The 144,179-nt window shown below is 35.8% G+C and overlaps 5 protein-coding genes and 1 long non-coding RNA gene across 7 annotated transcripts in view; 2 read left to right on the top strand and 4 right to left on the bottom strand.

Moving 5' to 3' along the window:
• Positions 1–6,378, bottom strand: part of LOC128209457 (protein MEMO1-like) — a 10,122-nt gene extending 3,744 nt beyond the window's left edge. Inside the window, exons 1-7 of the mRNA XM_052913484.1 lie at positions 6,227–6,378; positions 5,433–5,514; positions 5,048–5,116; positions 4,240–4,352; positions 3,919–4,030; positions 2,249–2,391; positions 1,306–1,382 (exon numbers count right to left, since the gene is read on the bottom strand). Coding sequence (XP_052769444.1) covers positions 1,306–1,382; positions 2,249–2,391; positions 3,919–4,030; positions 4,240–4,352; positions 5,048–5,116; positions 5,433–5,514; positions 6,227–6,305 — 675 coding nt within the window. The 5' untranslated portion in view covers positions 6,306–6,378. The remainder of the gene's footprint in view (positions 1–1,305; positions 1,383–2,248; positions 2,392–3,918; positions 4,031–4,239; positions 4,353–5,047; positions 5,117–5,432; positions 5,515–6,226) is intronic.
• A 6,988-nt stretch (positions 6,379–13,366) lies between these two features.
• On the top strand, positions 13,367–61,616 carry LOC128209692 (two pore channel protein 2-like). The gene is made up of 19 exons (XM_052913854.1): positions 13,367–13,902; positions 14,381–14,463; positions 37,128–37,248; positions 41,835–41,963; positions 51,350–51,469; positions 51,865–51,987; positions 55,205–55,305; positions 55,954–56,080; positions 56,592–56,793; positions 57,110–57,254; positions 57,716–57,880; positions 58,136–58,200; positions 58,406–58,487; positions 58,804–58,873; positions 59,296–59,521; positions 59,664–59,754; positions 60,002–60,124; positions 60,410–60,579; positions 61,070–61,616. The coding sequence occupies exons 1-19, from the start codon at positions 13,435–13,437 to the stop codon at positions 61,195–61,197; spliced, it is 2,739 nt and encodes a 912-aa protein (XP_052769814.1). The 5' UTR covers positions 13,367–13,434; the 3' UTR covers positions 61,198–61,616.
• A 620-nt stretch (positions 61,617–62,236) lies between these two features.
• On the bottom strand, positions 62,237–102,879 carry LOC128209165 (leucine-rich repeat-containing protein 74B-like). 2 transcript variants are annotated; one of them, XM_052913070.1, is made up of 12 exons: positions 102,683–102,879; positions 100,608–100,679; positions 94,208–94,443; positions 68,658–68,839; positions 68,093–68,200; positions 66,371–66,464; positions 65,707–65,756; positions 65,467–65,548; positions 65,013–65,098; positions 64,440–64,634; positions 64,131–64,226; positions 62,237–63,964 (listed from the first exon to the last, which is right to left on the bottom strand). In XM_052913070.1, the coding sequence occupies exons 2-12, from the start codon at positions 100,673–100,675 to the stop codon at positions 63,803–63,805; spliced, it is 1,359 nt and encodes a 452-aa protein (XP_052769030.1). In that variant the 5' UTR covers positions 100,676–100,679; positions 102,683–102,879; the 3' UTR covers positions 62,237–63,802. The 2 variants fall into 2 exon arrangements, with proteins under 2 accessions (XP_052769030.1, XP_052769031.1); XM_052913071.1 differs by lacking the exons at positions 100,608–100,679; positions 102,683–102,879 and adding an exon at positions 94,947–95,080.
• On the bottom strand, positions 83,869–92,890 carry LOC128209166 (uncharacterized). Its single transcript, XM_052913072.1, has 13 exons — positions 92,492–92,890; positions 91,046–91,139; positions 90,026–90,122; positions 89,652–89,731; positions 88,395–88,488; positions 87,861–87,885; positions 87,324–87,378; positions 86,460–86,557; positions 86,184–86,302; positions 85,763–85,828; positions 85,517–85,563; positions 85,153–85,304; positions 83,869–84,303 (listed from the first exon to the last, which is right to left on the bottom strand). The coding sequence occupies exons 1-13, from the start codon at positions 92,505–92,507 to the stop codon at positions 84,089–84,091; spliced, it is 1,158 nt and encodes a 385-aa protein (XP_052769032.1). The 5' UTR covers positions 92,508–92,890; the 3' UTR covers positions 83,869–84,088.
• A 19,776-nt stretch (positions 102,880–122,655) lies between the features above and the next one.
• Positions 122,656–128,664, top strand: LOC128209789 (solute carrier family 49 member 4 homolog). Its single transcript, XM_052913997.1, has 11 exons — positions 122,656–123,039; positions 123,566–123,656; positions 124,381–124,544; positions 125,324–125,351; positions 125,774–125,850; positions 126,095–126,224; positions 126,373–126,481; positions 126,702–126,769; positions 127,081–127,199; positions 127,964–128,146; positions 128,429–128,664. Exons 1-11 carry the CDS (start codon positions 122,718–122,720, stop codon positions 128,542–128,544), a joined length of 1,407 nt encoding a protein of 468 aa, XP_052769957.1. The 5' UTR covers positions 122,656–122,717; the 3' UTR covers positions 128,545–128,664.
• A 4,331-nt stretch (positions 128,665–132,995) lies between these two features.
• LOC128209363 (uncharacterized) lies at positions 132,996–134,493 on the bottom strand. Its single transcript, XR_008256981.1, has 3 exons — positions 134,206–134,493; positions 133,496–133,897; positions 132,996–133,252 (listed from the first exon to the last, which is right to left on the bottom strand). It is a non-coding gene; the product is annotated as an uncharacterized LOC128209363 (long non-coding RNA).
• Between the last annotated feature and the right edge of the window lie 9,686 nt (positions 134,494–144,179).

Raw genomic sequence — 144,179 nt, forward strand, 5'->3', positions numbered from 1 at the left:
AAGTAATTGATCTGACAAGGTCGATTTTAGGTAAATAAAATAATTAATGGGTGCTTCCTCTTTGAGTGACCACAAGCGATATGGCTGGTTAACGAACTTGTCCAAGATATCATTCCCATACACATCCTGACCAAATTTGGTGATGACAGGACAAAGACTGCTAAAGTTGTTAAGAACACAAGCCCAATTTTAGGTAATTTCTATTTTTAAAGGCATTTTCTCTTGACTTACAACAGCAATATTGTTGGTTAGCAAGCTTGTCCTGAGATATAATGCCCATACACTTTGTGAACAAATTTGGTGATGATAGGACAAAGGCTTCAAAATTTATTGATCGGACAATACTTTTTTTTAGGTAATTGCTATAATTTAAGGGCAATAACTCTTGAACTCTCGAGTGACTACAGTGATATGGCTTGTTATTTAACTTGTACGAAATATTATGCCATTACACATTCCGACAAATTTGGTGGTGATTGGGCAGACAAGACCAATTTGAGGTAATTTCTATAATTTAGGGGCAAAAACTCTTGAACTCTCGAGTGGCTGACTACAGCGATATGACTGGTTATGTAACTTGTCTGAGATATTATGTCATTACACATTCTGACAAATTTGGTTGTGATTAAAAAAGGCTTATTGAGCGGACAAGACCAATTTCGGGAGATTTCTACAATTAAAGGGCAATTACTCTTGAGTGACTTGAGTGATATGGCTGGTTATCAAACTTGTCCCGATATTATGCAAATACACTAGGTGTGTTTTTTCAGACACACACAAGGGTAACATAACCATATCACCCGGAGAAAAGCGCTATGTAAGCATTACATGTTATGTAGGTAACAGTATGGCTAATGTTGTGTGTATGTGAATTTTACATGGACAAGTTGTGAAAGGTATAATAAACAGAAATAAATCATAAGATATAAATGTGCTCAATTAGATGAAATAATCTAATATTTTCACTTGCTTTTTAAAAATATCAGACAACAATGGTAATATTTTAATGAAATTAGATGTCTTAATTTAGGCAAAAAAACTGTTTATTTCCTGTTTCACTGAAAATAAATATAGGTAGGTAGGTCAAGAAATTCTTTTAATTTTTATTTTAATTGAGTTCAGATACAGGATACAGGAAAGCGTATTTCCCTTGCAATAAACTACAAAAGTATAATTATAAAAGGGAGAAAAAAAGTAACCATAAGATTATTTTTTGTCCACTGGCAATACATTTTTTTGAGGTTTGGGTACAACAACTAAAGTAGGACGGGAAACCAGAAACAAACATCTTTTGTTACACATTACCATTTTATCCAGAGATTCTATAGACCTCCATATTTCTCCCACAGACTTGTCGTAGTAAGTGTAGTTAAATCTTGAACCTGGAAAATTAAACATGGTTCTAAATCAACCGAAAACCAGCCATTTCAACATGTTCATGTTAAAACACATATAATTTGTATATACAAGTTTTTTAATGTTATTTAAATTTTTGTTCTAACTAGTTTGTATTCTGTCCCAGATAATTGATTTTGCATACTCCAGGAATAGACTTAGTATGAATAGTTGACTTTTGAATGCAATTCTATTCATTGTTAATTCAGCCATGAATGTCTGATTGGACAATAACCCCGGGCAACATCTCATTGTATTAACCTTAATCAAGCAAAATAAAATGTTTCCTCCAACTCATTTAATCATTGGCTATGGTATACAGTGAACCTGACATACATACACTTTACAAATAGACAGGCATGACTAGAAAACTACTCCAGTCTGACAGGAAGTTGTTTAAATATTATAACTATATAAAACCAACATTTTTTTTCATTAAATTATCTTTAAATTGCTAAAACAACAATCAACTTGTCCAGTACATGTACCTCAAACCAGCCAGTATCTCAATTTTACCCACCCCTTTTGGAACCCTTTTTTTGAAATACCAATTTTCAAAGTGGCTGGTGTTGATGTTCTCTTGAAAAGAAGAGTGCTTCATTTACCTGACTAGTTCTTGCATGTGTAATTCATTATTAAAAAAACAAAATTTGCCTGAGTGAGCTACCAAAGATTCTTCATGCCAATTGTTCATGAGGTCGCTTGTAAATTAAGAAAGAAAACTGCAGAAAAACTAAAAAAAGTGGCCAAGATTTTTACCAGAAGTGACAACCAGCTATGCCATGACTGTTAGACTTAGCATTTATGAGTGATTCATTGATGAATGACAACAACATAAAGTTTATAAGCGTACCCCAGTGGCAGAAATCTGATGAGATGACAAAGAAGTTGTCTGGGTCAGCGAGGTACTTGGCGAATATCTTCCCGTACATCGACTCCTTATCCTGGTTTAGGGAACCAACCAATACTGGCACCACTGTGAAGTTTCCCTTCTTACTGCAGAAATACAGATAATAACATATTCAAACATTTAAAGCTAGTTTTGGTGGTTCTTTTGTACAAGTAGGAGTATACACTGTTTCCATTTCTCAATAATGATTATTTAATTAGAGTATGTTTACTCTTTTTCATCCTTATACAAGTAAAAAAATGCACAAGCCAACTGTTTAAGAATGGAAAAAAATGACAACTACATGTATACTTTGGTTTTTCGAGGTAAGTTGTGACCAGTTTCATGCAATTGGTTGCCAGATATTCCTATTCCAGCTGTAAGAAGCCCAAAGACATACATTGCATTTGACAACAAAACTATTGTGGCAAGACACGGCCCAGAAGATCAACATTTTGTTATGCTATGTACTGTTGCTCAATATAATGTAATAATGAAAACAGCCAGACATACATGTTCATGTATTAATCATAAATCTAATATGATTGCAAACATGTTATAAAATCAAGGGTTTTCATTGATTCATTTATTTAATATAAGCACAAGTATGCAAACCAAAATCAAGTTTGGTACTTGATAAATAATCTGAAAATTGTCATATATCAGGCTGACAGTTTTATATTAAATACTTTCTTTTATCAAGCAATCCAGGACAATAAAATTAAAAGAATTGAAAAATAAGAATACATTTAAAAAAGAAGTGAAATCACATCTCATTGTTGGTATGAAATGTGCAGAAATGGAAGATTTCCTATTTTATTAATTGTTATTCATTTAATATTGCATATCAGTGCTAAGATTTTTGTCATATTATGCTAAAGTGTCATATGGTTTTAACAGTCGGTTGCATTATAACTGTAAAAGTTTGATCTCAAACATTTAATCATTCTTTAACTGGTCAAGAGTACATGCATGTTATTTTTGTATAAGAAAACCTAATTTAAACAGCTTACAACTGAGATCTGGGCAAATAATTACATTTGTCATAAGGACCCCATTGGAAATAAGTTGAATAACTTTAATGGGTTATCCTGTGTTATATATTTGTCACATTGAATTAAATCTTTATTAACACACGTATGTATCCAAAGCATTCTCATGATGTTGTGCTTTAGTATAGATATCATCATACTAATACTAATCAGTCTGTGTTATAACTTTATGAGATATTTGGTTTGTTACTATGACATATATATATATGCACGAATAAATCTATCTATCTATCTATATATATACATATCAATTCTAACTTTCTGGTCATTATTTATAATAAAATCGATATTTAAATGTATGAAGAATTTTGGCTTGATTAAGAAAATATTAACTGACTGATTTAAGATGTACACATTTCTCTACCTCTCCATGGCCTTAGCAATATAGGGCAGCTGCATCTCTATACTTTGTTCATCTATGTCTGTACTGATACTCACCTCTCCATGGCCTTAGCAATATAGGGCAGCTGCATCTCTATACTGTGTTCATCTATGTCTGTACTGATACCTCTCCATGGCCTTAGCAATATAGGGCAGCTGCATCTCTATACTGTGTTCATCTATGTTTGTACTGATACTCACCTCTCCATGGCCTTAGCAATATAGGGCAGCTGCATCTCTATACTGTGTTCGTCCTCATCTGTAGTGATACTCATCGTTTCAAACTTCCCTGTGCCATACAACTCCTCGTTTACTGAAATAACATTATTAGCCTAGCTTCTTCAAGGTTGTCTCTCGATCCTTGGAGAATTTCCCAATCAAAAAGGAATTTAAAATAAGTATAAATAATTTTAATATTTAAATTAAAATCATATTAAGTGAAAGTAAAACAAATTTATATAGATCATAAGAGAACGCCAAATTAATTTAAGTATAATTGACAATTAAGTGAACATAATTTACTTTTTGTATCAATGATGAGGTCATAGAGGGGTGTTTTGTATTTCTCTGTGGAGGTTAGGGCACATCCGCCCAGTCTCACATGGTGTGAGGGGCCCAGGATAAATACCCGCTTGCTGAAAAAGAAGTAGCAATCATCGAAACATACCATGTGTCAAGAAAATAAGGCCCTCTGGTCAATGCATGTTTTGTAATGTATGACAGATAGCTTTTTTTGAGTAGTCATATTTACTTCTTCCAAACTTTGCCCATTATTGGTCAATTTTTGCATTGTGTATTTGATACTGCGAGAAAAATAATCAATTATCTTGGAGACACTCAGTAAATATTAAACTGAAATTCTTGATCATTCAAGATATTGTCATACAATCATTGATAAGATGGGCACATTTTAAGCAAAATGTTTGAACAAAAACTAACTGTATCAATGAAATAATAACAAATCTGCATAAAATGCAAAACATTCGATTCATCTCATCATGTATGTTCTGTGATCATTCTTTTGTGATCATAAAAGTAGTTTTCCTCTAATATACCATTCATCGTATCTCAACTTAGTTCGCTGGTGTAGCAAACAATGGCAAACATCAATCAGGTTTTCAAATATATTGAGTGAAATGTTCAACTGCTACATAAAGTTGTTAAGTGTAGGTCAAAATTTAGTAGTCTTGGACTCCAAGACTCCTTTTAGTGCCCAACTCTGATGTACTTGTACATAATAAAAAATATAATATAATTGTTCAAAGCTACACTTGGGTTTTGAACTTCAAAAGATTACATGTACACAATAATACAATATAGTATCACATACATTTTTGAGGGGTCCATCTGTCTGTACGCATGGGCTCCACATGCCCCACAGTATGAATAGCCTGCATGACTGAAAACAAGAGTATAATTGAACTTATTTACCGGTAACAGAACATTTTTTAAATGTTGATACCTGTTTTTTTTTATTGGAGTAGGAGCTTGGTAATAAGTTCTATTTAATGGTCCTTTGCAATTATACTAAGACTATAACTTACAAAACAAAACTCCACTGAATATTCTGTAGAGTAATTAGAGTAAAACTTGCTGTTGTATTTGTATTTAATATGTGCAGGAACCATTTTTTATCATAAGTAAAATACCTAATAAACTAATTTGATCCTATAGTTAATACAAGTTACACAAGATTTAAGTTAAAAATGACATACGGTGCAATGAGAGCTCTGGTGGGAGCTGGAAGTTTGCTGCAGGCATCTAACCATCCACTCAACTGCCGGTTTAAATCTGCACCTGTAATTACAAGAACAGTGTTTATAGTAACTTTGTGTATTTCTTTAGACCCTGCGGTCAAGGATAACCTGTGAAAGTGCAAGCACTTATTTCCAACGGGGTCCTTTGATTTTGCTTAAGAGACAGTACGCTGAAGATACAGTGGTGGGATACGAGGAAGTCCGGGTGCTATACTCTAGCACTTTTTTGAAGAGACACCTTGGCTCTTTTACATGCTTGGTGTAAAGCACCAATACACGGGATACAACTTTCCTGGGTTAAACCAGTACTGAGTACACCACCTTTCCAAGCACTAAACTTTAAAATGCGGAGCGCCAGGCAAGAAAGCTACTTGTACAAACTTTAAACGTCTTTTGGTATGACACAGCCAGGGATTGAAACCACCACCTCCTGCTTCGTAGGTGGATGCTTAACCACTAAGCCACAGAGACGGTACTTAAATATTCATTATGGTTTTAAGTGATTTATCTAAGTTTCAGTCCAACATTTGCTGGCAACTGGTCTGCTTTGCACCAGATACTGCTCCACAAACAATACAGTGTTTCTTCCAGGATTGACAAGGAGCATAGTGCGTCATACCATTTGCGACAATACAGCAATAAAATATCACGAAATATTTATCTTGTGTATTTTGATTTAACCCCTTCGGAACTTTTTGAGACGACCCCCTACAAAATGTAAACAAAGCGCATAGCCATGACAAATTGCGTACCATCATCAGTATACCAGCTGCCAGAATGAGAGGCTTTCCTTACAGACGCAGAACCCATTCTGTTCTTAAACATGCTCATGGCCAATACTAAAAAAAACTAAACAAAATTGCGATCCTTTTCTTCGGAATTATAAGGATAATGAGTTATACGCATGCGCGAAACAGAAAATGGTTATTTTACACTATAGTAGATTAGCAATGGGTAGTCGCCAGTTACCTGCCCATGATACTGTTCGTTTGTCTGTACAGAATGTGAGGTGTGTGTTTTTGTTGTTGTTTTATTTCATTTTATTGATTCATTTTATCAAATTACTACTTACTTACTTACTTACTTGCTCGCTCGCTCACTCACTCACTCACTCACTCACTCACTCACTCACTCACTCACTCACTCACTCACTCACTCACTCACTCACTCACTCACTCACTCACTCACTCACTCACTCACTCACTCACTCACTCACTCACTCACTCACTCACTCACTCACTCACTCACTCACTCACTCACTCACTAACTCACTCACTCACTCACTCACTCACTCACTCACTCACTCACTCACTCACTCACTCACTCACTCACTCACTCACTCACTCACTCTCTCACTCACTCACTTACATCAATGGAGTCATGCGTGGATTAGCGCAAGTTTTGGACGTGCCTCTCATACAAATATTCCATGTGGATTTTGAAAATTAAGATATCACATGGATACCCATACATTTATTTACAGAACGAATTTCAGACAATAGTTGTGCTTCTTTTAATCATTTGCGATGCATAGTCTAAATAATGCGAATCGTGCTATGGTGTTAGCAATGCTAGAGTAAGGACATACACAAGCAGCTGTCGCATGCTGTTATAATGATGCTCGTTCGACAATATAACGCTTAGTACAGCGGGTAAATGTAACAGGGAGTTTATCAGACAGGCCATGATTAGGTGCGCGACGCGTGACATCAGCACATCAGAGCATTGGCATACGTACATGTCACATTCACAATCGATTTGTTACAGCGCGGTCAACGTCGAACCCAATCTCATTAAAATCAGATCCCCAATACACGCTTCACGACGTTACGCTGTATGTAATGAAATGAAGTGAACGTCACGATATGATTTTAATGAGATTTCGTCGAATCTCATTGTAGGGCCATCAACTGCATCCCAGGGATAAATCGGCTTCTATAGCGGGGCACACACATCAAAGAACGTCACCGTCAAGTTTGACTACAGTGGCCGGTCGACAAATGTGTTCGTCGATGGCGTTACGTGATATCTAGGGATAAATCATGATTTAATCTCTCCAACACTGACGGAGGACTGTGTGTACAGGCGGCACAAAGCACGTTAACGCGTATTGCACTTTAACCGTTACGATGACGGTGGGGTGATGCTATGGACGGTAATCAAACACTCATTCAAATCTGACCTCAGTTTCATCCAAGGGACAATGGCTGCGCGAAGATACATTGGGCAGATCGATGAACTGGAAAACGTGCCTATGGTACGTCAACGCACTGTGTCTATAATTGAGCATGACATCGCACATCCTCATACAACACGGCTTACCAGGAACTTTCTACACGTAAACGGCTAGATACTAACCCGTGGCCATATGTCTCACTTGACTGCAACCGAATAGAAAACAATCATTTGGGATGTCCAAGATGCGTACGCAGTAGCCACGCAACGTTCAGGAACTTCGGCAAGAGTGGGACCGCATTTCCGTGAACCTTGTGCACGGGTCGTTTGGGTCCCTGAGGCGTAGACTGGATGCATTTGTTGCCCATGTTATCTTTAATTAAGACATTAAACATACTGCAGCATGTAACATCCGTAACTCAATACACGTTACCTTAAAATGTGTGTTCAAAGGAAATTTGATTATTTATTTTTAAAAATGAACAAAAAAAATCTTAGCTCTTTATGCGTCTTCCCGCTAACTCTAATGTATAATTTACCAAGGAAAACAAAGCATCTGATACACGTACAACAATGTACGTTACCTAAATTGTGTGCTTCTCATTGAACATGGAATGTCCGTACAAAATGTTTTATCTGTGTGTGTTTTATGCATGTTTACAGTAGTTGCTAATATCAAGATATGCCTGTGTAGATTGTGTTCCAACACGATCATTACTATTGTTTCAATGGTGAAGCTGTTAATAAAGCAATGTACTGACATACATTTTTGAGTATGCTTGAATTAATTTCTAAAATGTATCGCTTCAGATCATTGGTTCAATGTTTCTTTTCGTTTTATTAACATCCTTTGGTATAAACAAAATATGTACAGTTCCAATCAAATTTTGATTGGATGTGCTAAAATTTAACCAAAATATGCTTTGCTGAGCCCATCTAGTGTGTGAGTAGAGTTTTTTTTAAGTCGATCCCATCTGAAGTCACATTTACACCTTATTGACCTTCTTGTAAGCAAGCTTAGGTTTCAGTTTGGTTCTTGAAAGCTCTGAATTGAGATATGTAGACGTGTTAGCTGGACATTTGTTTGAGTCTGAATATAGCAACACTTGAAACTGTGGACCATTTTATGGCCAGATATATGGGCATACATATATATTAATATGCACACTGGATGTTCATGAGCCAAGACATTTTAGAATTTACTGAAGACATGTACCTTTTATTTGAGTAAACATACTCCACGAACAGTCTACTGAGATACTTAAAACAATAAATACGTGTATTTTAAAGATGGCTCTTTCTGTTGAGTCCGGTAAGTTCCCTGTGAATTGTCATGGTAATTTGCGTAGTTGCTCCATTTTCAAGACCACCAACACCATATATAAGAGACCAAACTGCCAGACTGCTGTTGCATTTCACTATTTCTGGCCAGTTATCACTATCAAATGTCTTTATTTTGTCCAGTTGATCAAATCATATAAGGCCCTGGTTTTCACAACGGCCGTACAGCCACCAGCACTACTTAATGCACTCACCATGTTATAATGTGACTGCAAGAACTTGAAATTTGTACAGAGATGTGTAAATCTGCATTAAATTGATGCTTAAAATGCCGTTTGGGTTTGGATAAAGGCTAGTGAAACTGGAAAACCTGACCAAGACTATCAGTTTGAGCTCATTTTGGATGGATTTATATTAGTAGTACAATCTGAAAGTGTTTTTCAGAACAAAATGATGTGTCACTAGTTTCAGTCATAGCTTAAAACGCCATGTGCCAGGAAGCGGACCATGATGCACTTACTATGTTTAATATGGAGAGAGCTATTTCTGTTTGATATTTTGTTTAGGTCTAAGTAATGCAAATAATGTATAGTTATACTTCAGAGTTTTCAGCCCAAAAGAATAAAAAAGAGAAAACACATTTCATGAATATCTCAGAGGTTTAATATTTTTTGCTGGACTAGAACTCTGCTATCATGCGGCCAGATTCATCCTAATGTTTAGTTGTCATGTAACAGGAAACCCTAGGAATTTCGATCTGAAGTTTGCCTATTTACATTGAAATTTATTATAAGAAAATTAATTATTAGTGTGTTACATGTCGGAAATCAGCTTGTGTAATATTTTAAAGCATTAAGACAGGTTACAAAAAGTAAGTTTCTTATAAAAACAATGGTTGAACGTAACCTCTATATAATCGATAAACTGCCTCATATCATAAACATAAATGTATACGTATATAAGTATACCCACTGTGGACCCGGAAATATCCAATACCAACAATTATAGACAAGTAATGATTTTAATCGTAAAATATTTAGCAGCTTGATATGGGATATGACAGTATATAACATACTTAAACTTGCAGTCTGGTAAACAAGCCATTGCTGCCAAAGATATGTCTTCCTGTTCGAGGGGTGTTGACTGGTACCCAGGAGAACAAGGCTCAAATCCTAGTCCAGTCGTCTTTATGGTCGCTGTCGCTATAGATAAAGGGGATTTCAACATGTCCAGGATCAAATAGACGTCTTGCCCCGTCCATACGGATAGTGAAGGTGAAAACACATGCCACATTTTCTCGTGCCAGTGAATGATGCAAGACATCCCGAACAAACGGATCCTCCAAAATGTGGCAAAAACATCGTTAAACTTGCCCACAATAACGCGTCCTTGCAGCATATGCTCGATAAACTATTGAACATCCATACTAAAACATGAACAACTCTGTCATGTTTAATTGTTCAAACAATGCCTTATCTCCTTTACATTTTTATTAAAGTATATAAGTTGAAATAGAGATACTTTAGAACTAGAAACTATGGTAATGAAAAAAATGGTAAAACTGATCACTCATACTTTAATGTGATATTGAAGCCGACGTTTCACTGTCCCGCACGAAAAAGGAGCCAACAACTATTTAGAATCAAGCAACATGATAATTACTATAGTCAAAAGTGGTTTCATTCACTGAATCAAAGTAAAAAAAACCCATCATCATCATTATTTAAGCAAATACAAAATCGTAACTAGATTGTTTTAAAAGTCACCGTATTATATTTCAAAAAATTAACTGTTATTAAAATCAAGTGTAAAGTAGATCTTTGAATACAATAGTAGTAGACGAATATTACTTGTTTGCATGTGAATGGTCTTAAAACTAATCAAATGATCATTACAACTTGATAGTACCTTATTGCGTGTGTTATGGATAAAACATATAAAATAATAATAGTTGAATTATTATTACTAGTATATAAAATCCATACTAAAAAAAACAACAAATAATGTTTTTATCATAACAGTGTATTATCACCCTTACATTGGCTTGTTGTGAACGTTTATTCATTATAAACCATGTGGTCATGATCGGATATATTGATATAGACTCCGTAATTAATTTGAGTGACCTATCTGATCAATTATTTAGTATTCACGTACATTAAAGATGACATCTGATTACGTTTTATTTTACAGTTATTAAATGAACAAAATTTTTTACATTTATTGTTGAATTATTTTTTAAACTTTATTTATTTGTTAAAGAATATATGCTCAATCAAATATCATTTTCTATTTTGTTTACGAGCAGAACAGACTCACGGTAAGCTCAACACATTATTATGATCTATTAACTTTTGCATGAGTAAATAATAGAATTATGCACAAATGTTGTTTTTGTCTAGCAAAACATAAATATCTATTGTATACAATACAATACATTTAATAAACAAAACAGTAAGTTTCCGAAATTATCAACTTTTTCTAACAATTCTATCTCAAGAACCAAACTCTGCTGATCAATAAAACGGCTCATTTATGTTTTATCGTTTTAGCCAACATCATCATTACAAGAATTTGAGGTGCAAAAATGCTATTTATAACAGTTAGTAATATATGTATCTGTTAGTACCTGTAATATCTAAATAATTAAAATTGCAATATACACGAGCACGACCGTGGTAAACACTCAGATGCTATTCAAACACACACTATTTCTGGGAATACGTATTGAAACAGGGTCAAGAAAACTTCACATGTTTACATATCCATACTTCTGGTTCTTGCATTCTTAAACAATGTTTCAATCGTACTCGTTTGTCTGAGAACATTTCAAATTATGACATTTCAAATTAAAATATTTCAAATCAAATAAAGCTTAATTGTAAACCTGAACTTATATTTCAAGTTATTATACGTTGTACGTATAATTTTTTTTTTTTGCTTAGACCACACTGCGTGCAGTGCTGCCATGTAACAAGCCTACAGATGTCATATTCATTTTTTGTCAATTCTTCATCATCATTCAGGAGCGGTAAATGACAAATCCTCCTTCTGATACTGCCATCAAAAACTATGACACTATCACCGGCGGACTTCGAACAACCTAATTGCTTATATAGTATTTGTTGGAAAAATTAGTCAGGAGTATGAATAGTTGTTGTTACAATGCCAATTTGTTTCAATATTTTTGCCAATTAGTTTAGCATTTTTATCTCTGAATTTTATTAGAAAATATTTATACTTTGCAACAATTTAATGTCCATTGCATATTAATTTTACAATGTTCTTTTGTTCGCAACATATCTACAACGTTACAAGTACATGTTTAAGATGTATATCTTTAATGCTTATCGCCCTACGCGCGTTTTGTTGTCAATACGCCTTATTTCTAAATGCGGGGGTGCGGCATGGGTATATGTTTCATATAGGTTTCATCATGTCATCATTGTTGTTGAGCTATACTGACATATTGCATTCATATTATACTAGTAGGCTAAACACGTCATTGAATATTACATACAATCGAACTGTTGACTGCGATGTGGAACTTCTTTTAATTAACAGACGCAGGCGCGTAATTGTCTATACGCGAGGACTCGGCTGAATACACATGATTTTGAAAAAAGATATAATAATTCAGCCAAAGTTACAGTATTCGTACTTGAATTTACATGGTGTTACAGACATATGGACATTGAACATGTAACTATATAACTCAATGGCAAAAAGGACCGAAAATTAGACTTCTTTTAGACAATCTGAGTGTTATTAACATAACCGGGGCTTAGTTGTTTTACTATTTTATAGAAAGTGAGGGGTTTATTTGCTGATTTATTATCCTAACACCGTCCATTTTACGGTACTTTTTGAAAAGTACATCAGAACGCCCTTTGCACCATTGTTTTCATAAATTAACGGGGGGGGGGGGGGGAGGGTGGAGAAACATGCCCCCAGACACCCTTAGCACCATTATGAATCCACATGAATAGAGGGCCAACTACGCCCCTAGCTGACAGTAGACCTAGCTTTAGATTCTCGAAATTGCACTCTATTACTAAGTATTCGCGAGAATATGCGATATTGAAACTATAGCACCTTCTCATATATTTAACATTATATATCGACACTAGCCAGATGCGTTAACATAATTATAGGCACAATGGCACCTCACCATTGGTTGTGCTAAATACTGCAATCTTTTACTGAACTATATTGTCTGATATTGACTATTGTCTGTTAACAGTCGGCAGTTCTGTACGACCACAGCAAGATGAAAGATCACATAACCTGGAGTGACATTTTATAGAAGTTGTATTCGTAGTTGAAAAGAAATATTTGGACTAACATGTTCAGGGGAAAATAACTGAATATTATTTATCTAGTTACTTGGAAAGCGTATTGAATATTAATTTGCAATTAGATATATTTATTATAAAGAGACATATGTAAACAATGTGAATAAATTCAAATGGTGCGATAAAGCAAGCAAAACGAATAACGTACAATGGCTGGGGGAGATGACATCAATGAAAATATTGAAATTGAAGAGGACAAGAATTCTGCCGAAATTGAGCGAGAACGTAAAGATGACTTACAGAAGAAAAAAAATTGCGAAGTTCAGGGGTTCTGTGAATATGTTGGCAACAAAAAAGCAGACATAGATACAGTTAACGACAACAATTTGGAGAGCATCAACACAAACACTTGTGACGAATCGAACGTAGTGAACTGTGATGAAAAGACAAACGGTGTAAACAACCATAAGGTCACTTTTCCTGAGGAAGTTGAGATCAATAGAGAATTTGCAGCGTCGCTTTCAGCCAAGCCAAAATGCACTTTAAGCGTGGTACAGGAAATGCCAAACAGTCCGGCTAAGTCAATCAATTCCCTGGACGAAGACTTGCCAACCTACATACCCAACCGATCCAAGCGAGGACTGGAAATAGGTTCAGAGAAACTCATAACAGATGCCGTGAGTGACAATTGAATGACATGTAAAATAATTATCTATATTTCAAATGAATCATTTTATCAGAATTTTTATTTGGTATCATGAGCTTAATTTCGAACAAAAATATGAAAATGAATATTATATACAGACATACATCGTAACACTATGTCACTATATCTAGACAGTCCTAGCATTAAAACACATACCCAAACCCTATGCACGCAACGATAAATAAATATCAACCGACTTTTAATCTAACATAAATGAAACATGTGCACATTGACATGATAATCACACGGAAAAGACACTGTGTCCGTGATAAACTTATTTTCCACTGTCTTACCAATATTTTTAATAACTTGTTGCGCTGGTGCGTATTTTTGCGGAACCGGTTGGGCGTTTATGTGCGTACCAAAAGTCTCGTTTCAATGTACAGTCCATAAACATTCTGTCTGACAACTAGTACAGACACAACAGTTGTTGTATTTGTTACTTGCAGGATCTGCTGTTGGCAGCAACGTTAGTGACGGACGCCATCGAGGGTCACAAGTTCGAGGCCAAAAGAGAACCCAGATACGTCAGGTGGGAACATGCATGCAATAGCATCATCGTACTTCATCCATAGCTTTTCAAGACTCAATAAATTATATAATATGTGTCCGTTGACTTGTGGTGTGTTTCTTGTTGAGTGTCTGTGTGGCTTTGAATCGTATGCGATTCAAATTGTTTGGCTGCTGGAGTTGTCCCTGTAGTAACCATTGTATGACGTATACATTAGCAATATCCGTATCTCCAAAATCACTTCGATTTATGGAAGTATTTTAGCTGTTCTACTGTGCTTCTGTGTTTTTTCTTATTCATCTTTTTCTGTTTGATTTGGTCTGTCTTTGTGTCGTTGTGAATTCGTTCTCGCAATAATTAGAAGCACGATGATCACTGTAGTTCTTAATGTACATGTATTTTTATCAGTGCGTCTTGAATTAACACGCTCTTACGTTGAAAAAACTTACGATCTCATTTTTAACAGTAGTGGGCAGACCAGTTTTGGATGCAGTATGTGCTTATTTATAATAATTGTGACTGCAATTAAATGCAACTGAAAAAGAGGTCTCTAGCCTATCATAATGCTTGTCAAACTAGAACTTTTGCATAGTTTTGTGTTTAAGTTTCTTTCCGTAGTCTCTCATATAACTTTTATTATATCTCAGTCTTCTTGGAAATAAGGCATCTTTCAATCACGGACGATATTTCATTATATTAAGTGTTGTCAATGCGTGAAAGATTGATACACGGCGTGATATTACGGCTTAGTACCGAAGTAAATGGTGTCAAGATGACCACACTATGTATCATTATTAGTGTCTGTATCATACCTCAAGTCTTTCCTCGACTATTTCATTAGCCAAGTACAAATATTTATCCATTCGAATCCGTCAAGGAAAGTGAAATATTTATATTTATATTTACTTATTTTTGATACGGGCTTAATTTGATCAGTACGTCTTACTTTTGTTGAACTTTGTGTCACCTTTATGCAGTTCAATGTCTTTTATCACAACTATATGAAATTATAATCATGCTCTTTATCGTTTCTGGATATGTTAAAAACCATCGAGCAATTAGAATCGAGCTAACATAAACACTTCCATTTTTCTTTTTCATACAGCTGCTTCACATGTGTTAGTTATAGAATAATACATGGTTGACCATGGCTTTTGGTTGATAATTGCCCCAGTGGAAGGAATACTTGCCCGAGGGCTTTAGCCCAATGGCAATTATTTTCACTGGTGCAATTATCAACCAAAAGCCATGGTCAACCAGGTATTATCCTGTATAATACATATGTTTTGTCATTTGTCAATGATTTCAAATGGATTTAAAAACATGATTTTTTGGAATAATGAAGCATATGATTAGCATGTAGTCTGAAAGTCTTAAAACTGAAATATAACAAAATGGTTTCAAATGGCATTAGCTGCAAACATAACGAGTGACTGGAATTAAAAAAAGCAAGTTTTTTGTACGTGTTTTCAGAATAAGCCTGCATTTTTTCAATTCTTCAAATATGTCCTGTTTAACATCGGCTGTTTTTGATGTTCATTTCAATAGGTGAGCACAGCTAGGGTCGATCAAGCCTGGGAGCATTTTCATAAGTACCTCGGCTTGAATGACCCTTGCCATTTCGCTGGAATAATTAACATTTCTCAGCGAATAAAGTAAAACAAACCGTTTCAACAAAACATTTCCTTGTCTCACTGTAACCGGGTATACGATGTATATAGCGGCACTTATACTGTCTCGCTATAGAGCTAGCTTTTATAGCGACGCGGTAGAGTGTCCGCCTACAGAGCGAGAGGTCGTTGGTTCGAACCCCGACAGGAGCACATAGCAATTTGTGCAGTCTGTTACATTTGGCGCCCAACAAGGGACCCGTGGTATACGATATGCCTCAAAGTCATTGCGAATTGACCTTAGTCTCCGAAATTCGAGGACGAATTTCAAAATGGAGGGGGAATGTGTAACCGGGTATACGATGTATATAGCGGCACTTATACTGTCTCGTTATGGAGCTAGCTTTTATAGCGACGCGGTAGAGTGTCCGCCTACAGAGCGAGAGGTCGTGGGTTCGAACCCCGACAGGAGCACATAGCAATTTGTGCAGTCTGTTACATCACTGCTCTATGACCTTTACCGAATGTAAACATCCGGTACGGTTTCGGGTAGTACTCGATACTGAAACACGGAAGGTGTCATTATTGGTAAAACTAATTTCACTTTCATTGCACAGATAGTTCCATTTTAATCCCTATAAAGCTTTTAATGTTTAAATCTTTGCATATCAAGTATACGGCGGCCATTTTTATTTTCGAGAAAATGACGTCAGTGTGCACGTTTTTGTCTTTGTCAAGCAATTATGCCGTAATCTCCCTGACGTGCCGTTATAATCTTACGGGCGTAGACGATAATCATTATTGCGGGCACGAATTTATATAGTAAAATGTTACTATTTATAGTAACATGTGTATTATTTCAAACTAAGACAGCTTAACGCTGGCATGAATCACTTTCGAGTCAGTTTCCTGGGTTTAAACAAGAGCTGATCTCATTTTTAGAGGTCACAAGAAAGTACCCAAGTTTGGATCCAACCCACTACTTCTTGGTTCCGAGGTGGACATCTATATCATTAGAATACTTCCACCCTGGTGGTTATTGATCCCACACCCTCTTGGTTTAAAGGTGTACACCCATACCATTGGTCCATTCTCGCACTGGTAGGGATCCAACACCCTCTTGGTTTAAAGGTGTACACCCATACCATTGGGCCATTCTCGCACTGATAGGGATCCCACACCCTCATGGTTTAAAGGTGTACGCCCATACCATTGGTCCATTCTCGCACTGGTAGGGATCCCACACCCTCATGGTTTAAAGGTGTACACCCATACCATTGGTCCATTCTCGCACTGATAGGGATCCCACACCCTCATGGTTTAAAGGTGTACACCCATACCATTGGTCCATTCTCGCACTGATAGGGATCCCACACCCTCATGGTTTAAAGGTATACACCCATACCATTGGTACATTCTCGCACTGATAGGGATCCCACACCCTCTTGGTTTAAAGGTGTACACCCATACCATTGGTCCATTCTCGCACTGATAGGGATCCCACACCCTCTTGGTTTAAAGGTGTACACCCATACCATTGGTCCATTCTCGCACTGATAGGGATCCCACACCCTCATGGTTTAAAGGTGTACACCCATACCATTGGTCCATTCTCGCACTGATAGGGATCCCACACCCTCATGGTTTAAAGGTGTACACCCATACCATTGGTCCATTCTCGCACTGATAGGGATCCCACACCCTCTTGGTTTAAAGGTGTACACCCATACCATTGGTCCATTCTCGCACTGATAGGGATCCCACACCCTCATGGTTTAAAGGTGTACACCCATACCATTGGTCCATTCTCGCACTGATAGGGATCCCACACCCTCTTGGTTTAAAGGTGTACACACATACCATTGGTCCATTCTCGCACTGATAGGGATCCCACACCCTCATGGTTTAAAGGTGTACACCCATACCATTGGTCAATTCTCGCACTGATAGGGATCCCACACCCTCTTGGTTTAAAGGTGTACGCCCATACCATTGGTCCATTCTCGCACTGGTAGGGATCCCACACCCTCATGGTTTAAAGGTGTACACCCATACCATTGGTCCATTCTCGCACTGATAGGGATCCCACACCCTCATGGTTTAAAGGTGTACACCCATACCATTGGTCCATTCTCGCACTGATAGGGATCCCACACCCTCTTGGTTTAAAGGTGTACACACATACCATTGGTCCATTCTCGCACTGATAGGGATCCCACACCCTCATGGTTTAAAGGTGTACACCCATACCATTGGTCAATTCTCGCACTGATAGGGATCCCACACCCTCTTGGTTTAAAGGTGTACGCCCATACCATTGGTCCATTCTCGCACTGGTAGGGACACCCTCTTGGTTTAAAGGTGTACACCCATACCATTGGTCCGTTCTCGCACTGGTAGGGATTCCACACCCTCATGGTTTAAAGGTGTACACCCATACCATTGGTCCATTCTCGCACTGGTAGGGACACCCTCTTGGTTTAAAGGTGTACACCCATAACATTGGTCCATTCTCGCACTGATAGGGATCTCGCACCCTCTTGGTTTAAAGGTGTACACCCATACCATTGGTCCATTCTCGCACTGATAGGGATCCCACACCCTCTTGGTTTAAAGGTTTACACCCATACCATTGGTCCATTCTCGCTCTGATAGGGATCCCACACCCTCTTGGTTTAAAGGTGTACACCCATACCATTGGTCCATTCTCGCACTGATAGGGATCCCACACCCTCTTGGTTTAAAGGTGTACACCCATACCATTGGTCCATTCTCGCACTGATAGGGATCTTGCACCCTCATGGTTTAAAGGTGTACACCCATACCATTGGTCCATTCTGGCACTGGTAGGGATCCCACACTCTCATGGTTTAAAGGTGTACGCCCATACCATTGGTCCATTCTCGCACTGGTAGGGATCCCACACCCGCATGGTTTAAAGGTGTACACCCATACCATTGGTCCATTCTCGCACTGGTAGGGATCTCGCACCCTCTTGGTTAAAAGGTGTACACCCATACCATTGGTCCATTCTCGCACTGGTAGGGATCTCGCAACCTGTTGGTTAAAAGATGTACACCCATACCATTGGTCCATTCTCGCACTGGTAGGGATCTCGCACCCTCTTGGTTAAAAGATGTACACCCATACCATTGGTCCATTCTCGCACTGGTAGGGATCCCACACCCTCATGGTTTAAAGGTGTACACCCATACCATTGGTCCATTCTCGCACTGGTAGGGATCCCACACCCTCTTGGTTTAAAGGTGTACACACATACCATTGGTCCATTCTCGCACTGGTAAGGATCTCTCACCCTCTTGGTTAAAAGATGTACACCCATACCATTGGTCCATTCTCGCACTGGTAGGGATCTCGCACCCTCTTGGTTAAAAGATGTACACCCATACCATTGGTCCATTCTCGCACTGGTAGGGATCCCACACCCTCATGGTTTAAAGGTGTACACCCATACCATTGGTCCATTCTCGCACTGATAGGGATCCCACACCCTCTTGGTTTAAAGGTCTACACCCATACCATTGGTCCATTCTCGCACTGATAGGGATCTTGCACCCTCTTGGTTTAAAGGAGTACACCCATACCATTGGTCCATTCTCGCACTGATAGGGATCTTGCACCCTCTTGGTTTAAAGGTGTACGCCCATACCATTAGTCCATTCTCGCACTGGTAGGGATCCCACACCCTCTTGGTTTAAAGGTGTACACCCATACCATTGGTCCATTTTCGCACTGGTAGGGATCCCGCAACCTCATGGTTTAAAGGTGTACACCCATACCATTGGTCCATTCTCGCACTGATAGGGCTCGCACTGATAGGGATCTTGCACCCTCTTGGTTTAAAGGTGTACACCCATACCATTGGTCCATTCTCGCACTGATAGGGATCCCACACCCTCTTGGTTTAAAGGTGTACACCCATACCATTGGTCCATCCTCGCACTGATAGGGATCCCACACCCTCTTGGTTTAAAGGTGTACACCCATACCATTGGTCCATTCTCGCACTGATAGGGATCTTGCACCCTCTTGGTTCAAAGGTGTACGCCCATACCATTGGTCCATTCTGGCACTGGTAGGGATCCCACACCCTCATGGCTTAAAGGTGTACGCCCATACCATTGGTCCATTCTCGCACTGATAGGGATCCCACACCCTCATGGTTTAAATGTGTACACCCATACCATTGGTCCATTCTCGCACTGGTAGGGATCCCACACCCTCATGGTTTAAAGGTGTACACCCATACCATTGGTCCATTCTCGCACTGGTAGGGATCTCGCACCCTCTTGGTTTAAAGGTGTACACCCATACCATTGGTCCATTCTCGCACTGGTAGGGATCTCGCACCCTCTTGGTTAAAAGATGTACACCCATACCATTGGTCCATTCTCGCACTGGTAGGGATCCCACACCCTCTTGGTTTAAAGGTGTACACCCATACCATTGGTCCATTCTCTCACTGGTAGGGATTCCACACCCTCATGGTTTAAAGGTGTACACCCATACCATTGGTCCATTCTCGCACAGATAGGGATCTCGCACCCTCTTGGTTTAAAGGTGTACACCCACACCATTGGTCCATTCTCGCACTGGTAGGGATCTCGCAACCTCTTGGTTTAAAGGTGTACACCCATACCATTGGTCCATTCTCGCACTGATAGGGATCCCACACCCTCATGGTTTAATGGTGTACACCCATACCATTGGCCCATTTTCGCACTGGTAGGGATCCCGCACCCTCATGGCTTAAAGGTGTACACCCATACCATTGGGCCATTTTCGCACTGGTAGTGATCTCGCAACCTCTTGGTTTAAAGGTGTACACCCATACCATTGGTCCATTCTCGCACTGATAGGGATTCCACACCCTCTTGGTTTAAAGGTGTACACCCATACCATTGGTCCATTCTCGCACTGATAGGGATCTCACACCCTCATTGTTTAAAGGTGTACATCCATACCATTGGTCCATTCTCGCACTGATAGGGACACCCTCTTGGTTTAAAGGTGTACACCCATTCCATTGGTCCATTCTCGCACTGATAGGGATCCCACACCCTCTTGGTTTAAAGGTCTACACCCATACCATTGGTCCATTCTCGCACTGATTTGGATCTTGCACCCTCTTGGTTTAAAGGTGTACACCCATACCATTGGTCCATTCTCGCACTGATTTGGATCTTGCACCCTCTTGGTTTAAAGGTGTACACCCATACCATTGGTCCATTCTCGCACTGATAGGGATCTTGCACCCTCTTGGTTTAAAGGTGTACGCCCATACCATTCGTCCATTCTCGCACTGGTAGGGATCCCTCACCCTCATGGTTTAAAGGTGTACACACATACCATTGGTCCATTCTCGCACTGGTAAGGATCTCTCACCCTCTTGGTTAAAAGATGTACACCCATACCATTGGTCCATTTTCGCACTGGTAGGGATCCCGCAACCTCATGGTTTAAAGGTGTACACCCATACCATTGGTCCATTCTCGCACTGATAGGGCTCGCACTGATAGGGATCTTGCACCCTCTTGGTTTAAAGGTGTACACCCATACCATTGGTCCATTCTCGCACTGATAGGGATCCCACACCCTCATGGTTTAAAGGTGTACACCCATACCATTGGTCCATTCTCGCACTGATAGGGATCCCACACCCTCTTGGTTTAAAGGTGTACACCCATACCATTGGTCCATTCTCGCACTGATAGGGATCCCACACCCTCATGGTTTAAAGGTGTACACCCATACCATTGGTCCATTCTCGCACTGGTAGGGATCTTGCACCCTCTTGGTTTAAAGGTGTACACCCATATCATTGGTCTATTCTCGCACTGGTAGGGATCTCGCACCCTCTTGGTTAAAAGATGTACACCCATACCATTGGTCCATTCTCGCACTGGTAGGGATCCCACACCCTCTTGGTTTAAAGGTGTACACCCATACCATTGGTCCATTCTCGCACTGATAGGGATCCCACACCCTCATGGTTTAATGGTGTACACCCATACCATTGGCCCATTTTCGCACTGGTAGGGATCCCGCACCCTCATGGTTTAAAGGTGTACACCCATACCATTGGGCCATTTTCGCACTGGTAGTGATCTCGCAACCTTTTGGTTTAAAGGTGTACACCCATACCATTGGTCCATTCTTGCACTGATAGGGATTCCACACCCTCTTGGTTTAAAGGTGTACACCCATACCATTGGTCCATTCTCGCACTGATAGGGATCTCACACCCTCATTGTTTAAAGGTGTACATCCATACCATTGGTCCATTCTCGCACTGATAGGGACACCCTCTTGGTTTAAAGGTGTACACCCATACCATTGGTCCATTCTCGCACTGATGGGGATCCCACACCCTCTTGGTTTAAAGGTCTACACCCATACCATTGGTCCATTCTCGCACTGATTTGGATCTTGCACCCTCTTGGTTTAAAGGTGTACACCCATACCATTGGTCCATTCTCGCACTGATTTGGATCTTGCACCCTCTTGGTTTAAAGGTGTACACCCATACCATTGGTCCATTCTCGCACTGATAGGGATCTTGCACCCTCTTGGTTTAAAGGTGTACGCCCATACCATTGGTCCATTCTCGCACTGGTAGGGATCCCACACCCTCTTGGTTTAAAGGTGTACACACATACCATTGGTCCATTCTCGCACTGGTAAGGATCTCTCACCCTCTTGGTTAAAAGATGTACACCCATACCATTGGTCCATTTTCGCACTGGTAGGGATCCCGCAACCTCATGGTTTAAAGGTGTACACCCATACCATTGGTCCATTCTCGCATTGATAGGGCTCGTACTGATAGGGATCTTGCACCCTCTTGGTTTAAAGGTGTACACCCATACCATTGGTCCATTCTCGCACTGATAGGGATCCCACACCCTCTTGGTTTAAAGGTGTACACCCATACCATTGGTCCATTCTCGCACTGATAGGGATCCCACACCCTCTTGGTTTAAAGGTGTACACCCATACCATTGGTCCATTCTCGCACAGATAGGGATCTCGCACCCTCTTGGTTTAAAGGTGTACACCCACACCGTTGGTCCATTCTCGCACTGGTAGGGATCTCGCAACCTCTTGGTTTAAAGGTGTACACCCATACCATTGGTCCATTCTCGCACTGGTAGGGATCTCGCACCCTCGTGGTTTAATGGTGTACACCCATACCATTGGGCCATTTTCGCACTGGTAGGGATCCCGCACCCTCATGGTTTAAAAGTGTACACCCATACCATTGGGCCATTTTCGCACTGGTAGTGATCTCGCAACCCCTTGGTTTAAAGGTGTACACCCATACCATTGGTCCATTCTCGCACTGATAGGGATCCCACACCCTCTTGGTTTAAAGGTGTACACCCATACCATTGGTCCATTCTCGCACTGATAGGGATCTCACACCCTCATTTTTTAAAGGTGTACATCCATACCATTGGTCCATTCTCGCACAGATAGGGACACCCTTTTGGTTTAAAGGTGTACACCCATACCATTGGTCCATTCTCGCACTGATAGGGATCCCACACCCTCATGGTTTAAAGGTGTACACCCATACCATTGGTCCATTCTCGCACTGATAGGGATCCCACACCCTCTTGGTTTAAAGGTGTACACATATACCATTGGTCCATTCTCGCACTGATAGGGATCCCACACCCTCATGGTTTAAAGGTGTACACCCATACCATTGGTCAATTCTCGCACTGATAGGGATCCCACACCCTCTTGGTTTAAAGGTGTACGCCAATACCATTGGTCCATTCTCGCACTGGTAGGGACACCCTCTTGGTTTAAAGGTGTACACCCATACCATTGGTCCATTCTCGCACTGATAGGGATCTCACACCCTCATTGTTTAAAGGTGTACATCCATACCATTGGTCCATTCTCGCACTGATAGGGACACCCTCTTGGTTTAAAGGTGTACACCCATACCATTGGTCCATTCTCGCACTGATGGGGATCCCACACCCTCTTGGTTTAAAGGTCTACACCCATACCATTGGTCCATTCTCGCACTGATTTGGATCTTGCACCCTCTTGGTTTAAAGGTGTACACCCATACCATTGGTCCATTCTCGCACTGATTTGGATCTTGCACCCTCTTGGTTTAAAGGTGTACACCCATACCATTGGTCCATTCTCGCACTGATAGGGATCTTGCACCCTCTTGGTTTAAAGGTGTACGCCCATACCATTGGTCCATTCTCGCACTGGTAGGGATCCCACACCCTCTTGGTTTAAAGGTGTACACACATACCATTGGTCCATTCTCGCACTGGTAAGGATCTCTCACCCTCTTGGTTAAAAGATGTACACCCATACCATTGGTCCATTTTCGCACTGGTAGGGATCCCGCAACCTCATGGTTTAAAGGTGTACACCCATACCATTGGTCCATTCTCGCATTGATAGGGCTCGCACTGATAGGGATCTTGCACCCTCTTGGTTTAAAGGTGTACACCCATACCATTGGTCCATTCTCGCACTGATAGGGATCCCACACCCTCTTGGTTTAAAGGTGTACACCCATACCATTGGTCCATTCTCGCACTGATAGGGATCCCACACCCTCTTGGTTTAAAGGTGTACACCCATACCATTGGTCCATTCTCGCACTGATAGGGATCCCACACCCTCATGGTTTAAAGGTGTACACCCATACCATTGGTCCATTCTCGCACTGGTAGGGATCTCGCACCCTCTTGGTTTAAAGGTGTACACCCATATCATTGGTCCATTCTCGCACTGGTAGGGATCTCGCACCCTCTTGGTTAAAAGATGTACACCCATACCATTGGTCCATTCTCGCACTGGTAGGGATCCCACACCCTCTTGGTTTAAAGGTGTACACCCATACCATTGGTCCATTCTCTCACTGGTAGGGATTCCACACCCTCATGGTTAAAAGGTGTACACCCATACCATTGGTCCATTCTCGCACAGATAGGGATCTCGCACCCTCTTGGTTTAAAGGTGTACACCCACACCGTTGGTCCATTCTCGCACTGGTAGGGATCTCGCAACCTCTTGGTTTAAAGGTGTACACCCATACCATTGGTCCATTCTCGCACTGATAGGGATCCCACACCCTCGTGGTTTAATGGTGTACACCCATACCATTGGGCCATTTTCGCACTGGTAGGGATCCCGCACCCTCATGGTTTAAAAGTGTACACCCATACCATTGGGCCATTTTCGCACTGGTAGTGATCTCGCAACCCCTTGGTTTAAAGGTGTACACCCATACCATTGGTCCATTCTCGCACTGATAGGGATCCCACACCCTCTTGGTTTAAAGGTGTACACCCATACCATTGGTCCATTCTCGCACTGATAGGGATCTCACACCCTCATTTTTTAAAGGTGTACATCCATACCATTGGTCCATTCTCGCACAGATAGGGACACCCTTTTGGTTTAAAGGTGTACACCCATACCATTGGTCCATTCTCGCACTGATAGGGATCCCACACCCTCATGGTTTAAAGGTGTACACCCATACCATTGGTCCATTCTCGCACTGATAGGGATCCCACACCCTCTTGGTTTAAAGGTGTACACATATACCATTGGTCCATTCTCGCACTGATAGGGATCCCACACCCTCATGGTTTAAAGGTGTACACCCATACCATTGGTCAATTCTCGCACTGATAGGGATCCCACACCCTCTTGGTTTAAAGGTGTACGCCAATACCATTGGTCCATTCTCGCACTGGTAGGGACACCCTCTTGGTTTAAAGGTGTACACCCATACCATTGGTCCGTTCTCGCACTGGTAGGGATTCCACACCCTCATGGTTTAAAGGTGTACACCCATACCATTGGTCCATTCTCGCACTGGTAGGGACACCCTCTTGGTTTAAAGGTGTACACCCATACCATTGGTCCATTCTCGCACTGATAGGGATCTCGCACCCTCTTGGTTTAAAGGTGTACACCCATACCATTGGTCCATTCTCGCTCTGATAGGGATCCCACACCCTCTTGGTTTAAAGGTGTACACCCATACCATTGGTCCATTCTCGCACTGATAGGGATCCCACACCCTCTTGGTTTAAAGGTGTACACCCATACCATTGGTCCATTCTCGCACTGATAGGGATCCCACACCCTCTTGGTTTAAACTTGTACACCCATACCATTGGTTCATTCTCGCACTGGTAGGGATCCCACACCCTCATGGTTTAAAGGTGTACATCCATACCATTGGTCCATTCTCGCACTGATAGGGATCCCACACGCTCTTGGATTAAAGGTGTACACCCATACCATTGGTCCATTCTCGCACTGATAGGGATCTTGCACCCTCTTGGTTTAAAGGTGTACACCCATACCATTGGTCCATTCTGGCACTGGTAGGGATCCCACACTCTCATGGTTTAAAGGTGTACGCCCATACCATTGGTCCATTCTCGCACTGGTAGGGATCCCACACCCTCATGGTTTAAAGGTGTACACCCATACCATTGGTCCATTCTCGCACTGGTAGGGATCTCGCACCCTCTTGGTTTAAAGGTGTACACCCATACCATTGGTCCATTCTCGCACTGATAGGGATCCCACACCCTCTTGGTTTAAAGGTCTACACCCATACCATTGGTCCATTCTCGCACTGATTTGGATCTTGCACCCTCTTGGTTTAAAGGTGTACATCCATACCATTGGTCCATTCTCGCACTGATAGGGATCTTGCACCCTCTTGGTTTAAAGGTGTACGCCCATACCATTAGTCCATTCTCGCACTGGTAGGGATCCCACACCCTCTTGGTTTAAAGGTGTACACCCATACCATTGGTCCATTTTCGCACTGGTAGGGATCCCGCAACCTCATGGTTTAAAGGTGTACACCCATACCATTGGTCCATTCTCGCACTGATAGGGCTCGCACTGATAGGGATCTTGCACCCTCTTGGTTTAAAGGTGTACACCCATACCATTGGTCCATTCTCGCACTGATAGGGATCCCACACCCTTTTGGTTTAAAGGTGTACACCCATACCATTGGTCCATTCTCGCACTGATAGGGATGCCACACCCTCTTGGTTTAAAGGTGTACACCCATACCATTGGTCCATTCTCGCACTGATAGGGATCTTGCACCCTCTTGGTTCAAAGGTGTAAGCCCATACCATTGGTCCATTCTGGCACTGGTAGGGATCCCACACCCTCATGGCTTAAAGGTGTACGCCCATACCATTGGTCCATTCTCGCACTGATAGGGATCCCACACCCTCATGGTTTAAATGTGTACACCCATACCATTGGTCCATTCTCGCACTGATAGGGATCCCACACCCTCATGGTTTAAAGGTGTACACCCATACCATTGGTCCATTATCGCACTGGTAGGGATCTCGCACCCTCTTGGTTTAAAGGTGTACACCCATACCATTGGTCCATTCTCGCACTGGTAGGGATCTCGCACCCTCTTGGTTAAAAGATGTACACCCATACCATTGGTCCATTCTCGCACTGGTAGGGATCTCGCACCCTCTTGGTTTAATGGTGTACACCCATACCATTGGTCCATTCTCGCACTGGTAGGGATCTCGCACCCTCTTGGTTAAAAGATGTACACCCATACCATTGGTTCATTCTCTCACTGGTAGGGATTCCACACCCTCATGGTTTAAAGGTGTACACCCATACCATTGGTCCATTCTTGCACAGATAGGGATCTCGCACCCTCTTGGTTTAAAGGTGTACACCCACACCATTGGTCCATTCTCGCACTGGTAGGGATCTCGCAACCTCTTGGTTTAAAGGTGTACACCCATACCATTGGTCCATTCTCGCACTGATAGGGATCCCACACCCTCATGGTTTAATGGTGTACACCCATACCATTGGCCCATTTTCGCACTAGTAGGGATCCCGCACCCTCATGGTTTAAAGGTGTACACCCATACCATTGGGCCATTTTCGCACTGGTAGTGATCTCGCAACCTCTTGGTTTAAAGGTGTACACCCATACCATTGGTCCATTCTCGCACTGATAGGGATTCCACACCCTCTTGGTTTAAAGGTGTACACCCATACCATTGGTCCATTCTCGCACTGATAGGGATCTCACACCCTCATTGTTTAAAGGTGTACATCCATACCATTGGTCCATTCTCGCACTGATAGGTACACCCTCTTGGTTTAAAGGTGTACACCCATACCATTGGTCCATTCTCGCACTGATAGGGATCCCACACCCTCTTGGTTTAAAGGTCTACACCCATACCATTGGTCCATTCTCGCACTGATTTGGATCTTGCACCCTCTTGGTTTAAAGTCGTACACCCATACCATTGGTCCATTCTCGCACTGATTTGGATCTTGCACCCTCTTGGTTTAAAGGTGTACACCCATACCATTGGTCCATTCTCGCACTGATAGGGATCTTGCACCCTCTTGGTTTAAAGGTGTACGCCCATACCATTGGTCCATTCTCGCACTGGTAGGGATCCCACACCCTCATGGTTTAAAGGTGTACACACATACCATTGGTCCATTCTCGCACTGGTAAGGATCTCTCACCCTCTTGGTTAAAAGATGTACACCCATACCATTGGTCCATTTTCGCACTGGTAGGGATCCCGCAACCTCATGGTTTAAAGGTGTACACCCATACCATTGGTCCATTCTCGCACTGATAGGGCTCGCACTGATAGGGATCTTGCACCCTCTTGGTTTAAAGGTGTACACCCATACCATTGGTCCATTCTCGCACTGATAGGGATCCCACACCCTCTTGGTTTAAAGGTGTACACCCATACCATTGGTCCATTCTCGCACTGATAGGGATCCCACACCCTCTTGGTTTAAAGGTGTACACCCATACCATTGGTCCATTCTCGCACTGATAGGGATCCCACACCCTCATGGTTTAAAGGTGTACACCCATACCATTGGTCCATTCTCGCACTGGTAGGGATCTCGCACCCTCTTGGTTTAAAGGTGTACACCCATATCATTGGTCCATTCTCGCACTGGTAGGGATCTCGCACCCTCTTGGTTAAAAGATGTACACCCATACCATTGGTCCATTCTCGCACTGGTAGGGATCCCACACCCTCTTGGTTTAAAGGTGTACACCCATACCATTGGTCCATTCTCGCACTGATAGGGATCCCACACCCTCATGGTTTAATGGTGTACACCCATACCATTGGCCCATTTTCGCACTGGTAGGGATCCCGCACCCTCATGGTTTAAAGGTGTACACCCATACCATTGGGCCATTTTCGCACTGGTAGTGATCTCGCAACCTCTTGGTTTAAAGGTGTACACCCATACCATTGGTCCATTCTCGCACTGATAGGGATTCCACACCCTCTTGGTTTAAAGGTGTACACCCATACCATTGGTCCATTCTCGCACTGATAGGGATCTCACACCCTCATTGTTTAAAGGTGTACATCCATACCAGTGGTCCATTTTCGCACTGGTAGTGATCTCGCAACCTCTTGGTTTAAAGGTGTACACCCATACCATTGGTCCATTCTCGCACTGATAGGGATCCCACACCCTCTTGGTTTAAAGGTCTACACCCATACCATTGGTCCATTCTCGCACTGATTTGGATCTTGCACCCTCTTGGTTTAAAGTCGTACACCCATACCATTGGTCCATTCTCGCACTGATAGGGACACCCTCTTGGTTTAAAGGTGTACACCCATACCATTGGTCCATTCTCGCACTGATAGGGATCTTGCACCCTCTTGGTTTAAAGGTGTACGCCCATACCATTGGTCCATTCTCGCACTGATTTGGATCTTGCACCCTCTTGGTTTAAAGTCGTACACCCATACCATTGGTCCATTCTCGCACTGATTTGGATCTTGCACCCTCTTGGTTTAAAGGTGTACACCCATACCATTGGTCCATTCTCGCACTGATAGGGATCTTGCACCCTCTTGGTTTAAAGGTGTACGCCCATACCATTGGTCCATTCTCGCACTGGTAGGGATCCCACACCCTCATGGTTTAAAGGTGTACACACATACCATTGGTCCATTCTCGCACTGGTAAGGATCTCTCACCCTCTTGGTTAAAAGATGTACACCCATACCATTGGTCCATTTTCGCACTGGTAGGGATCCCGCAACCTCATGGTTTAAAGGTGTACACCCATACCATTGGTCCATTCTCGCACTGATAGGGCTCGCACTGATAGGGATCTTGCACCCTCTTGGTTTAAAGGTGTACACCCATACCATTGGTCCATTCTCGCACTGATAGGGATCCCACACCCTCTTGGTTTAAAGGTGTACACCCATACCATTGGTCCATTCTCGCACTGGTAGGGATCCCACACCCTCTTGGTTTAAAGGTGTACACCCATACCATTGGTCCATTCTCGCACTGATAGGGATCCCACACCCTCATGGTTTAAAGGTGTACACCCATACCATTGGTCCATTCTCGCACTGATAGGGATCTTGCACCCTCTTGGTTTAAAGGTGTACGCCCATACCATTAGTCCATTCTCGCACTGGTAGGGATCCCACACCCTCTTGGTTTAAAGGTGTACACCCATACCATTGGTCCATTTTCGCACTGGTAGGGATCCCGCAACCTCATGGTTTAAAGGTGTACACCCATACCATTGGTCCATTCTCGCACTGATAGGGCTCGCACTGATAGGGATCTTGCACCCTCTTGGTTTAAAGGTGTACACCCATACCATTGGTCCATTCTCGCACTGATAGGGATCCCACACCCTCTTGGTTTAAAGGTGTACACCCATACCATTGGTCCATTCTCGCACTGATAGGGATCCCACACCCTCTTGGTTTAAAGGTGTACACCCATACCATTGGTCCATTCTCGCACTGATAGGGATGCCACACCCTCATGGTTTAAAGGTGTACACCCATACCATTGGTCCATTCTCGCACTGGTAGGGATCTCGCACCCTCTTGGTTTAAAGGTGTACACCCATATCATTGGTCCATTCTCGCACTGGTAGGGATCTCGCACCCTCTTGGTTAAAAGATGTACACCCATACCATTGGTCCATTCTCGCACTGGTAGGGATCCCACACCCTCTTGGTTTAAAGGTGTACACCCATACCATTGGTCCATTCTCGCACTGATAGGGATCCCACACCCTCATGGTTTAATGGTGTACACCCATACCATTGGCCCATTTTCGCACTGGTAGGGATCCCGCACCCTCATGGTTTAAAGGTGTACACCCATACCATTGGGCCATTTTCGCACTGGTAGTGATCTCGCAACCCCTTGGTTTAAAGGTGTACACCCATACCATTGGTCCATTCTCGCACCAATAGGGATTCCACACCCTCTTGGTTTAAAGGTGTACACCCATACCATTGGTCCATTCTCGCACTGATAGGGATCTCACACCCTCATTGTTTAAAGGTGTACATCCATACCATTGGTCCATTCTCGCACTGATAGGGACACCCTCTTGGTTTAAAGGTGTACACCCATACCATTGGGCCATTTTCGCACTGGTAGGGATCTCGCAACCTCTTGGTTTAAAGGTGTACACCCATACCATTGGTCCATTCTCGCACTGGTAGGGATCCCACACCCTCATGGTTTAAAGGTGTACACCCATACCATTGGTCCATTCTCGCACTGGTAGGGCTCGCACTGATAGGGATCTTGCACCCTCTTGGTTTAAAGGTGTACACCCATACCATTGGTCTATTGTCGCACTAATAGGGATCTTGCACCCTCTTGGTTTAAAGGTGTACACCCATACCATTGGTCCATTCTCGCACTGGTAGGGATCCCGCAACCTCATGGTTTAAAGGTGTACGCCCATACCATTGGTCCATTCTCGCACTGGTAGGGATCCCACACCCTCATGGTTTAAAGGTGTACACCCATACCATTGGTCCATTCTCGCACTGGTAGGGATCTCGCACCCTCTTGGTTTAAAGGTGTACACCCATACCATTGGTCCATTCTCGCACTGGTAGGGATCTCGCACCCTGTTGGTTAAAAGATGTACACCCATACCATTGGTCCATTCTCGCACTGGTAGGGATCCCACACCCTCTTGGTTTAAAGGTGTACACCCATACCATTGGTCCATTCTCGCACTGGTAGGGATTCCACACCCTCTTGGTTAAAAGGTGTACACCCATACCGTTGGTCCATTCTCGCACTGGTAGGGATCTCCACCGTCTTTGTTTTACGGTGTTCACCCATAAAATTGGACCATTCTCGCACTGGTAGGGATTCAGAATGTCAACCATTGTTTCCGACACAGACAAACACTTGCATTGATGTTGGTATGTCTGCTGTGACAGCCTATTAGCTCGAACTGTGCTCCGCAAAGCACTGAGCAGAAATCGCTTAATTTGATTTCCATATGTTCGAAGTGAATTGTCACACTGATTTTACTGATTAAATTCTTCATGTGACTCAATTTGTAGGCACTTTTATGATCAAACAGGCGATGACATTGAAACAGTCAACATGAATCAACCAGAAATGAAAATAAAATTGATTAATCTGCCATACCTATAATGTCAATGATAATCTATATTTTGTTATTAGTAAAAGGTTTACGCTGTTTTAAATATCAGAATTCAACATAAATAAGTTTAAATTCACCATCGAAAGCTCTTTTAAATGGAAAGCATATAAACAATCACAATCAATGAATCCGTTTATAAAGGTAGGCTAGGAATATCCATCTGTTCAAGAATTCCAAGAATAGTACAATGAAGATTCAACGACAGCCTTAGCACGGGTTGCGTTGTTATCTTGCCCATATATACTCAACGCATGAAAACTGTATTTTCTGCAAGTACCTCTTCTGCCAATTGGTCGGTTATAAATATAATTATATATTTGGGCTACTGTTTTTCTTGCCAAGGTCAATGCAAATGTTTCAGGTGTGGACTTAACAGTGTATCGTTTGACTTCATACTTCAACCTATTGTACTATACGAGATAATTTGTCATTTACAGGTTGGTCGAAGTAGCTTACACGTTTAAAACATCATTCGATAATTGTTGCTAATTGTCTGTCTCACAGTTAAATCAATTACCCATATGACTGAAGATGACATTTTCCCGCATAGAGTATTCAAAAAGTGTAACACATGTAGTTAGTGATCGCTTACGTTACTGTTTGCTAAAATCCTTTGCCAAAACAATTATTATGTGTAAAAGTTTTTCTGCATTTTCTCTCGTTTATATTGTTTAATATATGTTACAATTAATTCCATTAATGATGTGCTGTTAATTGTTCTGCAACTTTTAGATGCAATCTACACGTACTGTCAAGTAAATGTCAATGGCAACAACTGCTCATAAAAACATCATCAGCGGTGACACGGTGATGATGCAAAGCGGATTTTTTCCGTCCACATTTTTCATTTGCCGGTTCTATCCGACACCGCAACAAAGTTCAGTACATCTCAGCATTTTCTTTGCATTGTTACTGTTATCGTTTTGGATTTAGGAACATATCTTTTTTTAAAGAATGACCATATTATTTGTGAATGTAAATCTATTTTTATTTAAGGGATGTTGTGTCAAATTAACCAAAAATAATGAAGAAATTTGACATGAAAACCGTAGGCGACGAGCAGAAACGGTGTTTTTTGTTTCTATTTTTGAAATATCACTTACCGTGAATGAGGTCTATTTATTCGAACCGTTTGGCTTTCGCTGTATTTTACATTAAAAAATATCATAATAATGTAGTCTACTGGGATTGTACCGCTCTATTCAAAGTGATTGCTGATCGGTTCAGGAAGGGCATGCATGGAAATAGCGCGCTTCATGACATGATTTTATCTCGAGTGCCCTTCTTCGTTTCAACAACAAGCACACACACACAAAACACACGAGACCATTCCTGCAATATTAACTTTCTCCTAGGCTATCGTATGTAGATATATACATAGAACCAAATCTGAGGAATTCTTAGCTATTAAGTTTAAAAATTGCTCAGATTTAGTTCTCAACCCCCTGAAACACGATATATTTAAAGTCTGAACATACGTAATATGTTATAGAAAAAACACCATGTTATGTAACATCGTTACGATTAATTCAGAAAGGTTGACCGAACGAAGCGATAAAAGTCTTCTAAGTCATTAAAAAGTATCATCATATATTATTTCTAGAATATTACGTTTAGGAGGTGATGAACAAAATATCACGTCATATGTGTTATGTTGTAAAAGGCATCGCATTGAAAATCAATTAAAACTTACATTGACACGAACTGTAGGTAACAATGTAAGAAATTCTTAATGATACAAATGGCTTATTCGCTTCCCATAGTACCCATAAAATCCCTACGCTTGCGCATTCATGGATACTTGTCGTGTCCAATCGAACGTCCGTGAATGGACAACATATATCATATGCAAAGGTCACATGTGAGTTCAACGACTTTCTACGTTCGTTTAATAGTCTATTCACACTGTTTGAAAATAAAAAAAAGTTTCTTAAAGTTATATTAAAAATAAGTTAAGGCCTTACAGGGTGCAAAAGTGGGTGGGAAAGTAAAATTATTTTTAAATGTTGCGATAATGCTTATATTATTTAGTAACGAGGAACAATGTTTTTCAGGAGTGAAATTCTTATCTTTTGCAACATGTTTTCGGATAATAAGGAGCTCGGCAAATTTTAAGAAAGAATATATGATATTTGTTATTATTGATCAGATCATAAAGCATTTTCATTTTTTTTTCTGCAAAGTCGGTCGGCAGTTTATATATTTGTGTCAAAGTGCCCCAGACTACCAAATCAGCAATGTCGTGTGGTTTCTTGATGGCATCTTTTCAAATAAGAACAGCATTCAATTAAAATAATGAAAAAGTGAAAAACAAATATACAAATACCTTTAAATCACCACAAAATCATAAGTCATTGTTGATCTTGTGGTCTCGAATATTGTGACATGAGAACATTTTCATTTTGTATAAAGACACTTTCAAAATTATGCAAATGATTATTTGATAAAATCTTCCATGATATTAGCCCAACTCATTATAACACTTAAAGATGTTTCAACGGATGTATGTATTACGCTTGCCAAATACTAAACCTCAAAACTAAAGGAAAATCAAATTTTGATATACTTTATGATCTGGTCCTTCAAAGCCAACTTTTTGCTGTGGAATGCTATCATTTACGGACTGATAATGAACGGACTGAGAATAACTTTACTCCATGTTAAGTTTACTTTTATAAACATTACATAACATGATCTATACACGCGGGATATCATTAATAACGAAATAGTTATACATGTAACAAGAATAGATCTGACCTGCTGTTAAGCTATTAACATATTAAAATATCGATGCTCCTATCCTGAAGGTATCTATTTTCAACGTAAGTGAACATAAAATAAATCCACAGACGATCATTAAGTGAAACTTTATTAAAATTGATTTGATTTACTGCTTGCTTGTCTATTAAATCACCAGTATTCTATAGCATGCCCTTTTGGTCAATTATGAAGTATCACTTAATTGCAATACTCTGTTCGGTCCATTAATTCAGTTATGCTGGATCTGATGAGACGTCCTGTTGCTCATTTCTCAATTATGTGTAGTGTCTTTTGGCATTGTTGATCTCTCATTAAGAGTTTAAATTTTAAAATTAACATACCTTTTATAACGTTTTGAACCATACTGTGCACCTCCCGTCGAGTGGCTGTTAGGGTTTGGTTAATTGTGCATTAATGATTTATACTGTGTTTTCGCGTGTAGTTACCCAGTGAATGTTAACTGCTAAGGGTATAAGTATTTCCTGAATAGTTTAAGGGTTTATAACACAGTTATTTTCACAATGACATTAGAAAATACCAAGCAAATACACATACGACAGAAGAAGCAGCACATGGTTTTATTTTCAGACATTAAACATTCGTTATTTTGAATGTTTTGATAGAAACAATTGTTTTGGTTTTTATACTATTGTTTGCATTGTTCTTTGTAATTTGTATTCGGTTGTTTTATTTTCTTTCGTTAATTATCAGTTCCAGTTCTTATGACCTAAATACTACAATCCGAAATATATGCATTAAATGAAGTTTCATGGGCAAACCAATTCGTTTATTAGGCATTGGTTTCGTCGCACAAGGGCCCTGTGACCAAAAGAGCGGACATTACACTTTGTTAAAGAATAAAACACAACACATTTACATTTTTCATATGCAATATGTTCTGTAACTGACTTTTCAGCTGATACTCAACACCATATTGTTCTATTTATGTACTGATAAAACATTGTTTTTATTGAATTTTGAATTTTCACAACCTCGCTTTTAACCACCCAAAGATCAACCCGCCAAAATTTAATGTTAACTAGACTTCATATATTAAACTACGCCGATCATGTATTTTAAAGATTTTGACCAGTTGGTTCGAAGGTTTTCCTTGTATCTTACTTTGTTTTCATGTTATAGGCATCTCACTTACAAAGCTAACTTCGATATTTCAAGTAATTGTAGTATATTATATGTGATATGTGTGGGACTGTTCTGTAAATGCTTAAAATGCTGACACAAATCTGTGTTATTTATTGTCCAATATGATGCGTAAAAACCGCTTGATCAAGTTTCTTTATTTCGTCAAGTATTCATTTTGTAAATTTCTTCTCTTGACTAGTATTTGCCTGTTTTAGTCTATATGAAATCACTGTATCCTTGTTAATATGTATTTGTTTTGTTCTGATTGTTTTCCCTTCGAAGTGTGTTCATGTTTATTTACACTATTTATAAAAAAAACCCTATTATTCTTTACAAATAGTAAACAGCTACACATTTAGTCTACACAGCTTTGTTAACTGTGTAATGGAGAAAAAAGACCACGAACAAACTCCCTACTCACTAATTAAGCATAGGCGGTCGCCATCAAAATTAATATTGAAGTGGTAATGTCAAAGATTATGTTTTGTTCAAATTGTATGTACCTTATAACTATTTGTTACATTAAAAAATACAACATCAAATTAGTATAACTGCACAAGGAATTTGTCTGTGAAGGGTGGATTTTGCACTAGCCCTTTATAATGGTTTTGCAGATCGTATAACTATTTCAAGTCGACGTACCTCCGCCTTCCCCTATACGTGGCCATCGTGACCACATTGCTGCTGACACTGTTTGAGAAACCCGCAGTAAAAAGGCTCGAACTTCCCTACCAGGTTAGTCACACTAGAGCTTTTCGCATAAATATTGAACTTAGCCATCACATTTGTTATTGGGTGAGGAATAGGTGATTTGAACGAAGACGATTTTCTCTGTTATAAACACAGCCTGACGTATTTCCGAATCGCTACAATGATGTTTAATATATTAAATGAAACAAAACAATGAAGATGCATCAAACACTTATCATTCGTTTTATATTTTAGAAATTAAGCTTTGTTTGTATAGTAAATGAAGTACAGTACCTATTTTCATTCTGGCCTCACGAATTGTACAGCATGTTACATTGGCGGTTCTATAATATCAATATGTAATTCTAGTGCATCCTTGGCACCGTTTATTGCTTTTGCATTACTGGGAGGAACAATTATCATTTGATAATGGGTTTAGTTGTCAGTAATATGGCACAATTCATTACCAATTCCCCGTAGAATTCTTACTTGCTTTAGGCATAATTGCCCGAACGCATTACAGGTTGTTGTTGTTGGTGTTGTTGTGGAATTTAGCTGATGACTGTGACAAATGAGAATGGATATATCACTTATTGAGAGATTAATCATACATAATTGATCGTGGTTTGAATACCATGGCCATTCATGTTAAGTGTTTGACAAATGTTTTTTTGTGACTGAAAACCACGACTGAACACGTGATTCTAAGTATTTTAAGTGAAGCGTTACGATCCTTCTCGCTAAATGCCGCCATCGTTTTGACCCATTTTGAGGACTATGGAAGAAAGATTAACATCATCATCGCTTTCAGTGTGGCATTGACGCGACGCCTGGCTAATATTCACAACTGTTTAACCAATTGAGATAATGACTATATCTGTATCGGAAATCAACAAGTGCGAGTGTACAATAATAAATATAAAATACTATAAAACATTCACTGCACCTTTATTACTGAAATTATTAAGGGCCTTCCACAGTGAAAAGGTGGGTGGGGAAGGCCAAAATTTAAAAAAGTTCATGTTTTATTTAGGTTTGGAAACGACCTTTTGCGGTAGTAAAACATACACCCTTTGTGACATGTTTTGGGGTAGTAAAGAGTTGACCAAATTTTACGAAAGAAGATTTTATCAGATATTGATTCAAAAAGCATTCTCATTCTTTCGGAAATGGCCTTAGACATTTATTTATAACTTTGCTTTGGGGTCAAAATTCTCCAGACTACCTTATCAACAATATCCTGTGGATTTTTGATGATATATTTTCAAATAAGAAATATATAAAATAAAATAATGAAAGATAGTGGATTAAATTCATTTCCTGATTACAAAAATGTAAAAATCTGCAATCACCACAAAGCCTCTAGATATACAGTGTGTGTATACCACGTGATAAATTGCGTCATAAATAGTCGGTCGGAAGGCAATATTTTGCTTCGAATGAAGACTCTAAACAAAGATAACTTTCCTATTTATTCACCATTTTAAATAATACATAGCGCAGTCTACGCCGCTTACGGAGCCCCACCTTCGGTCTTTTATCAGAGTTTGATTGAGAGTTCAGTTTTTTAAAACACTTCGACAAACCTTTTCACAATACGGCCGTCTGACAGAGCACTTTCAAAACAATATTTTGGAAAATGGTTTGTCGAGCAGTCTGATGAAACTAATCACCTTTCAAACTCCTGTAATAAATCGAATGCGGGGCTCTTTAAGCGCCATAGACTGCCCTTTGTTTCATTTAAAATGGTGTTGTAAAAGAAAAGTTATCTTTGAATTATTTAAGCAAAATGTTGCCTTCTGATGTATCATATATGACGTAATTTATCACGTGGTATACACACACACTAACATATATCTCTCTGATCTTTATGTATTCGTTGTTCCCAAAGTTTTTATTTTCTCCAAATTTATATGATCTCTAAATTCTTCATACCCTGATTTTCTTGCGTAGTTTAAAAAAAAAAATAACAACTGAATGTATTATATACTGCTTGTACAAATTATTTTCAGTATTTCGTATAGATAAAGCTCTTAAAAATCGCATTATTTTTAATTTAAGTTGTGCACAGGTAACGTTTTGGGCATGAAGGGATGTAGTTATTCCGTTATGTCTTCGTGAGAAAAACACACGCCCGAACAGGATTAGAACTAAAAAGAGAAAGGCGGACAACTGAACGTTTGACAATGAGAAAGGGTTCCCTCCCTTAATAATTATTAAGTTTCCTCAAAATTTGATATCTGCTCTCAACTACGGGAAGGTGATGGAGGGAGGGCGTTTTCAAAGATTCAAGATTCAAGGTTCAAGACAATTATTAAAGTGACACTCTTATTCAAAATCAATACCAACACATGTACAACAAATATAAATTTTGACTGATAAACCTTTAACTACTTACTAAATAATAAAAACAGTAATTACTGATAACAATATTGTAACCGTGTATCTAATAGATGAAAGCGCAAAAATGTTAAATGATTGGTGAATGCCAAAAGATTTACTGTGGTATACTATAGTCTCATAAGGTAGAAATACCGTGTTTAATGCTCATTTCTTTCAAATTAAACTCAGTATCCCTCATAAGAACCAGTGTTTTCGACATTTATATATCATTTTTGGAATAATAAATCATAATTATGAATTGTGGTAAATCTCATTTGGGAGTAAGAGTGCATCGTTAAAGCTGCACTCTCACAGATCGAACGCTTTGACAACTTTTTTATTTTTTGTCTTGGAACGAGTCAAGTTTTACGAAAATCCATGGAAACCAGTTATATAAGACTGCTGCCAAAAGATCAGATCGCAGATTTTTATATTTAAGTTCAAAAATTAATGTTTTATGCATTTTTCTTAAACCGTTAGTATACGGAAATATGAAAATCTACGATCTGATTTTTTGTCAGCAATCTTATATCATTGGTTTGCAGATATTTACGCAAAAATTCACTCTTTCTTAGACATAAAATAAAAAGTTGTTAAAATGGTAAATCTGTGAGAGTGCAGCTTTAAGTAATTTGTCACGTACGTGCTCCTCATTGATACAATTTGGTGTACGGTATAAACATAGATACATCGATTTAATTTCAAGTACAAAAGGGAAGAAATATAGAAACAGCACGGGTGGAAGATAGAAGTATCTTCCATGGCCGAGAGTGTAAGATAGGTTCATTCCGACCCGAACGGAGGGTGGTTTACGGAAACGAGGTTTACCGAGTTTCCGCAAAACACCCTGCGCGAGGGTCGGGATGAACCTATCTTACACGAGCGGCTATGGTAGATGCTTTTTCTCCCACCTCAGTTAAACAAAACTAAGTAAATATGTATTTTTTGCTGGAACTTTTTTGTGCTTAGTGAAAATAATTGCGTATGGATATGCGATAATTCGTGGTTGTCATGGATATGCGCGCAGTGATTTCGATTATGTGAATAGTCAAACCGGTCTTCAAATAGTCCTAAGGAGAGTGAAGCATTATTTCTTAAAAGGTGAGTGAAAACTGATTTATGGTGACATTTGAAGCGAGAAATAATTATTTAGCGTTCTAAGTATTGCCACAAGACAAGGTTTCCATGTTGCTACAGACGACAGTCTTTAACAAGGGAATTTTATCTTCGCCCGTGGGCAAGATAAGAATTTCTAGCATGGTTAAATTATTGGATCTACTTATCTGAGGTGGGAGAAAATTGTACACTGTGTCATATATATGCATACATGTATGACTCTTTACATTTATATTTTATAATGTTTTGACAACGTATATGGCTTTTGAAATTCAGTTTTGCTCTTAATATACGGGGGTATTAAAATATGATATTAAGCAAACAACATTGTACCTCTGTATGGTAATTTTATCTTTCTTATGTATTAAATGATTTTGTTGACATCATTAAATCTCATTTCAGACAATTACATTGCTTTGAACAAAAAGCCTGTTCTTCAACATGCTGTCATTGTAATTCTTTAAGAGTCTTATTAAATATTAATTATTTAACTTAATCTTTGTGAAATGGCAGTAATGACTTCATCAGAATGTTGATTTTTTTGTGATGTATTAAAGGGTTCTGCCACAAATAAGCCGACACTAATAAATCGTATTCCAGATAATTGTATTACTTTGAACGTTATGATAGGCATTCACCATTGTGTGTCACTGGCAATAAACCTTCTGGTATTTCCTTAATGCAGGAATATGGAATTAATGTAGGCATTCAATGTTTTTCTCTTTGCTAATCGGATCATTAATCATTTTTGTAAACACGTTGTACAAAGGTGTCAGATAATTTGCTACCCACAACACAAATGACAACGCATTTTTAAAAATAAAACGCCCGTACGACTGCCAAGAATATCGATCGAGTATTTTACGATATCCATGCGATTCCCTCACGAGCCCCGGGCGATATCTTAAAATCGGCTAAAACTATCCTAGGAGGTGCAACTAAGACGCCATACGGCATCCTAGCTACGTTTTTAAAGTACTTTCAATTGATATAACAACACATAAATTTACAAAGTTTCTGTTTCAAAATAAGCAGCAATTATGCCACAAGTTACCTAACGCTGGTACAATCATAATACTATCTGTATATGATTTTGAAACGTTCATAAGTATTTCCTGACTGTGTCGTTGCAGGCCACGATGTCAGTTGAGAGTGTGTGCCTGCTTGTATTCATTTCGCGCATCGTGCACCACGCCCATTGGCGCTCATGGAGAGGCTTCAGGAAGGACTTGAAAATCATCGTCGCCATCGCCAGCATCATTGTAAGATATTTTTATTTCTTTGTACAAATTTCTTTAAGCTCCATTGTGACGAAAGCTGGCAGCTGATACACCCAAGCTCGATGTCGACTCTTCGGAAAAACCGAGTTCTTGTGTTGAATTTGAGCGGTCAAGAGAATGTAGGAATCGAACCCACGAAGCTGGGATAAGAGACAGCCATCTACAACACTAGATGAGCTCTTCCGCAATTCATATCCTCTATGTATTTGTACCTGCGCTCGGGTCAGGTCCATTCGGCGAATACAACTGTTGAATATATAATCATCTATAGGTTTATATACTGATTCTATCATCAACATATAATTATATACCTTCAGTATAAGTATCTAGCAGGTCACTTTGTTTCGGGGTTATGAAATAATATTTTTTCTGACTTTTTATGGCATTCCTTGGAAAGACGCCGGGATTTTTTTTATCTAAATCGTATTAGTTTTCTTTGTAGTATAAATATTCGTGTTAAAAATAGACTACGATTTTCAGGGCAATTCGTGTGCCGACACTCATTTGATGGCGGTACGGCGGGTGCTTGAGTCTGTCACAGCTCTATCTTCTGTCCGCATATGTTAAATATTGATCAAAATCTGATATGTTTCACCTTCTATGGTGGTATAAGGGCAGACTCTATGTTTTAGGTTACTAGCTCTCATGATTGCCATCTCTCGAAAAATGCCATGAAATCTCTTATGATATATATTGTATTTCGTGTTTCAATGCATGTAATGCCATGATTATATATTGGCATTTGCCTGATTTTGACAATAAAAGCAAGTAAGACCAAATATTAATCAAAGCACTGAAAGTGCTGATGGACGGTGACATTGTTCGGTCTGCTGCAAGTATAGAACTAAGTCCTTTCTCTTATAAACACAGAAAATCATCGGAACCTAATCTTGAATATAGAAGCATAATTTGAACACTCTTAGGTGAGGACAATTAGACAATGCTTCAAACCAAATATCTTGTATCAATGTTGTACTCAAAATTAAAAACGTAGGCCTTAGCTGAAGCAACTGTGCACAAGATGATCAATCTGCAAGAAAAACAATTGTCGAAAACTGACATAAACTTGGTATTAATGTGTACAATGCATTGAATCTTACTAACTGAAGTACCACATAGTTTACAATTTATTTTAGCTAAGCAGTGATTTTGTATTTTTCCATTAAAAATATTACTGGGTATGTCTACGAAGGTATATAGCTTAAAAATACCACCCGTTTGGAGTAAGCCTTTGTAGCACAGCGGATACAACACTGGACTGCTATTTTGTTACATTTTGGTCCTTTCTCTATAATTATGATTCAAAGCTTAACACATTCTATTAAATAATTGCCCTGAGTTCCGTTACAGGAAAAAAAAAATTAGTGCCAATCTGGTGTACAGTCCCTTTAAAGTAACCCGAGAACAGCAATGATGAATTGTTTTCCAAACATAGCAACATTTTATTGCAGAGGCCACAAAAATAAAAAAAGTAAGTGAAAATGTCACAATCATGGTTAGCCAAACACAACATTCATAATTATTCTTAAAGCAGTACATTTTATGAAAGAGGGTCAAAAGGTCACAGTAAAGAAGATCTGAGGACAACATTGATAATTGTTTTGCAAAACTTACTGAACTTTCGTTGCAGTACCTTAGAATAGAAAAGATGGTCAAACGGTAATTATCAAGGTTATCCAAGTACAAAATTGATATTTGTTTTAAAAGTTATACACATGGTCTAAAATTTTTTGCTGTTGCTTCAAAAATAGAATGTATGTCAAAAATCATATTCTATGTCATCAAAGCACAACATTGCTTTTTGTTTTGAAAACTGTACTAAAAAACGTTCATTGAAGTAGCTTAAAAATAGGAAAGTATGTCGAAAGGACAACGTTATCAAAGCACAATTTTTGATTTTTGAGTTCGAATCAATGGTCTTAATTTCATGACTGAAGCTTCAAATTTTAATGCGTGTCAAAAGGCCACAATCTAGGTCATCAAAAGACAAAATTAAATATTGTTTTCAAAACTGTCTTAAATGCTATAGATCTAAAAAATAATTAGGTCAAAAAGGTCCCAGTCAGGGTCATCCGAGAACGACATATATAAATATATGTTTGTTTTCAAAACAGTACTGATGTCAAGTTTTCATTGATGAAGCTTTAAAAACATATTCAACAACTTCAGGAAATGTGTAAATAACTTAGCCTTTGTCGATCTTACTAACATATTTCCTTGACGAGTTGTATAATACAGTCTATTATATGATGACGAGTTTTAGTATCTTTTTTATCAAAATATTCTTTAAGTAAAGACAACAAAAACAACTTACCTGTTTTACTTCTCTAGTAAACAAGAGCTGTCACAGAGACTGCGCGCTCGACTATTACGCCGCTGTTCAGTGTAAGGATTAAAAAGTTTTGGCGAAACATGGATCACTGTAAAATTAGATTAGATTTCAATGCAATACATTATGTATTTGTTGAGATATTAACATGAATGTGGTTACATGGAAAATTTTAAGTCCAATACTTGAAACTTAAACAGTATTTCTAAGTTGCATAATAAAGGGGCAAAAATGATAAAATATAAAAGATAGAGTTATCTTTCCTGATTATTTAAGAAGGTTGAATAGTTGGGAGCCTGTGTATAAAGTTTCAATGCAATACATGATGTATTTGAATTTATATGTCAAATAATAAAGCAAAACCTTAACCAGAATTTTTAAGTCGAATAATAAAGGGTCATTATTTGCATTAAATGCAAACTAGAGTTATCTTACTTGGTTAATTAGGAAGGTTGGATGGTTGAGTACTATTGTATAAAATCTTAATGCAATACATCAAGTAGTTGCTGAGATATCAACCTATGTGTGCTTACATGCAAAACCTTAACCAGAATTTCAAAGTCAAATAATAAAGGCCCATTTTTGCATTAAATTCAAATAAGTGTTATCTAACTTCATTAATTTAGTAGGTTAGATAGTTGGGAATACATATCTAAAGTTTCAATGCAATACATGATGTATTTGCTGAGATAATGACTTAAAGGTGCTTACATGCAAAACCTTAACCAAGGTGTGACGCCGACGCTTGGGTGAGTAGTATAGCTCTCCATATTCTTCGAATAGTCGAGCTAAAAACAGGATACATGTACCATTAAAGCGATGCTATTCTCTGGACTACAAGCATGCATTGCAAAAATTTGTATTAGGAAAAATTTCAAACCAAAGAATCATGCGATCATTCTCACACTGTTTGTAAGAAGAATACATATAAAGGTGATATCAAGTACAGCAGAAAGGAATAACAACAAAAAACTAAACTCTTTTTAATTGTGACATCATAATGGTCACCGGTAAGATGAAGTCATAGATTACTATGTGTTCATGACGTCATTTCCTATTTAAACCAATATATAGTACCCCATTCAGTACCCAACGTGATTGAAAGTTTTTATCAGGAGATAACATTTTCCTCTTAAGAATTGGTTGGAAATTTAATTTTACATTTTTTCATCACAATGAATACAAAATGACAAATTGTCATTTGAAAAAAACATTCTTGTCTATGAATTTGTTTAAAAACATGTGGAAGGATACTATAAGTTCCATGGTCAGTAGGTAACCCGCGATATGGGATATTCAATGTAAAGGAAACCATATTGCGGTGGAGTGAAGCTCGAACCTAAATTCTTGGATTCTTGCCCCCCATATTTCCAATACTATGTCACCTACTAACCCCGTATAACGTTGACAACCTGTTCTCCTGTTTAAATGTTTTATTTATTCATTGAAATATTCATCAAATCCGAATAAAGACGCCATTTTGTTGTAATTTTAATTTGGAAAATGGAAAAATGTGGTGTCACCGCGTGACCTGTCCATGACCAACAGCGGTGTTTCATAAATATTGGGAGTCGTGACATTTTTTTGACCAATAGAAATAGACCAATGTTATATTGATATCCCCATGTGTATTTAGGAGAGAAAAAATGTGTGATGGCTGTATTTAACTGGATATAAAGTATACAAGTAAATAAAAAACACGAAAAAAAATAAAATCTTTATGAATAAACATTATTCAGAATGGGTGGAGTGATTGATGATAATGAGCTCTTCTTAATCATTAAGCTAGTTACTTTAGGTCATTTAATTGACTTAGGAAACAACCTCATTGTCTAATTCATTGTAGACGTAAAATCTTATGCATGGATTGTGCATCAGGTGAGTGACAGTAGGCTGAGGTAAAACCCAACTTGAAGAATGAAATTGTTAATGATTAAGGATAGCACTTCATTTATACCTATCTGAAATTTCATTTGCTTAATTGTAGGTTTGTTCTATTTTTGTTGTTAAAGCTGCACTCACACAGATTGAAAGTATTGACAACTTCTTTATTTTTTGTTTCCGAACGAACCATTTTTTTGCGAAAATCCATGGAAACCAGTAATATAAGACTGCTGACAAAAAATCAGATCATAGATTCTTATACTTAAGTTCAAAAATTGATGTTTTATGCATTTTTTCTTTAACCGTTAGTATCAGTTTAAGCCATTAAGCATCAATTTTTGAACATAAATATGAAAATCTAAGATCTGATATTTTATCAGATATCTTATTATTGGTTTGCACATATATATTTACGCAATAATTTGCTCTTTCCAAAACAAAAAATAAAAGAAGCTGTTAAAATAGTCAATCTGTGGGAGTGCAGCTTTAAGGGCTCATTATTTCTTAGTCTAAACAAGTTGATGTTCAAATTAAGAGTCTTCTTATCCATAGATATCTATTAAAACAAGTTTTTAAAAAAGAGGGTGTTTTGAAAATATCAAAATTGAATTAAGGAAAAGAATTTCATATTTATCAGGTTTGAACTGACATTTCCAAATGCTTTACCCTTTGGAACAAGCCATGTGGTAACTAAGAAATATGTCAAGTCCATGATATACGCATTAGCACAAAATTAATCAAGCACAATTTTGATCACAATTCACACACTGTTCAAGCATGTCAAAACATGGCCATGTTAAAATTGCAAAATTTCCTTCTGATTGAAAAAAAAATCACAGACTGTCAGACTAAATTACTGACACTCCTTTTCTATAAAAGTTCATGCTGTCTTCAGAAATAAATTGAAATAACGAATAAGGGTATTGTAACATTCTGCCAAAGGGGGAAGTGCATTCATAGTATGTGGATGTCCTGGATTAAATATGCAAATTAACATACCAGGTCTCTGTTTGGAGGGAGAATATATGTAGATAAAAGGGTTATGCATGATTTTCTCTGAAGGGATCTGTTGGCCTTGAACATTTCAGTAATATGGCTTGTTTTTATTGATTATTTTGAGACATACATGTTTGATGCTTGATAGGCATACCAATGAGAATGATTTGCCCAAAATTGCAACAGAACAATTTCAGGGGCGTAGCCAGCGTTACACACTTACACACATGCGTAACATCAATTTGAAAAAATGAAAAAAAATGGTCAAACATGGCATCAAAGTCGAGGGTTATGTTTTGACATCAGAATAAAACCTTAAAGGGTAGATCAGCTATAGAAAGCATTGTTTCTCTGTGCTAGATATCTAACACAGCCTTAAAAATCACTTAAAAAAATCCGTGGGGAGCAGCCCCCCCCCCCCCCAACCTCCTACGGTTACAGGGATTCCCCATCCCATAGCCTCTCACATTTAGTACAGCCTGGCTACACCCTTGAATTTAATTAATTGCCAAAAAATGTCAAAATCCTGTCTACATTCTAGTATTATGATTTTTTTTCATTGAGTAAGACCCTTTTGAGCTATTTAAACACTGTTAATATCCGTAAAGCTATATGCATGTTACTGATGATGTATACAATATCGATATCCCCAGCATGCACAATTAAGTTATGCATTATCTTTTACCATTGTTAATTTTAACATACAAGAAGATACTGTATTTTACACTTACCTAAAAAATGTGTAGACAATGATAGAGAATAATAAGTGGCAGATTTCAAATCAAGGCTTTAAGGCTCACCAGGGGCTTAGCACCATCCAGATAATACAGACAGGCTAGCTCCATGTCCTAATGCCAGGATCATTTATAGTAACTTTATCTTGTTGAAAAGTTTAATACTTGACTAGTCCAAATAAACAGCAACTTCAGAGTCTTGGACAAGTTTTGTTTTTGCGAGTCTTCATGTCCACATCCAACTTTTTTCTCCTAGCTAAGAATGACATTTCAAGCACTAAGTTTATTTAGTTCAAATAATTGTACATTGAATGATTTTTTACCATTTTTGATATGGCACGTCACATAGTGAACACATCTATAATTTTCGACTTGATGTATATTGAGCTTCAAGATGACGCGCATCAGCTAGATAGGTCCAAAATGGCGATGCTATGTTGACAGAAGCTGATCGGAATTTAAGTGTTTAATGAAACACTTGTGTAATTATACACACTTGTGTGATTAAACAATGATATTGGCTCAAGATAAATTATGTGAAACTTTCGTGTTCCTATTTTGCAATGCAATGTTTAATATTGAAGTGTTGTTACAGTTGAAGAAAATATTTTACTATAGTAGGAATCAGATCAACATGGCATAAAGGGAACCAAATTATGCACTGGTCAGTCAATTGTAACCACGCCCACCCCACCACCCCCAGATCTTGGGAATAGCGGGGACTTGGACTTTCAGTACAGCCAACACCGGCTAGATTCCATGCCATGCGGAGACGAACAGTTGGTAAAATCCCCACCAAAGTCCCTGCACCCCGGGGACTCTAGGCAAGGCCAATTACCCGCTGTATTTAAAACAGACCAAACCACCGCATTCACCCGGCAATGTGTAGTTGGACTAGGCAATGTGGGGCCACCTGACAAGCATAAACACGACCCATTTCACCCGCTATTCCCCGTATATCCCCGGACCTGGGTTGGCCGTGGTTACAATTGACTGGTGCATTAATATCACAATTTTAAAGAAAATCTGAAGTACCTACTGTACTGTAATGTATGTTTTATGCAGAAAGATGACAACTGTGACGCAGATGCAAGTTATTTCGAGTTATTTATATTATCATTATTTTTCACATCAATATTTGCAACAATTATTGGCACGAAGCAAAACGACGTCATTGTTTTTTTGGATTTTCACTAAGTTTGTATTTCCGTGTTTTACTGCAACTTACTTTTAGTCGTGGGTGACCTTTCACCAGATGTATATCAGTCATTAATTGTATTGCGTTAAATTCAGCCAATTTGACCACAAGGTGATGATGTTATTCAATTAATTATTTTTAATTCTCCTTTTTAGCACTAACAATCCATTGTAAAACTCGAGTGTGATGCCTTATATCCGATTTTACATCGGAAATTCCACGGACATGTGTTGATTCATCCGCCATCTTGGATAAACCGGGTCATTTTGGGTCATGCCATTAACACATCATATTTTGATGATTCTACTTAAAGAGTCTACAGTATGATATATATTTTAAAATATTTCGATAGTTCAAAGTATTGAATTAATTATGTTTAGCAACAATGTACTTCAGTATTCAGTTCGAAACATTTACGGATTTATTTTTATCGATACAGTAAAATGGCCGAGGAGTTCCAAATGCATTTTTGTAGTAATGTAGTGGAACTATTTCCATGTAGTAGTCAATATTGGCGAAATGATTTATCAATATAAAAATTTGATTTCAGTACCAATTGTCAATAAATTATACATGACCCACTTCTCTCACTATTCGCCCAGACATTTTAGAAAAAAACTATGTAACAGCCACTTTAAATCAGCTGTGTATTCAAAACAATGATGAGAACTATTTACTGAGCGCACTGGCGTTCTTTGGCTTGTAGTTTGCTCGGCTGATGTGCCTACTTAGGACGGGCCCTGAGGGGCACCGTCCAAAAAATCATATTTGGTTTTAGGAATATATGGATTGATGTAATATCCAAGGTGTTCGACTATGAGTAGTACTAGCATTGTTACTGAGAAAGTTTCCATAACAAAGATGAGTTTAGTTTTTATCTACAAAACTTAAAAATTAAATGTAGAATTGTATTTTACCGACCTTGCAGTCCATGACCTTGTGTCGGCTCGTAGCAAGCAATGGTAATGATTAAAGCACTTACAATAATGTGTTTCGTAAGCTAAATCAAAACCCTTCATCAAAGACATAGTCCAATAAAAAAATTTCTATTACATTTGATACATCATAAGCGAAGATTTAGTCATATTATCAGAAAGGACAGGATGTATACATATCACTGCTGCTGTGATTGTCTAATTCAACTGGTACAATACTTCGTAAGATGTATCTATTTTCTTCAAATGACTCATTTTCGATGACGACGTAATTTTAATATAACATCCAAGCAAGACTATTCACAGAGAAAATAGATGAAAAAGGAAGCACTTTTAGATTAAGCGATGCTTTGACGTAAAGTTTTGTCAATATGAAGCTTCATACATTAATTAATAAAACAAATTGACCTTGTATTTCTTGATTATTTCCATGCCAATAATTTGAATAGTAAAGCTGTACATTTTTTCTATATAAAGAAAAAACAAACAAACAATAATCCCATGTGCTGTTTGAGTTATTTTAGAGTTATCTAGTTTCACCATAAAATACCATCGTTATTAACACTTTGTCTTATTGAAAAATATCAATGTTCTATATAAATACTGAAGCTCCTTTCTGAAAGCTGTATTATAAAACGAGATAACCTTATTCGTTGTATTGCAAATAAGAGAAAAAGATACGATGACAATGTAAAATAACTTCTTGTTTTTGTTTTATAGGTTTTGTTCAATACCGCATTTACATCATGCGCAGGTTATGTGTTGGTTAACACACTGGTTGGAAAGCTGTCCTTCTGAGCAACCAATCAAAGTAACATGACCTCTGACCAATCCTATATTATTTAATCGCACGTTATTACATTAATGTACTGCAAGCTACGGTTGTAGACATGAAAGCCGACATTCTGCCCATGGAGCTGTTTTCGTAACTAGATATTTGACAAGTCTTATATTCTGTTACCACATGTTATCACTTTTACTGTATATAGTTTATACACACCAGGTACATTAGACAACGGTTATTTAGATAGAATCATATTTCATGTTTGGAAAGTTGTCCTCGAAATCAGCTATTTTCTGGACCATGGCTCTTCTCCCATTTCATAGTATTATGTTTACTATGTTATCACTTTAAAATACTTCACACTGTTTCACATTAAGCAACACTTTTTATAAAAAGATCTCTTTTTTTTTCGTGGAGTTGTCCTCATAACCAGAGCAATTCTCTGGACTATCACCTGTTATTATATGTTTCCTATTTTATCATTTAATATATATTTGATGCACTTCAGGCGACTGCTCTGGATATGATAGCTTACATTCTGGTAGTGGAGCTGTCCACGTGGTCTGCAGTTCGTTGGACCCGCGTTCTTCGACCTCTCCTTATCATGAACTTCTCCGATGGCACACACGTATGTTTTTTAATTAATTAAGAAACTCAACATAATAGCCTGTTTTTCAAAAAAAAAAGATAATTGATCCGTAGGCATTTTTATTATCGCAAAGTTATTTTATTATATTGTAGTGTCATAATTATTTTGCAACTCACATTTATTGACCAGTTTTTGCTGTTTTAAAGCTTTAATGAGTGCATAATGAAGGTCATAGGTCAATGAGCGCATTATTTATACTTTCCATCAAACTGTTTACATTCACATGGCACTTGATCGCAATAATCTATTTATTTATATATATATATTTTTCTTAATATACAAAATGCTATGAAGAAACGATTCACAATTTTACAGTTTCAATATAATTTATGCCATAGTAGTTGTTTATTATTTACGTATTATGCTTTGTTCAGTTAAAAAGGGCATGGAGCAACATCCGGATAACATTGAAACAGATCGCGCACGTCATTGGCCTTTTCTACTTCCTGATTATCGTATTTGCCCTGGTGGCCATGAAAATGTTCCAAGCTAGGCAAGTATTTGTTCTGCTTGTCCCTTTAGTGTTCATTATTTTATTGCCATATCGTTCTGTCATTCGAATATCCATGCAACGAAATCTTAAGGGACAGGACCAGAAGCCAATTATTGTACTATTCGTTACCTTAGTGCAAGAACTCAATATCTGCTTATATATCTATATGCAGTTATTGAGTTATTGCACTAAGGTGACGTATTGTTTGTTGCAAGACACAGGGATCAAAGCTGCACAACACCTCAACCATGACACACAGCATCCTTGTGTTCGCCTGTTGTGTCTTTGAAGATACATGTCGACATTTTGACGTAGCCTTTATTACGGCATAGTAGATATAGTTAGCGGTATAGCACATTATATAAATATTGGCTGCCTTGAAGATGACATTAAGTGAACTTGAGATACTGTCGACCAAGGCAAAGCAGATCAGAAGGTCAATATTTATTTCATAACACCGAACAAAAACACGCCTTTGTACAATCCTCCGTTAATTAACTCATTCTTTTGATGTTCCTAATGACAATATATCATATTCACTGATAGCTACAAATAGTAAATAAATAGTATCTGTAAAAACCGTATTCAAGTGTATTGTCAATACAATGTGTAGACGTCAGAATGTACCAGTACGACAGAGAGTGATAGTGCGATGTAATAGGCGAAAATATTGCCTTGGTGTTTTTCTATAAAAAATATGTTCTACAGATATTCTTCATTTCGTCTATTTTGTATGTGACATACGTGAGGAGTATATACTTTGTACTTCCTTTAATTTCCTAACGAATATATATTGTTTATATATAAATTGCAATATAAATATCGGTATAGAAAATCCAAATACTATTTTAATTTGGACCGATGCAAGAAATGAATAATATGCAAAACAACACCTCTTAGTTTATTTTTGAAGACGTTTAAGAGTAAGACAAATAGAAATTGAGAGACTATATGTCTATTTTTCATGAAGATTACCCATGCAACTTACTTATGTTTATGCTGCAACTGTGTATACATTGTAATGGAGTTATTTTAATAAATATTGTTTTAACGAAATTTCGAATATAGAGGTTAAGCCGATGACAAAAGTAAGCCATATTTTCAGGATATCGATATTTACCAGGAAATTATAAATGATGTTAAGAAATAAGGCAGCAGTAAAGCCTGTTCTCTTGATAATATACTTAGTATTTGAAAGCATCAATATATATAATAATTAATCCCCTAGGATTAATTTACAATCGTATTGTAAATGGTCTATATACACAACTATTTCCAGATCATTGGCATAGGGGTCAATAATTCATATCTATGAAATGGAGATAAATGCAATCCTTTTAATTATCGCGGTTGCAAGCTCTCAAGTTGTTTAGCTAAAAAATGTACCGTTTTCCTAATGTCAGACTTAAAAGGTGGTCTGTAGTGCACAATATTTTGACTGATGCTCAATTTGGTTTAAAAAGCAATTACAGTACGATTAATCCTGATATTATACTTATCTCTCTCATACAAAGGCAATTAGGAAAGAAGAACAAAATGTATTTCTGATTTGTTGAATACCGCAAAGCAAATGATGGCATTGATAGGGGCCCTTTTGCTATAAGTATAAACTATACTCGGTGTTAATGGACAGTTTTTGTCAATGTTGAATTCGATGTACAGTGAGGTGAAAATGTGTATAAAACAGTCTGATTTCTATGACAGTAGCATTGGCTAGTTTCAAAGGGAAATAACCTCTCCGAGTTTCTTCTTTCTTTTCCTCAATGCTGTTGAACTTAATTTACAGCAAGGTCAAATGCAGGTCTGCTAGGCTGGTCCCTGTTAATTGATGACATATCAGTAAACTCATTGCTGTTTGTAGAAGACGCAGCTATTTTGCAATTAACTAGGGAGTGAAAGCAAGAATCATAAAGCACTTATTGTAGAAAATAGAGTTTGATGGTCAATAAAGAGTCAGATAATGGTGTTTATTAAGGGTGGACGTAATGATTAAGCTATTGATGTTGTCAATTTCGTTTAACTATTTCGCTGTTGTATCTTCCAGTCGTGGATATTTTATGTAGGGTGTTAGCACACTGGCGGACAAAGCCATGTACTCTATGAATTTATTTAAGGCCTTGCTAAAGTGATTTCTTCGTTTTGTCTATCTTAAAATATAATTCAGAAGTATGGGGTTAGATTCAGGCAGAGGTTATAGAAAGTGCTCATAGCAAATATTACAAGTGGGTACTAAACGTTAAACGCTCTACATATTCCTTGTCGCTTAGTGGATAGCTAATCAGATTTCCAATATACATTGAGTGTTACATTCGTACTATTAAGTATTTACTTAAGTAATACCATGAGAAACGACACAATTGTATTCTCTGGCAATTAATTATTGTATTCTCGAGGAGCAATACAAGGATCTAAATGATAACCTACAAAGTAAAAACTTCCCGAGTCTGTATTTGTGCATGTGTTTCAGCGATGAATGACGAGATATGTATACTACAGGTTGGTGCGCTACAATGGAGACACAGTCATACTTGTATTTGTATAAGGATTGTCAAAAATGTACATTGTTTTACTAGAAACTATCAAATACAACATGTAAAGAAATATTTAAGCTAAACTCAGATCTCCCTCCCATAATTTAGATATTGAACTTGGTAGACATAATAATATCACCAGATAAGATTTTATGTTAAAAATCGAAGTTTGATAAAATTTAGATCATAACATTATTCTAATAATAACCCTCTTTTAATAAGATGAACTAATTTTACTTTATTTATTTTTATATTTGATTTCATTATCATTTTTCCAAAATGCAATATTTGATTTAGTTTTGTGTTTATAACAATGAGCTATACATGCTAAAGTAAAATACATATTCTGTTCTGTTCTGTCCATAAATTACTTCTACCTAAGCTAAATTATAACACTATTACATGATGGCTTGCTCGTGTTTAGAATGTACGGTTAGTTCGTGACTTTGTCCTAGATGTTTGGTGAATTTTGTTCTTTGGTAAACGATATATACTTTAACGGAATATCACCCAAAGTATTAACACGATTTTCTTGATTCTATTTTTTTCATTTATTTGTTTTAAGTTCCAAATAGTGTTTTCTCTGAAATTCTGATATAAAAAACGGCGAAGAAGGTTTGTCATCATTCACAAATGATAATCGGTTGTGTGAAGTAAGTAATAACAATTATTTGTTTATATTTCAGAGAGGATTTGATTTTTCCCGATGGAACGCCTTATTTTAAGAACTACGTGGAGAGCTTCTGGCAACTCTATATCTTGGTAACCACGGCAAATAACCCCGATGTAATGTTAGTATTTTAATACTTCTAATTAATTCTTGTCTGTCAAAAGACCACATTTCCTTGGCTTTCGAGAAACATCATACAGCCCAGCTGCTGTTCATACATCCAACATCCACCAATTAAACAACAGACTTTCGTCATAATATAAATTACCACCCTAATCGCAAAAAGATTTATTATTGATTCACAAATATAAAATAACGTTACGTGACTAAATTATTAAGCAAATACTTTAATTCACCTTTCTGTTCACAAAACAAACATAAACGGTACTGTTTTGTAATATTAGGTCATTATTTATTGACACAAACTTTTCAATACGCCTTTCGCAACTAAAAGCTTACTCGTCTTTCACAAGATTGATAGCTCTGTAAAAGCTGAGCATCCGTAGTGTTTATGGATACATTACATTTTAGTACTGAGCATGCATCCATTTCCAATGAAAATGAAATCTAAATGTATACAATACCAGCATTCGTGCAGTAATATTTTGTTTATTTGAAAAGTCCTGTGATGTATTTTTTGTAACTGTTGCTATTACTTGCAGGGGTAAGTTTACATTATCCGATCTTTAAAGGCGGAAACAAATATCACTCCACCCGAACTCCTATAACTTACAACCAATTTAACATGATTTGTTTGAATCTGTTTCAGGATGCCCGCTTACGACAGCAACAAGTGGTATTGCCTGTTCTTCACCATCTACATCATCTTGTGCTTGTATTTGATGCTGAACATTTTGCTGGCCGTCACCTACAACAGTTACAGGGAGTGCATGAAAGTAGGTTAATAGTTCAAACTGAATAGTTAAATATTAATGAAATGTTAAATGCAAGTTAATAATTTGATTTCGAAGGACACGGTCTGATTTCTACAAGAAGACATGTTTGTGTTTCGTAAACTGTTTCTCACCAAAACCTTTTCTAGGAAACATATACTAGAACCAGGCAAAAACGCTTACATATCCGTTTAAATTACATATGTAAAACACAGTTCATTTAAATAAATACGCACGACACATAATACTTCGAGAACAACTGTCTTATTACAAATTACGTGACTTTAAACGGATAATGTTTTTAATTCAACTCGATTTCACTAGCAATTAATTTAGAAAGTATTGTGTAATTCTATTCCCTTTTGTAGAAATATGATCTTAAACTATATCAAGGTAACACTTTCTTGAAGGCATATACAATTTAAAGAAAAAAAATGAGTAGTTCAATTTAAATTGGATTCTTCGCTGAGCATATTAAATTAATGTACTGTAAAATGAATTGTCATTCATGAAGAACCAGATCAAGAGAGCAGCATATCGGAAGAAGAGTATTCTACACCAGGCGTTTGAAATGATTAAGATAAATGTAGACGGGAAAGAAATGGTAACCTACAAAACATGGGTACGGTTGATTCGTTTAGCGCACCCCGGCAAGACCAAACACCAAATCGACCTGTTGATGATGGTTCTGGACACAGACAAGACAGGCTTTATAAGTAAACATATTAAGTATTCTATAGTATAAGATCTTGACATGTTTGATCCGACAAATTATACTACCTCTGGTGTAGCTCCATGTAGGAAATGTAGTTCACCGACTTGCTGGTATTCAGAAATTATGCATTTTAAGTCTTAGATATGCCGGAAAATGTTTCTATGTACAGATAAGAATTAAAAGAAAATCCGTTGAGAATGACACTTGGTGAAATATAACTTTTTATTTTATAATGAATCAAGTGTCGTATAACCATACATGTTTAATATATTTGTTCATCGCCGTCCATTTAATCCCCGTATACCATGCGGTTTCAGGTCGATGCCAGTTTCTCAACATAGCGAACTTGTTGAATGTACCGATATCGGTTGTGTCGGAAAGAAAGACGTTTATGGAAATCTATGTTCCGCGTTTGTACTCCTGTAAAATCAGCAAACTCATAAGGGCGTTCGTGGACACAATGTAGGGTTATATACTATAAATAATTATTATACACAATACCTAAAGTATTTACAGTTTAAAATTAAACACGTCTATTCGGCAATGTCTGGCATTCAATTTTGCAAATCGCTATTATGCGGTAGTAATTTGACGTGTTCTTTATTTTTCCAATGTTATTTTATCGCCACATTAGTTCCCAACAATGGAATAAGTTTCTTCAACGAAAACAAATGCTTGATTAAAGAACACCTTAAGAAGGACTAGATGTCGTACAATTATCTTATATTGTTTACAATAATAATGTGAACTTACTTTTTCATGACCATACATGTTATGGCCAAGGCATGCTTATACCATGTTTTAGTATCCCTAAACTAAATTAGTCAGAAATTTTAACGGAAAATGCGTTTCGAACTTGAGATTAATGAGTGCGATATAACTTTCTGAAATGTAACTTACTTGTGTCCCTTATTATTTTACAGCTATTTCAGCTTGTCCTACGACCTGGTCGTTGTTGCAAACGTTGCCCTAATTTGCCTTAACATTGACGATCTTGACTGGGCATTTGTGGCGCTTTATCTTATTGAAATTCTTCTCAAATGGTACACATACGGAACAAAGAGATATTTTCATCACATTCAAAACTGGTAAGGGTTGGCATGGTTACTCAAAGATTAATAGGCTTTTCGTAATTCCACAGACAATTTCCACTTATCATTTCTTATGAAGAACTTCTGTCTTCATAAATATAATGTGTTTTCATGCCGGTGATGCTATCAATAACCTGAAAGAAATATAAATCAGATAACGTTTGTTAATAAAAGAAGTCTGTTATATCACAGCTTCATATATCATGATTATTTTTGCTTGAATACAAAAGACACATTTTTTATTTATTTCAGGACCGACGTTTTGATAACTCTGATGTCCTTGACAGTGCTGATTGTCGTTGATTTTAATTTAACTGGTAAGAAATTGTCATGTTTGAGTTACAAGTTTTCCTTATGTGTAGAGATAACAACACCTTAGCTTTGTAAATTGACATACATTGTTGAAACCACTAACGTGCATAGGTACAGGCGCAGTGTTTACATACGCTTCCAGCCATTGAAATATTTTTTTAAGGTATCACCTTGTACGTCTTTGAAAGCCTTTGTTTTGTTTATTTACAGGAGCATTGAATCCAGAAGCACTCAGTGTGTTGAACGTGTTTCGTATTTTCCGTATCCTGCGCTGTTTGGTGGAATTTGAAAGGTCTGTTTTTCTCCGAACGTTATATTCTCAATAATACAATAAAAATACTGGGACAAGCCAAGTAGTCGAAAGTTCAAATATTAACCCTGTTTAGGGACACAAGACAAGAACCAAGTTTAAACTTGATTAAAATACAATACAATAATAATAGCAAATAGTTTATTGATTTCAGTTTAAAAGTAAATACTACCATTATACCATACACTAGACCTTCGTTTGCGAAAGAGGAATGCATCAACAATAACCGGAGTGTCGTTGTTACTCAATTATAGCATATCTTAAAATAAACAGTAAAGGGACTTATTAACCTTTTCAGATTTAGAATAATCTTTGACGCAGTCTTCAACGTATCGTTTTCTATCCTGACTTACTGCGTAATTTTATTCGTGAGTACTCGATTTTTGTGGACTATTTTCTGTATATAAGAACTATTATTTTAGCTTGCAACACGCGCAAAACTTCTTTCAATCGTGCAATGGAAACTACAGGGGAAAGGCAAACAGACAAATGCCTACTGGGATATTTTCAAAGACACAATGATCCAAGTTCAACACACAAACTACCGGAAGCAAACTAATTATAAGTTCCTTCCAGGCCCACACTGTTATTATTAAAAAAATCAACCCAAAATTTTGCTGTTATTTTGTGACCTTATAAATCGTGAAATGAAATCAAAATGGAGTGTCTTTCAAGTGACTTTTACACACTTCCTTTTATGTCAAACCAGTTTTACCATATTAAATATTATCAGTTTTACCTCCTCCTCTAAAGTATGTCAAATACACAGCATTTATATTTTTCATTTCAGATAGTGTTTTATTGTTTTGCTGTTATTGGAATGGAAGTGTTCAGTTTAAAGGTGCACTATCTTGGTTATAACAACTCGGCCCCGACAGAAGAACAACTCAATTGCAACAATCCTGCTCTTAATGGAAGTGTCTATAGTGCTAACCGTTACTGCTCTCTCAATTTTAATGATGTCATCAGTTCACTTGTTTTGTTGGCCGCGCTGCTCATTGGAAACAATTGGCATGGTAATATTTTTATTTTGACGTTTTATATTGACACTGAAATTATGTATTAATTTGCTTTAGTGACCTTTTTTGTCTGTTTATCCCGAATCAGCGGAACTATTTTTCATTTAACCTTGGTTTGTGTTTTCTTTCTGGTGCGCAGTGATATGTGATGGGTTCGTACAAGTGACGAGTATTGCTGCTCGTATCTACTTCATGAGTTTCCATCTGTGTGTGGCTGTCGTCGTAATGAAGTAATATGCCTTTCCAGAAGAATTCTTTTCAATACGAACACCTTTGAATTCTAGTGTTAAGCGTAGAATATTGATCTACGCGCTTAGAATATTTTCTCGAAAGAGTTTAATGCCAACGTAAGGTTCTTTATTGGCATTGTTTGTTTTGTACCAAACATTATTGCTAGAATTGTACATCTAGCTTGTAGAAGGCGTTCGATTGGCTTGCCAAGTATGTTTATTTCAATGTTGTTCTATTATATTTCAGCATTGTTACTGCCTTCATTCTTGACATGTTTATGTACGAATATACATTTTCAAAGAAAGGACACATTGACACGAAAGTGGAACAGACAATTAAAAATCTTCAACTTGGAATCGACGATGAGACGTGAGTCTCATTTCTTTTTAATTTCCTCATTTTGAGTGATTTATTTAGCAATCCTTTACTTATTTTTATTAATTCTATTAAGCATAAGGTTAAAAACAAATTAGAAGTTGCTAAATAGAAGAAATAGTTCTTTGTACGTTTCAGTTTTGTTAAAATAAGATAGGTACTTAGTACAACAAAAGCACCTCATTATTATCAGTACCTGTTGTTTCGATGTCGGAAAGCAAAACGTTTAAGCTGACAATATACATTTCAATATTCAGTACTATAATATTTATATTTAAGTGGAATGGACATAACCAAAGACAATCAGCCAACGAGTGAACGCCGGGACAGCCATAGTATGTTTCATACAAAGAGTATGTTCCGAAAACTAACAATGCGAAATCAACTGCCCACAACGAGACCGAATCTGACACGCTACGATGGAATACGATTTCATATAAAGAAGCGAGGTATGTTAATGTCAACGTTATTATTAGGCTCATTACATTTTTAAGATATTGTTTAAAGTAATTTTGAGGATATTTCGTCCGTAAATCTCTTCTGTAATATATAAAGAATGTTAAAGGTATTTTGTCTCAATTCTAGAGTACTCTATTTGTACTTACTCTGATATTGACATAGAAAATTAAACTTTCAGGAGAAATGCGCTATTTTGTCTCAATTCTAGAGTATTCATTTTGTACTTACCCTGATATTGACATAGAAAATTAATCTTTAAGGGGAAAGGCGCTATTTTGTGTATTTGGCTGTTGTAGTTTTGGCTTTTGACGGCTGCGCAACAGGTCAAAATCAACACAGGAAATAACTCCCCCTTTTAGTGCAATAGTTTCTGGTAAATAATTCTGTACAAACCGGATTTATTTTGGACTCCTGTTCATGTTGGAAACGTCATTAGTAAAATACAAAAAAATGTAGATTGTTATTTGTGTTCTTTTCCAGGGTGGACGAAGACAGAACAGCTGCTTCAACAGTTGTTCGAGCTGGAAGAAGAACATGAACACGAGCATGACCACGATGACGACTACAAGCTTAGGTCTCTTAGCATTTCAGAACCGTTCCTGACGTAATTGTACAGACGAAGTACTTTAATTTGATGACAATGAGCCTGAAAGGTCCCTCTATAACGGGGCTGATACAGAGAATGGGCTAACATGTGTATTTATGTAACATAAATTCGTGTTTTCTGGGGCCAAAGAACAGCTTAAACGTGATTTATATGGGTATTGCGGCTACGTGTTTAACTATGAGATACAAACTTGTGTGGTATTATTGGAAAAACTGTCATGTTGTGTTTTTCATCGGCTTGGATAATGTACATCAATGCCGGTTTAAATAGGTGATGTCCTTTGATATGAATTCTGGTTAGGGACTTTTCGCCCTGAAATTAAGGATTTTCTAAAATTACTACTACTATTTTGTATTAATTAGTTTGGAATGAAAGTTCACATGCATAAAGAAAGGTCCCTGATCTGAAAAACAGTTCGCAAAAAAATTGTTCCTTATCGACAATATTATGCCATTCATTTCTATTTTCAATAAAATTTAAACATAACGCCTTGTTTAAACCAGTATTTTGGGGTGAACATTTTGAGTATCTCTGGAAAATATATGGCGCCACTTGAAGAAATTTCAACATTGCTGATATATTGCTCATTTTCAGGGAAAATATAGTTTTTCATATTTCAAAGCTGTACTTGAGCATGTATTATCATTTGAATGAAAAACAATCATACTGCAATGGCTAGTCGAGAATTTAACAGGTTTGCGAATAATTGGTGCGTACAAAAAAGTAAATCTACTCATCCAGTGTATATTATATCAGATCTAAATAAAAAGCTACTTAAACCCCCAAATAATCTACATTTTACTTATTGTTCCAACGGTACCTATCAATCCTTGATAAACACCCCTTATTTTTATATCGTATATAATTATGTTGGTGATTGTTTTTGCATGTGTGTTATATGTCGTTGGCCTTGTCCCAGTGCCTTTAAACGGGGTTTATGCATAAACGTTCGACTACTTTGCTCCTTACAGTAGTTATTCATATAAATATTTCCTTGCAATGAACATTTTACATCAAAACATATTGTTTGACTTGTTTTCTTAAAGTGACACTCTTATTCAAAATCATACAAACACATGTATAACAAACATACATTTTACATCATAAACCTTTAACTACTTACTAAATAATGCATTTATGGAAAATATTTATTACTGATTACACAATTGCAACCGTGTATTTAATAGCTGAAAACGCAAAAATATTAAATGATTGGTGAGTACTAAAATGTTTACTGTGATCTACTATCGTCTCATAAGGTAGAAATCCGTATTTTCTGCACCTTTCTTTCAAATTACACTAGGTATCCTTCATAAGAACCATTGTTTTCGACATTTGTTCATCCTTTTCGGTATATTGAAACAATTCTTTTAATTGTGGTAAATCTTGTTTGGGAGTAAGAGTGCATCTTTAAAATAGATTCAAACATAATTTTTGTGTGTTAATTTGGAAATTTGCCTTATACGAAATCATTTTTAATACAAACCTTTTCATCAAGTTGATATATGGTTACATGTACGTGCAAATCTTGTTAAAATTAGTTTAATTAAAGTCCTGTCTGACATCAATAATGCAGCGCCCATTACTGTTTATTTGTATATATGCATACACTTTTATAAAATAATTACATATCAACGATTTTTATTTTCGTAAACACATAAACACTGTTGAATAAAACACATCACTCTGTATGTGCTAGCATGACACTCAATGATAAGGCGACACTCGTCTGTAAACACATGAAGCACAATAGGGATCTAAAGTCTTCATGAAAAAGCCAAGTATGAGGATCTGTCATGTTGCATCATTCAGTATTCTTCAACTGGTTAAACCGCTTATGAAGCCGTTTACAAATGTGTCTGGATTTACCGTTTATGCGTGCTTATTTTAATGGACTGATTGGTTTTGCGTGCTTATGTTGCTGGATTGATGGGTTGCGCGTGTTAATATTGCGTGAATGATTAGTTTTGCGTTCTTACGTTGCTGGATTGATTTGGTTTGTGTGCCTTTGTTTCTGGTTTGATTGGTTTTTCGTGTAAATTTTGCGTGATTTACTGGTTTTGCGTGTTTATGTTTATGGTTTTATTTTTTGCATACTAATGTTGCCCAGTCTATTTATTTTGCGTGCATATGTTTCTGGTATGATTAGTTGTATGTGCTTATATTGTTTGAATGATTATTTTTGCATGCTATCTGCTCTGGATTCTTGCTTATGTTGCTGGGTTGATAAGTATTGCGTGCCTATGTTGTTATATTCCTGTTTGTGCGACCGTATCATGCTGGATTAACTGGTTTTGCTTTCTTATATTGCTGGGCTGACTAGTTTTTGCGAGCTTATGTTGCAGAATTAGATGGTTTTGCGTGCTTATGTTGCTGGTTTGATTATTGTGCTTGCTTATGTTCCTGGATTGATTGATTTCAGGTCTCATGTTGCTTGATTGATTGTGCGTGCGTGCTACTGATTCTTGTTTAATTGGTTTATCGTGGTAAAATTGCTCAAATGATTGGTTTTGCGTTCTAATGTTTCTGGATTAATTGGTTTCGCATTCTAATATTAATAGATTGATTGCTATTGGTTGCTGATATTTCTGGTTTGTATACGTGCATCAAGATTTGCTGCTCCTGCACTTTTTTTCTGGCTGATCGACAGTTTTCAACGTCAGTATATCTGGCGATATCACATGACCACCGTGGACAAATCGGAACTCCGGTCGTGTTTCACGTATTTCCTCGAAAATATCATCAGCATCAGATGTGACTTGAATTCCCTGATAAAGAACAAACAATATTCACACTACACTTTTCTAGCAAATACTGTTCTTCAATTCATTGTTGCGAGCAAACAACTAGAAATGAAAACCATATTCAGTAATTATTAATTCAGGTGAACTTAGTTCATTTTTTTGAAAAACACTTAATTAATTGATAATTTACCTCCAATAGTAGCTCCTGTAGTTTTGATTGTTCGTTATCATTCAGTCGTGTTAGCATCTCTATGGCGCCTTGGGTTGTAATAGGATTCTGACTTAGCTGAAACGATGTTAAATTAAACTAACATACATTTAACAATTATTGTGTTATGAGTTTTGTCATTGTAATTGAAAGGGAAACGACAAGAGGAACTGGAAATTCTTTTCGCGATTTGATTCGCCAATTGCGCGTGTTGACTTAAACAATAATGCAAAATGAGATGCCAAGGTCTCTTTTTACAACAATATCTATCCTAGAATATCACTTGATTACCGCGAGTTTTTGTAGCGACGTGTTGGCACCGACAGCCTTTGCCATTGCCCGGCAGCCCTCATATCCTATCCTGTTGTTGGACAGGTCCAGTGTGACCAAAGTGGTGTTGTCCTCAAGACTTTCAGCAATGGCAGCGGCACCTTCATCCCCGAAACCGTTCCAGGAAAGGTTTAGGTTACGTAAATCTACGTTTCTCTAAAGCATAAATGAAACGTATTCACTTCTCAAATTATGATTGTGTAATGAATAAAACAATAAAAGACAAAAACACTATTAAACTGCTGTCACGGGGACAGCTTTGTAAGTGAGATGCCGTTAACATGAAAACAAACTACGATACAAGGAAAACCTTCGAACCAGATAGTCAAAATCTTTAAAATACGATCGGCGTAGTTACAAAAATATGAATTCTAGTTAACGTTAATTTTTGGAGGGTTGATATTTGGGTGATAAAAAACGAGGCTGTGAAAAGCAAAATTCACTAAAAACAATGTTTTATCAGTTAGAAGGACATTTCATTTAAGATGAATGTTAGTAAATGTCTGTAAGGAGACAGGAATAACGTATTCTTACACATATCGTTTCACCCCATGCCATGGCTCCAAGCATTCGTATATGATTCCAGCTCATGTCAAGGTATTCAATTGAGTCATTTGTCTCTACAAAGCATGGCAGGCAATAATGAATAAACATCACATTATCAGTTACATTTTCATTTGTAGAGAAAGGCGACAACAAACTAGTCACGTTTATGTTAGAAATGAGATATTCAAATGTGTCTTACGAGGGGTATTCGTTTTTAATGTATATATAACCATAGCAATGATCTACTTTGCTCGAACATAAAGTTCTTCCTGGTAAATTTCACCAGATATGATAACATCAGACATATATTCTATTGAACATACTTTACTTAAGCGCAACTATTTGTATTTTTATCAGAATGTTAGAAAGATTGATTTTTTTGCCATTCAGTTTGGCCATCAGACTTGAAGAGGTAATCAATATATCACAACCAAAATCTCACCCATTATTCTGGCAAGACATTTTCCTCCATTTTCATCGAACTTGTTATGACTTAGATCGAGTCGTTTTAATTTCCGGTTGTACTGAAATTAAAATATTGTATGCATTTCAGACCAAACATTTACATTTGCAGCAGGTGTCTAATATCCAACAACTGATACTAAATCAACTTGCAAAAAAGACAAAATGGCACAAACATATAGATTGTCTTTGTATCAATTTCTGTACCACTACAATTTACCTTTAAAGCTTCGGCAAAACATTTGGCACATTCGTCATCCATATCATTACCTTGAAATAAAAACAAAACATGGGTTATCTTAGTAACCACTCTAATAAAAACAAAACATGGGTTATCTTAGCAACCACTCTAATAAAAATAAAACATGGGTTATCTTAGCAACCACTCTAATAAAAACAAACCATGGGTTATCTAAGTCACCTCTCTAATAAAAACAAAACATGGGTTATCTTAGTAACCACTCTAATAAAAACAAAACATGGGTTATCTTAGTAACCACTCTTATAAAAACAAAACATGGGTTATCTTAGTAACCACTCTAATAAAAACAAAACATTGGTTATCTTAGTAACCGCTCTAACAAAAAACAAAACATGGGTTATCTTAGTAACCGCTCTAATAAAAACTAAACATGGGTTATCTTAGTAACCACTCTAATAAAAACAAAACATGGGTTATCTTAGTAACCACTCTAATAAAAACAAAACATGGGTTATTTTAGTAACCACTCTTTGTAAGAGATTGAAATAAATATCACAATTTTGGACAACAGAGTATTTCTTGTAAGGAACGTGGTTATAATGTGTAGAAAGTAATATTAAATTACATCGATAGAGCAAAATAAATATTATTTTAAGGTATGTTGATTTAACTATCCACGTACCAGAAGCTTCTAGTGTTGTAATTCTCAGGTTTTCAGACAGTAGCTCCGTTAATAACGTAACCTCATACAAACCAATTTTGGTATTTGACAATTTCTGTAAAACAAAACTTTTTGCAATTAATGATTAATTATCAATTTAACAAGAACAAGAACAAGATTTTATTTCATTTCAAACATTCAAAATACATGGTTTCAATGAAATAAGTCGAAATGACCCTTGATCATTGCAAAAGCTGATACATATTCATATATATATTTATATGTCGATCATAGTCAATAGGTCAAATGTAAACACATTTAGTATTCGAGCATGTATAGCACATAGATAAACTATACACACAGAGAAATGAAAGTAATATATGCGTTCAAGGCTTAAACTCTTTATAAATTATTACGCTACCTAGTTAACTCTTTCCTTATTTCAAAAGCTCTAAATACAAAAACTGCAAGATTTTTAACTACATTAACACTCTTCGACATAAAAAGCGCAATTGTTTTATACATGCTTAGATGACGACAATAGTATCGAGGTAAGTATCTTTGTCTAATATCGGTATACATGTTACATTCAAAAAGAAAGTGGAATTCATCTTCTAAAATGTTACAAGATGGATATATCCTATTATAAATATCTGTACGGTTCCATCGACCGCTTTCAATACCTAATCTATGAGATGATAACTTCAATTTGCTGAGAGCAATCCTATATTTTTCAATATTAACGCATTTTAAATAAAACTGAAAATTAAAGTCAAAAATATTTCTATAAAACAATGCCCTAGAAGATTCAATTAGCCTACTCTGAAGGTTTTAAACACAATTATCAGTTAGTCTTTGTTTAAAAAGTGATAGAAAACTCGTGTAGTCTCCTACACCTTGTGCTAACCAGACATGATAGAAACCCAATGAGCCTAGAACACTTTTAACCCGTGTTGCCCAGTTATGCTTTAAAGGACGAATTTCAATATCATCTAACATGAGTTTATAAATAAGATTAATGTATTTGTGTTCCGGAGAACACTTACCATAGTATATCTAACACGATGCATTGCCAAGAGCACTTAACATTAACAGCGTTGGGTACTCCAACTTAACGTGTAAATGCAGATATGTCGCACTAACCATGTACGTAAACTTTACACATATACTATAACTTCATGTATTCAGACGATGCGCATATGTATAAGTGTTAATAAACGTCTGTTCTGTTCATGACCCTTTCAAATTTGAAGGGATTGTAACAATTTGGCTGATTAATAATTGGAAGCTCGAAATAAAACAGAAAATACCAGATCCATATCCATGTGATCACAGGCCATAATGGTATCAGATAACAACAAAGCAACAGAAGAACATATATGAGGCATTAAGATCAAACGTGGTTCGGCCTTTTAGTATGTCCCTTAGGTATTCGCGATTATCTGTGCGCTGACATTTGACGCATTTTCAAGTAATCGCCCCGCATTTTAGAGCCACCATTTTGGCGCCTTTTCGCCTTCTGGTGGGCATGATATATATGCAGCGGTTTGTTTTGTCATGATTCCATTTTGCTAATGCCTACCGAAAGGCGAAAGGGTGAAATGTGCCAAATGTCGGGTCGACAATGCTCGAAGTCACGTAAATGAAAGGCGAAAACAAAACAATGGCAGAAATAACGCACCATCTAAAAAAGGAAAGAAAACAAAATGAACATTGTCAAGACTTGACTTGCGTCAGCCCTACCAGTTCTGTGATAGTCATATTTTCTTCCAGCATGTCCACAAGAGTTTCCATACCGCTCCGACCAACCTCATTCCCGCTCAGTTCAAGCGTCCGCACACACATATTCGTCTGCAATGAACACAGCAGTTGGATCACGCTTGGCATTTTGTAGTGCTATTTTAAAGATCTATAAACTAATCTTGGTAAACTAAAGATCTAACTATTTCTTTTGAGGTATTTGGAACCATTATGTAAACGACCGAGAAAGGGCAAAATTTAAATGCAGGGGAAATATGCTGCAGTGTGATCCTTCAGAAGCACACACTATACGTCTATTTTGAAAATGCAGTCTCGGTTTGATTGAGATTGTTTGTCTGCATGTATGGTTAATGATACACCACTAATGCAACCTCACGCATTTATTTCCTTGAAGATGCTTTTGTATTGTTTTTGTTCATTAACCTGATTGGAGGATAATGAGGTCCTTTGAATTAATACACGTCTTGGCCCTTTTCATCCTTGCATCTAATAAGGCAACGATTTAATATTTACATATAAAATTCCAATCGTTAATCCACATACTTACCGTCAATGCATATGCGAGGGCTTCGATGTCGTGCGGGGCCAGCATACAGTTTCTGACGTCGAGAACCTCTAAGGTCAGCCCTTTCAGAAGACGCTGACGTGGTGCCATGCCCTGCTTCACGCACGATGTCAGGTATATCTTCTGGCACATGTCAGGTGGCTTAATGCGCGGTCGTTCTTTCTCTGTCAAAGAAAAGCGTATATTACATTACTTAAGTAAATATATATGCAAATAAGCTTGATTCTTAAAACATATCCATTCTTACCGGACGCCATGAAGCTCATTGAAAGATTGATCACTGTGTTAAGGTTCCATTCTACCTCTATGAATTGTGCATGCTGCGTAACACAGTGCGAACTATGATAAGACGTAGTCAGCAAAATATGAGTCTAGCGAAGAAAAGAAAGATAGAATATTTAAAACCAATATTCAGAATCATTTCACCAGTCATTGCTTCACTATAATCATGCACGTTTATGCTACGCATGGCGTTTATACCGGATAAACTTAAGCGGAGTGTCATTATAAATTTGTATAAAGGTGGATCTAGATGCAAAGACAATCCAAATACACTGCGGAATTTGGTTGAATATACGGGAAAGATCGGTCACAAACAACTTGAATATACTGGCGTGTTCGAATCCGTACACCCAACCTGTACGGATCCCGTACAAGAATACGTAAACGGAACACTACGTGTACGCACTTCCGTATTCACATCTCCATACCCGTGGATATACGGAGCAATCAATATATATATATATACAAATGTGCAATTTATTTTTTTAACGTGTTTTTGAAGAAATACATACTTTATCCATAATATCTTTTGCAAATATATAAATATGGAATGGAAATACAAACCCCGTACATATTGCGTGTACGGGATAGAAATACGGAACCCATACACGCAACGTGTACGGCGTAGAATTATTGACCTCGTACAAGAAATGCGTTGCGTTTACGGAGTACTTACTTCCATGGAAATTCGGACCCCGTGTACTGTAAGAAAATAAGAACTCTATATACGCAACGGGATGAAAGAACAGACCCATTACATTCAACGTGCATGGTATGAAGAACTGACTGAGTGGACCGTTTTAGATACCGATGATAAGAACAATCAAAAACATGCGTTTTCTGATTAAAAAAATCTTTATAGACATATACAAAACAACTATTATATCATTTCATAAGATTCAAAAAGAGCATGTTTGAGTAACCAATTCAAGTTCAAGTTCAAGTTTTATTAATTAATTTACGGCCACAGGCCCATAATACAGAACATATTTACATCAATGTCATTCAAAAATACCATTGTCATTTCCATGACTATATAACAATATTATAGAAACCTATCAACAGTTAGTTATTTTTCATAATTGCATGAATGAATTGGCATGTCTTTAATGTTAAGTTTAATTTAAGATCTGGCAGATCATCATCATTTCATTGTTTCATTTGCTCATAGTTCTACAGCCATGACCTTATCGTCTGCTATTTTGAAAATATTAAAACTAGTGCAGCCGAAAAGCTGTAAAAGTGACATGTTGTCAGACCTGAATACCCAGCAAGGTGGATTTCAGGACAATTTAAGTCGGATGATGACTTCTTTCATAGTTTGAGAAAGCGTTTTCTTTGCCCGTGAACATGGGGTTAAAGACAATGGTGCAATTATGCTTCGAGTATTCTTGTAAGGTGCGCTTCGGTTACATCCTATCAAAATGTGTATTTTTCAAGAAAAGCGTCGCGATACACCTAAACGAATTCGGACGCTAGGACCAGAGCGGACAGAGGATGTTGAGGCATACACACATATCGGACTATTGTTTTATAACAACATCATCTGAAGCGCTTATCACGGAGATGGTCACTAAGTTGAAGGGAACATTTTTGAACTATTTGAAAACGGATACGCATTTATTGTAAATTGCAATCAGAAAAAATGTATTAAACAATTCAAAAAACACTGACTTTGCTTTGGTCTGCTTGAATGTTGAAGAAATTGACGACTATAATGAATTACAGTTCTTTGATCAATTGTGCAGGCTACCAGATAGGTTCATTGCCAAGAACGTATTGGTTCACAGTCTTCCGTGCTTTGGTGAAAGCACGCAATTGTTTGACTTTGTTCCGGATATATTTCGGATACTGCAAAATACTACCTAACATATATGTATTGAACGATTAATGGAGCAGTGGTAAAAAGTATTGGAAAAAGATGATTACATTGAATGTTAAAAGACTACACAAACAAACTCGTGCGGCTCGTGTAGGAGTAAATTGGTCTTAAATTACCGAATATAAATATATCTGACACCTCTTGCCCTATATGGAAGATCGCCAGAACCTCGTCCGTAAAATTGACGATCTGTCATAAGGTTTTGAGATTTTTCAGCCTAACTACTTTAAGTTAGATTGTAAGTTAATGTATGAAGTGCGAACAGTATACGGACAGCAAATCTTGTTTTCCGGTATTGTAATAAATCGGAGAAGGCCCGGAGAAAGGTCATTTGCGTGCTAGTGGCGGTCATTGGTTTTGACGCCTTCGTACATTTTCTCATTGTGATGGTCAAAGTACAGAGGAGAAGAAACTGGTATCGCGTGCAATTATTATTTGATGACATCCATATTTGATATGTTTTAAGTAATGTTAGGATCGTATCGTAAAATGCATATTTCTAAGTTGTTTAGTAACATGTTCCTTGTACATTTAATTAAGTGAATTGTAAACTTGCCAGTATTTTCTTTTGATTTTAAAGTCAAGTGGTGCTACCTGAAATTCATTTTATAAAGTATAACGCATTGGGAATACATTGTTTACTATGGAAGGCCGGAGTTCACCTTTCCGGAGATCATAATTTTGCCTATATATTTCAATAGAAAAAATATTATCCCCGGGAATTAATTCTCCGGAGATCATAATTACAATTATCTCCGGGATTTGCACACAAGAATCCCGGAGATCATAATTATGATTATCTCCGGGATTTTCATACAAGAATCCCGGAGATCATAATTATAATAACTCTTTAGTCAGAAACCCGGAGATCATAAGAATAATCATCTCCGGGAATTGCAACCAAGAATTCCGGAGATCGTAATTATTAGATTTTTCCGGGGATAATTATTGACCTAGTCCGGACTTATTTGACCTACTCCGGAGTTATTTATAACCCGCCGCTCAGTTATATTTTTCCGGTGATTTTATTTGACCTTTCTGCAATCCCGGACATAATTGACCTTTGAAGTACCGGAAATGATGTAAGCGGCAGTTTCAAAAGCATTTCCATCCCATTCCTGCCGAACACTTAGAAGCGAAAGGTTGATTTATTAAACAGTTACTGAGTTAAGAGAAAGAGTTTTGATTGTGAAGTTTATTAGAAGGTAATCTTGTTTACTACAATTCTATGCACGACTTAAATGCTTTTCAGGTTTAAAAGAGTTGGAACATAGCATTGCTTTTGCAAACTAGTTTTATTAATTGTCTCTCAGTCTCAGATCCAACACGTGGTTTAGATGGTGATTTTTGTGTGTGCAGCGGTCTGTACTGTAGGTTTTATATTTTAGATAATGGAATATTCTTGAAATAAAATAACTTTCTCTTTCTCTTACATTTGCTGCTAAGTGCCAGATTGTCATTTATAAGGGTCATTCTGTCTATGCACCAGTTAATGGTAACCACAGCCTCCCCCCCCCCCCCCCTGGCCCAGGAAACAGCATGAACTTTGACTTTCAGTACAGCCAAGCCCGGGTAAATCCCCGTCCTGCAGGGACAAAATGCTGGTAAAATCTGCGTAAGATGTGCCCCTAGGTAAGGTGCAATCATTGCCAAATACCCTGCACTGCAGGGCCACCTGGAAGGTAAAAACACAGCCCAATTTCTCAAGCTTTCCCTGGTATACTCACAGACATGGGGGGTGGGGCATGTTAGTCAACCTTAATGGCCCTCAACAACTCTTTTGATGCTTTTGTTTTATTATGGCAGACTAATGACTTCAACCATCCCAGCTAAAAGTAGCGAACGGTCCTTGTGCAGAGAATCCTTGTGGCAACAATTTTGAAATTAAACCTTTGTTATCTTACGTGATCAGCTGTTTCTTTTTTTGTATGGGGGTGGGAGGACTTTATATATTTATACTAAGCCACCTTCCTGTCCAATGGCATATCCATATCTATTTACTAGCTTTTCGTCTTTTTTATTTACGAAAAGGGGAGTTTTTTTTACAATAACTGGGGAAAAATATACACTTTTCTGGGTGGGGAATGGGGCGGAATATCGGGCCCAAATTTGCCATATAAAAGGGCAGGATACACATGCTTTATTGCATAATTATTGCTTCAATTAATGATACTTAAGTGCATGACATGATAACCATGACTTCAAGCATGCTAAAAACATATTGTGAAAAAATAAGACTAAATTTATGAAATTCGAACTTGAAAATCGTTCATTTTCATCACATTCAGAGATCAGTATGAACTATTATCTGTCATGATTTATTGCAATACATATTTACACCCCAAGGATTGATCTTTTTTGGTTCTTTCAAAGGGAAAATAAACTAATATTAAATCATTTCTTTATTCGCTGGAGACTAGACAGCTTTTTCTTTTAACTGTAAAATTTCCCAATTTTGGCATTTTCACGACGTGAAATTTCCCAAAATGTCTAGGGTCTTTTTCCCAAAATGGGCAGAAAAAGCCCTGAGCTGGTATAAGCTGCAATGTCCTACTTTTTGGGTTTTGTCATTATATTTACAGAATTTCTGGCCAGTCTGTTGTCTTCGGTTTTAGTCCAAATAATTGTACGTCGACGGATTTTTTTTTAGATTTTTGATATGGCAAATCCTTCACAGGGATTGGAAGAATCCCTTATAACACGTCTATTATTTTAGACTATCTTTGGTTTATGATAGAAAGTATAAAAATTCCAAGTAAAGTATAACAATTTCAAGTAAAGGGATACAAATTAAGCTGGATGAGTCACCCGATGTGACTTAAAATTAAATTGGGCATGAACAATTAGCAAGAAAGTTGATCAGTACATGACCAAAAATTAAGCTGCGCAGATAATAATTTACACTTTGCTGTCATTTTTCTTTAGGGTAAAACAAATGTCAACACAGGACCTCCTTTTCACAAGTCGAACTTCGAAAGTGGAAAGTAGCAAACCTGATTTTGCGCTTTATAATAGGTTTCCCTCAGCCAGATATGGTATACCATGATATGTGGGTGATTTACTGTGTCTGCGTAACTGGCACGACCTGCATGAGGTTCTCCAATAAAGGAGATGATCCATGAGTCACATTTAAGTATCTGTTGCTGTAACCCATAAAAAAATTAATGGTTAGTCTTTGGCAAATAATTGTGCACCATTAGGCCAGGTGATCATTTAACAATTGAAGGTAATACATAAGGAAACCTAAGCATTATTCTAATATATACATATTTTAATCATGTGCACAGGTATGCAAAAGGTTTATTGTTTATTGTACCTATATATTTTTGTGTGACATGCATGTACTCGAGTCATTGCTATTATTTTTTGGTTGCTTGTCTAGAATTATATATTTTTTTTCTCAAATTAACGATGTAATCCTCTTTTAAATCAAATACCCAATGAAGATATGTAAACCAAAAATAGTCAAACATATTTGGGTTATGCCAAAAATTAAAACAATGATTTTAACCAATCAAAACTTGTTACTCTAGACAAAGATAGTATTTCAAAATTAAAAGATAAAGGATAACTAAACAAATTGGCGAAGAAAAAACGTTCATCCAAATTATTAAGTTTATATTTTAGAGCTGAAATAAACTACATTCCATTACTAAAATTGTAGAACATTGTTTATTACTTTTCAGAAAGATGTATTGCCACATATGTGGAAAGGAAAGACGTGGAGATGCCCAGTTTTGTGCAAGCTGTGGGACCAAGCTTGATGGTATGCAATTGTAAACCTTCTCTGATAGTTCAAACTAACTGTATTGTCTATTATACACATTTAAAGGGTTTGAATCTTTCTTCCCCCTAATCTCTGGAATTCTGACATGAAAATATTAAATTCCTGCTAATACTCAAGACTTAAAGAGCAAATTTTGCATAAATATGATAATAATCTGCAAACTAATGACAAAAGATTGCCGACAACAGATCAGAATGAAGAAAAAAGAAAAGCCATAAAAAGATCAATATTTGAACTTAATATAAAAAAAATATGCGATCTAATTTTTTGTCAGCAAACTTGTATGACTGGTTTCTGTAGGTTTTCGCAGAAATTTGCTCATTCAAAGACAAAAAAGTAATAAAAAAAAAAGTTGTCAAAACGTTCAATCTGTGAAAGTGCAGCTTAAAGTTGTCATCTCAGTTGAAAACATCATTTATTATCTCTGCATTAAAACTTTGGATATGTATTCCCATCTATCTAAACTACTAAATCAATGAAGTTAGATAACTCTTATTTGAATATATAATGCAAATAATGGGCCTTTATTAATTAGAATTCTGTTTGAGGTCCTGCATTTGAGCTTACATAGGATAATATCTCAGCAACTACTTGATGTATTGCATTTAGTCTTAATACAATGGTGCTCAACCATCCAACTTACTTAATTAGCCAAGTTAGGTAACTCAAGGTTGCATTTAATTAAAAAAAAAATGCTTTTTTATTCAACTAAGAAATTCTCGTTCAGGTTTTGCATGGAAGTACATTTATAACTCCAGAACCCTTTTTCAATTCATTTAATACTTCACAAATTTGTTCGAGATCATCTCATAATAGGTTAGGTAACTCCATATTATCTTTTGTACAAATTATGGCCCCTGATTCACTATGAAACTTTGGTAAAGTTTTAGGGCAGGTTTGTTGGGATATTTATAAATAACTTCAATACCTTTCTTTCAACTGACTTAATACTCAACAAAAATGTTCATGACCATCACACAATAAGGTTTAATAACTCCATATTATCTTTCATACAAGTTATTGCCCTTGATTGACTTTGGAACTTTTGGTTTAATATAAGGGCAGATTAAAGTTACAAGACAAGTTGGGATTTTAACTCTAAATGCAAAGTATATTTCTTGATTGACTTTTTTAAATTTTATTCTTATTTTTTTGACAGGTATACTTTAATATACTAAATCAGGTTTTCACAAAGGGATATGGTCATGGTCACGGTTACTGTTGCTAAAAATAGAAGAATGGTTAGTACTAAATATCTTCAAGTAAGGATTGAATTAGTGTGACCAAACTTGGTATATAGTAGGACAAGGTTATGGAGAGCTTTCATTGGACTGCCTTTTAGCCCCCTAGGGTCATTGTTACTAAAAATAGATTAATTTTTGGTTCTGATTTGTAGGAAGATGGTATGGAGGTCTTCCATGGGATTGTGTTTGTGGCCCTTATGATTATGGTCACTATTACAAAAAAAAAAAGCAGTTGAAACAGAATCTCTTCAGCCAATCATTAAAAACCAGTTGTTTTTTATCATCAGGAGTTCTTGTTTATTTTCTAATTTGTTTTTTATTGCTTTTGACAAGCACATTTCTCCTAAATAATGATACTTGAAAAACTACTTTTAGGATTTTTAATGATCTTGAAACCAAGATAAAGGGGCACCATGCAGAAATCATGTGTGCAAGAACCATAAACATATCTTCAGTTATTAGAAAATGTCTTCTTGTGTTTTTTTAAAACGATGTATTGATGTTTTTCAGGATTATACAATGAATGAAACAGTCACCAACTACGACGAAGTTTTGTGGACCGTGAATTAACTTTGCCAGTAGCCACTCGGAGAAACAAAGTATTTTAAGTTGACACATTTAACACACAACCAAACATAATGTGTTCATGCATTTACAAACGTGAATGAGGAAAAACTGAGAGTACTTCAGTTAGTTTACTTATTCATTCTACAGCCATTGTGAAACAAGTTATTACAAAATTATTCATCACTCTTGATGGCACAGATGAATCTGAGTGTCGTCTTGTGTTGTGGAGGAAACCGAAGTCAGATTGCCACTAAAGCAGAAATCTATTCCCTTAGTCCAGAAGAAGCTACATTGTTCATGGATCTTGAAACAACAGAAAATAGATTTTTCAATATTGATAAAACAAAATAATAGCATTTAGTGTATAAAGTGTTATTATATACAAACTGAATTAAGGTAAAAATTGTGTTAATTTTGAAAACTGAATGGTGTGATATTCCTTGGAAAAACTGATGTGCATAGTTTTCAAAAATTGAAAAGATAAACAGTTTAAAAAGCTGATTGAATATCCAAGTAGATATTTGTGTTGAACTGTATTCAGACACTACATGAGAACATCAAGGATGTGAAAACAAGAACATTAAAACTTAGTTTTTAACTTAAGTATATGTCTTGCTCTATTGTTGCTTTGCGACCTGTTAAACAGTTAGTTTGAAGTTCAATTTTATTTTATATTTTATATACTTATTCAATATGAGTGACATTGCAACTACTTTGCAAGTAGCTTTAAATGACAAGGTCCAGTGCAATGTTGTACTCCAATTGCAGTCTGGAGAAGAATTTTTTTGTCATGATATTATCTTAAGTTTAAATTCATTTTATTTTTCAGCAAAACTTAGCAAAAATTGGTCTGGTAACTCAGCAGAACCTAGGATCATGTGCATAGAATTTAAAGATGAGATTGTCATAGGTGTAGTAAAATTCATGTATGGAATTAATTGTACTTTGTCACTTACAAATATTGAAAGTTTTATAATGTGCTCAGTTTTTTATGGGGTTGATTCGTTAACAACATTGTGCAAAGAATTTCTAATGGAAAATCTCAATTCTCAAACTGTTTTCAGATTTCTTAGTTTATCTTGTACTAATTCACTTGATAATGTCAAAATACTTTGTTTAACATTTTTGGACTCGAATTTTGAAGAGTCTATGGCAGCTTCTGATGATTTTTTTTCGCTATCACCTGAAGTTATCACTCAAATAATTCAGCGTTCTTCACTTGGTGTTCAAGAGGAGTTTTTGTTTGATTGCTTAATTCATTATTCTGACAGTGTTGAACATTTTGATTGGACTTTGATTGTAAGGTTTATTAGATTTTTCTGTATGACTTTAGAATATTTTATATGTAATTGTGTAAGGATCGGTATTTTGTCTTCTGATGTTCAAAATAAGGTTTTGATATATTTATCTTCGCCTGATATACACATTTCTACTTTGTCTGACATAGGTTTATGTACTTCCCCACGTACCATTAATACAAATTCTGACCTATTTGCTAGAAGGTCTGTTCGGAGGTCTGAAGGCAGCACCTGGCATACAGATGCTCTGAATGGGGATAGAGTTTTGTTTATGTCGGATAGAAAACTAAAATTAAAAGCTGTCCGTGTTTATGGTGTGCCTGAGGCTGAACTTTTTATTTCACTTTCCATTTATGAGACTGCATCAAAATGTTTACTTGCACAAACTGAAGGTCGTGTAATTTTCCAAGAAAACCAATATTCAATGCACGTTCCTTTAAAAAAGAGTTTGCCTATCATTCAGAATACGCAGTATACAATTGTGCTAAAAAATAATCATATGAACACTTTTTATGGTAGATATTGTGTTCGTTCTGTATCAATAGTAATGGACATTGGTGTTGCAAACATTTTATTTCAACAACCAGACAGTGGATCCTCATCTGTCGAAGAAGGGCAGATTGAAGGTCTACTGTTTTATAATAATTAAAAGTAAGTCTCAGGCATGTATTAGTCTATTAGACTATAATTACCTATTTGATGTATTTAACCAAGATATTTTATTGAAATTAAGTGTATATGATCAGCGTTGTGTTGTTATTTCTGTGACATATCTCTTGTGTATCATTAGGTGCATGATATGATATATTGACTTTTGAACTGATGACAATTATTTCCAGGCCATGAAAATTTTAAGTTCTGTAATAAATGCACTTATTTTTAGTGGTGTTTTTTTTGAACATTTCTAAAGTCATGAGAATATTAACATTTTGTTCAAGCTGATATCATGCTTATTAAATCAGTAGATTTTCACACAGAATTACATTTCGATGGTAAATTATTTGACAATATTCCAACATACTAATTCAGTCAAAATGATATAAATGATTATTATTCCAATTCACAAGAGTATGTTATGAGATCAGTGTGTGTACCACGTGATAAATTGCGTCATAAATGCTACGTCGGAAGGCAAGATTTTGCTTCTAATACCTTCACTATTTCTTCATTTATATGAAACATAGCGCAGTCTACGCCGCTTACAGAGCCCCTTCATCGGTGTTTTACCAGAGTTTGATTGAGAGTTTAGGTTCTTCAAACACCTCGAAAAACCTTTATTCACAATACATCAGTCTGACGGAGCACTGACAAAACATAATTATGGAAACAGATTTGTTCGAGTGTTTGAAGAAAGTAATCTTCTTATCAAACTTCGGTAATAAAACGAAGGCCAGGCTCTTTAAGTGGCATAGACTCTCCTTTGTCTTATTTAAAATTATCTTTGATTGAAGTCTTTATTTTATGCAAAATGTTGCCTTCTGACGTAATAATATTTGATGTAATTTTACACGTGGTATACACACACTGGAGATTGAGTGACTAAAATATAGAAATGGTGTAAAAATAGTCTTGGCATTTTTGTGCCTTATTATTTAACACAACTCTTTGAGCATCTGTCAGAACGCTATACATAAGTTTTATGCAATTGATCGATTTCATTCCAATTATCAAGATATTTTAATCTTGCTAGTGTAAAATAAGTATTGAATGCAGCAGTTTTTGTAGCATTAAACATTGAAGTTTTACTCTGAAATTCAGGCAATTTAAAATTAGCTTTATTTTGATAAAAGAATAACATTTAATAATAATAACATTTTTTTTTATCTTGAAACCTTTTCTGACATTATTATTTACTGATAGTTATTGTGCAGTTTATTTTGCATTTGTCTTGCTTAAGAATGCTTTATTAACACTCATTAAGGATTTAATTGACATAGGACTATATCTTATTGTTTGCTTCAGATAGAGGAAGCAACTTAATCTGATATGTTTTTAACCAATATGTGCTGGTGTCACTTAAAATTCTCTTATTGCTCATGTTGAAAAACACACTTATAACTTTTTGTATAAGTTCCATTTTTATTAATAAATCCTTTGTGTATAGAGTGAGTTATTTGTCAACTGTCTGATGCCATATTTTCGTAACAAATGGTGCATTATTTTAATGTTTGTTTAAATGGTAAAAAATATGAACAACTCAGAAAGCAAGTACTTAGTTCTAGAAACATTTCATTGAAGTTATTAGTCTAAACTTTATTTCTTCATGTTTCAACATCAAACTTTGAACATAAAGTCATAAGGACAACAGTCACATGACCCAACCAATATTAAGATCAAGATAATCACATCTTACAACCATACAAGGCATATTTCTGCTGGAATATTTGACAGAATTTATGTGTTTTTTATGCATTTCAACAAAACAATATACCTGGAAGAAGACCGAAGTTCACAAATTATGTCTTAAATTAACCTAACAAAAGCAACCTTAATAGCTATAATTTTACTTTTGAGACAAATATTCTTTGTTTGCATCCGGAATCTTGTTAAACTTTTTGTTAAAAAATACAACAGATTTTCTAAGAACAAAAATGTGTCTTCATGTTGTTTTTTGCTTTATGTTGAGTTAAACGTTTGTGTCTTTATTACTTATGATATCTGACTTGCAGAAATTATATCTTTAAAAAAGTTTCCTTGTTTGTTATTCTAGAACCTCCTTGATAAACAAATGATCATGAAATGTCTCATTATTGGTGTAATGCAACCCTTGAGCCTTACCTTTAAAGGGAAGGTCATGGTCAAATAAAGAAATATATAAGCAGGTTTCACATTGCTTTTGACCTGCAGTGGCATGAGCGAGCTATTCTGAAAAGTTCTCTGACATCTTATATTCTTTTCAAGAATCATTTCAATGTTTACCATATACACAAATTCAGTGGCAAGTCTACCGGGGGTCACGGAGGGCCCGTGCCCCCCCCCCCCCGCCCCCCCAGCTAGCTGGCAAGTTATGGTTTTTGTCGGCACATCTTTATTGATTTAACTGTACAGATAAGTTTTTTCACAATTTAAAGTTTATAGCGCTTTGAGCAAGAAAACAATTGAATCTGATGTTCGTGTTCCAGTGTTTATGGTATGCCAATTTCAAAATATATTTAATACTGTTTAGTTTACGACACGAATCTCTTGAAAATGACATCAGGGCCCGAACATTCGATAATGATAAATAGGTGCCACATTTCACACAGACAGCTGATTAAAAGTAAACAACTATGGCTGCAGTTATATGTGTAAGTTTACTGTTTTACTACAGTTCCAATCCCGGCGACCCCGGTTCGATTCTTCTCACTGGCATGATATATTTTCTTTTATGAAAAGTTTAACTTATATCACTTCAAGCTATCTTTTTAATAAAATTGTTCTGCCAAACTCCATTGACAGCAAAAACAAATGTTCGTTCCATATTAAAATTATGTATTCCAAAAAAGTTCTATAATTATGTTTATTATAATTTGTGCCCCCCCCCCCCCATAATAATAAGTTGTGCCCCCCCATTTAGAAAGTCCTTGACCTGCCTCTGAAATTGAGCTAAGCACTGTATTTATGTCAAAGCAGATCATTTTAGGGAAGCCTAATATTGTTAAATATTCCAATCAGTCATTGTATGTCTCGTGTATTTGTGTCAAATGTGTTCAAAACAATTCTTTGAAATTGGAAAATGAATTAAAACTTTGAAACAAAATATGAAGTGATGCACTTTAACCAAAATAACACAAAATGGCTGACATCTTGTTTCACTAAATTAAAAAGACTACCTCACCATTTTTTCTTAAATTTCCATGTAAATTTTCTTTGATGACTATTAAGGTACATTGACCAATTGCTAAGAGCCCAAAGTCTGATGTTTGACTTGTCAATAATCAGGTCTTATATGTTGCTGTTTCAAATCATATGATTAAATTCTTGCTTAAAACGTATATGTATCTCTTCAGCATCTATGGGAACTTTGTGTAAACATCACAGGAAGCTGCATTAAAAGACAATTTCCAAAACAAGGGTGATTTTTTTTTACCTAAGTAGACTTACATTATTCTCTACCTGTATGTTCAAAGGTACTGGAAGTAATGGGTTTATTACGGGATGTTGCATAGAGCTTTTCTATTCAACCATATAACCCCCGGCTGGAAGACACTTAAATTATGCCACAACCTTTTGGAAGCAAATTTACCCTTTTGGGGATATAATATCCCCATATTCTGGGATGTCTTCTTACCACACTATTGAACTTTAAATCACTGGCTTGACTGAGAAAAAATGACCCAACATATGTAAATTACATTTTCTGGAACCTTGCTGTCAGGGTCAGATTCAATATTCTTGTTTATCATATTAAAGCTGCACTCTCACAGATATACCATTTTTACAACTATTTCTTTCAATTGGAGATAGTAACGTTTTGTGTAAATATCTGCAAATCAATGATAAATATTGCTGACAAAAAATAGGATCACAGATTTTCATATTTCCATTCAAAATTTTCAATGTCGTATTGATTAAACTTACTTATGGTTCAAGAAAACAGCATAAAACATCAATTTCTGAACTTAAAGCTGCACTCTCACAGATTTACCATTTTTACAACTTTTTAAAAAAAAAAATCATGGAAAGAGCACGTTTTTGCATGAATATCTGCAAACCAATTATAAGAGATTGCTTACAAAAGATCATATCACAGATTTTCATATTTCCATTCAAAAAATTATGTTTTATGGCTTATACCGTTACAAAGGGTTTAAGAAAAATGGATTAAAAAACATTTCTTGAACTTCAATATAAAAAAACAACCCATTTTTTGTCAGCAGTCTTATATAATTAGTTTCAATGGATTTTCGTAAAACTTGGCTTTTTTTAAGACAAAAAAATAAAAAAAAAGTGTCAAAACATTAAATCTGTGAGAGTGCAGCTTTGAATATTAAATCTGTGATTCATTTCTTGGTCAGCAGTCTTGTATTACTGGTTTCCATGGATTTTTGCAAAAATTGGCTATAAGTTGTCAAAACGTTCATTCCGTAAGAGTGCAGGTTTAAATACTGAAGAATAACATACACCCTCCACAACTCTTGCTCATACTTTACACGTGTCTGTCATTCCATTAGTTGCAAAATTTATTCAGTCATTTATTCAATTCATACTGCACAGATTAAATGAGCACCATGGAAAGGTGTTTTACCCATGTAATATATGTTTCTTAACTATGAAGTCAAAATCAATTGGAAGTCAAGGTTTATAATCCCACAGAATTGAAAGGTTTTGGGATGGGAATATTGTTTTGGCGTTTACTGTCATTCTGTCCATCTGGAATCATATTTTGGTAGGTATTGATAAGAAAATGATCAAAATTGGTCAGAATGTTCCTCATGATCAAACCTTGTCACTTGTAAAAGTGGGTCACATGGGGTCAGAAAGATCACTAAGTTAAATCTTAGAAAAATCTTTGGAACACACTTAAGGCATTATACATGGCCAATTATTCATGAAACTTAATCAAAATGTTTTCCTCGATGAACTCTTTGACATATTTAAATCTGGGCCAGGTGATAGAAAACTGGGTCACACCTCAGCAATAGCCATTGTTGGAGGAAAACAATCTATATTCTCAGCATATCAAAGTGCAGATAGGCAAGTTCTAGGCTGATTTTCAACCTACGCATCTGTTCAAAGGTCCTGGAACTCACCTGATAAACAATCTCTGCATCAGATTTTGTATGTTCAATGTGTCAGCCAATGTGGATGTATTCTAAGTCAGTAAGATGCCTCTAGGAAATAATTTAAGTTTATGATTAAGATAGAGCTATTTTGCTACTCTCACTTCACCAATTTTAATTAAGATCTTTCTTCGTGTCATCTAAGTTTTACTTTAAATTTGGCCACATGTAACATAACAATTTTTTTCCAACATATATTTAATCATCCTTCAGCATTTGCTCAAAAGTGGGCGGCCACCTTAACGCCTCTCTGGTAACACGGGAATGGATCAATTTAAGCAATGAAAATTGATTTTACCAAAATAATGTATATTTAAACAAATACATTTGCATAAATTTTCACCATAAGGATGATGACCCAGCTTCCTTTGTGTAGGTGATTAAAAATGAAAACTGAATTTGAAACCTAAAAGTACACAAGCTTTTTATCAATTGTCATTAGCAAGTCAACAGTTTCTTGGTAGGTATATATATATATTTAAATATATTTCGAAGATACATGTATATGATTTCATACAAAATACTTCAACAATTACCAAGACACAGATATAAAATAATGAACAAGGTACAGTTTTTTCTAAAGAAAAAACATTACAAGTTATTTATGTAAGAAGACAGCTGTACATAGAGATCTTTGGCCTCCTGAAAGTGGGAAATTTGTACTGGATCTGGTAGATTGTTTATTTCTCTGACCTGCTCCACTATCTCTAAAAATTCTCCATCTAAATTTAAAAAATCATTTTCATATTCCTGGTGCAGATATTGCATTTCTTGCATCGAGCAGGCGTTTTTGTAATCTTCCACACCTGCAAAATAAAATTATCACTTGCAAAGTCAAACTGCGTTGCCAATTATGCAAAACAATGGTAAATTTAAACAAGAGCTGTCACAGAGACAGCGCGCTCGACTATTCCACCGCTTTTCGGTGTATGGATTGACAGGTTTTGGTGATACATGCATGGATCACTGTTAGATTAGATTTCAGTGCAATACATGATGTGCTGAGATATTTACATAAATTGAATTGGAAAAGTTTTCAGGTAATTTCTAAGTGATAAAAGGGGCATAATTTTGTTAAAATGCTTGATACGAGTTACCCCCTTCTGTGACAGGTTAGGGGCATGATGGTGAAAAAGCGTGCAAAGTTTCAAAGCCATATGGACTTTGAAAATATTTGAGGTGGTACGCAAACTTTAACATAAGAGGTTACGCCGACGCTCAGGTGACTAGGATAGCTCTCCTTATTCTTAGAATAGTTGATCTAAAAACAACAAGCATTCTTTATCATTACCCCAGTATACACACAAACGCTCAAAAAGGCTATCTTGATTTTAAAATAGTTCATAATAATAAGGCTATTTTTTTTCTCATTAAAATATCTTAACTCAGATACAAAAGCGACTTCTATTATGTACTCTGGCCTTAAATATTTGTTTCTGAATTTCCTTACCAATCCTATATCTTGGCCCCAAACAAGGCTTAAGCAGATTAGAGCAAAACCTGACGAGGATTAAGTCGAGATCTTTCTTGTACTTACCAAGGGAAAACTATTTGCGCAATAAAATTAAATTTCAATTTACCTATCAAAGCATCCAAGTGTTTTATGGTAAAATCTTTAACTTTTTTTTAAACATACAAACATATAAAAAGTTTACCATATAATTCTACTTGTGTATGCAGAATGTCCGGAATGCCAGGAAGTGTATCCCCCACTCTTTGATTGCGAATAGAATGGGTGTTCCAGAGATGCTTAATTTCATCCAGCTGCCTTCCAATAAATGGCAGGAGTGCATATTGCAGGCATAATCTGAAAAGTATGAACTGAATCAATATCTTAAGATTTGACTTTAACTATGATTATTAAGAGGTGCTGTGACTGAAAAACAAGGACATTTTTTTATGTTTTTTTTTCATCACATCTTGTACAGCGCTCGAGTGAAAACAGCATTATCAAATCTTTCAGTGATTATCATGTTTAACCATAGATAATTCACTGGTATGTTGATATGTTTTACCTACCTTTGTATAGGATCTGCCCTTTCCAATCTATTGTCCCTCTCCAACAGCTGAAATAGTAAATAGAAATATTATTTTATTTCAGGATAACTGGTAGATTTTGATTTTGGAATTTAGGTTTTAGTATTACTTTTTAAAGTTTCAGTATTCACATATCTTTAAAAAAATATTTTTTTTAACTTGAGTGTTTTCCTACATGTGCATTATAGGCAAGGAATATTAATCCTTGTAAATTATTATGATACCAACCTTGATTTCATTCATCCAGTAGTCTGCCCGTGCATTTCTCAAGTAACCCCACCATCTCTCAATGCGCTGTAACATATAATTCAAAAGTTAAAATAAGATCAAACTATGCTTAAACAAGATTCTACCAAGTATCAGAGAAATTAGTAAAATTTTCCAAAATGATCATGCAAAAGTTAAACAAACAGTCTAAAATCCAAATGGGCACAATTATGCTAAAATTTATGTAGAGTTAACAGATCTGCAATCATCACAGAGTTTAATGATGCTGATAACTTGTAGGTTGGTTTGATACAGTCTTAAATTGAGGATGGATGACTGATTGACTGGATGGTCGGACAGACTGGAGGAAAACCAAAAGTCCTCTCCAGTCCAGTACAGGGCTTTTAAATTGTTGATACTGTTTTAAATCAAAATTCAATACCTGATTAGATGTGGATCGTCCATATAAAAAAGCTCGTTCACTGTCCCTAAGAGCTCTTTGAACTGCTGCCACTGCTCCATTTTCAGTGCCTCTGTCACCTCGGACTCTTAGAGGGAACCCTTCGAATTAAACATTAGATTGACATATTTAATCCACTCAGAACATCAGGACAATAATTGTATTGATTCACACAATAACACAGACATTTTTCTCCTGTTATTATATACAAAATGTATCAAACCATCAACAAGATATTATACAAATATGTGTACTTACCACCTTCTTGGTTGACTGCTTCTATGAAGTATGATGCAATAACTTCTGGTCTTTTGTTTGTAATTCCTGCCTTTAACCACATCACCTTCCTGCTGAAACTAATTGATTTCATGATAGGTGTTATTTGATATATACAACAATATTATCAAAACTCATCACACTGCAGAAATTTCAAATGCAAATTGCAAGTAAATGCATGAAGTATGTTCAATAGCTTAAATCTTAAATAGCAGTATTTATATAAATAGTATCGTAGAATTGAGACTTGTTTTGTTTTTTTACAACTACAAACTACAAATATTAATTCTCTTTTTTAATGAACTGATTCAAGTCATTTACGACCTCATGTTCATTTTTTTGTAAAGTTTTTGTAATAGCTGTGTTGTTTTAAAAAAAGAGTTTTAATTCTGGACATAACAAGAGCTGTCACGCTCGACTATTCTGCCGCTTTCAGTGTAAGGATTGAAAAGTTTTGGTGAAACATGCATGGATCACTGTTTGATTAGATTTCAATGCAATACATGATGTACGGAGATAATAACATAAAATTTAATGTGGTTACATGCAAAATTTTAACCAGAATTTTTAAGTGCAATAATAAAGGGCCATTATTTGCAAAAGACAGACAGTTATCTTACTTGATTATTCAATTAGGTTGTGTGGTTTAATACCATTGTATAAAGTCTCAATGCAAGACCTCAAGTAGTTGCAGAGTTATTAACATATGTGTGCTTGCACGCAAAACCTTAACCAAGGGGTGATTAACCAAGGGGTGACACTGAAGCCGACGCTGATGCTTGGGTGAGTAGTATAGCTCTCCTTATTCTTCGAATAGTCGAGCTAAAAATGAAAAATAACAATTACCCATCTATGCATCCATGTATATAGATCCCATAGGGAGCAAGCTTGTCATATCCATCTGAAACAGAATTAAAAAACATACACAATTATTTACTTCAAATGGCATGTTTTAAAAAAATAGAACCAACAAACTCTCTCAATTGGTCATATATATATTGATATGAAATGTGTTATTGCCATTATTTCTTAAAATAAGAAATAACACATGACACAACAGACATGAACAGTTACTGGATTGTATGAAAACAGATGATTTCTTGGCCATTCCCTTACTATTTTATGTTCCGCCAGAGAACAAATGAACGGAAAGACAAACTGACGTCAGAAAAACTGAATTCGTCTCAATGATTTGCTAGAAATTTACAACCTTTTTAAGGCAAAACAATACTAATTATGTGCATTTATTTTGTGTTTAATGCTGTAAAAGTACTTTTGCTTACTGGAACCACCTTTCTTAATATATTTACATACATAACAGATGGTTTGACAAATTTAGTTTTTTCTATTTAAAAAAACAAGAACTTAAATACTTGAACATACCCAAATGCCATACATAGTTTGGGCCCTGCAACAGAAATATGTTTCATCTCAATATTTCATGGACTAAGAACAATTTTGACACATTCAAAATAAATACAAGTATTTCTGATCCTTTATTGGAATATCTAAATGAAACCTTATCATAATCATAAGCATTCATCACATCAAACAGGGTCGCCCATCAAGCATGTCTTCAAAAATATGGCATGACCTTAAGTGTAATAAGTTTCCTTAAAGATGTTGGCGTGTTGATGGGCTCTGTGACTTATTGAGTAAAAAGTTTGATGACAAATGATTATTGGTGAAACTAAATAAAAAGTCTTACAAAATTAGTTTTAAATATATAATACAATTTTGTGCATAAATTTAATGTTATCAATTACTGATCATAATATTTTACCTCAAGCATTAAGTGCTCTGACAGGTAAGCTTTAAATGGGTAAAAAAATGTTTCAATAATTGGAATGTTCTCATTGAAACTGCTTATGTTCAAAATTCCTTAAATCTTTTGGAATTTGCATTTTATTAGCTTACCCTCGAAATGTATTGGCGGCGTCTCAGTCTATGGCGTTTTCGTCTTTCCACTCCCTCTGGGTCAATTATTCGAACTAGTTCTCTGCTTAGTTCCCTGAAAAGTATATCAAGAATACCTGCAAATCGCCCAACATAGAAAAGTGAATGTTAAACTAAACAGACATATATCAAAATCAATCAAACAATAGTGTTCTACCCAGGGTGTAGTGCAGTGCCTTAATAGCTTAAAATGTGACCTTCACCAGAATAGTTTGTATAGATAATATAGTTTAATACATGGTCTGTAATGTCCTGAAATATGGTCTGTAATGTCACCAATGTCTGTTATGTCTGGTAGCTAATGCCCATGGTCGTTAATGTCTGTGACCTGTTTAAACTACAGTATACTAAATAGTTTACATCATTACAACTTTAAACCAATTTAACATTTAATGTAGCCATTGGACCAAGATGACTCTGTTCCACTCACCTGAGTAATATGTTCTTCCAGTCATCAATGAATGTGAAGTTTTTATGCAGTAAAATCAAAAAAAGAGCAAGTTTTGACCCCCATGTCACTATTTAAAGAAAACTGGATGAAGACCACTAGAAAATGCCTTGTAACAAATATCTTAGCTCTAACTTTTGTGCTATAGATGAAAAAAGTTTTACATTTGTGTAGCTCTTGTATCAAACATGTATGCTATTATAATGCTGATTTTGTTGAAAGGTTACCACTCTAAGAACTTATAATATAATATATATAAATATAGCCAGGGCTTTTCTGCCCATTTTTGGAAAAAGACACTAGACATTTCTGAAAATTTGCATCAAATTGTGGAATTTAACAGTTAAAAATAAAAAGTGTTCTAGTCTCCTATGAATGAAGAAATTATTTAAAACAATTTCCCCTTAAAAAAGACCCAAACAAGCTGAAAGATCAATCCTTGTGGTGTAGTCATCACAATTGCAATAATTCATGGCGGATAATATTTAATACTGATCTCTGATTGTGATGAAAATCAATGATTTCTGAATTCAAGTATCCCCAAACTTTACATCACATAATGTTTTTAGGAGGTTGATTGAACCAGTACATGTAACAATACTTTCGCCATTTTTTATTTATTTTTTTAATTTTGGTTTGGATTTTTTTTCTTAAAATTGAGACAAATATCACATATTTTGCTTTGGGAATGTGTCGGATAGTCAGACCTTTAGGTACTATAGAAAAAAAACAGTGAGAGTGTTTAGTAGGTGTGAGAACAATTATATTACCTTGTTATTCTCATATTGTGCTTTACTGACAACGTCCTTCGTAGCTGCTCTGACCCAGCAACACCATTACTAATTTCACTCTGAAAAATATAATTGTATTATTAATATTAAAAAAAAGAAAAGCGGATAAGGAACAAATGCTGCGATACATAATTCTGTTTCTGTTATATATGCTTATATATGCTTCTCACATTACTTCTATTTATAATGTTCCTCAAACATTAATCCTTACATCTAAGTTGCATCCACCTTTAATTTGATATGTTAACTAAATCCCTTTAAAATGCCAGATTATTCTTATAAGTTGAGTTTTTAAACATAGTCAGTGTTTGACAATTTGATCCAATAAGCAAATTAACTATGTTTTGTGTTACCGTGGCTTGATTAATAATGTTGACCACATTATCATCAAGTTGTCCTCTTCTCCGCAACCCGAGAGACGGTATCAGCTTCCTTTGCAGATAACTGAAACTACAAACACGTTACATAAAATACAATTAAATGCTATTAACCATTTGACATAAATTATCTTAAAGTGTAACATAAATATCTGATGCAAAGTATTATGTACATACAAATAGTGAAAATTGATATAAATGGTTATCAAAATATAAGTGTTTAACAATTTCATCTCAATACAAGTTATGCACCAGTCATTCAATTGTAATCACGCCCCCCCCCGGTCCGGGAATAGCCGGGACTTTGACTTTCGGTCCAGCAAACCCCGGGTAAAATCTCCGCCCTCCGGGGTCGGACTGATGGTCAAAACCCCGCCAAATTCCCACGCACCCCAGGGAGACTAGGTAAGGCAAATCCACCGCTATATTTTGCCCAAAGTTAAAACCACCGCATTCACCCGGCACTGCGGGGCCACCTGAAAGGTAAATACACGGCCCATGTCCCCGGCTATCCCCCGGACCTTGGGGGGGGGGGGGGGGGCAGTGGTTACAATTGACTGGTGCATTAAGCAGATTAAACATTCTTTTCAAATTTCAAGGTTAAACAATTTCAGACATATTAAATAATTGACTCAAATCTCTTTAAGTTTATGTGCTGCCTGGATAGACAGACCATAATTTTGGAATTATATTCACCGCCTGTGCCTTGAAAATTTAGATAAAAAGTCAACTTAAAATACAAAATCAGGCCAAAATAGCTATGATAATGGCAATTTTACATTTTTTAAAATTATTTTTACAAACATTATAAGGTGAAAGACTTAGTCTTGTCAAGATTTTGTCTCTTTTTCAAGAATTTCATTGCCTTTTTATTCATAAATGTAATCTGCGTTTGTCAAATTGGCAAAAAAGTGAATTTGATGAAATTACTGATTACATTTTATCAGTATACCTTCGCTAACTCAGCAATTAATTTCTAGAATACATGATTCTTACCTTATGGTACACTCATGTCTGGTTTCTAGAAGATGGTGTATCAACCTATAGTTGTAACCCAAGTGATGGTATTGTCGGATATGCTCCTTTATATCTGTAAATTATCAGAAGACTACAGTGACAGTAAATAAATACTAAGTATACCGTGCATACCAGGAGTGATCCAGAAATGTAATTTATTCATAGTTTGGTAGAAGGAATTAAAAAATAAGTGTGCAACACATTTTGAATTTGTCTTTTGACCCGCTTCAGCAACAGATCTATGCAAGGTTGGAGCTCGTGTAATAATGATGTACGCGGCAAATTAAACAATGTAGTTTTACATACCTCGCAAATGTTTAGAGTTACGCCATCATTTTCTTGAATTAGTTGCATTTGCACAACTTTATACATTTGGCTACATTAAGTTAGCAGACTCATGCATAACTCTGTGCAAATTTTACGTAGAGATTTCTATATTTCTCTAATGACACAAATAGATCTGATTATGACAGGAAAGCCGCGAATTTGTATTGCATGTAAAAGTTTATTCCCTGTGCTCACGGTTTACTGTAAATTTATCCAGTTTTTAATGAAAATTACTTCAAGCTCTGAATAGTCTAAGTAACTACACTTGACTTTGTGTATTACACATGGCTTAAGCGTAATTTTGAGTATAAATTATTGCTTGGTTCAAATTCGTCGGAGGATGTTGAACACAGCTTCCTTGATTGGACATTGCCATGATGCATCATTTAATCGATTACAATTTTTTATTTGCGAATAGTTTTATTAAATAATATTATATATAGCTCACTCTTGGTATACTGTATACCGAGTATTATATATTACCTACAAAACATTACCAAGAATTATAATTATGTTACTTATGTATTATATATTTTATGCTTATATGTAATCAGCTGTTAATTCAGTGTCCTTTGTTGTTATTATGAAGTTTGGTTTGGTCCATTCTTATCCACCAGTGAATACGTTAGAATAATCATTATCAGGGGCGTAGCCAGCGTTACGCACTTACGTAACATCAATTTGAGAAATGAAAAAAATATATATCGCAAAAATGGCATCAAAATCGAGGGCATAGCTAAATATTGATATCAAAATATTATAAAGGGAAGAACAGGCTATAGTAAACATTGATTCTCTGTACTAGATAGCTTACTGTGGCTAAACCAATCACTTTGTTACTACGAAGTCAGCGGCCTCGAACCTATAAATCACTTCAAATACACATCAGTGCTCAACATGTTAGTTCCATTTTCATTGTTGTCCCCTGGGACCCCCCCCCCCACCCCGAGCACCTTCGGCTACAGGTGTAGTCGCCCTTCCAACCCCCCATCCGTGCGTAACATTAAGTAAAGGCTGACTACGCCCCTGATTATCATGCCTCTGATGAATTCTATATTACAATGCAAAACAGCTTTAACAATGAAAATATGCACATACCTTCTGTCACGCGCATTTTGTCACACTCTTAGTCCCCACGGCTATGAACTTTAAAAAAGACAATCAATCTCGCTAAATGCCGCGATACTTTGGCATAATCATTCCCGGGGAAATCTAATAATTATAATCTCCGGGTTTTTGACTTTTCATTCCCGGGGATAATAATTATGATCTCCGGAAATTTTGGTTGCACTTATTGATGATTATTATTATGATCTCCGGGTTTCTGACTCTTTTTCCGGGGATAATTAAAATTATGATCTCCGGAATTCTTGGTTGCAATTCCCGGAGATGATTATTATTATGATCTCCGGAATTCTGACTCTTTTTCCGGGGATAATTATAATTATGATCTCCGGGATTCTTGTGTGCAAATCCCGGAGATAATTGTAATTAAGATCTCCGGAGAAAATTAATTCCCGGGGATAATATTTTTTCTATTGAAATATATAGGCAAAATTATGATCTCCGGAAAGGTGAACTCCGGCCTTCCATAGTTATCCACCATCTATTTACTTAATCGCATGTTAGCAAAGATAATTGAAGTATAGTTGTTTATCTATGACGTTTATATTTAATTATGTATGGAAACCCATTAACTCAAAATAAGATATTTTTTATTGGCAAAATCACAACTAGTCTGATGTTTTGAACATGACTTATGTCAAACAATTTTGAATACGTGATATTTATTAGTTTGTTGTAAGTTTATTGTATATCATGTGGCTAATTGTATGTTAAACTCTTTGCAAATGGAGGAATAAAATAAATACATATACATATAAATCAAATCGATGGAACATAATAATACAAAACCTGTAAAAAAAACTTAGGTTATCTTAACGCTAGTTTGCATATTTAAATGAATTGATAGGCTAATAGCAGGTATTAGATTACTTTTGGTAAATCAATAACCATTTTGTCTAACTTGGACTAAATCAAAGAATTGAACAGGCTCATACAATTCACCGCTGCTCGTTATTATCCTACAAACAGACCATGTGTGGCACCCTGCCTGGCCGTGTGTGGGACCCAGCCTGGCCGTGTGTTGGACACTGCCCGGCCGTGTGTGGGAACCTGCCTGGCCGTGTGTGGGACCCAGCCTGGCCGTGTGTTGGACACTGCCTGGCCGTGTGTGGGAACCTGCCTGGCCGTGTGTGGGACCCCGCCTGGCCGTCTGTGGGACCCTGCCTGGCCGTGTGTGTGACCGTGCCTGGGCGTGTGTGGGACCTTGCCTGGCCGGGTAGGGTACCCTGCCTGGCCGGGTATGGTACCCTGCCTGACCGTGTGTGGGACCCTGCCTGGCCGTGTGTTGGACACTGCCTGGTCGTGTGTGGGAACCTGCCTGGCCGTGTGTGGGACCCCGCCTGGCCGTCTGTGGGACCCTGTTTGGCCGTGTGTGTGACAGTGCCTGGCCGTCTGTGGGACCCTGCCTGGCCGGGAATGGTACCCTGCCTGGCCGTGTGTGGGACCCTGCCTGGCCGTGTGTGGGACCCCGCCTGGTCGTGTGTGGGATCCTGTCTGACCGTGTGTGGCACCCTGTCTGCCTGGCCGTGTGTGGTACCCTGCCTGGCCGTGTGTGGGACCCTGCCTGCCCGTGTGTGGCACTCTGCCTGCCCGTGTGTGGGATCCTGCCTGTCCGTGTGTGGCACACTGCCAACCATACAATGAAAACTACAGAGACGAGAAAAACTTAATGTTTAAGAATCTACTCACCCTCATCATTATCACTCTCCTCGCTCGCGCTACTTTTGTCGTAGTCGTAATTCTCTTTCATGTAGCGGGGCGTTGTCGGTCTTACTACTTCCGGTTTCAGGTCCGCCTTTGAGGACCCTCGTCTGAACCTGTTCATCGGTCGGCTGCGGGCACTCACTTGGTCGTCGCTGGATGGCTTGTTTCTGCGCGCCACTCTTCGTTTGTCGGTAGCCTTATGATGGATTGGCATACGATCACTGATGATAAAACACACACGCATTTTCATATAGAAGAGATACAAATTCGCAATGTATGCATCATTTTGTACAAAAGTGATAATCAGGGCATTGTAGTCTTATATTCATCTTTATTGATAGGATTTAAAGCATTTTCTGGTTTCGATATTTTTTGTCAAAGGCTTGAATTCATTTTGCATTTAGCAAGTCATTTCTTACTGATAGAGCACGGACAAATTTGACACCGCTAAAATTTTAATGTTATTTAAATTAAACAAGATGTTTATCAATACTTTGATTTATGTTAAACATTGAACCCTTCCTTAAACGTAAACAGATAAGACAAACATAATGTCTCTAAAATGAAAGATTGAAATAGATGAATTGCAATTTAAAATCACAAAACTAATTTACAAAACATATAAAAAGCATACCATGCTACTACCAAGTGTTAGTTATCTAATACCCGGTGACTTCGTAAATAGTAATAATAATATAAATGATTTAAACATATATCAACATACTCAAAATCCCTGACAATCCTTAGCGTCTCCATCATTTTGTCTGCATCAATTTAGCTATAAATCACATTGACATTATGTCTCGGTAATGACAAAACAGAACACTCACAAACCAATGTTACAGAAGGCTCTGCAAGCCATTAATTAAACCTTTATCGTACCACACACCAAAATACACATGTACACATATATTTATATGATTTCAATGCAAATTTGCACCCATTAGATGCATAATGGAAATACATAATGAATTTGTAAATGAATTGAAAAGAAAGCAAATCGTTGGTTTTAAATGGAGCTTGGCTAGTCATTCGATAAGGGGTTCAAATTCATTTATCTCATATCAATAGATGGTGATCAATTAAAAATCATTGAATGGCTGACTGCAATGCAAACATTATTCCTGATTCGAAATCCATCGTTTGTGATATAAAATGAGTTGGACAAATGTCATTGATAGCGAAATAAAAGGCACTCTGTTTATTTAATGTTTTTGATTGAAGGCAGAACTATAAAAATCATTATAATCGTTATCAAGGAAAGAATTCATTTCATAACACCTTTAGAGCTGCAATATTCTATGTTTAATTGTATGGAGGGTAGTTAGTTCAGATACATAGGTTTGGTGAATAAGTAAGTATTAAAGCATAGTATCATTATCAAGGACATCTTTATCCGACGCTTTACAAAAAAACCGGATTATAGTCGCATAACCATTTATGTCGTGTAAATACATACTAACATTCTTTAACCTTTTAAGTGGTCTGCATAATATTGTCTAAATTATCAACTAACTGGGCCAGCCACTGTTTATAAATACCTCATCATCTGATGAAAATCAATTACTGACTGCTGATTTACTGAAATAAATGTATTGGCAAATTTGAAAATATCGCATTTTCATTAGACAATATATTATGTTGACTATTAAATATATTTAGGGTTTAAACAAAGAAGCCAATTTCAATTCGAGTCTGTCCGTCTTGAATAGTCGTCCATTGCTTACAATTAAATGGCCTCAAAAGCTTATTTTATCAGTAAGATACGCACTCGATGTACAGGTTATTCTTTATTGGAGGTCTTTATGAAATCTTACACGAATGCATAATTTTCTTAATGTTTAAAACTATAGTTTGTCGAATGGGATTGCAGAATTTTTCAAATATGCTGTACATTTATTTTGGTATATCAGCTGTCAGCCGTTAATGAATGTAATCGGTAGATTTAAACAGTGACTGGGTAAGGAGACATATTAATATAAACTCAAATACTACGCTGCTTAAGGGGGTAATTGGTATGCATTTATCAAATAAATGGGCCCGGTGTCTGTGACACTTCAAGTAAATATATGGACAATGGTATTTTGGTAAATGCATTCTTAATACCTTTGACGCAACATTATAATACCTTAATGAAATGATAATGTATATAATTGTTATTTTTTTTGTTGACTGGCAAGGCCCCTGTCATACAATCAATGTTTTCGCCCACTACACAATGGTTAAAGATTATTGGTATTTATTTATAAAAATAAAAAGTCTGATGCGACGCAGTCGTACAACCACTTATTTTGTGTAAGTACCTACTAACAATCGTTATTTTTGTGATTTACATTATATTGTTTAAACTACTTACTAACTCGACCAGTCACTTCACATGATTAAATGAAAAAAGAACCCGAATGACTGCTGAGCATACTGAAATACTGCCTACTCATTGAACAAAATATTCACTTGACCACGAACATACATTTCAGATATCAATATCTTCATAGTTTATAGTGCTGCAATATGGTTTCATTATTGATAAACACATACATATCCAGGTATAGAAGAGAAAAATAAAAGGACAATAGGTCAATAAGGCGGGGCTTTGTCGGTAACACTACCATTTATTTGAAAGTCAATATGAAAAGTAATCGTTCGTCTTGCTGGACAATACTTTGAAGATCAATATTCATATAGACCTCCAAATAAACAATAACCTGTAGAATAAGATTTACATAGTTTTATTATTAGTTATCAGGCCATACCTGATTTATATGTTGGCTTGTGCTCCTTGACTAACGGGGGAGCGTTGTCTTCTGCTTGCAAAACAACAAAACATATTTTGTTCGGAACGTCACAGCTTTCTTATGTTGTGATATCTTATGCTATTATGTCTAACAAACATGCTATCATGTCTAACTGACATGCCAGACCACCATGTCATGTCTAACTGACATGTTATTAAGCCAGTCCGACATGTAATTTTGTCTTACTGACATGTGATCATGTCTAGGTGACATGTTATTACGTGTGAATGACATGTTATTATGTCTAACTGTCTGACTGACACGTCATTATGTCTAACTGACATGTTATTATGTCTAACTGGCATGTTATAATGTCTAACTGGCATGTTATAATGTCTAACTGGCATGTTATAATGTCTAACTGACACGTCATTATGTCTAACTGACACGTTATTATGTCTAACTGGCATGTTATAATGTCTAACTAACATGTTATAATGTCTAACTGGCATGTTATAATGTCTGACTGACACGTCATTATGTCTAACTGACACGTTATTATGTCTAACTGGCATGTTATTATGTCCGACTGACACGTCATTATGTCTAACTGACACGTTATTATGTCTAACTGACACGTCATTATGTCTAACTGGCATGTTATAATGTCTAACTGACACGTCATTATGTCTAACTGACACGTTATTATGTCTAACTGGCATGTTATAATGTCTGACTGACACGTCATTATGTCTAACTGACACGTTATTATGTCTAACTGGCATGTTATAATGTCTAACTAACATGTTATAATGTCTAACTGGCATGTTATAATGTCTGACTGACACGTCATTATGTCTAACTGACACGTTATAATGTCTTACTGGCATGTTATAATGTCTGACTGACACGTCATTATGTCTAACTGACACGTTATTATGTCTAACTGACACGTCATTATGTCTAACTGGCATGTTATAATGTCTAACTGGCATGTTATAATGTCTAACTGGCATGTTATAATGTCTAACTGACACGTCATTATGTCTAACTGACACGTTATTATGTCTAACTGACACGTTATAATGTCTAACTGGCATGTTAAAATGTCTGACTGACACGTCATTATGTCTAACTGACACGTTATAATGTCTAACTGGCATGTTATAATGTCTGACTGACACGTCATTATGTCTAACTGACACGTTATTATGTCTAACTGGCATGTTATAATGTCTAACTAACATGTTATAATGTCTAACTGGCATGTTATAATGTCTGACTGACACGTCATTATGTCTAACTGACACGTTATTATGTCTAACTGGCATGTTATAATGTCTAACTGGCATGTTATTATGTCTAACTGACACGTCATTATGTCTAACTGACACGTTATCATGTCTAACTGGCATGTTATTATGTCTAACTGGCATGTTATAATGTCTAACTGGCATGTTATAATGTCTGACTGACACGTCATTATGTCTAACTGACACGTTATTATGTCTAACTGGCATGTTATAATGTCTAACTGGCATGTTATAATGTCTAACTGGCATGTTATAATGTCTGACTGACACGTCATTATGTCTAACTGACACGTTATTATGTCTAACTGGCATGTTATAATGTCTAACTGGCATGTTATTATGTCTAACTGACATGTTATAATGTCTAACTGACACGTCATTATGTCTAATTGACACGTTATTATGTCTAACTGGCATGCTATAATGTCTAACTGGCATGTTATAATGTCTGACTGACACGTCATTATGTCTAACTGACACGTTATTATGTCTAACTGGCATGTTATAATGTCTAACTAACATGTTATTATGTCTAACTGGCATGTGATTATGTCTAGGTGACATGCTATAATGTCTGACTGACAAGTCATTATGTCTAACTGGCATGTTATAATGTCTAACTGGCATGTTATAATGTCTGACTGACACGTCATTATGTCTAACTGGCATGTTATAATGTCTAACTGACACGTCATTATGTCTAACTGGCATGTTATAATGTCTGACTGACACGTCATTATGTCTAACTGGCATGTTATAATGTCTAACTGACACGTCATTATGTCTAACTGACATGTTATAATGTCTAACTGGCATGTTATAATGTCTAACTGGCATGTTATAATGTCTGACTGACACGTCATTATGTCCTATTGACATGTTATTATGTCTAACTGACATGTTTTTATGTTTAAGTAGCATGATACTATGTCAAACTTGCCATATCGGTCTAGGTATGTCGGATAACCATGATTATTTGTCTATTTGAAACGTCAACTTGTCGAATCGACATTTAAGTATTCCAGTTAACTTGGTAGCATGTCCGATTGAAATGGTAGTATATATATTTTCGATCGGACATAAAACGTACACAAGATGTATATTTATTGTATTTGCATATTTATAGAAGTTTGACGCTTGCGTCATACAATAATCGAAACTAATTCGTTTTAAATTTATGTGAACGGCCAATTCATTTGCGATTCAATCCTCTAGTTTGGCACGTAAAACGTCGATCAATATATAATTTAAAAGTCGAATAGTTTTGGAAAATACAGCCATTCCATTAATCAAAAAGATTCAGCAATATTATATCTTAATACTTTATAGTAGAAAAGAATATCAAGAACATTTGGTAGACTTCAGGAATAATACTATTTCGAATTACTTGACGTATATGTAGTAGCATTTAAGTACGAGTCTAAGTATAATACGTTTCTTATTTGTTCAGTAACATGGCGTAGTTCAATGAATCAATCACTAATAGACGGCGCACTTTAGCTAAAACAAATAAATATCATTCTAAAAGTTATTTGTGGATATGTATGGTCAATATTTGTATTGTTAGATATTTTATATGGCATGCTTTTAACACCGAATTTTGAACCAGTCTTTATTATATGTATACATTAAAGTGTTATTAGAGTGTTTGATGGAAACTTTGCAGCGCAAATTTGTAACTGTTTTTGCAAAATGCACTCTTTGTTGTAAGACGAAATGAAATGGGGCAAATCATCCACGTAATGTTTACAATGTATTATTAAAAGGTAAAAATATCCTTTTCTTTTGTATAAGTCCTATTGGCCTAGTGGTGAAGGCGTCGATTTTCTAAATATTTCTTGGCTCGAGTGGCTTGGGTTCGCACCCCACTATAACCAAAATACTTGTTTTTACTTCAACTGTTTTTTTCTTTTGCAATTTCGATATCATAGAGTAAAGTTATGATACAATCAATTGTTTTCTGATGCATAAAGGGGAAAACTAACTTTTGGTTCCAAAACATGAGCGAGTACCGTTAAACGCTTTAACAATGTGAAAATAATCTTGACCTTCAGTTGAAAATCTATAGCCGTAGCTGTATTTTAGAATGCAGCTTTAATTATCTAAGATGAACGCAAACACTATGTATACAGGCTGTTGATAATACAGCTATAAGTGGTAATTTCGCCCTAGAGTTGTTAACAATATGTTTATATAAGGTATATCACATCGACACCATGAAGTATTAAAACGTATTCGTTACAGCTATAGCTAGTAACATACATTGTATCTGTTTTTGTTTGGTCACCACTGAGTAGGACATACAGGTTTACAGTAATGACAATATTTGGTACGCACATGTTTGCCAGTTTGATTTCCCCATTCTCTGTGAGCCACATGCTCGCTGCTGTCCCTACTACCGCCATCCCACTGAAATGAATTTAAAACAAGTCATACATTATGGTGTTACCCTTTATGTTAATGCGTTTGGAATCAGGCATTTTCCCGTCAGACAGCGACCTATTAACAGTCAACAACATTGATTCTGCATCTAACCACTTATATTGGTCAGTGGTTCGTATGATTGTTTCAACCTGTTTCCACGATCGACTCGTGCAATTATCGCCGTCCGCTGCCTTGAAACACAGAGCAGATTCACCAGGGTCTTTAAGTGTTGGCTAGTAGGCATGTCCCTGCAGTATCCATTGTAATATTAAGTAAAGTAACCAGGCAAACGTCACCAAAAACGCCCATGTCCCTCACTCGAACTAACGATTCCCGTAATGGTGGCACGGAAGGCGATAGCTATTGTAGCGTAACCGCATAGTTGCACGATTACCGCCCTTTGTTATAAATTAGCCATTTGCGTTAACAAAGTTAAATGTCTCGCGGTGTTTTAAAGATTAGTTTTATATTTTAGACTTATTTATTCCATACAAATGTTTTATTAGCGACAGTAATAATTAAAGAAATCATGTTAAACATTATTAATTAACCGGGAGTTGTTTTCATAAAGAGTTTGAGTAAAAATAAAGCTGTCTCCCTTCATGTTGTCGCAAAGTGGAATATACCCATTTTACCCATCTTAATAATGAGCTCGTCCGCCCGGTGAATATATAAGTGCGTCGCTCAGCTGAAAGAGTCATTCTGTGTTTGACCGCCGTCGAGGTAACTTCAAACAGTAAACCGGAAATAGTCTTTTGAAGGCAAATAATTAGAGTCTTGACCTTCTGGTTGTTTATTATTGAACACAGAGCATTGCGATCTGTGGGATAAAAAGGCACCAGGAACTTGACATCTATAGGGTTATCTAGCGTTCCAGTTCAAGTAGCCATATACATAGAGCATTGCGATCTAGTCTGGTGAACGGAGCTGGTGGCTAGAAACTCTAGTAAGCCTCATACCTGACATCTGCGTTGGCCACAGAGCATTGCGATCTGCGTGCTGACAATGGTTAAGGTATTTTGCATCGCCAATAAAAAGCTCCCGTAAGAGAAAGCCATTTATCAAATAAGTGACTGAACTTTATATAAACCAATGAATAATCTTTGAACCCTGATTATTTGGTTGATTATGTTTTAACTCACCAATCATTTTTGAATCATTTGTTTTAATCATAAGGCAAAGTAACCTGAGGAAAATTTATATAAGAGCGATCCATATAGGCTCTACGACACCGATTGAACATACAGCCGGCACGTTACACTATCACAGCTTGTTGTAAAGGACTAAATACTACTAGAAAATGCCTAGTGTATACATCTAATATAGGCGACAAGAGGCCATCATTAAACAGTAACCTCGCAGATGGATGCCACCATTCTTTTATAAAAGACTTATCAGGATAGGCACCATCAAAACTGGTTACCGTGTAACCGTGAACAAACATATTTAAAAATTATCAATTTTGTATAACTTCAATTTTGTATAACTTCATGAACGTTTAAAGTGACACTCATTTAAAATCAATACATACACATGTATAACAAACATCAATTGGGACTGATAGACCTTTTACTAATTACTAAATAATGCATTTTTGGAAATTATTCATGACTGATAACAAGACTGTAACCGTGTATTTAATAGCAGCAAACGCAAAATATTAAATGATTGGTGAATGCTAAAAGATTTACTGTAGTCTACTATAGTCTCATGAGGTAGGAATACCGTGTTTTATGCTCATTTCTTTCAAATTAAACTCGGTATCCATCATAACAACCATTGTTTTCGACATTAATTAATCCTTTTTGGAATATTAAAAACCGAGTAACATAATATGAATCGTTTTTTAAGTATATTTTGTTATAACATTGATAAAGTAACTTTCAACCGACAAATGTTGATTTAGGGTGAAAAACAATACAAACACACATTTTATATAAACTCATTCATAATAGAATTCATTTAAATAATAAGTAAATCATACTTACGTTTATATTATCCGTGTGATATGCTATTAAATTCACAAATATGTTTAACATATTCGTAAAATATTTATAAGATATTTGAACTCGTTCTTGATATTTGCCTAATCTACCATGAAAGGGATGACAAGTTTAATCCATGTTTGCGCAGGATGAGCTCGTTAATGTGTTTTCCTATCTCACTGTTACACCTCCTAGGTCGATGTAAGCCTTCAGCAATGACAGACTACAAGATTGAAGGTTATTAAATTTATGAATAAAAAAACACAAACTTATTTGCTTTACGCTTCGATTGAAGCATCAATAGGACAATGTTCAGCGTATGTTGAAGTGTATCATATTTACTCAGATTGTTCATACATGCCTTATAATGCGCAAGATTTGAAAAGGTCGTCAAAATGGTTATATTGACTTGATCGAGATTTTCAAAGAACAGTTTATTTACTTTAATGAAGATCACAGAAATGAGCCGTACTTAAGATTTATTTGAGAAACGGTAAAATAAATATACTTATTTCATGACTTACAATCAAGGGACCATTTTTGTACATGGTTAGCTAGTTTAACGTTTAGGCCTCATCCGCTAAAAGTATTGTAAATGCTCATCAATATAAATATTAACTCTTCTCATTTCCACAAAGCCCGACGGTGTAGGCGTATTCAATGTATCGAAGAAAAACAACCCTTAAAATGGCACTCTTGATCAAAATCAATACATACAAATGTATAACAAACATACATTTTGAGTGATAAACCTTTAACTACTTACTAAACAATGCATTTATGGAAAATATTATTACTGATAACAAGATTGTAACCGTGTAATTATTAGATGAAAACGCAAAAGTATTAAATGATTGGTGAGTGCTAAAAGATTTACTGTGATCTACTAACGTCTCACCAGGTAGAAATACCGTGATTCTGCACATTTCCTTCGATTAACCTTGATAGTTTCATAAGAACCATTGGTTTCGGCATTTATTCAACCTTTCTGGTATATTAAAACTATTCTATTAGTTGTGGTTAATCTTACTTGGGAGTAATTGTGCATCTTTATAATATCAAAATTAATGTATGTTTTTGTTTGTTTTCGTCTATACATTAACTCCAATATCAGAACAGTAATCAAGTATGTGGAGCTAAACAATGCTTTAAGTACCGTGTGGATAAATTTACAATTCACTTATACAGGATATACTGTTCTTGAGAATATGGTACAGCAGTTACTGCACCAACAACTCGGAGTTATCTAAGTTATACATAAGCGCGAAGCAAGAACGGCCGAACTCCCTCAAAATGTATTTTATTATATAATTACGAGTTTGAGCTTTGCCGTAACGACTTACAAACTGAATATATTACCACAGAGTTGTTGCAAATGTGAATGTAATCCGGTCGCGAACAATTGTGTTGGACATGCATATTAATGTATTAAAACTATCCCTAACACATTCATCGTCCATGGCACAGTATTCAACAGGGGTGGATGCAAGATGCGACGTTAGTGAAGCCGTTACCTAGGGGAATAAGCATTTTTCTTGCGCCACCCCCTCAGAACAGAAATTTATTTGGCTAAAAATGTTGACAAGAGGCGGGGGGGGGGGGTGTACTCCCCCAAGAAAATATCAATCTTTGAATAAGTTGTTTTGATGTGAATGTTACACATGCTATCTAATGTCCCTGTAACTCATTTTAACTCGATTGTATGTCTGCTAAACGCGAACGCTTGGGGTTCACTAGCTTTATTACCCTTTCTTGTGACCGTAAAATGTTGCCTATGGTCAATGATTAAAATATACCATCGAACACCACTTCTAATTTGCATTTTGACATCATAATTGTATTGCTTCATATTCCTGCGTCCTCTGCTTGTCCGTAAGGTTCAATAACCTTCATTAATTCTTTGATGTATATCTTGGTGGTTAAAGCAAAATTGACCACAACATATTTGCTGAAATCTTCATCCAAATCAAATGATTATCTAAGTAAAATTTGGAAAGAAAGACACGCCGGAACATTTCGAGCAAGCCAAAAACGGTTTTAAAGATAACACGAATCGGCAAAATTTTAATAAAATCAAAGCACTGAAAGCTAAGTTATGTAAGGACGCCATATTCAAATATATATATATATATATATATATATATATATATATATATATATATATATATATATATATATATATATATTTATGAGGAATTTATTATCAAAAACAAGTACTCTTTAAAGTATTGCCGTTATATCCACGGTTTAATTAAGATAAAAGCAATTCATTGAGTCTATCTACCCGACTAGCTTTTCTTTAAAACATTACCATATAAACGAGATGAGCAATACTTTAAGCAATCAGCGATTTCAGACTACTATTGTACTTTGATATAATATAATAATTATCATTTACACATTTTGCAAATTTTTACCTCTTCCTTTCATATTGGAAGATTACTGTTCGTTTTTTTTTTTCTTTTTTAAATATATGTTCTCATGATTTTTTTATCACAATTGTGTATTGTCAAATGTTCTTAAGGTTGCAAAATGGTAACCTTAATTTTCTGAAGTTAAATTAATAAATTATTCAAAATTACATATGGTTAAGATGCAAACAATGTTGTAGATGAAAACAATGTTGTTTCAATACAGCTTTAAAACGTCTTATATCTTCATAATTCCTTGTATAAGTATGTTTGTTTAGCACTTGTTGACTAAATAATGACTTTTCAATGCTTTAAGAGTCAGTTTTAAACTACATGTATACATGTTACTACTGATTTTATCAAGTTTTTTTTCGTTTTAATCTTCAGATTTCACCTCATGCTCCAAGTGAAAGTTATACGGCACCAGTGCAGTGGTGTGTTTGTGGTAGAGGTTAACAATGTGTAGCCAATTCTGTGTGTCTATAAAGTCGTATTCAATTCAACCATCGGAATGAAATTAGAAGACTATGGATGACATATAAGATAGGGTGACACACTTACAGCGATATTAATTTGAACGGGTCAAACTGGTCAACAGATGATGTCCCTAATGTAATAGACTCTGTTAAGATGGTACAGCACCTACTGCATGAAATATTAAGCAAACAAAAGCGAAGTGCCCTTTAAGCCACTAAGAGACACTCAAGCATCACTTCCACTGCAAATGTATATTTACAATGGGCAGTTTCAATCCACAGTCTCCATCATAAACAACGAAGTATTATTTTTACACTCACAGTAGGTCTAATCAATAAATGTCAGTATGTGATGGATATGTTGTCATGCCAGATCATAAAAATATTGTGAGCATGTCATTGTTTATTAACCATTTAGCATGGGGAAAGTGAAGGTGTACTATTTGAAATACTTCCAAGTCAAAACATACAGAAGGAGATACTGAAAATCGGTCGCGATTAAGTAAAATGAGTTTAGGAGAAATATCTGAGATGTATCAGAGGTCAGCAGTGATGGGTGTGGTTGTATAGATGCAGACACAGGTAGCTGATTAGTTCCTTAATGAGGCGATGACATATTTAAATAACGGCAGAATTCATTCAAACATTTGATTTGTATACGTTTACAGCCGCTTGTTAAGACCATGTGAATGTTGATGTTTGTGAGAGCTAGTACAATGATGATGTAACAGTGTACGCTACACATGAATGTAATATTTTTATGCAGCCGTTCTTCCATAATTGACGCACATTTGGGACATTTTTTTCTGACTTTCTTATATAGCGATTTCTTTACTTTTTTATTAAAGTTCAATACCTCTGACAAATTGTGTAGACATTTAACCCACACTATTTACTCCGTTTGTCTACGGAAACCGTATGAAGTTATCTACTAAAATGTGTCGTTACGGAACATATAAATCATCAGAATATCTTTGGAAATACTATTTTACTAACCCTTTAGATTGAATGATTCGATACATAGGTATTGGGAAGATAAAGACCAATGGTTAACTTTAATAACAATAGTATATACCATATCTCTTTCTGAAAGTTGTATATTCGGGATGTAAAAAGCTTGTATAAACAAAGATTTAAAAAAAATGCCATTTTTTAGATGTAATGCACAAACAAGAACTGTCATAAAGGTGGTCAATTTATATTTTAGATAGAAGCAGAACACAAATACAGCATAAATTTTAATTAATGTAACGTTACCAAACAAATGTTGCTACACAAATGTTAAAACAACAATAATTACATTCTGTTACGGATTATAGGTGACTGTAAATGTTGCAAATGTGTAAACAATGCATTCAAAAAATTATAATGTGTTTAATTAGACGTTTAAGCTTCATTGAAGCATCATTGTCACAATTTCACATAATCTAAGAAACCATAAGTAACTGTTAACAACAACATAAACAACAACAACAACAATAACAACAACAACAGGGATATATATATATATATATATATTTAAGGATTAAAATTCGACATGTTGCATTTTATTGGGGTATGGTATGCAATGGGGCTGTTCGGACTCCACCAACATTTTGAACTGCGCCATTGCATACCATATCCCAATAAAATGCAACATGTCGAATTTTAATACTTATATTTACATTCATTTAAATCTACATTTCTACTAAAATAAATTGATTATTCAAGAGCATTTTCTCTTTTCTTTCTCTTGTTGTTCTCAGCGGTGGGTAAATTAGAACAGCTATCGTAACCTAATTTTATACGACAATGAATGCACAGATAAAATAGTTCCTTATTTATATGTTTAGTTTCTATCTTTTCAAGGTCAAGAATATTATAAATACGTATTATTGCATACAATGTGTGTTCTCGGTCCGTTATCGTGGTTTATTAAAACGCAAAAACCCGGGCATTATCGGTAGAAAACGTGCATTATTCAGGAAATTCACGTACCGTTAATGCCCGGTTTTTTTGTTTTACATATGCGCTTTCAGGGCCCGCATCATAACAATGAAGGCTGAGCGACCTGGTTTCTGACCGAAAGTTGGTCAAAGATGCAAACTTTTGCACAAAACATATTTTAGAATATACAATGTAGCTGCATACAAATACCAAAACATGAAATAAACCACATATAACTTACATATTTTCTGCTGAGTTGTCTTTTCCTGGCAAGCTGATGTGTTTACCAAATAGTTTTTTCTGCAGTTGTTTTGACTATTAAAAGTACTAAATTATGTCTAAAACGACTAACTCCTCCGAACTTTAGTTAAGTCTGTCGATTTTATTCAGAACATACGACTTATATGGACATGATTCCATTACGTCGTATGCAATGAACAAAGAAATTTCAAATATTTTTTCTCTGATGCTGAAGATGCTGTACATTTTATCAAGAACATGTTTACAAACTTTTCAGGCTTAAATTAGTTATCAAAACAAATAATGGTTAAAGCAGGACTGAATAGGTAATTAATTGATTACCCAATAGGTATTGTGTGTAAATAATCCCAGTAATCCAGTCAATTTTCGAAAAAACAACACTTTCAAAACGAATGAACACTGCAAAAAATGGCGTCAAAACAAAATGCAGCTGCCGAGTTATGTTGCGGCCCGAATCGAGCTTAATGGAAAACTTTTTCAATGACATCACTAATGACGTCATACAAGCACCCGTTATAGAGGTTATTTTGAACTAACTGTTTTTGCATTTTCGTGACATTTAACAGCATTTTTAAACACAAATGTTTCTTCAACTGTTCCATCCATCATGAAATTATCAACATTAAAATCAATCAAATTATCGTTGCTTATTTTGTTTTAACTGCTTTACTGCAGATTACAGTTTTGCATGTTGCCAATAATTTTACTACGATTTCATTAAAAAATAGTTCCGTAGTAAATATGCCCCGCCCCTTGGTATTATTGCGCCCAATGACAGGAAAGAAGTATCGAACAAACGCACGCGATATCGATGGGAAATGCCATTGCACTTTATACAGAAATAAAGTGCAATTGATAAACAATAACCATCGTTAAGGAATGAAGTGTGAATGTAAATATATATATATATATGCTGCTTTTGGGGTTGCATGTACTCTCTCTCCAGGAGTAGATGGTTGTTCTCGTTGACATTCTCTTTCTACTCGTATCTGCAGCTTTTTCTTGTCTCTCTCGAGCTTTTCACATTTATCTCTAAGTCCGTCGAGATCCCTGTAAGCCTTTCTTAATGCTCTGCTGTACCTTCTCTTTACTCCTAATCCCTTATTTCCAGATTTCCTCATTTCTACATTTAAACTATCTAAGGTCCTAGTAGAAAGCTTTTCGTGTTCACTTGACTAATTTGCTTTCTTCTTTTTTCTTATATAATGTTTCTTGTAGTCCTCTCTACATTTTTGTCGCCGTTGCTCTTTCTTTTCAGCAGATAACTCATGAGTGGGGTTATTCTTTTTCTGTTTTCTTCTTCTCTCTTTTCTTAAGTATGATTCGTAGTTTTCCTCTACCTGCTTTTGTCTCAATTTTCGTTGTCTTTCGGCATTTGATAGTGCCATTCTGAAATAGAAAACCAGTGCAATTTATAAACTAAGTATTAATAATCATATTAAACTTTTTAATCATGATTCATCATCATGATTATTAACTTCAATATAATGATCATTATAAATATTTTCATTACCATTATTATTATAAATAAACTGTTCAATAATATTAAAGACATTACGATTTAATTTTGGGATTGTACAATTAAAAAATTAATTCTAATCAGAGCATTTATTAGTACTATGTTCCGTAACAAATTTGCTATGTTCCGTAACGGAAAGTTGCAACTTTACAATGCACAATGCAAAACATGTTAGATCTCCAGGTCATATTGAACAACATTTTCATATATCTTACTCTTGAAAAACTCATTTGAACCTGTTTATTAAACATTCTGAATATTAGTTTTACGGTGCACAAAAAGCTAGTAAAATACTATGCTTCCGTAACAATTTTTTGGTGGCTGTTTGTTTATCGGTGCTCTCTTTTGTCATTAAAATATTTATTCCATGTATATATCACATCAATTTATGATGTCACAATAATAACCTATGTTCCGTTACGGATATTTAAAACGGGTAAAATTCTATATAAACATCATCAACTTACGACTTTCAACCCTTTTCTTTTCTGCAAATAATGTTTGCAATCGAATTCACCAGTAAAACTGCTTCTACAAGTAACATATATTGAAAATTATCATAATAAAAAAGTACAGTTATTTTCACTTACCTTTATTTACCGAATTTTATCACAAAAAGTCGATTTACATTTTTTTTTGCAGACATAATTATGACATGTCAGCGGAGGCGGTGAAGAGGTACACAGTCACGCGGAAGCATATACTGTACCGCATTTAGGATAATCGATTCGTTACGGAAAATAGTCGTTACGGAAACATAGTGAGTGGGACACACTGGTCACTTTTGTATGCCGATAGCATTTATTTTACTCTGTTTCATTTCAAGAAATACAAATCAACATTTTTCAATCTTTATTTGATTTATATAAAGTACATTGGAGTATATATGGAGGCATAGCATTTTAAACGCGATATTCGTATTTTCTAAAATAAAATCGTTTGTGTTAAATTGTTTTACCGTAGGAGTTTTATTTATTAATTTTAGTCCAAATATAGTATTTGGCCATTATATTGGATACGGATTTAAAAGAATATAACACACTTTAGGATTGTTGTATTCCAGTTTAAAATCGTTACGGTAGCATAGTCACATTTCGGCGACAGCCGTATTTGATAAGATTTGCGGACAATATTGATCTCTTACTTAAACTTCTGCTGCAATCCCTAATCATATATGGGTACTTTATTGATTTTATACGAAAAATCGTCTGAAAACACTGTTATAGTTTTTTTCTTATATTAAAAAATCTCTTCAATGGGACAAGCGACAGCAGGTTTTTGTGGTTACAATCGTTTTTCAGATAAATTTGAAAGAAAATAGTCGAGTATTTAAACTATAAAATGTAGGCTAAGCATATTAAAACATCTCAAAGTACTTCTTTAACTCTTAATTAGATATGTTTAAGCTTTTTTGTACATTTCATAGCTCTTTTAATGTTGGAGACATGATTTTTTTTCAAAATTGCGTCAATTATTGGAGACTCGCTGTATAATGTTTATGGGGTTCATGTTAATGAGGGATAAGTTGATGGGCATGCTGTTGTTGGGAATACTGTTGATGGGCTCGAAATGATGGTCATGCTACCGGTAGCGGTGATGGTAATGCTGTTGATGGTGCTGATGAATCTGGTCTTTTTAAGGACGATGATGATACACCATTGATAAATCATGTTCGGGAAATCACATTATATCTCACCTCCTACATGAATGACGCTATCCGATTAGCCTAGAGCTGTCACGAGCATGACGTGTATAATCCATACACCCCAGTATGTTTCATACCGCCCCTGTAACTTTCATACTCCGCAGAAGACGAAACAAAATGGCGGCCGAAAAAATTGTAACTTTTCTCTCGGCTTATATTTTCACTGTAGGGGAGTTAAATCATGCACGTTATTAAATATCCATTTCATTCAAGCAATCAGTTTAGTTTAACCGACTGTTTACATGAGTCATATGTTACAAAATGGCAACTTTAAACGGTTTGCAAGCACAAGTGAAGAGCTGTCAAAAAAAAAGTTAAAATTAAATTCAGAAGAGACGCTTCGATGCAACAAGAAATCTGCAAATATGCTGAGGAGTTACCTTCAAGAAATTGTTAAAAAATAAGTGTTAAAAACAGTTAATTGTTAAACAATGTTATTACTAGATTTACATTGTTATTGTATTTATTCCAAATAAACTTGATTATGTGTACATAAACTTTTTGTATTTCTTAAAATATAATTTTGAGACAATATTTTAGCGTCACTGAATATTTTCATAATAAATACATTATATCTTAATATAATCTTATTATTAAAGGTACTCGATGAGATATATTCGTTACACTGTTAGTAGCTGGGGGGGAGGGGTATGTGATATTATACCCTCCCCCTCAGCTACTAACAGTGTAACTAATAATACCATGATGGTCAGTCAGAGTTAAAAAATGAAAAGGGAAAGAAACATAAACCAGTGAAAAAGAAACATTGTAAAGCGAGAAATGAAGGTGAGGAATATGTTGCCAAAACAGGCAATTTAAGAACAGACTGGTGGTGTGGTGCAAACTTTAGGTTTGTGTTTCAAGCACTTTGCAACTGAAAGGCAGAAAATCTTGCACAGGTTCTGCCAAATGGTCGATATCAAAAACAAAAAATTTTTTTTTTCTTAGTTTTCTTGCATAAACAAGAGGACCATAGAGATAAGATAAGTCGCAGAGGCGAACTAGTGTCTTTCAATCTGATATTCCATGACAACACTAAGGTTTCAAAGGTTTGTAAGACATACTGTTAGCACACTCTTTCAATATCTGGTAAATCAATTACACCAATAGGCTATCGGCAACAGGGATTTTCCAAGATGACAAGAGAGGAAGGCATAACTATCGCCCAGATCGAGTATCCCCTGAAATGGTTAACACTGTAAATTGTAAGTATTTCAACAATCGAAATCCATTTTTGCAAGAAATACATAAACAAGGACTTCAGCGTTGCAAAATTGTTTTCTTTGAATCTAGGGGAATGCAGAGAACAGTCACAAACTCTAGTTTTCTCAAAATTTAGCGAAAAATATATATTATGAATACATTTCATTTCATCTTCCCAAAATAAATCAGTGACCTCTGTTTCATATGATAACTCGAATGAAAAACAGAAGGCCAAAATGCAGGATATCTAATATATCCACATCGAGAACAAGACTTAAGCACGTCAGGCAGAAAAAGAAGACAAGGTAATATCACTTGTTGGTGCGTGACAATAAAAACTTCTTACCACAAGACAATAAAAACTTCTTACCACAAGTAGAGTTGAAAGCCTTTACTACAAGATGCACTTAATTTTAGAATGTTTGACATGGCAAATAGAAATAGTCAATGTGTTTTTATCGAAAACGATCCATTTCAAACCATGTAACCTATGGCAACATGTGTTTATTAAAAGCCAGGAAGTTTTATAGCACTTAATCATTGACAGTGACAGCTGTTGTTCCCAGAATATTTTTTATCTTCTGATGCTGTGGTTTTGCCTTTGGAAGTTAAAATTGTCATCCATAACTCACATGTACTCACATGTACACATTATTGCAAAGTCGAGTTAACATATCACAATCTGTAGTACACCACATTGGGTAGCCGTTAGAATGGCGAGGAGAGACCACCAATACACTGGCAGGGAGATGTCATTCAAATATTTCTTTGACTTCAAAGTATTGTCAAGAATGTTAAAAAATATAAGCCTTTATAAATGTTCTTTTTTTAATTAATAGCTACGTAGTCACAAATTCCATAGTTAAAAAGTGTCAGCATATCGCTGCTATATATTTAGCCTGTGTGTACCATCTACTTAGACTTCCTTTGTTCACAGTTAGATCAAAATAAATGTTTATGTATGTGTTTTTTACACATGCGTGTAGAAAATTAAGTGTCCGATTATGTGTCCTTAAAAAGTATTCCCGTATCATTTGTCCGACATCTCACCTCTTTGTTGACATAAAAACAGGGCGATACTAACGGTCACCCCGTTTTTGGGCAGGATCACCAAAATCAATCGGCTGGGGAATCCGCCGGCTCACCATACAAATGCCTTTCTTTAAAGTTTAATCCAAAACAATCAATAAAAACAGATTTGCACCATAAAAAATGCCTTCTTTGAAGTGCCTTCTTTAAAGTTGAAGTACCAAAACAATCAATAAAAAACGGTTTTGCGCTGTTTAAAGGGAACCCCTGTTTATGGACTCGCCTAGAATGACGTCATTCGTCATCGATCGTTCTCGCGGTTGCTTCCCTTTGTTTGTGTTTACTTAAACCCGGTATCCGGGCTCCATTATCGCATGGAAGATGCATTTATTGATACGTATGTGGTGAAATATTATATGGAAACTGTGTAGTATGCAAATTGTAACTGTTTAATCTTAATAAGTATTTTTTTAAAGCTGCTCTCGCACAGTCTGAAACCATATCATCGGGACGTTTTAACTGTTCAAACTTTGATAGAATGTTTTCCTTTATGAAATCTCACATAATTCTAATAGTGGGTCACGTAGGGTCAAAAGTTATGTGACTAGGTCAAATCTTTTTTAAAAATAATCATTGAAATCTAGAGGCAATATATCTGGTCCACTATTTATGAAATTTAATCACAACGTTTTCCTTGATTGATTCAATGACTAGTGTCAAATTGGGTCATATTATGTCCGAAACTAGGTCACCAGGACAAATCTTTCAAAACTCATGTCCGGAAGGTAATATCAGTATTGATGGCCAGACATTGCTCAAACTGTGGTCAGAATGTTCCCCTCGATGTAATCGTTTTAGACTCTAAAGGGGATCAGCTGGGGTCAAAAGCCAAGTCGTTAGGTCATATCTTAAAGAAAAACTTGTGAACAGGATAACATATGAGCTCGAATAATCGAATTTTATTCAAAATTTGCCTCAATGGAATCTTGGCCTAGTCTGAAGCTACGTCACATGGGGCAAAAAACTAGATCCCTGGGTGCATCTTAGAAGAAAAACCTTTTAGAAACAGTCTAGAAGCTATAATTTTGCAATATTTGTGGTCCAATATTCATGTTGCTTACAAACTCAGCTCATATCAATTATTCATTAGAATCCGTCACTGTTGAGCCATATTGCATGCTTTGGTTGGAATATTGCACCAACACGTCATGACGCCTCGCCCAATTCAAAATTATTCAGAGCGAATACATTTTTATCATAACACTTTTAATTATCATTTTAGAAGTTTTACTCAGTTTATTAAGCTATCACCTAAAATCAAAAGTTTCAGACATTTAAGTACAAATTCTTTGTTTAATTAAGCATAAGCTTTCTTTCAAATCGGCAAATATCAACCTAGGCCTAATTGTAGCATAAAAAGGTGAATACATTCATCTTTTAGTAATATGTTTTCGCCAATGTATCTTGTTCAATGTATGAACAAAACCTGATTGAAAAGGGCTCACACTTTTTAAATAATTTAAATTTATTTGTAATGGACTTTGTTGCTATTTTATAATCTACATTAAGTAAACCTCTAGTTTAAAATACCTCAGACCTTGTTTAATAAGAGGAGATAAATTGCCTTCTATATGACATTGATTAGAACATTTGTTAAATCATAACGAATCGTGTTAATAACAACTAATCGTTACCTGAAGAGTCGTTAAATTTTCAGTTGTTGGAATCAATTTAGCGATTTTCGCTAAATAACAAAATTGTTAAGATATGTAGCGAAATCGCTAAATTTAACGATACATTCAACTATTGGTTTGACCCATAATGCACTTGACTCACTCCCCCCAAGATGGTCGACAACAGCAACACAACTGAAAAGACAAAAGTACTAATTTCACTGCCACTGAAGTAACTGTTCCTGTTGAACAAAATGAAAAGCAGAAAGAGACATTTAAGGTAGAGAAGAAACCAGAAAAAAGGTTTGAAGTGGGGCAGCCAATGAAGTGAGCAATGTTGGAGTTTCAGTGAGGACAGCAGCCCTCATAAAACAAATTGGATAATTTACAAAGAGAGGTTAAGAAAGATGAGGTGGTGAGGAAAAGGTCAATTTGTGGAAGAGGAGGTGCCCAGACAAAAATGTGGTGAACTTTACAACAAAGTTGTAGAGTTGTGCAAAGATCAGGCTGCCTTCAGTGAAATCCTGGAGGACTGGGGACAGTTATTGATCTTGGTATGAACACAATTTCTGATGAAATTATAAATGAGGTTATTTGTGCAATATTTTATAGCTTTGTATTAAAAAAAAAACAATACCCTTGCTCAATTTTTACATGTTAAAATCCAAAAAAAAAGAGTACCGAAAAAATCGTCTGCAGTAGCTTTATGCTATAACTATGAAGAAAGTCTAAGAATAGTACTGTACACAATCTTATGTCATAGAATCCCAAGACAGTCATCAGTCTTTATCGAAGACATCGTTAACATAAAAGTCTTACCCCTTTAAAGTAGTTGATCTGTTTCAAATGCAGTTGAGATTTTCTAGCTTGGTTTATACATCCGTGATAGTATTGTGATCCATTTTATTTTTTACGAACATGCTTTCACTAACAGCAAGTTAGCAGCCATTAACTGCAGCAAGGAACGTAGCATTCGGAACTCCTCGGCCATTTTTTTCAAAAACAACCTCGGATGTATGCAGGTACATCAGTTGAAGTAGTTCGTAAAATTCTGACTTATATCATTAATTAAATGTAATGTTTTAGAGTTGTATTTATTGATCTAAGTTTAAATTGATTGCCATTGAATTGTATCATTGCAAACATAATTAAGAATCCGAAGAGTTAAGTCACAAAGTTTAACTGCTGAATAAAATTACTATGCGATCTACTTGCAGCGGACTTAAACGTACCACTTTTTATGTATGTAAACCGTCCAAATACATCCGAGGTTGTTTTCGATAAAATGGCCCAGGAGCTCCGAATGGGAACGTAGCAGCCAATAAGTACTTTCACCACAAAACAAGAAATGTTGAAGGAATTTAGCAGCCAATAATTAGAAAATTAATAAAAATATTCACTGCTAAACAACAACAATGTCACAATCAAATTGTTTATTGTTTATATAACAAGATAAAACAAAATAGCATTGTATAGACTAAAATAAACTCTGATTATAAATTTTGAACAATAATGCGCGTTAAGGGACCATTTTTAACATTTGGACATTCATTAGAGTCACCCAAACCAAAAAGCATCAAGACTGTGAAGCGGCTGTTTATATTGACTAGGATTAATACCGGAGAATAGTTTGATAACACGTACATTTAAATTATTACATCAGCTTTTTAAATAAAAAGTGTTACTTGTACAGTTAAACAAATATCAACAACTGTAGTAACTTTATAATATATTTGGTCATTGTTTGTTATGTCCATACAGCGTGCTCGTAAGATTTGACACCAAAATATTATAGCCCAAATTTGAGTGGCACGTTTGGCAAGAAGGAGATGTTGTGACCCCGAAACCGAAGCACGACAAAAATGACCCCACCGTCTATGACCCCAAATAGGAGGCACCCAAATGTCAGGGGTGAGTTTTGGGCAAGCTGACCCAAGATGGAAGTTATTGGGCGGTGCTCGGTGAAAGCCCTGTTTTTTACGATTATGCTACTTATCTATTAAACTAAAGTACATAATTCATTTTTTTGTAATAATTTTCCTTATTTACTGCTATGCTATAATGTGTATTTGATTGTTTTCTCTATTTCGTTGTTTCTATTTCTGTAAGTAAACTCATTCCAGATTAAATGCAAGGGCGATGGTTGTAAACTGCAGACGTCTGGTCATAGGAAGAAGTTAGTTTCATTTCAACTCTTTACTTTTGCAGAATACATACTTTTCCACTAATTGAAATGAACTTATATCTATCATCGGTATATTTGCCTTGTTATGCCTCAAATTGTGTGTTTTTCTATGTGGTCATTTTATAAATGATGTAGGGGCGTGCCTTCGATCCCTAAATGCAGCTAAACCACTGATCTGTGCACTAATCACGTTCCTGTATTGAATACCATATGTATTTAGATTCTAATACCATACATTGTATATGTAAATAACTTGTAGGTCCATGGCTAAGGAGCTCTGCAGGAAGCTCAGCTGAAGTTCTTCCGCTCACAGATGTAAACGATTGAATTGCAGAAACTGCTGATAAAGGAAGACATTGACACGTCGGGAACAAAGCGAGTTTTATTCTCTAAACTGACGTTGATAGAGGGCAAAAAGGAAACAAACATGAAGTGAACTCAAACACCACAGGATTGAAGAAGGATCCTTAAAAATGTACACCTGTTAATACATGTATCTAAAAATACTGGTGTGCAATGTAATCTCTGATCAGGAATCCAGTCTCTCGGTCTACATACGGCACAGCTGCATCGGCTCTGTCACCGACGTTGTCACAATCTAATATATCGGGCTCTTCTCATATGATTGCTATGTTGTGAAGTATGGCACATGCTTCTATCACATGCGATGCCTTGGCTGATGTTTTTCTCAACTGAAACATTTCAAAAATTGATTGAAAACTGAGTAATTGCTTTCATGGGGCATTATTATAACGTTTGTTCTACTCGATGCCTGGATTATGGCTACTGTTAACAAACATAACTGCTCAACCACTGAACATATTTGGAAAATATTATACAATAATGCTCCAAATAATTTTAACCAAGCATGGCCATATTGAATGTATTTCTTCATTTTCAGGTAACACCGATGGTGTATCGAGAGGGTGTTCATGAGTCTTACAAGTTTGAGTTTATCCACACGATTGTTTATACTGATGTGATGTTAGTATTGAACGGATATCTGTTTTATGTGGTCAAAAAGAAATATGTTCATGTTACCAATATTATTGTTTTGTACCTCTCCATGAAGTATGCCGAATCGCCTCTTCCACCGCCCAAAGGTACCTTCAATCAGGACTGGTGTCCTGCACAGTGCCCGGTTGATCCCCATTTCCTTAAAACTGTTAAATAAAAAATATACACAAACCTGCACTAAATGCACGTATATACATACGTTGAAGATTTGGAAGCGTTGAAAAACCATTTCAAAAGTAGTTTTCGGAAGAAAGCCCCAACCATTTACATGATATGTGTACATTTTATTTGTCAATTTTAAAAACAGTTACAGTGATATTTTTTATCGATTAATGTATTATGTACCGAATAGTGAATGTTTTAGGGAAAGGTTTGGTCTGTTATATTGATTATAAACACGGTTGTCACATTAATTGCAAAACATTTATCAACTTTAATACGATTTTGTATAATGAGTTATTAACTAACGACATTATTCTCTGGCAGAATTTTTTTGACAATGAAACTAAATGCAAACAGCTAAAATAGTTTATACCACAACCCCACTATCACTCAGAATTATGCCATTTTCCAAACCTCTGTGGTTCCCGTGAAGGTGACTGCCCAGCGTCGATGTCCTAAATATAAAACTGTCGTGGGCCGACCCTCTCCACTGGGCGTTGATGAAGTTGAATTTTCCTAAAATAAAATAAAAATATATATGTGTAATAAGGTGACCTTATCTGCATTGTTACAAAGCTTATCTTGACCGGTTTATTTTAAAGACTTTATGTCTGAAAGTAGTGTAGTTGACCTTGACACTTTTATTGCTATGGTAAGTTCTTGATTGTCATTGTATATTGAAGTGATTTAAAATTACGTACTATGGGCTATAAACTACACATTGGAGACGGCATAGTCGAACGAAATATTTGAAAACCACAATGAGATTACGATTGCTTAGATTTCTATACCTACTATTGAGTTTTCTCACATGAACATGATCAACATTCAACACTTGCAACAGTCGTGTAAGTTAAGAATATTTAGCATATGTGTTTGTTTGTATTTGTAAAAAAATATTGTACCGTTAGCATCGCTAACTGCCATCACATTTATCGATGGATAGCCTTTTCTATTGATGAATCCTCTAACATTATCAAGGGATGGTTTTATTACTCTCACATGGCTGCCATCAACACAATCGATCATCCAATGGAAACCTGCAAAAGCCTGGAATTCTGCCTTGAGTCTTCGTGTTGCTGCTTCGTCAACATGCCACACTATAGACTGTCTATGCCTGTATACAAGTTCTTCCATAACTTTGTTCACCACCCTGCTCACTGTGGTTTTGTGACGTCCACTACCTCCATTAACGACCTCGACGCGTTATATCGTAAAGCAATTCAAACTTGCTCCTCAACAGACAAGCTGCAGGTTCTCTCAGTATTTATTCCTCTTCTGCCAAACCTATATCTGCATCTCAAATCTCGTCGTTTAGCAGTTTGTTAAGCTTTGAAACTTTGAATTCTCTATTTTTCCTTCCAACATTTACCAAACATCCAACAACGGCAGCCATTTTGGTTTCCATCAGCTGATTCGTTAAAATTTAAAGTACATATGAAGGTTGTTTAAATTTTTCGTTAACTTAACGACTGATTTAACGATTTGGTAATTGTTAAAATTTCCAATTTCCAACAACCGAAATTTAGCGAAATCAACTTAACCAAGGGATTTAACGAAAATGTTGCGATTATCGTCAATTTAACGATAAATATCATCGTTAAGTATTTAACGAATGTTCCAACAAGCGGGCCAGTATTGACCAAGAATATTTTAAAGCGTTCAAAAATATCTGAAAAACTCAGCTGTGAAACCATCAGAGCCTATATTTTTGTTTTTCATGTCTTAACGTTTCTCTGCATTCATATTCGGTTAAAAATCCTTCGCTGCTTGCTGAATCTTCCATCATTTAGTTTGGTAATTGGTGTTGAGAAGAACTCCCTGTTGTAATCTAAATCAATGATAATCATCTTTTGTGTATAACCACTTGCAGAATGTCCTTTGAGCATTTCCTATATCATAAAGTTTAGTTATAATTGTTTTTTTAACATTTAAACGAGTATTATTTTCAGTTCTGCTTGCCATCTGCAAGGTTTGCAAAGCATTAAGATTTTTTTTCACTATTTTCTACATTTAGCGCTTTTGCTCTCAAAAAATTTCCATTTACCTGAATTTGATCTATCATATACCCATTCGTGTTTTCAGTTCATACACGACTACACTTGAATTTCCTTCTCATTTTCTTTATGAAACTGAACACTTTTCATTTTGAATCCCCTATTCTTAGAGTGACAGGGCCGAACAGTAGGTATATTCGTGTCACTTAAAAGGTTTCTTTTATTGGATTCTTGAAAGTCAGGCCGTCACTATGACTGTCAAGTTTTTTCTTATCCAACAGAGAATTGGAAATCATTCCATTTGTCATGCTATTTTTTCAGTTGTTGTTTAGTACTTGCTATTTAATTGTCATTTGTGCGATCACTTCATATTTTACCGCCTTCAAATACTGTATCGGTATTATTTGTTTTTGCTTATTTTCTTTCTTTTTTTCTCCTTATTTTGTTTACTAGATTCGTGATCACTAATTCCTTATTTACTATTGCACATGTTGCCTATTGTTTTCGGCTTTTGCAGTACCTGGCATTAAAGCTTAATGCGGACACTATTTCTGCTTTTACCTAAATTTGATTGTTTTGGACCAAAGCTTTTGGATTTATACTGTGTTTAATTATATTAGGCAGTTTTTTGTATTACACAGTATTTATGCGAAAATCTACAGAAACAAGCTCAGTAGTAAAAGGTTTAAACATAAACCCGGTTTAATGGCACTGGGTAAACGCCAACAACAGGCCTTTTATTTTCGGCGTTTGCAGTTCCTGGCGTTAATGTTTACGGACACGTTTTGCTTTTGCCTAAATTTGATAGTTTTGGACCGAAAAATGATGATTTAAAATTTCAATATTAATGCGAAAAGCTACAGAAACACGGCTTAAATGAGATGATAGTTACATTTTAGAGTCTCGATACTTCCACTGCACTCCCATCCTAGAAACACAGGCAACGTATTATGTTTAAAGATGCACTATTACTCCCAAATGAGATTTAACACATTTAATACAATTCTTTTAATAAACCAAAAAGGATGAACAAATGTCAAAAACAATGGTTCTTATGGAGGAAACCGAGTTTAATGTAAAAGAAATGTACAGAAAATACGGCAATAGTTACCTTATTAGACTTTAGAAGATCACAGTAAATCTTTTACCACTCACCAATCATTTAAAACTTCTGCGTTTTCAGCTATTAAATACACGATTATAATGTTGTTAATAGTAATTAATATTTTCCGCAAATGCATTATTCAGTGAGTAGTTAAATGTGAAACACTCAAATTGTATGTTTGTTTTACATGTGTATGTATTGATTGAGTACCCGTGAATCATTCAAACTGGTAAGATGCTATGTGTATGTCAATTACTGTTAATGTTTAAGATTCTCAATTAACAAACGGGCGACGGTAAACGTTTTAATACGTTAATAACTGAAGCAACTCTATTTTTCTTAAGATAATACTTTTATGTACTAGGCGCTCATATATGGAATGTAGAATTAAGCAATGTATACAGTTTAAACAAGAAATATCTTTACAAAAGATAAACGGCGACTCAACAAGATAAACAAGGTCATAAAGGGTGTATGAGGAAGTAGTATGAACTTTTCATGTGCCTATTGTTTTATTTTAATATCAAAATTGTTGCTGAGATCAAAAAGCTTTTACACAAATTTCTTACTCAATAATATAAGTTATATTTTTGCTACATGTGCGTAATTACTCTGAGAAGGTATTTAATTGACAGTTATTCTGTTTTATTAACAGACAATCATAACAGACTAAGTCCTAGTTTCTGAACTGGTTGCGTCAATCTTAGAGCGAGGCTGCGGTTATCACTCCATCAATCTTCGATTTGTTTACAAATAAAAACACAGTGGATTTGAAATAATTCGTTTGCGTTTCTAAAAAAATAAATTAAATATCATGAACATGAAGAATTTCGGAGGCATATTTGAGGAAGAATAAACATGGTTCATGTTTTCTATAATTGATTTTCCAAAGTCCTCCGATTTACATAACTGGAGTTTAACTGAAGCTTGCAATGGGGTAGTAAGTCTCTATTGACGATTAATTACTAGAAAAAAACATATCATTTATTTAAAATAATTTTATAGTTTGCACTTAAACATAACAATTCGACGTGTGTTTTCATTCACAGAACGTTACTGCTTAAGGGAAGCAATTAGACGTCAGTATCCAGAAATGTTCACTTCAAAACTTCATCTTACAAGCCCCTCAGTGCCTTTGGCTGGCCGACATAGCTTTAAAAGAATGAAAACGATTTATTTCCTTTATTTCCTGTGCATTAATAAATAAACACAATATTTGATTGGCCTACAATCTAAGTAGTTTATCTTAACATCTAGGTCAAAACTGAGATTAAACAGCTACCGTCGAATAATAATAGTTTTGCTAGGAGTTGCATCAAAACCTGTTCGATGCTGTACATACTAGTTGTTCAACATAAACCTGAAATATATGGCACAAAAGAAACATTCAAACCACGTGGATACGGCCACAGTAGACGTACAAAGGGAAGAAGATGAACTTCGTGAAAATCAACCTATTTTTGGATCCGGCGCAACGGTAACTCGTGACCCAAGCCGATGGTGGGTGCTGTTCCTTACATCCATGATGGGTATTCTCAACAACTTCCTTTGGGCCACATGGGGTCCCATCTCTCAGTCGGCCCTGCTGGTGTACGGTTGGTCAGAGGGAACCCTTTTCTGGGTCACAAATGTGGGCAACATCGCTGGGCTTTTGTTAGCTCCATTAGGAATCTACCTTGTCGATATAAAAGGTAACAATTTAATTATCGATTATAATACACAACTTCAGTTGAATACATAAAAAGCATTTTCTTTTAACATTTATATTATTGCGTTTCATGGTTTGTTTTAATTTCCATTCCTTTTATATTTAATTTTCCATCCGTTATGTGTGATGTTGTTGTATAAACCTGATGTTTTAATGATCTGTTACTAATATTTATGATAACATGATTTTTATTATAACCGTTTCTTTCATTATTAGAATTAATGCTTGAACAATTTGATCGTAATCTTCATGTTTTAATGATTTCCTTGAAATATAATTTGTTTAATTATTTGTTTTAATGATGTGTTTTTAAAATTCGTGATTAATAATGTTATCTGAGTGTTCATGATCTAATAATGTATTCTTTATGTGCATGATTTAATAATGTGTCTGTTATTGTTTTCGGTCTAATAATTTGAACTTTATATTCTTGTTTCAATGAGTAGTTCTTAATATTCATATTGTAAGTTTTTCTTACTCTTCATGTTTAAATAATGTTCTCTTTTTATGAATACGCATATCCCTGTTGGTGGGGATGGGGGCAATGGCAATAGCTGCAGGCACGAGGGTGATAACCCTCGATCATACCATTGCTACAATGTAAGTGTTCATAAACACAAATAACAATGCATGTCATAATTTAGTGAGGGGACGTTATGAGAACAATGTTTACATATAAGATCAAATAATGTCACTATCTGATTAACCCTGACCGGCCTTATTTATATATGTCGAACTAGTTTTAAAATAGATAAAAAACTAATCAAGACAGGAATATAATGAAATATTTATATTGATAGGATTATCTTTATTCCAGCCTAAATTTAAAACGCACAGGCCAATTGTTTAAGACAAAATTATAAAAAAAATATTTTGGACGTTAAGACAATTGACCATAACGATGTTGTTGACCTTTAATTGATTTATTTATCAATAGATTTATTTATCTAAATAACCATCAATGGTTTCGGAATTAATTGTAAAATATAATTAAACCATCGAAATCTTTGTTTAAAGCTAACACTGTTAATTGTAATCTAAAAGCATTTACTTCTTCCAAACATTCAAAACAGTAAATACCTAAAAAAAAAACCCCAAAAAAACATTTTTAAATGTTTAATGTCATAGGGTATTTACCATTCTACGCATCCTAACGTATTTATAACCTATATCGTATAGGTTATGTTTACGCTAGGGTGCCGATGATGGGTATTAACTTGATTAAATATATATTCTATCAAGTATTTTTTTATCTTCTTATTGATGTTAACATGAATATAGTATTCTCATGATTGTAGCCACCAGGTTACTACTTGTTTTACAGCTTGATCGCTGTTGGGCAAGGTTTTAACGGGTTTGTGACTGCTATTAGCCAGTGTCTTCCGCCAGTCGTATCCAACACTTGGTTTGGAGTGTCAGAGAGGACCACTGTCACTGCAGCGGGCTGTCTGTCGTTCGGGCTTGGAGCTGGTCTTGCCTTTTTGTTTGGTAAGTTCATGGAGAGTTTTAAGAACATTGGTATACACATGTTTCTGTGAAATCATCAGAATTTAAAATAATACAAGCAAAATTTCAGAGACAGACCTTGAAAGCCAGCATTTAAATATAAACTCAGTTAATATGCACAAGATCAGTGTCAAAACGACACTGAACGAGGGAAACAAAAATACAAACACAACATATACCACAAAAAAAACCCCATGCGCATCGATGTTAAATTTTCGATAATGATTATTACAATTTTAATGCGAATGGTGTATCAATCTGTGAAGTATTTGGCACTTGGATTTCTTGGCTTTGCAGATAGAGTTGGGATCCCTTATCCTTGAAAAACTTGGGATTTACCTATTAGTTAATTATTTGTTTTATTTTTATTTTTCCTCAAGTTAATGCATATTTTCATAAGATTTACCTTTTACGTTTATATTTGTTGGGATAAGAGTGAGAATGTGCACGTAAACTGGTTTAAACCCCAATTTAATCTACATTTTACTGACCGTTCCAAGGTGGTACCTAACAATCTTTGATAAACTTATCGATTGTTATATAGCAGTTGTTCCAGGTTTCTTGTTTGTGATTTTTTGTTTGTTTTGTTTTTGTGTTCTATGTCTTTGGCGTTTACCCTGTGCCAATAAACGGGGTTTATGTTTAAACTTTAGGCAACTGAGCTTGTTTCTGTAGATTTTCACATTAATATTATATATTATATATTATCAGTGTTTCAAAAATAATTGATATAAATACACATACATGTGCTTGATTTTCAGGGCCATTGACAGTCAACATGCCAAAAATGCAAGTACATAGTTCCCCTTATTTCTACATCTTACAGGATATATTTCCTTTCAGTTTTTCAATCATATTGGGCTTATTTGATAGCTTAAGCAGACAAGATAAAAGATGTAACAATCTTTAGTTTCAAATATATTTTACAGCTGCACTCTCACCGATTGGCCGTTTTGACAAGTTTTTTTTATTTTTGTCTTGGAATAAGCCAATATTTGCGTCAATGCATGGAAACCAGTGATAAAAGACTGCTGGCCAAATACAGGTCATCGCAGGTTTTCTTAATTATGTTTTAAAAATGATGCCGAAACAACCATTTATATCTTTAAACAATCGTAACGCCGACATAAAGCATTACATTTCGTACGTAAATATGAAAAACTGCGAGATTGCAACTTTAATGTATGAAATAAAGTCAAATCAATTTTTAGGAATGGAACAGAGATATTGGTCAACCAAACAGATGTTAACAAGATTGAATCTCAAATGAAGACTTTTAACTACATGAGTAAGTACTTATAGCATAAATGTATGAACGTGTTCATTGATTTAATTAACAATTATTCAATGTTTGCTTTCTCACATAGTTATGTGCTTAGCACATGCGTTATTTCGTGTTCAAGAGCAGATGCCTGTGTGTTCAAGATCAAGGGATCGAATACTTGACTAAAAAGCACTGTTGTACTTCAATGAATAAGTTAAATTAGTTCATACCTTTACGGCATGTGTAAGTTAGATTATTCCCTTTTTAGCATTTGGGTTTGCAGCGTTTCTAGTTGTATGTACAATTATCTATTCGCCTGCAAAACCAAAGTTCCCACCAAGCAAGTCTGCCAATGCTGAGAGATTAAGTTTGAAGAAAGGCGCCCTCCGTCTTATGCGGTAAAACGTAGAACATATTTAATCTCACAAACATAATATAACTGTATTGTTTCTTTTCCAAAAGAATGCTTACATTTTCAAAACAAAATAAGAAAGAATGCGTAAGACTTGTTTATGTTATAAATTTGATTTATATACACATACACAGGAATCCGTTTATTTGGCTAATAAGCGGTGTGTATTCTTTGCCAATGGGATTTTACGGCAATTGGGCTTCATTTCTGGATGCCATTCTTACACCGTTTGGAATCAAGCAGGCAAGAAAATTAATGATTTTAATATCATCATTAACATTATAAAAGTAGCAGAAGTCTGAAGAAGTATAACATATAAAAAATAAATTGTGGTCTTTGTACATTGTGCCATTGGACGAGAACGCAGTGAGTTGAAAACAAATGGACTTGTTTTTGTAGTTTCTTCTGCATTATGATTCATTTGAAGATCATTAGATGCGACATGTTTCTGTTGTTCTTGCAGTCAGAAGCCGGTTGGATGAACTTCTCCGCAATGATTGGAGGTGTCGTTGTAGGGACCATTATTGGGAGGTAAAACAGATTATGTTATTACTGCGTATGTGATGTAAATGAAATTATCATTAATGAATACATGTACCTCAAAACTAAACAAATACGTTTGTTTTGTTGGTGCAACTATTTATTAAACTCATATTTGTTGAACTGGTAAAGATATCTGACTGACTTTATCTTCATTTTTATTTGTTGTAAATAATTTAAGCACTAAATGGGATCAAGAAAGTTACTCCTTAAAGAACAGCCGCAAATATGTTAGGCAACTAACATTGTTGAGTGGCTATTGCTTGTAATAAAACTATAATTATGTTATTGTTACAACACAGGTTTGCTGATTTGTTTAAACGGAAATTGAAGCTGATCCTTATTGTGTTGAACCTTCTGATTGTTACAAACTTTGCTTGGTTTACATGTATGGCGGTGGACTTTGTACCACGCTCGAAAGGTAAATGACGTTAAGCACTTATACTATTTTTGTACAACGCTATCATTATGATAATACACACTAGCATTTTATGATAAATTTACCAAATGTTTAATTGAAATACTGAAATACCTCCACATACTAAAGCTATTCTGTCGATAGACACAATTGGCAGCAATAGGCGACACTATATTATACAACATAAGCTTATATCGAACTACCTTGGCATGAACTGGTAACGTCATGGGAACATTTCGTACTAAGAGCAATAGTTTTATTATTTAAACGGCCCATTTTTACGTCACCCTATAAATAGAAAAACAATACATTTAAAAACTTAACCAAGAGAATGAAAACACAAAATCACTACACGAATAGCACACACGGCCAAAATTATGAACAATTATTTTAGAAACTGATCCACGATGCTGCATTAAACAGTGTGACCAATATGAATAAATGTCTACTATCGATGATTAAATAAAATAACAAGCTAGATAACTGTTATAATGAAAATAGAATATTCAAGAGTATGTATTATTATCATAAAGACAGAAGTGGAGATAACACGTGTTTTAGTAAGATAATGTTCAACAGACCTAATTTCAATTTCTCAGAAATTTTGTCCATGAGTTATACGTTAAACTAAAATCATAAAAATTATCATGCACAAGCCACAAAGTTGTGTACGCCAGACAACATTAGTGACTAGACCGTTAAATTGAAATATGTTTGCGAATTATATCAAACAAGTGCTATATACACGACGACATTTAATCTTTCAGGTTTATTCTTCGTCTCAGTGGTATTAGGTGGCATTCTAACCAGCAGTACGGGTCCGCTGTTCTACGAGATATCGTGTGACACTGCATATCCGGCCGGAGAGGGACTTATTGTAGGATTCCTTGGCATTGGAGTTAATTTAGGAGCGTCCGTATTTCTGGGTATAGATCAGACATTCACAGGCGGTAAGCATGCTTTCGTTCAGATATCATGAGTATAAGTGTAAATACATTTATGTGATACACTTAACTTTAATATTGGTATTTAAAAAGGTCGTGCCGTGTGTTTTTACCTTTTCTTTTCACACGCATATTATAATATATGATACAGGTATTGTATTGTTTAACTACACTCGTAGAGCCACTTACTTAAGATCAAATATATTAATTAACCGAATTAACCTCTGAGTTTAGAAAATAACAAATTAGTCTTTATGTCGAACACAAAACAGCCTGTTTTGTTTATAGACACAGCTTGGACAAACTGGGCATTGGTTGGCGTTTACTTACTAGCTGTGCCGCTTTTGTTTATGTTTCGAGAAAAATATACCCGTCTGGACATCGATATTGAAGTGAAAGTGTGACCAATTGGCTGAAAAGACATGTGATTTTCTCTACTGTCTAAACATGTTTGATTGTTCCAATCATGTATATGCATTTTCAACAACTTTCAATACAACATAATTGAAACACTTTAAATGTTTGTTTTTTTAAGATGATCGATTAAAATTCAATCGTTATTTGACAATCAGTTCTGAGAATTTCAAAGTCATCATATATGTAGTTAAGATATTTCAGACGGCTTTTTTTAGCTAAAAACAAAAACGCATTTACTTCATGTGGTTTTTTAAGGTCTCAAAACGAACATGGACGTCTGTGGAAGAACAGTTTGACCATCTCATGAATCTTAATCAGACAACGAGAAACCAGCAACAAAACTTACATATTAGCAGTTTTACAATTGCTATTTCAAATACGTAGAAAATGTGAAAATTTAAAAACAGAATAATGTTCATAAAAATATTTAACACAGTATATATTTACTAATTGAATCCATCAACACTTTCAAAAAAAAGAATATATCCAAAGAAAATATTAATTAATTCCGAGACTTTAGAACGTTTCTAGACCAGGGACCGTATTACAGATGTTCCGCCGCCTACTTAAACTCCAGGCTATAGCCGGCCTTATTACATTTTATGTGGGTTTGATGCTAAAATAATGCATGTTTTTACGCATAAATCAGAACAAAATGTCAACTCAAGTCAAGACCTTTATTTCATCGTCATCGATTAGTAGACTTACCCGGGGAAAAGAATCGAGGACACTTCGGCAATCCTCGGTTCTCACGGGGAACCCGTAACATAGAAAATTGCTCTTGACAGACTTAACGCATGACCATAATTCAAGCTGAGATCTTCGAGTGCATTGAAGCCAGTTGTGAGGAGCACATGAATGTGTGTAGGTCATCAGATCTTGCCGCCCTACCTCTTTCGCACAATGACAAAGTTTTGTCCTACCTTCTATTGCTTCGCGAATTTCGGCGTCGTTTTCAAGAGCAATCTTGTATCGAAGTAGCCGATTTGCAGAGTAATTGAAGCAAAATGCTCCTTCTTGAACCGTCTTCATCATATTTCGAACAATTGGTTCTTCGGACGCATAACATATGGTTAAGTTCAAACAATGAGCTTTACAGTGTGAATATAATGCTTGAAAAAGGAATCTCTCTAATTCTGCCCTCCGCGGAATCTCCCCGACATATTGGATGCACCATCGTAGCCTTGGCCTCGAAGCGTGTCCATGTTTACACCCGAGTTTCCCAAATGGATCAGGAAGGCATCAGTCAATGATTCCCCTGTAGTCGACGTGCATTCAACATAACCAATGAAATTCTCGGTCACAGATCTTGAGATTGTTTAATAGTATTGCAGACAAAGGGCCTGTATGATTATTTAGTTGTCTTGTACATACATATTTCACATAAAATAATGTTTAGTTGCATTATATTTGCTATCTACTGTTTTTTTTGTCATGTTCCTATCTGGCATACAATGTTCTATAACAGCATTGCGAAGATAAACATGTATGGTGTTTGAGAGGCTTTGTGGCCGCATATTATTTTGGTATCAATTGAAAAAAAATGCTGATGACTACTCCAAGAAAGACTGACGAAACGTTATTAAACATTCAAAATTAAGCTCTGTTGTTGCATATATATGACCAAAAATGTTTACGCAAAAAACTCGAAAAGCGTTACAGTGCTGTAGTGTTTAATTAATGCGTCTATATTTTCAAAGCTTTTATAGTTGGATTTACAATTTATTCATACACATAAGCAAATGCATAAATTAGAGAACAAGTGTTACTTTGAACAATTTTAATTCACACAAGCAATATTCTCTGAATTTCGAATAAGATTTATGCACATTTATTTTTAATATTAACTTATTAAGAGACGTCATCCATGTAACACACGCGTGCGACTTTGGAGCAGTTCCCTCCCTCGATAAGAAAAATGCCGAGAATTCCCCCATTACCTTGGATAAAATATATATATAATAATACAGTACATTGAAACAGACTTATATCGATAGCAGTCATCTTCAAGACATATTTACATTCATATAGATGATATAAAACTACTACCAGGAATTGTATACTACTTTTTGTAAATCATGGACTGCATGCTGAAGTTTTGTGCTGTTCTTTTATGTTTCTTGTTTGTGATTTTGTGTTCTATGTCTTTGGCGTTTGCCCAGTGCCACTAAACCGGGTTTATGTTTAAACTTTTTGCTACTAAGCTTGTTTCTGTAGCCTTTTGCATAAATATTCATAGACAACTCATACGGCAATAGATACCTGCTTGGAAAGGCGAACTGTGGACAGTGTCCCTCTTGGTGGTGAGAAGGCTTAACTTGTCATTGTTGTTTGTAATTTTGTCAACAAAAACTTCCTTGTAAGGAGGGTTAAACACAATGCTTGAAGACGCCATATCATACAGTGTCGAAAGGGCAGTTACTAAAAAAAGGACACAATCGAACATTTACTGAAACAGTGAAGGGAACAAACTTTGTGTATTAATTGTATCCGTTCCAATAGATAGATAGATAGATACGTTTTATTCCCCCAGTAACGGAGGGCATAACATCATATTTACAAGTATAATATAAAACATAGATATACACGATGGCATAATTTAATTAATAACTACGAGACCTTACCCTGATAAGGCATCAAGTTTTTTTTTTTTTTTCGATTTTTCAAACCAAGTGAACGCACGTGCGTATGCATAGGCACAGCCATGGTTTATATCATAAATCTCTAGTTCATTTCCTGGGTCAAACTTTCCATGCCACATTAACTATCCACAACAGGGGATTGAACGCAGTATATCTTGTCTGAAAGGCAGACACCCTACCTCTAAGCCATTTGCGACTCGTGCCCTATTGTATAAATTGCCAGAGGTTTCTAAATATTTTATTTATACCCTTAGATGTTGTGCAATACACTAAGGTGCATTACCAACCAAAAGTCAACAAAAGAAGATGCTGCGAGACAGAGGAAGGAATTGAAACATGTAACGAAATCATTTGATCAGATCACAGGATATAATGACACTAGAAAAAACAAACTGCAATTGACCTTACGACAGGATTTGATTGACAGGTCCTATCAGCCAATCAGAATGTAGGGCTGATAAGCCGTGTTGCTATCCGCCATTTTGTCCGTCAAACTGACCAGAGTCCGTCATATACATGCGCTGGCAATTCCTCGCCTTTTTAAGTATTATGGTAAAAAGGTGTTGTCATGGCACTTGTAATTCGGATACAAGGTAGCCAGGCCGACTAAAGATGGCTTCCAATTCGTTCCGTATTCGAAACCAGCGTGTTATTTAGAAAAATGCAAGTGCTGTATCAGACTCTGTGGAAGACCTCATCAACAGCTGAACTTGGAAATTTTGAAACATCGTTCAAAGGCGAAACATCTATACGTCTGTACAAAAGTATTTTTTTGAACAAAACTACTTATTTCAATCAACTCAAAATTTATTTAATACTGAAATTGTCCGTGCATGACCTAAATAAGTGTTACTATTTTTAAACTATAAACATCGTACATTTATGCTTTGGCTTGTGTTGTCAAATCGGCATTTATGGCCATTTAATATCCGGTTCAACATGGACACGATTGATTTCATTCAAGATAGAGGTATTTTGTTGATACCGTTATGTAGTTTTTATAAACTGCTTTGCTTTCAAAGTAAATCAGGAAATATCGTACAACTAAATTTTTGTCCGAACCATCGCATGCTTCCGAATCTCATCTACTCGTATGGTTCCTATGTAAACAATGGCTTTTGTAGCTGTCATTCCGACACATTTCATAGATTTCTTATTTTCATATCAGCACTTTGTCGACGGGAAATCCAATCAAGAAAACCCTGACCCTCAAGCAGCTACTGTATTTGACCAGCTCACACCAGCTAGGCCTCCTCCAAAACTCAGAAAAATATTTGAGCCACCAAAACAAAACGAGAACAGATCGGTCTGAATCGTTAAGGTATTATTTTCTGTATACCAGTAAAACAATTTATTTCACTGTACATTTAAATCAATTATTATGTTCATTAGAACTTGATTCTGCCAAACATGTGCTGTAAAGACTTAGACTTATTATGAATAAAGAACAAGTCAAACATGTACATATTTTCATTGTTATTCTTATATTTCGGGTCATTTACATAAATCTACAATATTTAATGATAGTTCATCCAATGTTCAGAGTCCGGATCACATGCACACTCGATTAACAGTATTCTTAAAGTTGCACTCTCACAGAATTCTAGTTTGACACTTTTTGTCTCAGAATCGGCTTATTTTGGCATTCTTTAAATTAAGACCTAATATATAAATCACAAAGCAAACTTCTCCGAGCCAAAATATGATAAATGCAATCGAATCCTGTGTAAGTTGTCAAAGTGATCAATCTGTGAAAGTGCAGCTTTAACAGTGAAAAATAACTTCTGCTAATGCTATATATTTTAAAATATATTTGCCATTGCAATAAAGAGATATTCACCTACAATATCATACATAAACACCAAAGAAATATCAAAGTTTAAGTAATGTTTGCAAAACAACAATGTATTTAATAAATCTGATATTAAATATGCAACAACTGGTGTTATACTCCAGAACTGAAGCTAACATCATAGAGGTACATCCTTCCAAGAATCCATCAAAACAACATGCTGAACAACTTCAAGAACTCTCTTCAAAAGACCACACTTTCCTGAAATAAATAAAAGATGCCAATATTAAAATAAATCAGTTACATGTATTGTTAAATATTTTAATACTAGCTGTAAATGCTACTGCCTTTGATGTTTGCTTTCTACATGTATATCATAATGAAATATTGACAAGATAATAGCTAATGTTTTGTGGTTGTTGTTTTTCTCTGAACAAATAGTCCATTACTTTTGTACAGCAAAGTAAAACTAAATGTTATAAAAAACTTTAAAATAGGTCCTACCGATTATTTGTAAAACTTGTCATCACTGGTTTTCTCTTGCGGTTGACATTGCCTGGACTGGCAAATATCATGTGTGTGTGTGGGGGGGGGCGGTTTCCGGTCTTATGCTAGGTCCCCTGTGGCGGTAGGCTTGTTGAAGACAATAATTAGGGGACTTCCTTATCTCCATCAATCAGAATACTTTAATGGTGTCAACGGTAAATAGCAGGAGACCCTCCACCAGCCTTAACCGGTAAATGGGGGGAGGGTAGTGTGTGTGGGTTAGAACTAGCTGCCCGGTCAGCTTAGTTGGTTAGAATGCCGGGCGGTTCTGGTGGTTGTGAGTTCGAGCCCCACACCGGGGGCACTTTTCCTCCCAGGTCTACTTTTACAGCCAGAGTGTGTGAACATGTTCCACAATTTCTGTAAGAACAAAAATCAAAGCATGTGAATGTTTGAGCAATGCAAAAGTTACAGATTGGTATCACCCACGATTGTCACTTGTCAACTATTACATTATTGAAACTTTTTATGCATAACCCCAATAAACCATTTCTGCTCATACTATAGAATACAAGGTTATACTGTTTAGCTGGCATGTAACTGTTATTTAATGGCACTTCCGGGTTCCCCATTCGGGCCATTTATGATTTACTCATATTGTGCGATGATTTAATCTGTGTTTCAACAATACTGTAAGAAGGACCGGTGTTATTAAAAGTTAAACTTACCCTTGTTTGCATTAACAGTATGCGTCACCCACACGCTTTTCCTTTGTATCGATGTCAATATTGACAACATGGCGGCTATCCGATTTTCTCTGACTTGGATAGATTTCACCCCGTAAATGTTAGATATCGTCATTTTCTAAAGATATATCGAGCCTTCCGATGTAGCAGCCAGTTACAAATTCCTTTGACTTCTATTTTTTTCGCATTGTAATTTCACATTTATGATAATTTGTCAGGAATATCGGAAAGCGAAACGACACGAGACGCCATTACTTCCTCGTTTGTTTGACGGACATAGACAGAGTTTGCTCCCTTGATATCAGGGGGCGTGGCTTAGAAGCCGCTGTCGTAAGGTCATTTGAAAAGTGAATCTTTAGAGTCTCATTCTCAAGTTTTGTACAGTTTGTCGTTAGAGCCATATGCAAATAGTACAAAAAAGAGCCTCTGTTTCACTAAGATTTGGCTTCTTGTCTGTCAATGTATCGAGCATATCGCCAAGCAAGCTTATGTGTGAAGAGTTATAGTATATCACTGCCACAAAACAAAGAACTTGAAAGAAATCTAAATCAAGTTGAATACAGCAAGACAACCAGCTGTTTTTGCAATGAAGACACGCATTTGCGGGGTAGGTTTGAAGACAATAAACATAGAAAAGTATACCTAACAAGTTACTCAATTGCCTGAAAAAAAAAACCGTTACACAAATGCAAACTGATGGTGCACTACTATTTTAGCAATGAGGTCACAACTTGAGCAAATTATTATCAGAGCATAGAAGAGGATTTTCAGGGAAGTAATAGGTACAGCCCCCTTTTAGATTTTATCTTTTTAAAACTTACAATTGATGCTGCGGCACAACATTACCCAGAAATGACGATGAGAATTACAAATTACTTGGAGAAAGTGACCTCTTAGCCGACCTTAGACATTTGAACCAGGGTAAAGCAAGTGGTTAATGCGATGTTTTCTTTCCGCGAACTTGTGTAAGGGATATCAACAGCAATTGAAATACGACAGGAGACTGGAGCTGTTCGGCTTTCGGAGTGGCTATCTTTGTCAGACATGATAGTAAACTGCTATGAAATGCCCTGCAGAAACTCCTATCTCATTAAAATGTCGTGTACGACTTTAAATCATACCATGTAACCCATTCAGCCTAGCAGCATTTTATTTCACAAAAAAAAGTCTGAGTACAGTATAAAATCCAAAGACGCCAACTTAGGAAATCCCAACTAGATGATCACTATTGTGCAGCTTTGCTAAAGTACCTGAAATTCAAGGCTCTTGAGATGACAGATGGCGCAGTTTTTGCTTGTTGTGATGACAAAGCTAAAGTTTATATAACCGATCCGGGAACATTTGTTTATTTTCAACATGTGTCAGAGGGCGGTAAAATAGTATTTCACCATCGAAGGAGCTTTCTGCCTCAGACCATGATATGCATTCAACGTCACTCATCCCTAGTGTTGTGTTTCCGTGTAAAATACCACACTATGTCAGTGGTTCCTTTGTGAATAACATTGTTACAACATATACGAGCGAAAATCATAAAGTTCATGTACTGTCCTAATAAAATTTGCATTGTTTATTCAATCGTTTAAATACTCAGTGATATTTAAATACTACACGTTAATGTCAGGTTAACAATAATTTCCATATTTTTGATAGATATCAATATATTTTTACTTCATTTTTTATTATTGTATAGGTTTTACGGAGCAGTTAGAAATCTTACATACTAAGAAACAAAACATAAATGTATTTTCGCTCAAATCTTTGAAATTTGGCGCGTTAATGTCATACTTTTAGACATGATGTCAGAAACGTATCAGGTGACTACCTCCGGAAAGTTTTGACGTCATATCCGTTATAACAATTGAGAAATCCCAAGTTGAGTATCGCTACTTCGCAACAGTTGCAATGGAAAAAACACCGACGTCATTTCGTACGGATTAACGTGCAGTAATTAAGTTTTGCGCAAGTGCAGTAATAACTCCTACAGAAACGTTTACATTTATGGAAAAGAACCCTAATAAGAAGGTGAGCCGAACACTAGTCTTTGAATGTCATTGGCGCTTTACGGACGGCAGAGATAAACTAAAAGACAACCCACGAGCTGGTCGGCCAACATTCAGCGACAGGGATGTCCGTGCTGTAACACGAGAATTTTCCGACGAGAGACGAAAGGTGTTTGAAGAAATAGCATCCACCACGGATTTTAGCCATGAAACAGTTCATAAAATTCTTAAAAATAAACTCAACATGAATAAAGTGTGCGCGCGCTCAGTTTAATATGATGATTATAAATTACAATAATTTCACCCTGTAAATAATGTAGATATATTCAGTAAAACCACATTCAATCAATATATTTTCAACATTTAAACATTTGGTAGTATCCATTACAAGTTGTTGCAAGAATGTCATATACTTACATTAACACAGTTCATGTAAACAATGAACTATTTATTATAATGTTAATTTAATAAAGTGTAAAGATTTTTTTTCATAAGTGATAATATTATTTTGCCAATATATTAAGCAATAAAATAAGCTACCAGCCATTAATCATGCATTAAAAGGCTGGTAGCTTATCTTGACATTTAATGTATGTAGGAAGAGAATTCCAAATTTTCATTGCTTTATAGGCAAATGTATTTTTGATATAGTTTTGTACTAGGTTCTACAACAAAAAGATCCTTGTTTTCTGAAGAACGCAAGCTATAGTGCTCATTTTTGGCAAATGTTAACAATTCTATATTTACACCTCAACTTCCAGTTCTTATATTGCCTTTCGGCAATTGCGTTTATCAATCGATGCACGCAACATCGCAATTCATCGCATGACAAAATACATGAAAACTATTGATCTTGTTATTGTTTGTATTGTATCAGAAGGTCCCGTAAAATATAAATTAACATTTTAGAAAGTGATAATTCATTTTATTTTAAATGTATTGTTGCCAAAAGTGTTATCGATTTAACATTTAAAAGTGAGTTCAAGTAATTGATCTTTTCCCGCGTTGTTGTGAGGTCATTTGAAAAAAATGTTTCCGGTTACAGTCGGGTCGTTCTATTTACAGAATGGGTAAGAAAGGATTAATGAAAGGTTTCTTAAATGAAATGAAGTATCTTTTTAACAATTACTAAATGAAATATTGAGCTAGTGGTGTAAATATAAGGACTCCACACACTTTGACCAGCCCAATTGCGTTCATACCCCGATAATGACATCAACCCCGCAATTCATTCCTTAAGTGAAGTACGAAGGAGTAAAAAATTTCATGCTTTTGAAAACAAGTAATGAAAGATGATAATAGCACTTGTCTTCAAAAGATAGCAACCCTGACTGTTTGAATATGTTTCCACAGTGGCTTGTTCCCGACTTCATTATTAGCTTAATCGCTTTTTTTCTGAATATTAGTATATTATACTGAATATTTTTGTGGTATCTGGAAAGTGTCAGTCCCCATGGTTAAAGGGTCGACCGGACGCTTACCCGGGGATACGACCCGGTGTCTTTCAGAGATGTTTTTGATTAGTGGGTACAGAGACACCGAAAATGTGTCCGTGCGTGCGGAGTATATTTTGTAAAGGCGTAACGTTAAACGTGACGTCGCGTTATTTTTAGTGTGCAAAATGCTCCGTGTTGTTGATGGTTATCTGTAATAGGGTGATACTATTTTATTGTATGTTGTTTGTTTCCTGTAAAATTTGCAACACCACTCGATATCATAAGCAGAGTCTGGGAACTATACGACTGACCCTCGTATATGGTGAGTTATGCACCTTTTCTGAAAACAAACGGTGTTGACACGGCCTTATGCATACCGTATGTAGTTTTCTTGTTAAAACATGGACTTTCATTACCATATTGTCTACTTACCGGGTCTCACTTCTAAAATTAATCCAGCCTCACTCTCGATTTTTATAAGAACAACACTACTAGCTGCATATTGACCGCGTACTTATAGTATAATCGAAACTACACCGACAGGAAGACAAACAAATTTACTTCTGCCCGAAAACGAAACGTGTCGACACATTCAGATATAATCAGAAATTCTTTTTCTAGCGGTGAATATCTCTACAAGCAATCCATAGTTCACTGGATCGAATCCTGCTTCCTAGCAAACGTTAAACTTTTTTCCAATTCTCCTTGGTATTGCTAGATTTTAGAATTCACTCAATTTTAACTTTAAATGCATACATTTTAAAATTTTAAAAAATAATATATGATATTTTCTTACTTCAATACCGCACCTTAATAGATATTGCGCACAGTGTATAGAATACCCTTATTAAATGGCCAAAATGTTGAAAACTACGTCATGCTCATTAGACACGAAGTGTGTAAGTGGGGGGGGGGGGGGGGGGGGGGGTAGAGATGAACTGTAAGAATATTAATAAAACTGTTCGATAAACTAAATGGCGTTGCTTTGCATCTTTATAACGCTGTGACTGTGGTGACGTGCATATTTATGAGCAGTTTAAATGTATTTTTGTGTATCTAACATATACCATAACAGTTTTGTGAAGATATGTATAATGAAAAGGTTTCAATATTTATTATAAATGACACGTCGTCAGACGAAAGTGAGCGCGAAATTATGTCGGACAAATTCCTCATGACTGGAAATCGCCTTTGGTAAAATATAAGATCAAGATGAGCTCACTTACATATTTCTTTTTTATTTTAAACAGTTTTGAAACTTTCGAAGCAAGTAATTTAAAATCATAATAATGATTAACTTCTTTCTGTTATGTAAACAAAATATATGGATAAATGAAACAAGGTACTTTAACATGTTACGCTGCAGAGGTTTCCACAAATATGTTTGGAGATGTAACAATTGTTAATACATAACATACATGTAAGACGTTTGACATATGAGCCAAGTCCAACACAGTTTTATTCACCTTTTTGAAATGAATGCATTGGTATGTAAATATTAAAACCGTTGTACATGTATTGTACATCAATATATTATTTATCATATTTGTTATACAGTATACATTATTTACAAAACATCTCACACTGTTAAGTATGCTTATCCTTTGAACACCGTTTTGGAATGGAAATACAATCAAGTTTTCAAAATTCGACAAATAAACTTTGTTATTGTTTCTCCACGAGTTGTAATGTAGGGAGACATGTAATGTACATGACTATTCACTGGTAGAAAGTCCATGGCACTTGTCACAACAGTTCACAACACTCGAATACCACAACAGCGACACCGCCTCCTCGCTACACAATGAACACATGTGCGTTTTATTCTGTAATTTTCGATGTCTATATTGTCAGTTTCACCCCATTCATTCTTGCAGCATGCAAACATTACATGGTCAAGTTTGTATATTGTATAAAACAGCGCAAAACACAAGCCTGCCACGAATACAAACCCAAAGCGTAGTATCACTAGGCAGTATATGAAACTTGTAAGTACACAAATAGCTAAGAGGAAAGCAAAACATTTTTCCAACAGAGATAATCCAAAACAATTATGCTGCTCTTTACAATTTTCTGGATTTTCTATTAAAACCTTTGTTACAAGTGAATATTTCTTCTCGTTTAAATCATCTGCACGAATGTCAGTCTTCGGTTGTTGAACAGTGAACACTTTCAGATCACTTGCACGATAATCGTGTTTTCTAGTACCTTGGTTATCCATTTTAACTATAAATGATAGAATTATGTATCCCTACAGCAAGCGTATTTTAACTGTAAATGATAGAATAACGTGTCCCCCAGTAAGCGTATATTGGGAAATATTTAATCATTCTGTTTACATCCTGTTTCTATTTATAACCGCCTAATCGATGTTCAGCTGTATAACACACCTGCTATATAAATCATAACGCTTGAGTGGAAGTAACGGATAACAACTAGTATTTATTTGTCCATATTGTCAATCAGGAAGTAGAAATACAAAATAAAATCCATGCGATTTCAAAACTCGAACTATTCGATATTATCCCAATGTTATGGTGGCAGACAACAGTTAGAGTGCGGTAGTTTCCAGGGGAGAATCCAGGAATCGACGGCAAAGGGGGCGTAACATAGACATAGGGGCGTTCCGTAATGACTTGCGCCCCTCCGTCAGAAACGTACATGGTTAAAACGGTTGACGGGGGGTGAGGTTGGGTGTTCTCCCTCAAGAATTTTTTATCAACTTCTATTCCGAAATAGCGCATTTCGGGCGGGCGTATTTCATTACTTTTCTTCTCCTATATTGAAATAAAAAGTATACTTGGAAGATTTTACGCCGGGGGCGCCCCCCCCCCCCAACCCACCAGTGGTTTCGAATTGGTGAGCCTAAAAGTCTAGAAGGCACTGGAGGTTAATATAGGGTTAATACACCTTTTTGAGGTCTTTACCATCTGCAAAGGCCCGCAAAATTGTTAACAGCCCGAGTGCGTAGCACGAGGGTTGTAAACCATTTTAAGGGCCTTTGCAGATGGTAACGACCTCAAAAAGGTGTATTATCGCTATAATTGCATAAAATTACACACCATAAGGCCACACCAAATTAACAACTTGTTCATCGGATTTCCCGCACCTATTTCTTTAGAAAAAACAAATTTTTATTTTTTATTTTTTTATCACTTGCGCCCTAAAAAAATAATGATTTATGCATGTTTTTATTTTGCAACAGATCAGAGTATAGTGTTTGTTTAATTCATATGCAATGCATGTACAGTAATAAAAAATAAAGTTTGGCCAAGAAACGAGCACCACCTTTCTTGAACTATCATCAAACTGTTTCAGTAATGCATACTACATTATACTACAATGAACATTTATGTATAATATTGCTTATTAAAATTTCATATTCCTCTGATGCAGCGGATCATGAAATTCCTGTCCCGATGAGGCAACAAGGGCGTGCTTGTGGTGAAGGCCTTGGTCGCCGATGAGTCAATCAATGTTCCTGGACAATAGGATGACGCTAAAAATTAACCTGACTGACATTCATATGTGCTTCATGCAATCCCATGAGTTTTACCATTCACACAAAAACATCAAACAAGCCGGATTGTGTACTTTTGTAAATATTAGTCAAAAAGGATAAAAAATGGCGCCAGACTGTGTGATTGGAAAAAGGTATTAATCACACTTTGTATTGCGAATAAGTGTTTGTAGATTTTTAGATGTTCATGTGTATATTTAAACTATATATGGAAAACATTCAAGTGTTAACTATTTATGCTGTTTGGTATTTGTCTATGAAAAAATATTGCTTATTCTTGTATTTTCTTGAAATATTTTTTGCTATATATGAAAATTGACACAATCAATATATGCAGTACAAAAGAAGTAAAAGAGTCTTTTGTATATATGTTTATGTTTTCTATTACTTGTCTAAATTTGAACAAGATATCTAAAAACAATAAGGAAAATCTGCAATTTTAAAAAAAGATTGGCGTTGAATTCTGAGAAAGCCTAAAATCAAACTGGTGCTGGCTGGAATTTTCTGTGACATATTTTCAGCTGAAATGGTTTACAATACGGTGTAGGTTTTTGTAAATTCTATTCCAGAACTTAGATGGCTACCAAGGCCAATCCTGTAGTCAAAGCAAGAGTGATAGCTGTAGTTTATATTTGACTGCAAATGCCTATATTCATTTTGTGAATTATTTTTCAAGTCACCATGTCTAGTCATTTCCATGGCATGAGATATGACAATGTATTTTAATAGAGAATTATTTTTAACCAAGTTTTCCTAGGGAAAAGTGGAAAACCTAGTAAATAGATTTGGATATGCCATTGGGCAGGCAGTTGGCTGTGACCATTGGCGCTTGTATCCAGGCTTTAACTTAGCCATGCAGAGGGTATTTTGAAAAAAAAACCTTTTCAAAAAGGTTTGAAAAACTGGAAAACTGTGGTTTTGAGTTCTCTCCTTTATGAAATAGTTTAAAGAAATTTGCTTGCTCTCAAATAGCATTTGTTTTATCTCAAAACTAATCTTTGTATAGAATTATCTTTAAGTGTTATCATCCTTTCACTGGTTGTTATCCTTGTACTGTTTACAATATCATTGTTTAGTTAGTAAGTGAATAAAAATGTGAAGAAAAGTGAGTTAAATCACTATATGTATTTGTTCACTCTTCGCTCGCTCCTCTTTTTTGCTAAATGCAAAACAAATATTTTTATTTTTATTTCGCTCGCTCGCCCCATTATTTTTTTGGAAAAAAATCCGATGAACAAGTTATCAATTTGGTGTGGCCTAAGTAACTTTTGTGCTTAAAACTGTTAAATGTCACGAAAATACAAAAACAGTTAGTTCAAAATGACCTCAATAACAGGTACTTGTGTGACGTCACGAGTGATGTCATTGAAAAAGTTTTAGATTAAGCTCGAATAGGACCACAACAACTCGACAATTTCATTTTTGTTTCGACGCCATTTTTTTCAGTGTTCAGTCGATTGGAAAGTGATGATAACTACATAAACAACTTGATAAAAGGTTGCATAAACAAGGCTGATTAGAATCCTCAATTGATTGTATCTGTGTCAAGTTACTGATTCACACATGCCATATAGCAGATAAGTTATCCGGGCGGCAATGTCAGTTTACAGAGAAACTGACTTGCACGCCTTGAGTCGTGGGTTCGATTCATGGACTAGCTACATACCTTTCTGAGCTTGTGCCATTTAGGCTGCAATGTTGGGTTGTGGTTAATGTCCTCGTTGACGAACTGGACATAAACGTTTCATACAAATATCTTCTACCACTGACTGGCATACTTCAGAAAGAATGCGATTCATCGGGGTACATACCAAAAAATAAAATATGTTCATTCATGTAGTATCCACATTATATACTTTTACAGACTACTATTGAATGTGTACAATTTACATGTTAAAGCGTCTAGCTAATATAGAGGACACGTTAATTGTTTTTACGTCACACATGTGTAAGTAAGCACATCGAAATTGAGTTTATGAGCATCATATTTACATGTGTAATATATGTTATCACCTGAAACGCGTCAAGGGGCCGACACGGACGAGGGAGATTATCAAACGATATTACTGAGAACAATAACATGACAAGTGCGTAGATAAATTAACCGATTTGTTTAACGAGTGTGGGGTATCATCTTTCAAAGTTCATGTTTATATTCATTATGAAGTTTTACTCAGACTTCAGGCTTAAAATGTTTGCCCACAGGTGCTACAGCTATTATAAGAGGTCGAAGGTTTATCAACTCTCCATGCTGGGATAAGTCGTAAAATAATCTTTTATTTATTTCCTTGTTCTTTTATAATTAAATATACAGTGGTTTGTACTAATTATACAATATATCTTTGCTTGTATTTTGCGTAATGGTAAACAAATGATAGCTGATTAAAATATTATTTAAGGTTACCGTTATTGTTTCAGTCCATCAACACATCGTGAAATGGGTTGAATTCAAATGAAATCAGAAGCGGTACCGGCAATCAGTGAAAGCTGTTATATATGTGATATTGTTTGTCATTTTGATGTAGTTTTGCATTTATTGTATTTTGTTTCTCGGCAAAGGAGTAACTTGATTGATATCTGTACCCACCCAGATCAACCAGGCAAATATAGGACTGACAATCTGTAAGACTTCGGCAAACAGATCAAAATCATATTACATTATTCCAATATTCCATTGTAGTTCTAAAGAAATCATTTTAACAGCGAAACTTTGTTTAGTATATGAAGTTAAATTCCAATCCTGTTAAGTACTATACAGATAGTATCGAAACAAACATTTGAGAGAAAATCGTTATAATTAGTCTTTAAATATCGCTGTTGTGTGTTTGTTTCCTTAGTGGTTAGCAAATGATGTGCGAACTGTCGTTAAAAGCATGCATTTGGCTTTGTTGTAATATTGAAATAAGCTTTGTTGCTTATCTGTAACACATTTTAACTTGAGTTCACTTGTTTTCTTATCATTATTTTGTTTATATGGTACTCAGATATTTAGTCTAGAGT

The sequence above is a fragment of the Mya arenaria genome, chromosome 11, assembly GCF_026914265.1.
Source record: "Mya arenaria isolate MELC-2E11 chromosome 11, ASM2691426v1".
Classification (NCBI taxonomy): domain Eukaryota; kingdom Metazoa; phylum Mollusca; class Bivalvia; order Myida; family Myidae; genus Mya; species Mya arenaria.

Excerpts from the sequence above, each read along its gene's own strand:
- LOC128209789 (XM_052913997.1), top strand. The coding sequence starts at position 122,718 with ATGGCACAAAAGAAACATTCAAACCACGTGGATACGGCCACAGTAGAC. Across the intron at positions 123,040-123,565 it reads CTACCTTGTCGATATAAAAG|GAATACGCATATCCCTGTTG; the intron begins GTAACAATTTAA and ends TTCTCTTTTTAT. Across the intron at positions 125,851-126,094 it reads GAAGACTTTTAACTACATGA|CATTTGGGTTTGCAGCGTTT; the intron begins GTAAGTACTTAT and ends TTCCCTTTTTAG.
- LOC128209165 (XM_052913070.1), bottom strand. The coding sequence starts at position 100,675 with ATGGCGGTAGTAGGGACAGCAGCGAGCATGTGGCTCACAGAGAATGGG. Across the intron at positions 65,757-66,370 it reads TACAACACTAGAAGCTTCTG|GTAATGATATGGATGACGAA; the intron begins GTACGTGGATAG and ends TTTTATTTCAAG. Across the intron at positions 64,635-65,012 it reads CATGGGGTGAAACGATATGT|AGAAACGTAGATTTACGTAA; the intron begins GTAAGAATACGT and ends TTTATGCTTTAG.
- LOC128209166 (XM_052913072.1), bottom strand. Across the intron at positions 90,123-91,045 it reads AGACATGAGTGTACCATAAG|TTTCAGTTATCTGCAAAGGA; the intron begins GTAAGAATCATG and ends ACGTGTTTGTAG. Across the intron at positions 85,829-86,183 it reads GACGATCCACATCTAATCAG|CGCATTGAGAGATGGTGGGG; the intron begins GTATTGAATTTT and ends TATATGTTACAG.
- LOC128209692 (XM_052913854.1), top strand. The coding sequence starts at position 13,435 with ATGGCTGGGGGAGATGACATCAATGAAAATATTGAAATTGAAGAGGAC. Across the intron at positions 56,794-57,109 it reads AGACAAGACAGGCTTTATAA|GTCGATGCCAGTTTCTCAAC; the intron begins GTAAACATATTA and ends ATGCGGTTTCAG. Across the intron at positions 59,522-59,663 it reads CATTGGAAACAATTGGCATG|TGATATGTGATGGGTTCGTA; the intron begins GTAATATTTTTA and ends TCTGGTGCGCAG.